Source organism: Manacus vitellinus, unplaced genomic scaffold, assembly GCF_001715985.3.
Source record: "Manacus vitellinus isolate BGI_N305 unplaced genomic scaffold, ASM171598v3 scaffold_14_pilon, whole genome shotgun sequence".
Taxonomy (NCBI): Eukaryota; Metazoa; Chordata; class Aves; order Passeriformes; family Pipridae; genus Manacus; species Manacus vitellinus.
In genome coordinates this window covers 12905118-13027013 of record NW_021939063.1, presented here as the reverse complement: position 1 = coordinate 13027013, position 121896 = coordinate 12905118, and the positions used below count along the sequence as shown (strand labels likewise).

Here is a 121896-nt window from a genome sequence, read left to right as displayed (position 1 = left end):
ACTACTTATAAACTCTTTTTAGTCACACAAACTTTGAAATAAGTTTTGTGATGGATTTGAGATTTTTTTCAGCTAAGGCTGCCACGTGAGGAAAGAGGACAGGAACTGACTGTGACCAGAACCATTTCTAGCTCTGTGCAATTTGGGAGTGCCATGTACAGACAAAAAATACACAGCAGGTACACTTGTCTTTTTGAAGTAAGGCTCACTTCAAAAAATGTTATTTCAGTAGCCTCTTTAAGAAGAATCCAGTTAAGTAATATCTGAAAATTCCTATAAATGATTGGGCGTGCACCATCCATAGGTGTGCATGAGATACCTGAATACAGAAAATACTTCAGAAATACTTTTGGCAAATGCTGTAATGCCCAAGAAGCTAATGGAAGGGTTTATCTCATTTGGAAAGTAAGATTTATTGCTATTCTGATACAGTGTAACCCCACTGGAGCAACAGCCATTTTTGCCACCCATGGATCTCACTGTGGCCCAATCAAACTGATGGAGTTGAAGGTTAAAAAAGGAAAAGACTGCTGTTGTAGGCTTCAGTTGGCATAAATTTGGGTTGTTTACTCCTGAGTTTCTCTTCCCAGTTTGATGCTGTTCACTAGCACATATGCAATAAGAACATATTTTCTTTAACATTCTTCATGTGCTTCTTGGTGGTCTGTGCTGGGTATATACCAGAATATAAAAGTATCAATCTTCCTCATAAGAGGTTTTAAAAGGCAATGCCTATGCACTCAGCCTCAAGCATAACTATCCTTTAAATCCCTCAGTAAGGAGGGAGGAAATGTGCAATACCCCACACTCAGAACAGAAGATGGCATGTATGGGCTACACATTTCTTGGCCACAAAGGCAGGTTTCAGGAACTGAATTCCCCTGCCACAGAGGAATATATTTTAGAAATATTCTAGTGTTTAAAAACTTCTCAGTAGGAAGTAATTTGTGACATCAGATATAGACTCTAATTTATGGACATCACGTAAGCTCCTGTTTGGAATAATAGTTTAAAATCAGAACATGCTGTTCCTGTGTCAGCTAGAGTACCGAAAAGCAAATTATTTTCTTGAAAGAAAGATTTTGTTTGATTTCAGCACTGAGTTTCTTTGGCACACAGATCATACGTTCGTTTCATTAATCGTCAAGTGTGCCAGCGAAAGATTAACACCATCTCACGCTGGCATTTGATTGCATTCAGTTGATAGTTACTTTTCATCATGTTGCTTTTGCAGGGAGCAATCAAGAAAACAAGTCCAAAAACTTCCATTTACGTTACCTAAAATGTTTTGGAAGCAAGGCCAACACTGTTTAGGTTTCCCATTTAACTTCAGAAGACCTGAAAACTAAGTATGAGTCTGAACTTGTGTGGTAGCAGGTAAGACATCTTCAAGATTTGGGAGCTACTCTTCTTCAGCAGTAATCTCCATTTCACCTGTAGAGCACTTGGCAGGCATTTGCTGTTTGCTCAGCTGTGCACACAGTTTCTCTATAGCTCAAACTACTAAATTTCATTAAGAAAAATTAAACACGCCTTATGGACATTCCTGATTTACTTTACTATATCTGCAATGGCTGGGGATGCCAGAGAAACTACACAGGTATTAAGTAGACAGATAATGATTTCTGTCTGTCACTGCTGGGTAAAAGGATACACTTTCTAGGAAAGCCATGTTATTCCGAAAAGGTTTGGGAACCCCTTCCTCCAAAATTAAGTTAACAAACTAGAAATTAATGGACTCAAACCATACTAGCAGTATATCCAGCTATTTAAAAGACACTCACACATGCAGCAACAATGCCAAACTCAAACCTGGATATATTCCATATGCAAGCTCCAAAGAAATGTATTCTTGGGGGACCCTCTCAGCTGCATTTGTAGTGTAAATGCATTTACAAACCCAAGCCAAACCCCCATTGTTCCAGCTTTCAGAAAGTATCAGCAGCAATGCTGAATTTAATCATTGTGCCAATCCATTTATTCCCCTGGAAAACAAGTCTAACAATTCTGAGTGGGGTTTTCACAAGTGTGTAAGTGATTGAAAAATCAATAGGACTTGTTCTCTTAAGTCACTTATGACTAGATATTAATGGCATTTATGTGTCTGGAGATCAAGACAAACACCTGATGGGGCTTTCACAACGCCTACCTCCCACTGAAATCTCATCCTCTTACCTTGCTTATATTGTTAAAAACTTTAATTAATGAGTGATTGAAGTGCTTGATAGTGTTTCATGATCCTTATGAGAGATGCATGTAGCCTGAAAGCATTTTCATTCAGTCCTCTAGGATGATAAATCAAGGACATAGGAATGCTGGTGATTATCAGGAAATGAAATAGAGCCTGGTAATGCTTTTCTTGTAGGCACTCCAACAGTCCTTGCATTATAGAAACAAGTATTATCTCCTCTCTACTCCTTTCTAAAGGCATAAGCAGTTTAAATAGTATTTTTGGACAAGCAGTAACAGGAAACATAATCTTTAGATTTCTTCATATATTTCACTTTGACTTCTATCATGCCCATTATGTTGGATTCTAATATTCCCATTAAATTCTGCAGAGAAGAATCAGTAAATAAAACAATTAAAGTTAATTACAATATGGAAGCATGGCAAGTTAGAATATAGTCCATACAATCAGGTCTACTGACATGAATAGATATATTATCCACATAGAGTTTGGAATGCATGGCTAAAGCCTCGAGTCCAAAATACCCAAATACCTAATGATAATATGTAAATTCTATAGTCATATATTTCAAAAACATATGTCAGTTGAAGGCAATTAATTTCATAGCCAATGAAATTATACAGGGAAGATAAAACAACAAGTTAAGGCTGCAGTTTTACTACCTGACACAACCTATGTTAAAACTCTTTAAATAAAACAGAATAATTGTCTTGAAGGGGAAAGGTTCCCATGATTTAAAATAGTAATAAATATTGAAGGATGAAAAAAACAGAAGTATTTTTTATAAGTGTATCAGAACAGGATTTGTCTTCAGAGACTTGTTTTCTGGTTTTCAAAAACCATTTTAAATTAGAGCATGTACACTAGGTAACATTTCCATGCTCATTTAACAAAATATGTCAATTTTTAGGCTGCCTTAAAATTTGTACTATCAGCATTAGTGCACGATGTCCTCTCAGTGTGAGATGGGTAACTGGCCTGCTGTGGGAGAGAATAATTCTCCTTTCCAGCTTTGAAAAAAAATACTCTGCTACAGTCCTTCTCACAATATGTAAATATTACATAGGGGCTCCCTGTGAAACTGCAGCTCAGTTAAGGGACTCTGGATATTTTTAGAATTCTGCCTCTTAATGTGGGAAAGACACATGATATTTCTAAGGTAGTTTGAAAGTAAAAAAGAAGTTATCTGGCCTTCATGATAACATAAAGCCAAGTGTGCATTAATGGAATTAATAATTTTTCTACAGTGTAGGAAATCCTTTTACACAAGTTACAATCTGCTTATTTGCCCAAATAATTTTACTTTGTGTAGTATTTTATCAAACGCCTGAAAGACTTGCCAGTTTTGAAGCATCCAGTTCCATATTCGTAGAGGTTTTTCAGATGGTCCTAACTCATATACAAAGAACACAGCAGCACTGTTTTTTCCCTGAGTTCTGAAACCACTGATCAACCCCTGTCAGTTTTTTGAAAGAACTTATCTCTTGCCTAGCAAAGCATTGATGATTTACAAAATATTAAAATCAAAAGAAATCTAAATAGACTGTAAAACTTCTTTTATAGTCCTTACAAGGTGATTTTCCCTATAACAAAGTTTGGAAGAGATGCTTGAAATTACATTGCCACCTGCTGTCTCAGATAAAAATTAGAAGCCAGGTCTGTTTGCTATATTATTTAAAAGTCAGCAAGTATAATGAAAATCTATTTATTTAGGAAATCCATTGTGAAGCTGGGGATGAAATCTCACAGGTCTTATTACCTTGTGAACAGATACATAGAGCCGGGGTGAAATCAGGTATATGAGATCCATGACAGTGAAGAGCTGATTGTTTCAGACACAAAAACATTTTAAAAAATTAGACAATGTCCTTCCTAATGATTACGATTCAGATTGCACTGTTTAACACTTTGATAAGAATGTGTTCTTTTGGTTTAAATCACTGTTAACAAATTTTAATTCCTGGGATTAATGATGAACCTAGACTATATCAGATAGACAAAGTAATCTTCAGAGGTTATTGTTGATGACATCCCAGGGAGACTTAGAGACACTGATATAAGGCAGCCAAAAATGGCAGCAGCTATCAACAATCTATCTTGTATATTCTGTGCTTCACAGGACTTCATATGCAGTGCATTACTGAGAAAACTCCTGGCTTTCTTTTCCTCCCTTGTTCTAGTCCCTAAATGAATGTTTCAAAGACTTTTTAGCTCATCTATCAATCAATAAATACCAAACAAAAAGCTGTGAAGCCATATTTGTAAAAAAATCCCCCAGAAAATATAATTTTGTCTGATGACTGACACGTTAATTTCATAGAACAAACAAAGCAGTTCAGAGGTTCTGTGTACACATTAAACTCAGCCTCGCTGTCTATTTTTTTATTATTGTTTATTTGTTTTCTTTGTAATCTCCAAAGGGCAACACTTCTATCACTGTCGGTTGGAGTAAGCACAGCTGGAGAACACGCAGAGGATCTGCCCCTGTATCTGTAGTACCTTTGTCCAGACAAAATTAACCACGTCTAGAAGCAACACTATTCGAGACAAGCCTTAAGGCCTTAACCTCCTTTGAAATCAAGGATTTCAGTAAGCATTTGGCTTTAAGCATAAGCTTAAATGCCATCTTGAATAGTAAAATATCTAAACGGGCTCTGAAGCATTTTATGGAATCTGACTATACTCTTGAACATCAGGAAATCCTCCTGAAATAAGTTCGATATTTTTATCCTGAAAATGAGGCAACATGTAGATTCATTTGATTTGCACGTTTACACGTCCCATTATTCCAGAAGCTGTACCTACACAACAACAGTGCTCAATACTCCGCTCCTACAGCGCTGCCCAAGAGCATCGAATCGGTCCAGGAACACCCACCAGCACCTGGAGCGCGGTCTGGGAAACCCATCAAACCAGTGGCGATGGCGAAGGGCCGGATCTCAAAAGTTCAGCAGGACCGTGATGCAGAAACCACTCCGGCAGCCCAGAGGAAAGCAAGTCCCGGAGAGCCCACGAGCGGGACACGATCCACCGATCCACCGATCCACCGCCCGCTGGAATGGCAGGACGGAGGGAGGGATGGGAAGCGTCCTACGCGGGACTCCCCGCCCTCCGCTCCCACCGCGCCAGCCCGGACACCGGGCAGCTGTCCCGGCCGACCCTTCCCTCCTCAATCCCGGCTCTCCCTCCTCTCCCGACGGGATCCGCTCCCCCCGCAGCGCCAGGACACCCGGCGGGCGGGTGAAGCCCTCGCCGGCTCCAGACGCCGTTCCGTCCCCCACCTTCAGCGTCGCCCCCCTCTCTTGCCTCGTCCGCTTTGCCAAAGCCACACCAGAAAATAAATAAATAAACGCACTAAAAGGCGAGCGAGCAGCCGCCGCCCTCCCACGCTCCGGAGGCAGCTCAGGCCCGAGCCCGGGGATAATCGCCCGGCGACTGCTGCGCACCCCCGGCGGGGCCGGAGGCGGGGGGTGTGCGGGACATCATCCCTCGGGCTCCCCGGCGGGGGTGTGCGGGGCTCCATCCCTCGGGATTCCCGGCCGCGAGGGATGTGCTGGACTCCATCCCCCGGGAGGAGGGCGCGGAGCTCCATCCCCGGGGCGCTCCCAGTCGCGGGAGGGGTGCGGGACTCCATCCCCCAGCGCTCCCGGCCCGGCCGCCCCGGCAGTGCTTCCAGAAGCCCATTGGGCAAATCCCGCCCTCGGCAAAGCCCAATCGCCGGCCCGGCTCCTTTCCAGCGGGGCGCGGCCGCGGAATCACGGAGACGGGGACGGCGCGGGCGATGCGCGGAGCTTCGCGCGGGCTCGCGCCGCCGGGCACAGCCATGAACCTGGGGGTAAAGAGGGAGCGGCGGGCTGGCGCTGTGGCTGCAGCGGGAGGCGCTCCGTGCCCGGCAGGGACGGCCCCAGCGCGCTCGCCCGGGCCGCCCCCGCGGAGCGCAGCGCGCGCGGTGCCGCGTGGCCGAGGCACCGGGAGCGCGGACAGCATCCGCGGACTTACGGGCCCGTCCCCACGGGAGGGCCTCGGGAAGGGGGTCTGGGAAGCGGTGAGCAGGGGACGGGACATCGGGGACGGGACATTGGGGACACCGCGGGCTCGGCGGTGCGGAGGGGGGCGCGCACCCTCGCGTCCCGCCGGGCGGCAAGAGCGGGGACGGGATCGGTGCGGGCAGCGGCCGGTCCACACCGCTCCGTGGCTCCGAGAAAGGTCCGTGCTCGCTAGATTGTTTATTTTTTATTATTTTTATTTTTTTAATGAAAGCTTGAAGATAAGTGTTATTTTGAACACTGATCTTCGTAGTAGGGTTTCTCAACGCACGGAAGAAAAATGAGTGTTTGTGTACTTTGCCTAAGCACTGCCACGCTTTTGTCTTTTAATAAAGCCTTCTAATAAAGCTTGTTCCATTTGGAAAGGTGGATTGTTGTGCCTGGAAGCACAATGAAGGGCTGTTACCAGCACACAGCCCCTCTTTGTGGCTCGCGGGTGCTGGCGTTGTGGGAGACTTGTTGAGTTTGGTAACGCACCCACAGTTTATATTGTAAGAATGACGAAAATTCTTGAGGCAGGCAGTATTGCTCTGTTATTATAAACTTAAAATTTATATATATATATTTATATGATATATATTTTTATATATATATATATGTGAATGGCACCTTCAGCATCAACCTTAGCAACACCAAATCCAGTTTTTTCAGTAAAAATATGCTCTCTTCAAGACAGGTTGATTTCTTTGTATTAAGTAACTTCTCAAAACATTCAAAGCTTAGGGTGTGAAAGACCATCTGGACCAGCAGTAAATACTGGCTTGTAATGAAGTCCGATTGTCCTTGTTATTAATGTAATGATCTTACATTATCAGATTATTTAATATTTCAGATTCCATTCTCTCTTTCATTTTGCAGTGATGGACTGAAGCTTGAAACTGAAGTACTGGATGGAAAGCCTAGGCTAATTTTAGCTGCTTCTGGTATTTTTTTAATCATTTATCTCAAGTAATCTTTAAAGCTTCTTGAAGTTAAACCTAAGATCCAAGCAACACAAAGCACAGCTTTATTGAAATATTTTTCAGATCAGGAAGAATGTTTGTGCATTATTATTTACAAGTCTTTTTACTCAGGACCTTGATTCTGAACAGTAGGTTGATAGTGAAGTTCTGAATAGTTTGTCCATTGTGAACAGGTGGCCAGTAGGCTTGCTTCTATTCATAAAAGTGCTATTGTGTATCAAGTGGCATAACTGGATAATTTTTTTAACTTTATATCACATTACTTACCAGGGAAAAAAGAGGCCTAATAACTCTCTGCTTAATTTACACAGAATTACATCATTACAGTAATCTTTTACTTGAAAGCAGCTTCAGTATTTGGCAGCTGACATTTTTAATTTTCAATAAGCAGTTTATTTAGGCCAAATCTTATTACTACTATCTGAAATAGACTTTTCCAGTATATGTTCATGATTAAATGTTAATAAATTCTGTTTTTGTGATTTGTCAGACATACATTTGCTGCTTTACAGCTACTTTCTGTAGCTGTTCTACATCGTCAGGATACAGAAATTCTCCATTTAATGCCCTTTAAATTATATTTCATTTTCTGCATTTACCAGAGAGCTGTTTAATGAGGCTTTATGTGGTGTTTTGAGTCAGGAAGGAACATCAGTGTACTGGTAATAAACCCTGCAATACCTCTGAAACAGCAATGCTACGGCTTTTCCTCTTTACAACCATCAGCAGCAGCATTGGCTGCATAGGGCCAGTGCATGTTCCAGAGTGCTCCAAGATAAAGCATTACCTTGGACTGTGAACTAGCCTTGAACAAGCACTCTTCTCCAGAAATTAACTTGGTTATGCACTGATATAAACAGCACTTGCTTGAGCACAATGATGTCAAACATTGCGTCAGATTGTATTAGTTCTGAATTTCGGTTTTCTGCACTGAGAGACACTGCTCACAGTCTTAGGGACTAAAGCAGGATTATTCTCCAGTAGCTTAAGCTGCTGCTGGAGACAGATGCTTCTCTCTTACACAGAAAAAAAAAATCAAAGAAAATAACACATAAGCAGGACTTTGGAGTACCACATTATGCATCTCCCCACTGTGATGGGAAAAGACCCTATTTGCGTTTCTCCTTTTTACAGAGAAGTTGGGTTTGAACAGCACACAGAATCACACTTAATTTAATTTCTGAATAGCCAGAAAGAAGTCAAACAGTGACTTTTACCTACTCAGATGAGGGTTGAATGCTTGAGAACCCAGAGATGAAAACGGACACAGAACACCTTTACTACTGGAACGTTACCGAGGTGGTTCAGGATTAAGTGCCTGTTCCTGCAGGACAACAGTTCAGCATACTCCCAAATTTTAAAATGGTCATGTAGCTTGGAAGCCGTTAATAGTGCTGTTTTGCAGACTTTAACAACAGTTCTCCAGTGTCTTCAGTTGTTAATGCCATAAAAAGGTACAGGTGCTACCAGTGCGAAATGATCAGCAGCCACTGCCAGAGCAGTAACTGCACTATGCTGCTGAAGAAGCCTTATTTCCAATAGATGTGTCCCAGTAAAATAGTATCTCTACTACTTTCTCTCCCTTTGCATTAGCTATATGTGCTGGATTTCTCAAGTACCACTTTCCCTCTATTATGATATCCTTTATTCCGAAGTATTATACTGAACATGGTACTTACTGTTATTTTTGAGACCACTACACCTCTATGCATCCTCTAGGATTTGGGTTAAAAGACTTAAGAGTGTTTCAGGGCATAGATGTGGGGAGCAATAATGGATGGCATCTCAGCAGTGGAGACATAACATCATGTAACCAGAGATAAAGCCATTACCACCGGGCTCTGAGGAATAATGAATAACAGGGGAGGGCCAGACTGGCACAATAATTTTATTAGATCTGTATAAAACTAGAAATAGTTACAGTAATATATCTAATATTTTTTTCCAACATACTTTTAAAGTGTGTATACTGAAATAAGTAAAAAAAGTAAAATAATCAGGGCAGATGTTACAGGCAAAGTATTTTCCCTTGACCTACAGACCCCAGATGAATATACCAGTTTACTGATTTCTCAAGCTTGTTTTTCAGGAGGAAGTTGTCATTAAATACTTCTTTCATATGTTTGTGTTTGTTTCCCAAAAGACAAATCAAAGCCTGCAATGAAGGTAAGTGGAAAAATTATTAGAATACGTAGATTAACTATTTAGTTCATTAACAGAGAAATTTGAGAATTCATTTGAACTACCTAAATACATGTAATCAATTATATTTATGAAAGAGAAATTTGTACTTATGGGTCCCTTATAACTTGAGATATTCTGTGATTTCTCAGGTTCACAATAGCAGTTAAAAAGGATGAATTCAAAGTTCTGTGACTATTTTTACCTTTGAAAAATGCTTTATTTTACTTGGCCAAGAAGTTAAAGCAGTACAGGGAATCATATAAATCAGAACTTTTAGAGACCTTAAAGGAATTCTGGTAAAATAGGGATCAGAAGTGTGTTTAAGTTCCAGTTTGATCCTATAGGTTGTCTCTGAGTAAACTGGAACGCAGTGGATTAGGGAAGGACAGAAAGCAGAAAAAGGCCCTAATACATAGGAAATAATTACAAGTGTCACCAAGGAAGAAAAATGACGCTTATTGTACTTGTTGCTTCGATCTTGTTTTCATTTGTTACAAATACAATTTTATTTCCTTATTTAATATATGGGGAAATCTTTTTGCTTTAACAGATGGGGAATAAAGCCAGAACACCTAAACAGGCATTGAGAACAAGGCACGCTGGGCATGTCCTGAGGCCAACACAAAATGCTTGTATCAAGCAGGAAAATGTAGCAAAACCAAGGAGTGAATCAAGCTTATCAATGACAAAAGGTGAAAAACTGCAAGTTGCTAAACACTCATCACATGAAGCCACAACTAAAGGTCCCTCTTTGATTTTCCAAAGAGATGGCACAAACAGATATCCTGATTCAGAGGATCCTAGTGTTGTTAAAAAAGCTAAACAGAAACCTCAAACCCCATCTGTATCAGGTGAAGACTTGACAAATTTGGTGTGTTTAACACAAGAACAGCTCCAACAGATTCTGATGATTGTTAAAGAAGGAACTAGAAGCATCTCTGAGACTCATAATGAAAAGCAAGAGGAAATGGGTAAGATACCAGCTGTTGAATAAGTTCATTTCATGGAAACAGAGCAAAATGTGAAAGCTTAACTCAGAGTTGATAATTTATTTGCATTCTGTAGAGATGTTACTCTTGTATTCAATGGTCTCGGACAAAATACTGTTTGCTGTTATGGATGTGAAATTTTCTGTTACTGTTGGGAACCAAGCATTTGATAATTTTAACAGTAAAAACTAGGGATTGTTTGATAGTATTCCAGTACCTCATAAAGCAAACCAGCAAGCAGTTTTGGCAATATTTCATGCAAATTTTACATTGGGGTAGAAAACAAAGAATTGCACTGTATCACTGCCTCAGACAGCCCCTTCTAATTTGTGAAGAGTTCAGATCTTGCAATATGTCTCAAGAGCAGTGCTGCCATTTTCCTCTGGCCCAAAGATGTACATGTATCTTTTTGCTTAACTGTAAATATTACGGTTGAGGTTTTTTCCTCCCGATTCTTCTACTCAGAAGCATAAGAACTGTTGTGTTTCTTCCTGCATTGCACCCTTACTCCTGTTGGTGGGTCTGTGGAGAGGGTCAGCTCTTTGCCACCAAGAATAAGACACTGCAATTAAGTAGAGTCCCAAAGTCTGAGCCTTTAGCCAAGAATAAGCATTTACTGAAAGTCTGGCATTCTAAAAATACCCTGTGAAGTTCTAACTTACGTGTCTTAACTATATGAGCAGGGCTGAAAACACTATTGTTAAATAGAGTGGAGTTTGCAATTTTCTGCTGTTCTTAAAGTATTTTCTCAGTGCTGAAGAAAGTTTAGTGGTCATAAGTATATTTATTTTTATATATTTATGTTGTCCACAGCTACTAATGAGGCATCAGAGGAAAACGTTGTAGCATCACTCCAAAAAGATTGTGAAGTTTCATCAGTTCCAGGTGAAGGGAACTGTGATTCAAGCAGGAAACAAGAAGCACATCCACAGCCAGGACAGAAAGTTATGTAGGTAGATTTGTGTTATTATCTACAAAAATTGTGTCCCCAGTAAAGACTTGTATTAAGATTCTTAATAACATTAAGATTGTTTATAAATTTAAAAGTTACCTTTAAAATTAACAGATTAGCTTTTTAGGTAAAATTCTTTTATTCTTCCCTCCTTTTTTCTAGAAAGGATTCGTGGAAACCTGCTGACATATTTAGTACCTTGGGTGAAAGAGAAGGGGAGAAAGCCTTACTGGAATTTAAAAAGATCCAGTGGAAGAAGGAATTAGGTATTTATGATGTATAGAATATATTTTTGATCAGTTTTTATTACACTCAGGATACCACTTTATTACACTAAGGAATACCAAGAAACTTGGTACTCCTTATGCTCTTTTAAATTTACTTATAATCAGTGCATTTGCTACAAATTGAAAAGTGCATAATTTCATTGGTCTCCAAGAGAGATTAAGCGTCTTGAATTTCAAAATTTTATGCAAAGATTATCAATAAATTCTGGCAAAAATGCATCTTTACCAATTAAACATTATCTCAAACAAATGCATTGTTATACTTCATATTTTAGGAGCTACTTCCCCGTGGTTTTGTCACATTCTGACAGCAGTTGATAGCCATTATCATCAACACATTCACTTGGATTTTAATGGGACAAGTGTCAGCCTAATGTACAAGCAGGACTGAAAGTATCAAAGTGCAATTTGAATTTGAAACAGTTTGCATTCCTGCCCCCTCACCAGGCAAGGAGAATCTCTGTAGAAAACGAAATATGCTTAACATGTTTTAAAACTAAACCTTTTATGATTCACATAAAAAGTTGTGTTTTGTTTTCAGCTGGGATTTAGGCCATTTGGTTTCAGGGTTTAATTATGCATTTGTCAGTAGCTTCCATGTATAGCTCCACTGGTTTTAATAATGTTTTAGTAGTCCAAGACTGGTAGAATAAAATTGAGAGAATTTATATGCTTGGTTAGTTTTCCCTTTTTCGCTGGGAAATAGTTAAGCCTTTGGTGTTTTCTTCTTCTAGAGGGACTCCCCAGTCACCTCTGCATGTCTGGGCAGTCTCAGCTGCCACTCTCTTAAGAGCAAAGTCATGTTTGGCACTGGTTGGTCAGACAATGGTGACAACTCTTGTAGTCCATTTTACAGTCAAAATAGCAGGGTAGACATGCATTGATGCCTTTTTTTTTTTAACTGCTAAATGTTTGTATTAGGAACTCTTATTGGAGGTTTTGGGCTTTTTCTAAGATGAACAGGTAGCACTGAAGAAGAAACTGAAAGAAACCTTGGAGGGAGAGGTGGGATATTTCTGGGCAGAACCTGGCAATAATAAAACCCATAAAGAAAAAGTGGAAACAGCTGACCCAGGTCAGGTAAGGCTGTTCATAAACACAGAAGAGCACAGTTTGCATTGCTGCAGAACAATTTAACTTTTAATTCATACAAGGTTTTCTTTTCTGTACAAATCCAGTAGAATCCAATCCCTGTTCCATACTTACCTGTAGCTCCAGTTTGTAGCTTTGCAACTTAAGATATTTGTAGCATGAACAACTCGTTCCCGTCCTTCTGTTTTGATTCCTGACTAAAAATATAAATGTTTTCTAGTTCTGTTGTGAGGAATAGTCTCAAATGTAATCCCTGGCTACATAATTATTTACATTGTTCATTTGAGCTGTCACATAAGTTTGATTGTTTACATAATAATGAGCACAGCAATAGGACTTTTCTTCTGCCTTCTAAAAAGTCAGCTGTCACTCTGAAAACAGTGTTAGATAAATATAATATACTCAGATGAAACTTCTCCAGTAAAACTGATTGCTGTTAAACAGAAGTTAGGGCTCTATCTGCTGTCAGTTATTACAGCAAAAGCAAATTGCCCTTTTTTTTGTGGCATATTCAGCATTCTTAGCAAAGTTACAACTGCCCCATAAGAATTAGTTTCAATCAACATTAAGAAATTAATTAAGAAGTACTGGATATGAGAGGCTTAGTTACAAGTTTTGGCTGAAGTTTTAATGAATAGCAGCTTCTAGGAGTATAATTTACTTGTCTATTTATGTTAAAGGCTATTTAATATAAACCAAACAGGTAAGCTAACTAAAGTCTTAAAAATGATCATTTTCTTTGTAGACAGTGTTTCCAGCTGACTCAGTCAATGCCACTGAGGAAAACTGTGCCTGTACAGCTGCTTTAGCCACAGAGGCTGATGAAGTTGCACTGAATGTTTCAAGAGCTCCAGCTGGGCAGTCTTCTGATTTCAGTTCTTCTGACTTTCCAGCTGGCAGTTGCACAGCATTTGTTTTCAGGGTAAGATCTTAAATTGCATGCAGGGGTTTTTTTACTTATTTATGGACAACAAATGTTTGTCTCCAGTAGTTCTTTTAAACCAGAAGAATTCATTAGATCTTTCTGCTCTAAATAATTGTTCCTAAATGAACGTTTATCAAAATATTGATGTTTTGAAGACTGAGCATTTTCAAGGCTGATGTGGAGAACAGTACTAGAGGTCTGACATGAAGTATTAGTTACTTTTTAAGTATGTGTTGAAAAAATAGAGAAGTGGGAACCTATCAAAAATAAAAAATATTGATGGCAGAAGGTTCAAAAAGTAGGTTTTGGGTTGTGGCTAGTAGGCAGTGATTGAAAGTGGGTTTTTTCAGATGGCACTGGAAGTTCTCAGTGCCAGTGGAGTTTGTTAAATAATACAGACATCTTAAGAAGCAGAAACAGAAGAATGAAGATGATAAGTAATTTACTTGAGACAGATTACTGCTAATTAGATTGTGATGCTGAAACTACCTGGAACACAGACTGAGCAGTGAACCATAGGAAGAAGGAAGGGATTTTTATTTACGATACATATAAGTAAGGTTTTCTAGAGTGACAAGCTGATGGTTCAAGTTAGAGTAATGTTCAAAGTTTGGCTTATTTAGCATCTTTCTAACAGCAGTCAGATACTTTATACAGTTACAAACTTACTTTTCCTGTGCTAGAGAAAAGCCCACTTAAGCTTACTAACTGAAAGCCAAGTCTTTATTACATGGCTAGACAAGGTACTGAATTTTTTGTACAAGGGACTGGCACTTATCTGATTTCAGGAAGCTGTGCCACAGGAACGACCTTTCAGTGCTTTGAAGCATGAGCAACAGAAGAAGTGGCTTGAAGAGTTGGACAAACAGAAGGAAGAAGCTAAACTACGAAAAATAGAAGAAAAACTTAATTTATCAAAGGTATCTGTGGTTTAGAGGGACTTTTTTGAATAAGAGAGGTTTTTCTCTACATGTTTGTTCTAAGAAATAAAAGATGAAATCACAGACCTAGTGAAGTGGCAACAAAGGCATCATTATGTGCAGCATGTCCATGTTTTCACTGTAAGGATGGACTTACTGAACATTCTGTTCCAGTATTTCGGTGGCAGAGAACAGACTGTGTCTGGTGTGGTGTTACAGTGCTTGCTGCAGAGATTAAGACAGGGATATTGCTTTCTTTTTTTTTTCTTTCCCACCATATGTAAAAGCACTAGAGTTTGGAAGGTGGTGTAGAGACAGTGGCTATATAAAAAGAAATTTTGTATAGGTTACAAGAGATGAGAAAACAGGAGGAAAGTTATAGACAAGTGCAGTGTGTCACACAGCTGTTTAAATCCTGTTTCTAGAAATATTATTTTAATACACATACACTCTCATGAAACCTTAAAAAAGTTAAAAAACATTTCTCCAGAAAGTATTGAAGAAAATAGCCTTACCTTGTTTACACTTTGGTTTTTCCAGGCTGTTGAATGTAGGTCTCCAATACTGGATCTAGAAGGAAAGTGTGGGCAAGGTAGTTGCTTTGCAGGTGGGATACCTGAAGAGACTTTTAATGCTGTCCATATTGGCCAATGGGGTCAGTACTCCTGGAGTTTCTTTATATGGAAGCTGACTTCTTTCCTTTATCTGTTACTATCTTTATGGATTTTTTTAAGATCAGCGGAATGCTCTGCATTCTTATACAGCCCCATACTGACACACTTTTCCAGAAATGTTGTTTTTTGAAATAAAAAAACATGCAGTGAGACTGTACTGCTGCTAGAATCCCAAATTACTGTCCACAGCTTTAACTCCAGGATTTTATCTTTCACCATACATGAGCTGTTTTCACATCTTGAGATGTTTTGTATTATTAGTGAACAAGAAGCTTGGTTACCAAAACTTGATGGATGTGAATTTTCATAGCCTGTGGCCTTCTGGATTACAAGGCTACAGTTTTTACTCCCAACTGAAGCATTTTACAGCAGTTATACCATTCCTAAACAGCAATTCATCATTTTAATGCCACAGCTTGTAATACTAGAATAGAACTTTCCTACCCACCCTACCAAAGAACCCCTTGGTGCCCAGGTCGGTTGTGTACCCACCTATAGGCAACACGAGTCTTGTCGTCCTCTTAGCTGTTGAAGGGATCAGGTTTCCTTTGTAAACTGAGTTTTGCAGCTGTGAAGGGAACACAGCTGTGAAGGTTCCTTCATTAGTGCCTTGTTTTTAATGGATAGCTGTGCTGTGGGAGGAGGGTGCAGTTACCAGTGAGTAACTCCCCAGTACTTTCACTCCCAGCCTCTGTCTGAAAGGAGGTTAATGGGCACTTAACCTCCTTTGCTTCAACACCTGTTTTTTCAGGTGTTGTCTTATACTCTGAACTCTTTTGCATATTGCAGCACAGACCCTCAAAAGAATAAAGTCGATTTTTCAACTGTCTGATCTGCTTCTATATCACAGTGTTCAAAGGGACAGGAGGAAGAGTAACTTGGATTTTTATTATTTGGACTATGATTTTCATGCTTCTTTTAAAAAATAGGTGTTAAACTTAGCTGACACAAGGGAATTTTTGTTTCAAGAAAGGACTCCCAGAAACTATATCAGATTACATAATTTTAGGTGTTTTCTTGCAGAATGCAAGTTTTAGGTAGTCATTCTCCAGTCCCTCCAGGGAAACACTTCTTACAGTCAGAAGTGAAAACCTTCTCAGTAGCAAAACAACAGCCCCTTGGGTAAAAATCTTTTATTACTGATATATTGGAATGTCCCAGTTGCCAACACTGAGCCAAAAAGATAAGCCTGGGTAGTACAGAAGAGAGATTTACACCCAGTGTGTCACCTCTTCAGAAGTTTCAGGTACTTTGCTGGGATGGCACTAGTGGCTGCTGGGGGTGGAAGAGGTTTTTGAAGGAAGGCTTATTTTATAATAGGCATGTTTAGCTGAAAATTGGAAGCTGGAGATTAATATCTCTGCCCAAAGCACATTGATTCTGCTACTGTCCAGAATTAAAATGGAGGGTGTAAATGTAGGACAGTTTAAAAGAAGCCACTCGCTCTTGTTAGTAGAGAAGGAATAATGACACAGCAGGAGGAGAGTGAGGCAGGGCCGGTACTGACTTCTCTAACAAGCAGTGCCCAGTCCTGTTAGAAAAATCATGGGACAAAATAGTAATATAAATTGAAAAAACACTACCAAAAAGCCTGACCTTATGTTAATTTACTTTTTTATTTTTCAACACTTTTTCACTCTATAAATCTTGATGTTTGTTTTTTCTGAAAACGTAGTAGTGATGTTTTTGCTGACCAAATATGGATCAGCAGGATAATTCCTGATCAGACTTGCATTTTAAGCAACAGACAGACTTGTTTTCCCATTTAAGGAATTAACTGCTGTCTGTATTGTAGCTCCCTAACAGAGCTTTTCTAATGTTCCTGTTGTACAAAATGTGTATTGTCTGTTTTGTGAAGCACACTTTACAGAAACAGTGTGATTGAGTGCTTTTCCTTTTTTTTGTTGCTTGATATTTATTTAGGCAGAAGAGCATGACAGATGGGCAATGCATTTTGATTCTTTTAAGAACCACCTTAATGCTAATGCACAACACCCCCTAAATGGAATGCACAAAAAGCAGCCTGAAAGTCTTTGCCTGTCACCTGACCCTAAGGAGCTGACTGCTTTTATTCACCCTTTTTCACCTGCAGCTTTAGGCAATAATCTCATGCCCTTAAAGGTGGGAAATGCAGAAAAAGCTGCTAAAAATGGTGCTTTGGAACAGAGTCAGAAAGTCAGGTGAGTGAGCTGTGTAAGGATAATCATCTTCCCAGCCAGTACATTTCTGATACCACCTCAGAAATTTAAAAAACAAAAACCAAAATTCTTTAAATCTCATCTTTGGATCTTATTTGGCTTTTGCTTTCTTCAGAAATACCTGTTGTTTCACTTGTGAAAGACTCAAGTGCTTCCATTGTTTCTTAATAACATTTACTGCAAATAACCTTACTTTGTTCCTTAGTAAAATGAATTCCATAATTATAAATTAATACAGTGGGATAACCTCAATATGAAAATGAAATCTAACTGATTTTAACAAAGAAAGGCTTTAGGGTTATTTTCCAATGATTAAAAACATTTACATGTTCCTTTGTTCTTAGTTTCCTCCGTTCAATGACGGCTCTCCTGGATCCTGCACAGATTGAAGAGAGAGACAGGAGGCGGCAGAAACAGTTAGAACATCAGGTAGACTTTTGTTTTAAAGTCTAACACTATTTTAATAAGAAGGAAGGATAAAAGGTAATGTCTTGTGAATAAAGCATGAGATTTAATACCAAAATCCAGGCAGGCACTTGACTTTTACGCTTTAGATTGCATGTACAGTTGTTTGCAGTATTTCATTCAGTCAGACTCTACAGTGTCCTTTCAATATTTGTAAGAGATGATTGCCTTTCTATAACTGAATTCTTGCCTCCAAAAATGTACAGTTCAGTCTTTAGAGCTCCAGTAGGTTTGTGTGCATTTTCCTGGTCTCCACTGTTGTGGAGAGGACTAATATTTACAGATTCCCACTCCATGAAGCTTTAGCTTTTTATGCACTTTACTGACATTTACATAACCTCTGTGGCTCTCTAACTGAATGTATATCTCCATGGTGGTGTCTCTAGCACCATGTAAAGAAGTCTCAGTTATAAATTTAAGAAGACTGTTCTGGTCAAACTGTTACTCTGCTAGATCAAACTCCTGGCTGACAGTACATACATAAGGTAAAAGTCAGACCTTCATTACTCTACAAGAAAAACAAAAGCGTTCTCTAAAACATTAAAAGCTCCTTTTTGTATCTCAGTATTGCAAAATGCTCGATGGGGCTGGTGGTTTTCCAAAAACAAAGCCAAAAGTGTTTGAAATAAATTGTCTTGATTTTTCTTTTTGCCATTTGTCCAAATCCAATTATTATATACATATATGAAAGTATATGAATAAATAGCTTATAATGCCTCAACATGGTATTTTTCCTTTTTTTTCTGGTGCTGCTAGAAAGCAATAATGGCCCAGGTGGAAGAAAAACGGAAGAAGAAACAACTTGAGGAAGAGAAGAGAAAATGGGAGGAACAACAGGAAGAACTGCGCCTGGCACGAGAAAAAGAACAACTGCAGAAACAGTTTGAAGAAGAAATGCTGAAACAAAAACAAAAGGAGGTGGGGTTTTGCATTATCTTTAGTGCAGATAGTCAGTAGTATGACTGAGCTTTGAGGAAAATGGTTCTTGTTCCTCACCTTCAAAACTGTGTCACTTCATCATTTTGAAAATGAAAACTCTCTGAAATTTAGACATTTGAAATCAAAATCTGTTTCCTCAACTGATAAACTTATGACACCTTACAAGCATAAGGCAACTTACTTTTTCTGAACAAGGGCCTTTTCAGGAAGAGAAATTATAAGAACTAGCAAAAAGGGAAATGTAGTTCTAAATAATGCAGAAACATCCATTGTAAAATGCAAATTTTAAATCAAAAAATACCACAGAGTATGTGATGCAATTATTGTTATTGGTAACTCGATGCTTTTAAGATACTTCAATACCATGAAGTTCATCTGACTGAATGTGCTTTCAGTCTGAATTAAAGACTTCTTAGAATATAGTCAGGAAAAGTAATTTTAAAAGTCATTCATGTTCTACAGCTTTCCCCTCTGTAGCTATTGCTGAACTTTACATACTGCTCTCATATAAAAGTTAAACCAAAGGTACCTTCTGACCTTTGGCAAGTACAAATTTTGCATTTGTATATGTTCTTACCTCTGTAGAAGGTTAAAAGCTTCGTCTGATGTTTCATTCTTCCTTTTGCCACAGTAGCAGCTATTACAGTTAGTTTCCTGTTTGGAACAGCAGCAGATTCCATAGTGTCACTGCTCCAAAACCTGCAGACATGTGGATCCCTGATTCCAGGGACTGGTAAAACACAGGGAAAGTCATCCTTGCCTGTAACTGCTCAGCTCCTTCAAAACATGTTACACAACCAGTTGTTGTTCTTTCCACCTGCAAATGCAGTAGGAAGTGGGGATGAGATGGGAATAACTGTTTGGAAATGAGATTTTTCCCTGGCCTTGTCTTCTGCAGTTGAACCCACTGAGTCTGGAAACTGTAACCCCCTCACATTTGTTAGGGAGTTTTTACTGTCTCCTGTGGAAGTAGGACGAAGGTGGGTTTATTATTTTTATTTAGGCTTCTTTCATTTCATTAAACCACATGATACAGGAAGCCACAAACTGCTGACATCAGATGGCTTCTAGAAAAAGATTAATTTATTAGAAAGGAAATAAATATCCAAATAACTTGTAGGATCTAAATGCTCACTTTTCTGTGCTAGGATTGAACAACCTTCATTAGTACAGCAGAGGTTCTGAATTTACATATTGCATTTACTCAACTACTTTTAGTTTTGGGGAAAAAAAAACATTTTCCCAAAGTAACAATATATGTAAACCTCAAGGATTACATGGGGATTAAATAATCCTATTAATTTTATTCTCAAACTAAATGATCACATATTTGCCTTTTTTTTTTTTTTAAGGAACTCGCAACTCTTAAAACCAAAGAGCTCTATCAGACAATGGAGAAAGCTCAGGAATTAGCTCAGAGATTAAAACAAGAACAGCACATTCCAGACGTGGCTCAGAAGGCACATGACATTTCCAAAGTTCAGAACAATCCTGGTGGTGGCAAGTACAAGCCTTCTCCTACTCAGTTTGCCTGTTCTTTGGGGTTTGAAAGCAAGTTGTTTCTGGGTTGGGGTTTTTTTGGGTTTGTTTCTCTGTCTGCATTTGGGTCAGAAATGGCTCTTTCACAAATCAAGTTTCATTACAATTTATTTACCTTCCAAATAAATACAAGTGTTGACTGCTATGGTGAATATTGTATTTGAGTAAGTGTCAGGTGCTGTATTACATAAAGAAACACCACCATCGTCGGGTAACTCAACGGCACGGTTTAAACTGAACATATGTCACTAAATGGAACAATTTTACTTACAACTTTTTAGGTGATACGCAGTGTGAAAGTTGTCATTCTGGCATTTCACATCAAAGTAACAATTTTTGTGATGATGTCCAGAGCCACAGAGAGCAGCAGGTCTCTCCTCGGAAGGACACCGCTGTACAGACAGGTACGACCGATGGCTCTGAGGTACCTCAGCAAAGGCAGAGGCAGCAGATTTGTGACATCACTGTGAGCCAGAATGGAATAAAACTAGAAGGAAATACTTGCACAGACATAGGCATGTTGGTATATTAGAGTGTATCACTTTATTCTTCTAAAGAAATTATATATTTGTATAGTTGGTACTTACCGGTTACAGATTCAAATCACGCAGTCTGGAATACAGGGTTGACTTAGAGTCACAAGCCACGTAGGCCCAAATTTATTAAGGCATTTAAACATGTATTTGTAGTATTCTTCAGTGTGAATGTTCCCAGGTTTATGTAATATGTTTTGGTGTCGAGCAGGGCTGAGGTTTTTCTAATGTGTCCTTGAATATATTGGCGGAATCATTGTCAATAATTCTGGAACTAGAAAACTCATTAGAAAATGAGAGCTTACATTCAGATGTTTAGAAAATGTTTACATTCTTGCTAAATACCCAGAGAGAATTGTAGGTCCATCTAGACAGAACATATTCCAGTCTTCATCTTCTTGGTTTTGTATCACACTGTTAAAAAACCCAGCTCAAAGTTAGTCTGCATTTTTTAAATGTTCTAGATGTGGTGTGAATGAGCAAATTCAGTGGAAACTTCCAGTCATTTTATGTATGCCTTGTATGTAGAACTGTATTAGCTTGTCACTTGGGAAGTGCAAGCTTTATTTTATTCCTGCTTGCCAAAGCACCAACATAATATTTTTGGTTTTGACAGTGCTGGTAGAAATTTTACTGTGAATTTGGACAGTTTACAAATTAAATAATGTTTTTATGAATGCCTCTTAGTAAAGAAAAAAGCTGGATTGTTAATAATTTAAAAATAGAACAAATCATTTCCATTGGACAACAAGGATTAGGAAAGTTAATTATTCCCAGTAGTGCTGTATGACCAAACCATGGGCATGCTGGAAAACTATACAGAAGCTGTGTTTTGCTCTTTACTTTTGGGTACCATGACAGAAGTAGAATTCTGCATTTTAAAAGAATGTTGTTTCATTTTACATAAATTTTCTTTTACAGTGACTTGATTTTGTTCTCCAGTCTTTTGGGGTTTTCCCCTTCCTTACTAGGTTTGCTTCTATGGTGCTATCTGTCTTCCACATAAAAAAAGAATAAAAAAGCTGTATAAAAAACTGTAACAGTCATTTTTGAATAAAATCATAATTGTAGATTGATATGCATACAGAAGTCAGTCAAGTAATTTGAATAGCTTAGAGTTACAATACAATTTTTTTTTTTTTAGATTACTTTAATACTTCAGCATACACTGAGCCAGCTGAGGAAAGAACTGTGCACTGCGAATCACCTGATATTTCTATAGAATATAAAGAAACCTCTAACAGCAAAAAATACCAGAAGGAAATGCAGTATATAGATAAAAATAAAATATCAGGAAAAGAGACTGGTGGCACTTACAGTGACCTATATGACCAATATGCCAGAAAAGAAAGACAAATTAAATCTTCAGAAAAATACAGCAAAAGACCTGACTGGAACATAAACAAGCCTGGGAAAAGATACATTCCAGCATCAGAAAGATACCCTAAACAACTACAAAAACAAAGGGAAGAAAACAAAGTGAGGCGACAAATGGAGCTGCTTCAGCTGATGGAAAGAAACACCCCCGGGCACCTCTGGGCAAGGAAGGGGGGGTGTTTGGACAGGTCTCCCTCACCTCGGGAAGAAATAGCTGTGAGGAATAAGGGGCACAGAGGCAGGAAGGTGGGTAACTGCTTGGGACTTAACAACAGTGATGTGCGTTTTTGAGACTCTTGTTCCACAGTTTTACCTGGGTGGGAGTTCAGTTCTGTAACTGAAGCATTGCAATCTGCCTGCTGCTGCCCTTTGTATTAAAACCCCTATTTTGTTCATCATGAGCAGAAGAATATATTTGAATTTTGTGAATTAGATTTTACTGTTATTTCAGTCTCCAAAGTGTTGATTCCTTTTCATTTATTCACTACCACTGATCCATTATGTGAATAGGGAGCTTGATTGCAAGCAGAGTGCAGGCCAGCACTGACCTGCTCTTTGGTGTGCAGTCATTATGTTGTGGTGGTGGGTGAGGTATAGGAGTACCTGCTCCAGAAAACAGTGTTTACTTCTGCAGAGAATATGGATTACTGAGGATGTACTCTCTTGTCACAGAAATGCATCCTTCTTAGTGGAATCATTTTCCATTTGCAATAAGCATGTATCAGTATAGCTTGTGGCTGGAAAAAAAAATTGTTTAAAGAAAATACTATCAAATACTATCATGCCTTCTGTGTCTCTCCCCCTTGCTCACTGTCTGTATGCATAAACACCTCAGTTTCTAACACCTTCAAACAGAAAAAACCTGGACCTCTCCTTTAATAATCATTGCCTTGGGTTGAACCTTTCAGTTTATAAATGCAGCTTTCCAAGGACATAGAAATATTTATATAGTATTTTTGAATGCTTAGAGCTGCCAAAGACATAGAAAATGGAAGAAAATCTTCCTATAATCTGCTTAATTTAGTTCATAGACACTGCAAGTCTCTTTAATGCAAATCTTTGATAAATACCTTTCTGCTGAACCCAGGTCAAATAGTCCTTTTGGAATTTCAAAACAAACTCATTTTGAAAAATCAAAGCTTTTAATGTAAAAACGTGGAGATTTTTGGTTTTACTTTTGACTTTGCTTTCTCCTAGGAAGAACAATTTTATAAGAATCACTTGAATGAAGAAAGGTACGTCAATATTCCGCATTAATAAAATTAATCCATTAATAGTGAAATACATTTGCTTTTCTTTCCTGACTTTTTAGATGTATCTAATTGTCTACTATTAAAAATACACATGACCAGACAGACTGCAATTATAAAAGCAGAGTAAATGAACAAAAAGTCCTGTCCTCTGAGGATTCCTTGCCTCTGCTAGTTGAGAAAATTTCATTACATTACTTAAGTATTGTTTGGGCTTTTCTTAACTGCAGTTGTTTCATACAGATCCGAATCACCACCCGTCCCAGCGGTTAAGAACAGGTTACTCCAAGTACAACAGAGACAGATCCACGCTTCTAATTTCCTGGTGCATAACAACAGTAGCAGAAGAGAGAAAAGCATCAAGGCAGATGCTGAGCAGAGGAGCTCCCCCCCTGCTCCAGTCCCCGAGGCTGGAAGGCCTCCCTCGGCCCAGTTCATCCCGTACGTCCGAACCAACGAAGTGTATTATCTCGATCCAGAGGCACCAGTGACCAGACCTTCAACACACGACCCACAGTATCGACAGTTCCATGGTACTGAAATGGTTTGTGTAGAAGAGATGTTACAGTGCTACAGTTTTATCCAATTTTATGTCTGTTTTTACAGAATTTTGTAGTAATCCACGTGGGTCACAGCCCTGCACACAAAGGCTGTGCAACCAAATGATACTCCTGTTAACCCAACAAAGCAACCACAACAAATGTTTAAAAAAAAATCAAAAAAGCAACCAAAAGAACATTTTATCTCTATTTTTCAGCTGTTTACCTTTAATGAAGCATGATTGCACTTCTCTGGCATTATTGTATATAGATTGGGCTTTAGGAATCTAAGTGTTTAACTTAAAAACAGCGATTATAATCTTGATAGCAACCAAAACCTGATTTTCACAAACTGTGAAAACTTACTGCTTCAAAATTAAAATTAATAAAGGGTATTGTTAACTGATTTGATGTACATTTACTTCTAGATTCTTACCAGATGCCACGACAGATTTTTAGCTCAGATCACGTTAGAGATCCTCTTCTAAATCCTGATGTAGTTAGAGAGAGACAACAAGCGATTCTCAAAGGATTGTCAAAATTACGCCAGGTAAGCAACAACTTAGTGGATAAACATGCATATATACTTAAGTAAAAATGAATATAGCAAAACTATTATATATCATAATCTTTGTGATAAACAAAGCCTCGAGTTTCTATAAGTTTTTGAATAAGAGTTTATTAAATGGTAAAAGCAAGCAGCCAGCTGGGTGACAGAAATGGGGACAAATTTCCCAAATCTGCACACACACTACAGTGTACATTTGGGATTTATCTCAGCTACTTTGTGCGTATTAATTATATCATATACATATACATTTTACAGGTTTTTGCTAAGCATTTAATATATGGGTTTTCTTACAGCTAAAGCTAAATGGTTATCTCTACAACCGGTCATAATTCAGGCATTCTTGGACGAACAGGCGCCTAAAGATTTAAAGTTCTACCATATTTTATTCTTAGGATAGTAGGGAGGTTTTAGGGCTCCTTGACCTTGTAAGGGTCTGTTTTATTTCTTTATGGGGGGTAATTAAGTTTTACAATCTGTTTGTTTTGTTTTGATGTAATCACCCATTTGTTTCACGAATCTCAATTATTTATCACAATCTTTAATTCATTTTCCATCATATAATTTATGTTTTGGGTCCTGTCCTCTACTTTTGTTGCCTCTTAATAAGTTTACTTTTCTCATGTTGCCTTCCACTTTTGGACAGTCCTTACAGTCACACCATGGGCTCCTTAGTCCTTAGATTAGCTATGAAACAGTGGAGTGCCTGAGAAAACCTGAAATCAAAAGAAATGGCTTTTTTTCCATAGTTAGGGTTGTCTGTAGTAAGAGTGTATGAATTTCAAAAGAAAGTGTTTTAACACAGCACTAGAACCTTGTCAATGAAGTTTCCCTTCTGTAGTTCCTGTGTGAGTGAGTCTCAACAGAGCAGTGGGGCTGGTGCAGAAGGGTTGTCAGTCCTAGAAAAATCCTGTATATTTGCAAAGTGGAAGTGTAAACACTTGTAAAATCCTTCCAAGACAGCTATTTGTTAGCATGTAAAAAGAAAATTCAGGATTTGTCAATCAGCCAGATTTTCTGAAAATAAAATTAGTTCAATATTACAGACACACGAACTCCTGAGACAAAAGCCTGTGTGTGTTTGTATATGTTGTTCTCTTTGTAGTTAAGTTACTGGTAATGGTATCGAGTTACTAAAACACCCGTGAATTTGATACTCCACCTGTTGGCAACAAGGTGTGGCCCACAGCAGGTCTGGACACGAACATGAGCTGTTCTCTTTTGTGCTTCTAAATGGTCTGACAGGGCTGCAAGACAAAAAAACACATTTACTTTAGATCTGGTTTGGTTCTTGAAGAACACTGAAGATAAACATCTGTCAGTCCCTTCCCTTGCTTTTTGAATGGCTCCATTCTAAAAGTGCTTTCTTGCTAGCAGCAGTATTTATTTTCCTCTTCCTTGAGGGAGGAAAATTTCATAAATAATTAAAGGAAAGAAAATCTGACAGACTGAAGTACACCAAAATTACAGTAGTTATTGATTACCTGGCTTACCTGTTGTGCTTTAGCAAGACAGAAGTACTGCCATGCACAGGTGGTGTATCAGCTGCAGGTAAATTCCTTGTGCAAAGGAAGAGTCATAACACACCCCAGCTGAGGAAGAAAAGTTGTGACCCAAGAACAGTGAAAAGCTGCCTGTTTCCAACAGCTCCCAGATGGGCTGGACTGGATCTGGTCTTCCCCAATGCTCATTAACATTTTTGTTAAATATCTACAGTTGTTAAGTATTTTGTATTCAGGCTTCATTTGCCAGTGGCATTTTGATTAAGAGTGAAGCCAGATTCAAAGCACAATTTGATCCTTCTGCTTGCTGAGGTGAACAAAAGGTGTGGATATTTAAAGAGGTTTACATTTTTGATGCATAGTAAATATTCAAGTCTTAACAGTGGCTAAAAAGTAATGGTAAGGTTAGTCTTTCAGTGGATCTTGGTTCTGCAAGAGAGTTAATTTAAAACATGTGGAGTTCTTTTTTAAATATACCCTGCCAGCTGCAGAATGCATTTAGGACATGAACTGTTGAACTTCAGTATATTTGTATATCTAAGTATTGTGTACTCCTACAGATGACACCTGTTTAGCATCATTTATTTCACTGAGAAAGAATGAGTAGTGCAGTATTTTGTCTGAAATACAATTTAGACAACGAGCAGAGTTTTGTTTCAGAAGATGATTAGTCTTGGGTTTTGTATTTATATATACATATATATAGTGGATTGTAGTTTCAAAATATATATATATGTGTGTATATATATATATTCACAACATATTTGACCATTCTTTAGCATTCTTTTTCTGGGAAAATTCACAGAATATTTGACCAGTCTTTAGGCCTTGCACTCCACACCCAGCCCAAGTGATGGATAATTACAGTTGGGCTGTTGCAGTAACAGCCCAGAGGAACTGAAGACACCAGGGAAAACAGGAGGCCTTCCCCTGCCAAAGGGAGGGTGTCTTGCTGCATTCATTACAAGTCTCTGCCTATGTCAGGTGACAGCAGTAATAGGAAAAAGCAACAGCCTTAATTTTCCTCACTGAAATCGAAAATCGGTGGATAAGCCCAGCAAAGCGAACTATTTGTGAAAAAGAAGGGCCAAAGTTTAAGAAAAAGAGAACACCCCCCACACCAGGTCAGTACATACCAGAGCACCTTAATGTTCCTAAGGCAATAAAGGCACTTCAGTAGCCCACGATGGCCAGCACTGGGCTGTGGGAGGACAGAGTTCACTGCTGGTCCCTCCGTAAACATTCCACATTACTGTGCTCCAGGTCCTTCTATTACCTCTGCAGACCAAGTGATAAACATTGAACTGTCAGCTTTCAATGTTACTTGTTTCTCAGCTCTTGCTTTATTTAGGGCAGTTCATTTTATGAGTTGTTTTTGTAACGTGCTACTAAATGCAAGAAACTAATTATTAGAAGTAATTATTTACACAGGGACTGAAAGCTGCACTGACCCATTAACAATAATAGCACATACTGTTGATTAATTAGGAAGCAATTCATCAAGGGATTGAAAGTAGGCACCTGCTGCCTTTCAAGGATCCCAAGTTAAGTCTAACAGGCTGCTCTGCTTCCATGCCACAGGAATACGTGTCTAAATTCTTGTAGTACCCACTGCCTTGCATCAGGTCTGTGCTGAGCTGTGCCAGCAGCCTGTAACCCTTATCTTTGAGAAAGCTCTTGTAACTGTGAGAAAAATACTATTTTTTTTTAAGTTCCTTGCTACCAAATTATTTCTGACAGGTCTAAAATAGAAGGAGACCAAGGTGCCAGATGTATCAATATATATATATGATCTTGTTAATTACAGTAAAAAGACATTTTAAATTTATGAACATACTTGCCATACCTTATCATGTGGTACTTAAAAGACAACGGTACACTTCCAGGAGGTTTTTTTCTTATGGATTTTTTCCTTCCTCAGTACTTAGAAGAGCCATTAGCAAAGCAGGACCCCTGAACCTTTTGACAGTAAATACATGTATATATCCTGAAATGTCTGACACTGGTCTGGTACAAATGGCAATGCTGCCCTTGATCTTAAGTATCACTTATGTTGAGACTAAAAGCTGATACCCATCAAGGTTTGGGGTTCAGCTTCATACAAGAATACAGTAGAACATGTGAATGCAGAGACAGTACACAAAGGAGTGAGCTTCAGTTATGTACAGTGAAGTCCTTTTTCCCTCTGCATGGTCATCCCTGGAAACTGGACTGGCTTCCACTCCAGTCACACTTCAAGTCTTTTGCAAAGTCTCCTCTGCACAGAGAGTTTGTACTGCTTTTTCTGAAGTTGGGTACTTAAAAAGTATTGAGCCTCAACAGGTAAATTGTTTTCAGGTATGAAACAGTGACACGTCATTAGTTCAGGCTGTGTGAGGAGGACAGAACACTCACCTTGTATTTGATGTATTCCAGGGCCTCCTGCAGAAGCAGAAGGAGTTGGAGAACACTCTGATTCCCACTGTAGCTCAAGAGAACTTCATTCCACCATTTTGAGAGGTACATGTGAATGTCCTGAATTCTTAAAATGTAAATGCACAGCACTTTGCTACTGTAATAATTATGAACCATCTCTAGCTTTTTTTATGAAATTTAAATTATGAGAATTTTGATAGATTACAGGGTCACATTTTTATATTGAAGGTACATTAAACTAATGGTGGTGTGTCTGTTCAGAATGGTCTTCAAGATGTAAGTGAATTTAATATAAACCACCAAAACACAGAAGAAAACTGTTACATGGGGTTTTGTAGAACTCAATTGTGTGTATTTTGATAAATAAAAAGATTAAGATGTATGAATGGCTTGGGTGGTCTTTGTTAGTATTTTTAACTGTAAAATACTGCCTGTACTTAAATATTCAGCCACCTTTTAGGCTGATACAGTGAATACAAGGGAGTTCTTTTTTTCTAAAATGGTTATTTATTTGCCATGTTTTGGGGGAGGGTAACAACTATAGTCTGGTACTGGTTTGTTCTTAATTTGAATAAGTAAGGCAGTCACCTCTTAACAGAGGGAAAGACTCAAGTTTAGGGAAAAGTCTATGGCTTTTGTTTGTTCATTTTTTAAAAGCTGCCCTTTTTTAACCAATAATCTTTATCCCAACTAATTTTGTGAGTTTAGAAAAATGTAGTTTAAACACTATCATCTGGTACCAAACAGCACATTTTGCACAAAAGCACTAAAATCAAATTACAAACCAGGAAAAGCCCCCAGAGGACTTTGGACAACCTGAAGACAAGCAATAGAGACAAGAGTCTCTGTAAAACCAGCAATACAGTAAAAGGGTCGACTCCAAAGGGTCCGACAAGGGTCATCTGGAGACTCCACAGCTGCTGCCTTCCAGAAACCTGAGTCAGAGATGATGGACAAAATGAGGCAATTAAGAGAGACTGGGGGGGGGGCAGGGGGAGTTTACAACTCACCGGATGTGAAATGAAAAAAGACTGGATTAAGAAACAAATAAAACTCTTATGCCAATGCTTGTTCACAAAACAAATAACAAACCAAAACCAAAACACCCCTGAAAGCCCCAGGAATCATTAAGCTGAAGTGGGAGAGGATCGAGGTTTTACAATGCAGATTGAACTCCCACAGTCATTAAAGGCAGGTTTGTCCTCCTCTCATTACAGTAATTACAATGGCCAGATAAAAGCTATAAGGACACCAATGGTGCCCAATAACACTGACAATTCTGTGCATGAAGCCAAGTGTTGGTGTTTCTCCCATACTTTGCAAACAACAAAAATACCACAGACAATGCAAGGTGTTAGCAAGTCCCTTGTGCATTAAGAGTTTATTCAATTTTTGTAATGGAACTGCACCATTGGTTACTCTAATTGAGGTATTTAGCCAAAATCCAGTATATAGTCATGAAAATAACTACATTGCCTTAGAGCTATGTAAAAACATTATACAAAAGTTTTGTCAATGTCAAATAAATACATTAATATTTATGTAAAGAAAAGTGACTTGGATACTCTTACAGTTAAAAAAAGAAAAAACTGGCTCTTTCACATATTTTAGGCAAACATTCAGTTTTACATGAAAACAGACCTCAAACTGAAGCCCAGGTAACAGGTCAAATACAAATGTAGAAACTTAAAAGTGCCAACAAACAAGATAATTCAAGTACAGTAAACGTTAAAAAATATATATTTATTTAAACTTTCAGATGGTTCCAAGAGGGACAAGCCATCAGGAATTTAAATAGAACAAGAAAACATTTGAGATAACAAGAACAAGAAACATTCTGCTCCAGAATAAAATAGAAATTGTTAATCCAACATTTTAGAAACTGAGAAGTCCACAGCAACTTAGAAAAAGAGACTTAAGTGTTTATTTCTGTTCTGAATATGGCCTGGAAGAATCACAGCTGCTGTCCCAGCCACCAGGTGATGAGGGCTTTTCTGTATCCATGCTCTGACTGTAAGCAGAGAGAAAATAATTGCTTCCTTCTTGGTTTTGATTTGCAGAAGAAATTGTATATGTTGTTCCCAGAAAAGTCTGATGAGTGAGTACATTTAAGTGGCTGAATTGATGAGACATGTTTAATTGTCTGCTATAAACCGGGAAGTTACTGAAAGGAGTTCGTTCAACTGAATTGTGTTTTTCTCCCTCAGCAGAGCATGTTGTAGAACCTGGAGTAAGTGGCTGTTTCTCTTCCAAGTCACTTTTAGAAGTCTTTTCCACCAGGCCAGTTTGTGCTTCAGGAGATAACTCTGTAACTGATAAGCAGCTTTCTTTAGCATCTACTCCATGTGGGCCCTTGGCCTCTGTCTGCAAAGCTTCCACATGAGTATCATACTTAGAGGCATCACTGCAGATTTCTATTTGTGATATTTCATCCCCTGAATCCAGAGACATGTCCTCCTCATCCTTCTCATCCTTTTCTACAAGAACTACATTAAAAAAGAGAGAAAGTCCTATTCTATTGAAATACAAACTTGGGTTAGAAAGGCCATACACTACTCACAGCGAGTTACGCTTCAGGTCAGCAAGTCCAATAGCACTTAAGTCTTGGTCTTCTGCCACTCGTGTTCACTTACTCAACACACACACTTAACCCTCTGGGGGAGTGTCCAGTTACTCCGATTCTGCACATTGTGTTCATATTTAGTGTTGGGAAATCCCAACTCCCAGCTCCAAAGGGGGCAATGTCAAAACAGCATCTAAAGTTACACAGCAGGTAAGTATTCAATTAAAAGAGTACAAAAACTGACATCTCAGTACAGTTTATCTACTAAAAGTAGATAAAGGTAGGTAGTAAAGTTTATCCTTTTCCTGAAGAGATGGTTACACTACTCTGTCTAGCGCCTCGAGTACCATGTTAGCCTGTACCTTCTGTATTTTAGATCTCCTCTGGGGCTCCATCCCAACTGCCTTTCCCCCATCATTTAAAACAGAAAAAGAGTAGCTGGAGAGTGGGGTTTTCCTTGCCAGCTGCAGTGTTCATTGACAGGAGTCAAGGCACACTGTCTAAAGGACCCCCCACCCCACACATCTAGTTTGGCAATGGAAGTTTAAGTGAGTTTAACATTACCTGATTGTCTTTGGTGAGCTCCAGAGGCAGGAAGGCAGCTCTGCTCCGTAACCGAGTTGTGATACCCAACGAGGCTTTTAAAATTCTCCATAAAGTCATCAACAGCAGCAACCACTATGCCATTATCCACATAACTCGAGAATGTTTTGAGGTTCTTTTCTAAGCACATAAAAGGTTTTGTATTAATGTTTAGCACCTATTATCAAAAAAGGGAAAGAGGTATTCGCAAATTTGGGCTTTACCTGTTAAGAAGACAACATGTCTCTGTTGTATGTTTTGAGCCTGAAGCCTGATGAGACAGTCTAGGTCTGGAGCAATTCGAGTTTGAGAATCACAGTTATGGTAAGACAGAATCTCAACCAAGTGCTTCTTTTGATAGGTGCTCAGAAGTGTGAGCAGACTCAGAGCATTGGCATTCATCCTACAATGGGGGGGAAAGCTCAATGTCAGAAATACTCGATTTAAGGTCAGTCTAAATATTAGAAGACAAACATGAGAGTAAGTTGTACTGAGGTGGGATTTGGAGAGCATAATGAAAAAGTTGAAGCATTTTAACAGGTGGCACTGAAGAACATTACTTACCTCGCCAGCTCTTTCAGTTTTTTTTGTATTTTGCAGTGGACTTTCCACTGCCATTTCCCATCTGGGGTATTGAGAGCCTCCAGAAACTCTAAGAATAGCTTTAGTTTATCTGTTATGGAAATATTTAATAGAAGTTAAATTTTGTGGTATGCAAACTGAAAATACTGCTTCAGTATATACATAAAGCTGCTTTCTGTTTCCATCACAGCACAGTCACACAACTATTCAGGTTTTCTTCTGAGCAGACTGGCCAACAACAGTATCACAAAACTGAGCTGCTTTTCTGTAGGTCAGGTGCCCAACAGTGGTATTTAAAAGCTGATCTCAGTCATACATAGTGTTACCAAAAATGATAACTCCATTAACTATTCAATTTCAAATAAAGAAAAAGTGAAAAAATTTAGGTTTTCAATATTTTTTCCTACCATATTTGTGGATTGAGTAGTAAGGAATAAAAGGTTCCATGTACATAACTACACAATGTAATACAAACTTAAGACAAAATCTCCCTGTTCAAATGTCCTTCAGTAAGGCCACTGAGGTGAGAAAGATACTGAATTAGCTGAAGTTCTCAAAAAACATCACAGAACCTTCACTGCAGTGAGTACAGCACCTCTCAGGGTCTGAAATGTCAGGCTTTTAGTCTGCTTTAAAGCTTCAGGAAGCATCACACCCACCTGTAGTGATGGACTCTGGATTAAGGACAGATTCATCCGACACAACAAAACCACCAGACACAAACAGTTCATTGTAAGTGTGATTTTTCACATCATCCAAACTATCAACTCCCGCAAAGCTGACACAGGAGAGCCTCTTCAAAGTTACTAGGCATGGGATCTGTTTAAAAACATTAGAAAATCAGAGATGTATACTAAAGGTCATACAAAAAAACCAACTACAGAACTTTCCTATTTACTAATGCCAAACACCAAATTTCAAAACACATTTTCAAGGAATTACTGATTTTTCTCTTGCCTGGGGAGGTGCTCTCTCAGGAACGTAACAGGAATTAGACAAATGGAAGCTGAGCATTTGGAATAATTTCACTTTCTGTCCAACACTGGTTCATAAGCCCCAGCTGTCAGGAATATATAAAGGTCATCTGAGAGCTGCCTTCACCTGTCATTAGAGCATCACAGAACTAGATGCAGAACTACTCAGGCCTCTCTACAGCTTTACAACTACTAAGAATAAATACACATTAGCACGTGGGGGGGTGTGGAAGAAAAGCTGTGAGTACATGATGAACAAGACCATTTTTACCACAACCATTTTGTTTCTTCAAACAGCAACTAAACACGGGGCACTATTTAAATGCTGTGTTGTCAAGAGAAAGCAGCCTGGCTCAAAGTGAGCTCATCCCACCAGTAACAACAGCTTTTTATAGCACACATTTACCTGTGTGTGACATACCTTATGGATGAGGTTGGCGATGTCTTCATTTTGGATGATGATCAACAGTTTATCTAAATCAGCTCTTCTCTTAAGGAACTGCTCTGGATGGCACTCTGTATTACCCAACTTTATAAGGTAATCCTACCACCAAGAAAGAAAAGATGGGAAAACGTGAATAGTTTGGTCAAAACAATCAGATGATGACCATGGCAAGTAAGTTTTCCACTCAGATGCATCTCAGAGGGAGTGGCTTCCTTGTCTCTCCCATACATTAACCAGAAGGATGCAGCAACACACAGGTTGGCTGTTTCACCAAGTCAGTCGTGGCCAACTGACAGTCTATCAAACAGCCTGAGCTTTCATGTAAAGCCAGAAGTTTTTATTATTTCACTTTCAACTTACCCATTTTACTACAGAAGAACAGTGATCTCCCAAAGTTATCAGTACTATTAACTAGAGGGGAAGGGGAAAAAACCCCAAAGGCACACACAGTGACTCTTCATACATTCTTTCTAAAATGGTAAGCTATCACATTTTTTCCCTTATTATCTTTTCTCTGTAAGGCCACCCCCTGGCAGGATGTTCAGAAAGAACCAACCTACAGCCTGTTCCGCTTTCCAACTGCAAGAAAAAGACTTATGTAAAAGCTAAATATAAGCAAGACTACCTCAAGAGGTCAAACAAGAAATGGGACAGGACAGCCTACTTTCACAATTCACTTTCACAATTCAACCTTTTCTGAAATAATGTCAGACTACTTTATGTTTGTAAGTCCAATTTCATACATCTGAATTTGAAAGGCTCTCTATTCTGACACTATAGAGATTGAACTGAAACAGATTTACCTTGATTTCTCTGCAAAGAACGCTTTCTTCCTCTTCATGAATATAAAATTTGACAGTATTTTTCCGTACATCTTTCATAATTTTGACCAAGCTGGTAAATACTTCAGGTTTTATCTGGCTTATAATATTAGAAAAAGCTGGTTGAGTTGAAATGTTTAGGTTCTCAGGGGACTTCTGTGTCTTCTCTGGTGGCTCCATCAGATCCCCACTAGAAGAGGTCTGATCCTCTGGTTTAGTGTTCACATGATCCATTTTCTCCTTCACTAGGGGCAAGCTTGATGAAGGCTGCTCACTGGAGTGCAGATCTTCCAGCAGGTTATTGCCCAGTGGCTCTGGTAACAGTGCTGTGTCAGAGTCCCTGCACACAGACAGTGTGTCAGGCACAGGGTTTGCTGCAGTGTTGCTCCCAACTTCGGATGGTTCAGGACTAGAATAAATGGGTTGAGGGTGCTTATAGCAGGAAGAAGCCAAAATGACACTGTGCAACTTTTCATTCAGTGTCTCTATATATTCTTGGACAGACACCTCTGATGCCTTTAAACATATGTATTCAGAAAGTTTCATTATCCTCTCTCGGGCAGAGAAGACTGGTGTGGGCATCCCACTAACATAAGCAATGTTCTTCTGCTGCAAAATTTCTTGAATCTTTCGTGCAAAGAGATTATATTCTTCTAACAGGGTCGTTTCTATTACTGCACTAATGGAATGCTTAGCTGAAAAAGGGTGGTCCGCTAGCCCATACTCATCTTCAGGTTTCTCCACTTGTCCTGTATTATGTCCATCTTCTGCTGTCCCCTTTTGTGTGTCTGAAAATGGAGAGTATGGAAACTGGTCATCAGAACTTCTCTGTCTATTTATTACCCGGGGGTCATTAGGAAGGGCATCCGTTGGTGGCAAATACACCAGTGGCTCTTCTGGTGATTTCAGACCTAGATAGGAAGAGTTCATCATCATCATCACCTCATGTTTGAAACTCACACACAACTGATACACTAAAACCTCCCAAACAGCTTGAAAACAGCATTACTGTTGTGTCTCCCACACCAACTAACTTAAATCCAAAGACTCAAGTGTTACAGTCTGCTGAGGTATAGAAGCACAGGACATTTAACAGCTCCTGAGACAGTGGAACAGTACAGTCAAAGTTTGCTGAAAAAGCAGAATACAAGGAATTTTCCTAGCGATAACATGATTAAGCATAACAGGAACTGCCTCAATTACAAATTAAAAATCAAATTAGAAATCATGCAGGGTGACAAATTATTCAAATATTTTCATTTGCTACTAGGTTATAATCCTCGCTTTCAAGAAGCTTATTTTAGCCACATGTGACCTTGTGGAGTTGGACTGCAAGCTGCAAGTCTGATCTCACAATTGTGAAGATGAGGGTTTTTTAGCTTAAAAAGGGAGGATAGCCTGATGGTGCTTATTGACACAGCTTCACTGATGCTGCAAGGAGTGCTGAAAGCCTCTCACAACACAAATCTCAGATCCTTTCTGCAGCACTCAGTTTCTTCACCATCCACATTCAAAACTACAGTTTTGCTTGTTTTTAAAGCATTTGCACTTCTAAATTATGTCATTATGTAGGCAAACCAATATTCTCCACCAGTATTTGTTTTCCTCCAGCAGATTTCTGTATTAATCAAATACCAGAAACAACTGCACAGGCAGTGTTTGTGTACCAATGTGACCCAAAAGTGGGATCCATGAAGGATACAAACCTTTAGAATATGTTTTCATTCACTATTTGTAGGAATAGAGGAGTTAAACCCATCTTACCTGTAATTGGAATAAGTTTCCAGTGCATTCCAACTTCTGTATTATCTGAGCTGGGATGTTGACTGCCATGCACATGTTCTATAGGTGCACTAGGACTGCAGTCTTCAAAGGTACTTAGGCTTCCAATGCTTGCTTCCTAAAAAACAATCAAAATGCTCAGCTCAAAACCATTTCTTTTGGTTTTGCCAGCCATTAAGCTTTTTAGATTCTGAACAGCTGGCAGTAAGAATGCACCTGAGTTCACCAGCACATTGGCACTTCTGCCATCAGTAAAGTCAAACTCAGAAATGTTTACATGAGGTACTTTCCTGGTCTACCATGAAGTAACTAAGGCAGTCCTGAGCACGTGCCTTACAGTACAGAAGCTGGGTGGGGCAAAGAGGAAAGAAGGGGAAAACTGGTTGCTCCCCAGCCCTTTTCAGGCTGTTGTCTGATACCTGACTAAAGCCACAAGATGTTGGCATTGCTGAGGCACTGCCTGCAACTTGTACTGCGCCCTTAGACAATCCTATTTCATCTCACATTCCAGGTGGTTAGAAGCAAAACAGCACAGAGATTACAGGTAGGACAAACTCTTTCCTGCTCTATGACTTAGAAACTTAGAGCCATGTGTGTAAGTACCAGTACCAGAGGTCACAGAACACTCCTGTAGGGTAATGTGCTGGAGCAAGCAGCTGGGGCCCTGTGATCCCTGAGCAAAAGGGCCTTCTGCAAAGGGTGTTCTGCCAGTTGTGTGCTGTCAGAAGTCTGCCTGGAACTCGTGTACACCACTGCACCAAGAAGGCACACAAAGGGAGCTGGGCATGCAGGTAAGTGCTCAAAATTCTTCAACTCTGCTCCCATTTTATTGCAGAAAGAGCAGATATAAGGAACCAGAACACACACTTAAGAGTGAAGAAAATTTCCATATATGTTCCTACCAAACAGGAAAGCTTCTTCACAGAGAAGTCAGTACTTATCTGTGTTTACCTGTGTAAAAAAATATAATGCTTTTTTCATTCAGTCTCATACTATTTATGAAAATAGTACATTTGTTATCAGCACCTTGGCAGTTTCACTTACTTGTAACTGTAGTGTGTCTTCAAAGTCTACTTCATTATCTGGAAGCCGTAGATCAGCACTGACAGGGTAGGGCAGACATGGCACATCAGGTTCCAGAATCACTAGGCTTTCAGGGTCCTTGAAGTTAACACTGTCAGCCTGAGCAGTATTAGGAAGCTCATGATCCTGAGCTGGAATGGATTCATATTCATAATTTTGTCTCATATCCTCTTCCATTTCATCAGTGCTTAATGCTAAATCTTGATTTATAGACTGTGCCAATGAGGAATCCAAGCGTCCTCCAGGAGCTAGTGTTTCCAAAAGCATTTTAATGAGGCCATGTGCGTCAGCAGCAGCAGAATCGGATCCATCTTGCTGCCTGAAGTCAGCATCGTGTCCACCCAGACCAGAATTAGTTGAGAAAACAGAGTGTAGTGAATCCGAGGTTCTGCCCCCTTGGAATAGGGTAAGGAGGGAAAAGTAATCCATTACCAAGTCTTAAAATAAAACCAAAACCAGACACCCCTCCAAAACATCTGCCACATACCCCCAGTCTCACTCTTTAGCATCAATTTATACTGTACAAATACATTATTTTAACAAAATCTTTTAAACAGGTACATGTTGACAAAAGGGCAGTTTCTAAAGCTTGTACTTTCCCAGTTAAATAATTACCTTTTTCTAGGTCACTCAATACCACACTATGTTATGTTTTAGTAGAAGTCACATACTGTGATCTAGGTATTTTATGGAAACCTTATAACATTCACATCACTTGTTGAAAGAAAAAGATTCATTTGAGCACAATATTTACTTGTCCCCATCCTACCCCTGTTGCTCCAGAAGCTGATGAGTAAATTAATGCTTAAGTTATATTACATTAAGGATAGACCTAAAACGTACCGTGTCTCTTTATACTGAAAAAAACTTTAGAACAGGTTTATTATTCTTGCACTCATCCCCTTGGATGAGTAAATACCATAGCTATTTATTCTTCTCAGGACAAAACAGCCTAAGCAACTACTTAAATATCTGAATAATCTCTAATTCACTTGTCATATATGGAAACATGGAATTGTAAAGTGCTGTTTGACTAATAAAAATCTAATCATGCTGAGATACTGAAGCTCACAAAATTTAGGTAAGATTTTTTGCAAGACAAACAAATGGACTTCCAGGGTTATATAAAACCATGGAATTCAAGCCACAGACAGATGTTGCTGGCTTGGTACCTTTGAGGGAGGTAAGTCAAAATTTACTTATGAACAGACGCTGTTCTGATGACCAGGCAGAAATGCAATCACATATTTTACACGAATAATCAATGTCAAAATATCCTTAAGGTTCACAGAATTCCAAGCAAGAACCCCAAGCATAAAGCCTACCCTTTGTCTCCTCCATCCCTACATGCCCATATCTTTTGTCCCTCTCAAGAGGGCAATTTATTTCTAAAATCAGTCACTTCATCTTCCAAAGTGAGTCATGTACACATGAGAGTGACTGGTGCTTGATGTAAAACTCTTCTTTGTGCAACGCTCCTCCTCAGTTCTCCTCAGTTTTCCCCCTTCTGCAGGAGGCTTCTATCACTGCCTTCAGAAAAGGGTCAGGGAAACAGAAATCAAAGGGGTTTTTTTTTCTGGCAGATCTTATGTCAGACAATAACTGTGATAATTATCTGAGGTTTAGACTGTAGATAATGTATAGCATAGTTCAATCTTAATACTATTGTTTCCTTTGTCCCACTGCACACATTACTGGCTATTTCAAAACTTAACTGTGCTTCTTCCCTTCAATCCAAACTTCTGAGGTATTATATAGGGTATTGGAGCCATAAGGAATTACAGCAAAGCCTGAAGTCAAACTCTGCAAAAGACATTATGATATCAAATCTGCTGAGCACTCTGTATTAGAAAGTCTTGGGACAGTTCCACAGCTAAGCAAACTCTTGGGAAGTCTGCCTTCTTCCCAAAGAGGCAGAACAAAAGCATGACAATTCCTGCTGTCTCCTAGAAAGAGGCAAACTACATAAAAATAAACTTCCTCTCTATTGGTAGATCTCAGGCCAATGTTCAAATGAACCACCATGCATTAAATATCTACAGCATGCAAAAAATATTCAATCTATGAAGATTAAATATGCTTTGAATTACAATGTTTAAAGAAGAACTCTAAACAAAGACTTTCTTACCGTCATACTGACAAATATTCTCTGAAGATTCACTCCTTTTTAAGTATTTGTGCAAACTTTCAGACTCTTTTTCCAGCTTTCTTTTCAGACCACTTCTAATTCTGGGGTCTTCAGAATCAGAATCTCCACCTGCAGTTTTTTTCCTACACTGGATTAAGTTAATAAGTTCTTTGAGTCTTTCAGTATCATAATCTCCAGAAGGAAGCAGCTTTTGCTTCGCAGCAGTGGCTTCATATTTTGCATGGATTCTTTTCCTGCATTTTGCCTTGGCAAAATCCGAGTAGTCTTCTGTGGCTTCATAGTCTGAGATGGGACTGAACTGCTGAGGTCTCAAATTCCTCTCAATCAGTTCTTTAGCTCTAGAAAGAGGCAGCTGATACGTCCCAAAACGAAAGATATAGTTTTGCAAGTATTCATCAATATAAGCTTTATATCTTGGAGCAGGATAGACATATCTTTTGTCATCCAACCGCGTCGAATACTCACGTAATCTAAATTCTCTACCCTTTAGAGAGCCACGAAAGAGATTTTTCAAATACTCATTTATATACTTTTCAACAATAACAACAAGATCGAAGGGCGCACTAGCCTCTTTACGAGCCTGGATTAAAGCAAAATGTAGAGATGAAATAAACCTTGTGAATTCTGGAATGATTTCCTTTTTATCACGTGAAACCATGGGAGCTGAATTTCCAAATGGAACACTTCTTTGTGCTGCTGTAGGAGAAAATTAAAATCAAATCATGAAGCTATCAATAACTGATGACTAGGTAGCAATATTCTCTATTAATACATATTGGGTGAAACACAGTTTGGAATGAGTTTGGAATGACTGTGGAGAAATGATTCAGAAGCCAGAGAAGTTTGGGTCTTTTTGTGCCATAACCAGCTTTAAAGTCTACTTAGAAGTCAACCTACTCACACTCACAGTCATGATGAACCGCTTATTTTCAGAATTTGGTGGTAACCTGTGTCCTAGATACATACAGTCATCACTTCTAATTTAAACTGCTCTACTGAACAGGATTTCCCCGTCCTGAGAAGAAGTTAGATCCTTTTACCACATCCTCAAGGAAGCTGTAAGTTGTACCCTTTTTTTAATTTATTTATTCACACTCTTCCCCTCTTCCAATGACAAACTGAAACTTTTCTCCATTCAATCATTTAAACACCCTGAAGACTCAAACCAGTGATTAACCTTGTGTTTGACAGAAACTGGAGCTCACAAGTCTTTGAGATGTCACTGCACCAGGAACAGAGTATTTTTAAGTACCTGGCATGCACACACTTTAACTGTCAGCTTCTCTCTCCTTACCCAATCTGTAACTGCTGGAATTTTCACAATTGTTACTTAAATAAGAAAAATGTAAAGTTGTTTTTTTTTTTTTAAATAAGAAATACATAGCTAAGACTCTGGGAAGCTGCCAAGACTTGAGACAAGAACTTCCTTGTAAAAGTTAAATGCCTGAAAAGAATGATGTTTTGACAATATCACTTGTAACTCACAGCAGGCCTGAAAGCACTGCATGCTGCTGCTAGGACTGCTTAGTGCAAATTTCTACTGTAAATGAGGAACTTTGAAGTCTCATCCCAAAGCATTAAAGTTCTACTAATACCACATTCTTTCAGTCATCTTACTATGTTGTATCACTATGTTCTTTGCTCATTGACTTAGTTTTTGATGTATATCCCAATGCAAAAAAAAAAAAAAATTACAGGTACATTAAAGACTTTCAGATGTTCTCTCCTTAATGTTTTGATGGTTTAAGAAATCCCTCATTATGTTAGTTATTCCCAATGCATAGATCTCTTGGAATACTGATGCTCGGTTATAACAGAATACACAAATAAGAAATTTGAACAACTTTTACTTAGTCAAATATGAACAAATGAACCTAAAATAGGTTATATTTCCTTTTGTGAAGAAATAAATATTTTTGAACACCATCACTATGACCATAATCAATACAAACTTACTCCTAGTTTACAGTGACTGCCTGTAACACTACAAGGTCTTCAAAAGAATATAATCTATGTTTAAATAAGCCTGTACAGAACACTCTCAACAGTGAACAAACTTACCTGAGCTAATTACACCTCTAGGCTCTGGAAACAGAAATAATGCATGAAACACACGGGACCATCCAGCTGGGTGGTCTAGAACACAACAAACAAAAAACAGTTACAAAGGAGAGCACCACTATGCACCAAAAGACAGTCTAGTACTCATAAACCCACTCCCCCTAAAAAAACCAAAACAACAAAACCAACTCAAACCCAGAAAACACAGAGTATGCTTACCATAAGGGGACATCATTTGCCAAGGAGAAAGGAGAAAAAGAAATCCTCTGTCCAGAAGTGGTTTCACAAGAACCTGTTTTCAGGCAAAAAAGAGTAAACTGCTTCCATCAGAGATGTCTGCTCGCTACAATGTCTGCTGTCATTTATCATGACAGATAAATTCTGTCATGAGCAGGGAAAAGCCCTTCTACAATATTTTAGGATATGCCAGCTAAGCAATTCCAGTGAGATCATGGATCTTTTAGTGCACCTCAAATTACTAGTTAGTAAAATGATTTTTAAAAACAGGAATAGTCAAATCTGTCGCACTCACAAGTTTCTCTTTCTCTAGTTTTTGAAGTAAACCCTCCAAGTGACTCCCAGAACGGGACTTCTCCACAACTTCATACAGGCTACAGTACAGGCCGTCCTTCAACACTGACACAACACAAGGGGAAAAAGAGAGGGCAGGAAAAAAAGAAACAAAACTGTAGTTTAGAAAAATTGAAAATTCTGAATTTAAAAAAATGAAGGTAGAACTATTTACCTTCTTTTCCTACTTGGTAAGTTTCTTTAAAGAACAAAGATGGTGAAATTTTTTTCTTCAGTTCATCAATGCTGACAACCTTTTCAACCTCAAGCTTCTCGGGGCTGGAGAAAAAGGGTGGGGGGAGGGAAAAAAAAAAATAACGGCCTCTTTTTTTACCTGCCATAGTTCTACCCTCAGTGACCTGAAACTATTAAACACATGCTCTTAAAAATAATTTCTTTGGACTATCTCATGCCAATGGTGTTTACTCCTGCAAAGGAGTGCGTGTCACTTCAATGGAAAAAGAAAAAATCACAAACAACAAAACACCGAACAGCAAAGAGATGTTAACAGTTGTGTGCCTGAACTCCAGGAAGCTCTGGACATGTATGACTCCAGCCTAGTCTGACATATATAAAGCACTTAGTATTTTAGATTTTCATCTGAATATATCCCAAATCCAGTAGAAGGAGTTTTAACACAACAGTATTTTAGACTTAATGTTTAAATGGCAATACTCACAGCTTGCATGGAGGGAAGGAACATGTTGCTGATTTTAAGGAAACATGGCACACAAGTTTGCCCTTATTCCAAAGCTGTCCTCTCCATACTGTAACAGCAGATTTCTCTAAATTAAGATGGAAAAAGAAAGACTAAGTGAAACTGTTGCCCGTAAACAAAGACACAAACCAACAAAGTGCCGGTTTATGGGTGCTTTATTCGGGGCCCCGGGAACCTGCGGGCTAACAGCCCCAAGACAGGGTTCCAACGACCCTCGTTCTCAGTTCAGCTTTTATACACAAACAAGTTTACATGTATTCTCACGGCTAAAACAATTACAGTTTCTATAGCAAACCAGGTGCAGTAGTTTATAACAATTAACAATCATCTACTCTAATCATAAATCTGCTTAAGTTGTCTTACCCCCCTAGAAACTGTTTAACAGACCCTTACCACATCTAAGGTACAAATCGTTACGTACATGCTTGACTAAATCTTTTGATTATTGTTTCTACTTCTTCAGTACATTCTATTCCCACGAACAAGGCTGCTGCTTAACTCACTACTGTAAAGTGTTGCTTTCTAGGCCTACCCTCTTACTTAAGCCTTAGCCATTCTACTACTAAATTTAAACTGCTTTGCAACAAAACCACTTGCTAAGTGGGACTGAAAGAAAATGGCAGCAAAGAGGCTGCTGAATTTCCAAAACTAGTTTAGGGAAAATTTTATACTAATACCAGACCAGACAACAATGTTAAAAGGTAACAGGGTGATTTCAAGCCTATCATATTTTGAACTGCTTAAGCAGTTCATCCAGAGGATGGATATTACCTACACCTGTCTATATCCCATTGATCCCAACATCTGAGAAATGATATCCTCTTTAGTTACCTTAACTGTCAACCACTTTCATACATATTAGTTTGGCTTGAATGAGGTTCAAAAAAAAGCAGGACAGAGGATTGTATTATTTGAAATGCCACTGAACAGGAAATTCAGGAACTGAAGAACAGTTCTTACTACACTATAAGTAGAAAAGGAGGGAAAAAAGATTTTGATTTTGTTCACTTCTGGTTTGTTCTGGTAAAAGAAGATACATATTAAGGTGTCTGTTCCACCATCCAGTATCAGGAAGAGATGCCTGCAATCAGCATGGTACAGGATAACACTCAGGTACACAGTCAGCATAACTAAGTTGGTTGAACATAAAATCACACGGGGAAAAACATCCAAAACTTTCCATGTCTGTATCATAAAAACAAAAAAATGCAGTTCATTCTTACCTGTTCTTCTATCTGTGTTGAAGGTGTTTGGTCTAAGCAAAAGACAGAGAGAAGGATTGGGTTGTAACAGAAAATTCTGGCCACTGCATTTTACAATAAGGATACTTTATCAGTCTAACAAAACAGCACCACTGGTAACTGACTCTGTAACCTCAAGCAATCAACACTGCAGCATCCTGTGCTATTTTAGGTATCTTGATAATGGGTTTCAGCACCCCAAAGTCGAGCTCCCACATCTGCATGCCTTCCTATCAGCACAGGTATCACATGCTACCTGTGATCAACTGCCCACTTAGATATTCTCTCCACCAGCAGTAAGATACCAGTGAAGAGTTCAGTGACAAAATATACAGAATCTTATTTTAGAATACCAAGCAAGATAACATTGTGAACACTTTGATGTCCATGAATTTCCTCAGTTAGGTAAAACCCCCCCACTGTACATGCATTCCACCTTGGCAGAAGCCAAGCAGGCAGAAAAAAACCAGCGGAAGTGCTTCCCACAGGACAGTCTGCTGCATAAAACCAATTCTGCCACTTCTTGCTTTGCATTAGAAGTATTTATTATGCTAAGCCCCTGTGGCATGTCCATTCATTTCAGCACTGTTCATTGAAATCAATTCTAAGCTACTGCCAAAAGCTATGAATTCTTCATGTTGCATGCAGCTCCAAAACTCATTTCCTGGCTTACCTTGATGAGGACGAGAATTTTGGTCCTTGCACCATGTCACCTTTATAAGTAAATGAAACAACAGCATGAGGACAAACATGTCTTGGTCTTCGCCTTATCTCACCAAAGTCATATTCATAAAAATAGTACTAGGGAAAAAAAAGCAAGCACAATGTTAAATTAGAAGGCTGGACCAACAGTCAATTTCTTTAAAAGCTGGTAACTAAAATAAGGAAGCTTTTAAATGCTGTTCTTTTTTGTACTTAATAATACAATCGATTAAGGTAGTTTTTTTACCTTCTCCCTCCTTTATCAACCACTGACAGATGAACACTACTTCAGGAGCTAATCAAGAATGAAAAACTGATTGTGCACCATTTATTTGAAAGTATATTCTTGATGAGGTAAGGGACAACTAACAAAAACAAAAAAAAATTTCACTGAGGAAAGTGAGCCTTGCAGTGAGTTTTGGAGTCTATCCTTAGTTCAGTCACAAAATTCTAATGTTAAATGTTAATTAAGGCAAGTTTGTAATGAGAAATGAAAAAATGTACTCATTTTTTAGCCCAGCTCTCATTTACAGAAGACAAAAGAAGTTAATACTGAAGAGAATGCTTTCAAGAAAGGATCCTGCATGTACAGACTCCAGTAATCTGACTGCACCAGATTATTGCAGTAACAGAGACTGAACACCTGGAGGAAGAGAAATGCTTGGAAACTGATTCCATTCTCTCCTCTCTCATCATCTCCAAACATGAAAATCTGATAAGGGAAACAAAAGAAAGAAAAAATAGAAAGAAAAAAAAATACTATTCTTTCCTAGCCAACATTTTCCCTTTTATGAGACTCACTTAATGACCACAAGCCAATTATACTTCTACACTTCAAGCTCCACATATTATCTCCTCTCTTCCCCAGCCTACATTCCAGTTCCCAGGTACATTCCCTAGCTATTTCCCATTCCACCTACACTCTAATCTGAAGGAGATCTTCTCCATCAGGTTCAGGTTCACACAAGGGAAACAGGAGAGGCTGACATCTTGTTCTGGATTTTCTAATACAGGCACCCGTGGGCCTCTCCACACACCCACTGCAGCTCTACAGGACATGCTCAGTGTTGTATTTGCAGGGATTTGATCATTTCAGAAGTTCTCTCTGTGAAGTTTCTATATAAGCAGCTACCACATGCTCAACTTTACCTGAGTTCGTTCATAGGCTCGATAAGACAGCAAGGAGGTTATTTTATGTGCATTCTTTGAAATGTGACACTCGTGATTTGGGGTTGGATCTAACACGCTCTTTACAGTTGATTCCACTGCTTTCATATCAATGTGGTCATAGATGCTTTTCATTTTTCCCTGTAATAAAGCAGAAAGAACTGTAAGCAGAAGCTTTTTCCTGAAAATTGGCAAATTGCTTGAAGTATCAAAGGAAGTAAGAGCAGGGAAAATAAAATAGGCCATTAAAAAAGTAAATTATAGAAGTATATTATTTTCATACTTACAGAGAAAATACATTTTTTCCTTCTACAAAAAATTTATTATGCATTATGTAAACCCAATGTCAACACTGGATTTTAAGCCTGGTAGGATTCTAGTTTCTCTATAAGCAGATAATTTTGCAAATTAAAATTAGGGTTAAAACCACCTGTGTGTTATCAGTAAGCAATACAATCCTTCAAGAAGAGCAAGATAAAATTACCTTTATTATTTTAAAAACAATCACATCTCCAGCTGCTCCTTTTTCTAGAGGATTACGCTGCAATAAATCAGCATACTTGGAGATATATACACCTGAGAGAGGTATAAAAAAGACCCAACAGAATACATTATGCTGAATGTTAAAACATATTAGAGGTTTAAAAACCATTACATGGGATTAAAAATCAAGGTACATCAAATAATAAAGACAAAACTGACAAGTGCAAAAGTAAAATAATTTTTTGCTTTTCAACACTTAACTATTACATAGATTTTAAGGCTTCAAACACTGTCCTTTGTTGGTCTGGCTGACTACCTCAGATCAAAGAACTACAACTGAACTCAGGAACTCTTTGCTTTGGTTCCTCTCATTCCAAGTCTGTATTTAACAGCTTTGGTAAATTGGCACCAGAACCTTTACCAGCTACACCAGCAAAAAATTATACGCTCCTACCCCTTTGTTCTCCTCCACCTCACCTCTGTTCTGCCTTCAATATTCATGTTGTCTCTGTATCACGCTACTCTTACAGAGGATGACAATTATTTCCTAATTTTCTGTGTGAAAAGCTTTGTGAAAGGACCTTACTGCCTTGCTCTTTTAAAACTCTTAACACCTCACAACTCTTCGAAGTCTCCAATCTATCTATGCTCCAGTTGGATTTGTGGAATCAAGAATTTCAGTTCTATCTATATCAATACTGAGCCACTGTGTGCACAGGGTATTTCTGAATGCACAGGTGTGTATGTACAAACACAGAGGCACACAGCCACACACACTGCATTAGTTCTCTGGCCTCCCAGTTTTACTGGAAAGATGTGGTATATTGGCTTGACTTAAGCCAAAATGAGAATTAGTTCTTCCCTTTGGGAAGGGAATTTAAGCGAACTAGTCAAAAACAGAGTTATGAAATAATGTTCTGATGTCTGTCTACTTTGCTAAAAATACCTGGCTGGGATATTCCTGCAGTAAGTGACACAAAAAGGACTGAAAGTTTACACAACTGTCTCACATTATCTGCCAACTGATACTGAGCAACATCAGCACTTGTAAGCAGAAGATAATTACCCATGGAAGGGCTGCCGAGGATTGATATTGTGGAGTTGCCAACCTGTAGCCCCTTTTCACATATGCTTTGGATCTAAAGAGAACAGACATTTTTTTAAGCAACTCTATCAGGAAAGCCAGGATATGAACAGAACAAACAGTGAGAAATGACAATTACAGAATTTAGATTGATATTAAAAAATAACTCCAACCCTTACAGAGGCAAGACTAGTCTGAATTGCTTTATAAAACTGTTAAACTGTGCAAGTCAAACACTGAGCATGAAGCACTTACACAGCCTCACCTGTATCTTGAAAAACAACAGTCTCCCTATACCTTAAACACTGTTTATGAAAGTTACTTGCTTGTAATACAGAAAATTTTAATATTTAAAACAGAAGTAAACCTGCCAAATGAGTGAATGCTTAAGAAATCCTGGCTCTATAACAGCAGAAAAAGCAGAGAAATGCCCTTTCGATCACTTTGATTAAAAGTACATGATCAAAGAGGAGACACAGAAGACAACATCCATTTTCTAATATTACAGATTACCTTGTTGATGAAAAAAACCCCAAGCAACCACCAAAACCCAACTGCAATAAAAACACAAAATATTCCTCCTTCTTTAAAAAAACCCCCAAACACAGAACTAATAAACATCCACGTGCCATCCAGAAAATCTATCCTTTTATTTATAAAACAGAGCCTAAACCAGAGAAGACACTTTACAGCTACCTTAAGTATTATATCCCTTCCCCATTTCTCTACATCTTCCAGTGCTGGAATTAAAAAATGAAAGCTACTAAAAAAACCCCAAACCTCTTCACTGCTAAAGGAGAAAGCATTTCATCCTTACCTCACACCGCTCCACCATGAGGAAGGCGTAGCTCTCAGAGAGCTCCTTTTCCAGGCGACCATCACACTTCAGCTCCCTGCGTTTTTCTGTGAACTGGTATTACAGAAAGTTCTTAACACAGGAAGACAGATCACTCCTTCACACTCAAACCTCAGTGTTTTAAGACCCTATCTATGTTAGCAGATCCAAGGGTACAAAAAATCATCGTAAGATGATCCAAATGACACTCTAGTATGCTAAAATTAAATTCCAAAATCGCTGTATCTGTGGGAAATATAATTGGCTTTATCTGCCCAAGTATTTGTTTTTTTAAGAAAAAGACACTCTTCAAATAAACCTGTGCAGTGACATTTTTGTTTTATCTTTGTTAGCAGAACTAGCTAGAACCATCCAGCTCAATGCCTTCCATATCATATTTTGAAACTGCAGGAAATACAACTTCTTCTTTTTTTAGGAGACAGATTATCTCTGACACTGCATGTACTTCTGCAGATGCACCTCCCTGCTACTGAGGTGGTTTTTACCAGCTGCAATACTCTTTAGCTGTAACCATGAATATTTAATGTTATACTAGCAAAAAATACTTCAGTTTACTTTAAAGCTCCAAGATAGTAATTACAGCAAATAAATTATATATTCAGTTATTTCATCTGTGAAGCTTTTTGGCACTGGGAATGAAAACTGATTTCAGAGTGACAAAAACAAGCCAAGGCTGGATTTAAGAGACACCAGGTAAGATACAGAAATGCTTCACCCAAGATGCTCCACTTACTACTTCAAGTAGTCAACTTGTTAAAGTACTTCTTGGAAAACAACAAAACTACAGAGACTATGGAAATTTAGTGTATCAGGCATATATTTTAATCTGAAGTTTTACTGGAAACATCAGGCCTTACAAAGAAGACACCTTTCTAGGTTATTAAAAAGACATAAAAGTTTAAGAAAACTTTTGAAAATTAAAAATACATAGAGAGAAGTGGTGCCAAATACAATTTTTCTTTTAGTCTTTTTTGAGTATCTGGCAGGCGAGAGTTTACATCTCTGCAGTAATAAACTCGACTGAAAATTAGCTGCTTACATCTGTGGGGATGTGAGTTCATAATTAATTGTAATTAAGTATTAAGTACACAAGTAGAAAATAATCTCCAGGTCTTTGCCTCTAGATTCAGAAAAATTATTGTCATTTGACTGGTACCTTAAGGAGAAGCCACAAGTATACTCACTTCTTTTTCCAATAGTTCACTATGAACTAAGCTGGCTCTCTCGTAATGGAAATTGGACACTGAACTTGCATCCAAGTAAGATGAATGCAGAATCTTCAAAATATCCTCAAATTCTCGAGAACCTTGAGCTACTGGCTGAAAGAGTGCTATAAAAGAGAAGAAATAAAATAATAAGCACCAATGTATCTGTGGGAAAAAAAATCCAAAATTCTCCAGTTCATTGACAGTTTATGCATGAAGACAAATGGTTCGTGATTCAATTGGAAAAGATGGACTTTAGAAAAATTTATCTTTAAGTTGCCTGGAATTATAGCATCTTAAAAAAAATCCCATTTCTTCAAGCTTTTTTAACATTACTCTGGAGCAGCTGCTAGTTGTCAGAACTTTATAAGGGAAGCACCTCAAGTCTGAATTTACCCTTTGAAAAACATCTAATACGTATTGCAAAACACTGTAATTAAACTTTCAGAACTGTAATTAAACTAATTAGCTCTTTTAATTAAGAAGCAGGAACAAATTGTTCTAATAAAAACCTCAACTGAGAGCTTCATAGCTTGGCCTCGCTTCAGAACCATTATGGGGTTTTGTGTTTGCTTGCTTGTGGCAACTGAAGCTACATATGAATAAATTCAATACTGCTTTAAGAAGACAAGTAAGTTCCCATTATTTAAAAATCCCACTGCCTGTGTTCATGCTTTACGATCTCATTCCTTATGATAATGGCTTCAAAAGGAAAGCCCTTCCTTTATCTGCTGCTGTAGAAATTCTCCTTCTGGGCAAACCTTTGCCAGAATTCCCTCAGGGAATCGTTCATGTCCCCAAGCTCCTTTATCTCTATTTGGGTAACAAAGTGACAAACTGATCAGAAGAACAATCCCAGAGTGGGCCAGCAGAGAACGTGAGCGCAGATTTTAAGAGCAGTGGCTGGGAAAATAACATCTCTGGGGGAACTGAACCAGTACAACACAAAAAAAGTGCTTTTTCTCCTCAGGGTAACCTGCAAACCACACACCAGAAGTGCAGAATTTTTACTATAGCTCCATTAGGAAGAACTACAATAGCACTAATCTCACAAAAGACCATCTACCATTACTCTAACAGCAAATTAAATTTAGTTACATGTTCAGAGTATATTCTCCAATTTCATTAAATAACAGGGCAGTTTAGATAGCTATGTTTTCCTCATTTGCAGAAAATATTTACTGCAAGAGCCTCTATATAAAACAAATGTTCCTAATGAAAACTGTTTTGTGTTATCTAGTAAAGTTGCATTTATACACACACTTTAGGATGTAATACCACATGGGCAAACTAAAGTCAAGCAATGATTCCAACAACACCAGCACAGTGAGTGATTTTTTAAGAGCCTAAGTTCTGAGATTAGGAAATTATGCTTTTATAATATCCCTTTTAATAACAACACCTTCATTCTTGAAAGGCTGACAGCAGTATGGGGGGAAATATAACTGAGAGTGAATGGAATTTTCAACTTAGCATTACTAAGGCTGAATGCACTTGCACTGAAGAGAGAAATACTTACTAATAAAACAGAAAACAAGCCTACTATGTGTATACACGTACTGGAAAAGCACCTCCTGTTCCACCCATCCCCAAACAGCTCTTGGGCACTACACCAACAGGGTTTAGTAACTCCCTGTCAAAAAGATCTGAGTTTCACATGCTGCCAGCTCCTCAAAAGGACCATTTAAGGCAGAAGGTTATCTCTGCCAATTGCTTGTCCAAATTTCCTGTTTTCTTAACAGCATTTCCCTTCTCGGTCCTTCCCTGAGTCACCTGCTCAGTGAAAACCAGCCTCTGCCCTCCACGGGGAGCCCCAGCAATAGAAAGCCCTACAGGATCAGCAAGAAAGAGCAACTGCAAAGCATACACCTCTTACCTTCTTCCCAGATCCAAATCTAGGAAGAGCCACAGTATTACACCAATTAAGATCCTGTCATATGTGGAAGAATTGTCAACTGTGTTCCCATTTGTGTTTAAACATTTCCTGCTTTGTGGAAAGCTCTGATAAGTGAGCTCAGACTTGCCCAAAAGCAGCAAGTCCTCGTTCTCCTGCTAGGAAGAACCTACACAAACTACTACCCAATTAGCTCTCAACAGATTTATGGAAGGGCTCCACCTATTCCTTAAATTATGGAATACAGAAAATTAAAGAGGTTTTTTAAAGACTGCTGCAGTTTTCTTCTTCCAGAATGTGAGGCACTGCAGACGTCCGGTTCTTAATAAAAACGTGGAACACTGAGGTGTAGGAAGGCACTGCTCTTTAGTTTGTCACCTAAGCAGTGGTGTTCAAGGGCAGCGATGTTCTAAAACCTTCATGTCACCACAGCACAGTCTGTACCTCACTTAAAGGAAGGAGTTCAGAAGCAAGACAAAAATAAAAGTAAAAAAGGAGAAGTACTAAACTAGACCTTCTCAGCATCGCCAAAGCCTGTTGCTACCAGGCAAATGATGAAATCACTGAGCTTATTTCCAGTCCTACCTCAAAGACCAGCAGTGTGTACATATGCATCTTGCAGGCTTGCTGTACAAACCCGAGGGGGATGTGCTGCACCTTTACTGACCTGTGTTAATTAAACAGCAATAAAGTAAGGACTAACCTGCAGCATCCTTATAACACAAGTCAATTATTGTGGGGTTTGCTGGCTTGCTTTCCATAAGTAAAAATAAGTAAATACTGTGTTTGTTCAGCTCCTACCCAGGGCATTGGAACTTGTGTTAAGTATTTTTTGGTGGAAACTGAGTTAATGAGTACCAACCAGTCAGGGACAGGCACTGGACCTGATGTTTGGATGCATGTCATGCTATGATTCTCCTTCACAGCTGTCTGATGCTTCAACTTCAGAAAACTGAGATTGGAGCTAATGAGTTTGTTGTTTTCTTTTAAGTCAGAACAAGACAGAGACATCCTCCTTAAGAAATCCTGAACCAACTTTTAAGTGAAGATAATTACTGATGTTCTTATTAGCTAAGTTGGCAGAATGCTAGAATTCTTCACATACAAGTGGTCCTGCTGCACAGACTCCACTGAGAAGCACCATTTTAAGTCTTCTTTTTTTTGCTCATTTTTTAAGACTAAGATCAAAATTATGTGGTGTAAATGAACCACAAACTTCATGACTTTTTCAGCCCAAAATGTCTTTTGCTCTCAAAAGACCTAAATAGTTATCAAGTTCATGGACTGACTGAAGTCCCCATGCAGCAAACAGCAGATACATGTTGTCTACCAAAGATATGGAAAATTAGAAAAGACAAGACAAAATGATTAAGTAGAAAAGGGACAACCTGGATCTCCAAGCAAGTATTGCTGAGAGTTTCAGGGATAAAAGCAAGATCTGTTTTCTCCCCACTCAGCCTGAGAAACAGCCAGTTATCCTGGCAGACTTTGTAAACAAATATCCAGCTTTAATCAACAAGCAACCCCCTTTAAGTCACTGACTGCCTCATCAGCAGGATTTCTGTTACTGTAACTCAGAGTTCAGCCACTTAAAAATGCTCTTCTTGTGCTTTATCCTTAAAATTTGCTTTCCTAGTCCTATTAAGAATCTCTGAAGTTTCAAGCAGACTTGAAAACCTCTGAAGATGCCAGGACAACAGGCTAAGCAGGAAGATGAACAAAAGAAATAACCTACTCAAGAGAGGCACATGTGCCAAGAAAACAAACCTTCAAGACAGTTCTAAGGAGGAAAACAAATGAAGGCACATCTTTAAAAAGTCATCTCACAGCCAACCTTTCAGTTTTGTTTCCTGAATTCCTACACTGGGAAACAGAATGAGGAAATCAGAAAAATATTCTCAGTGACAAGTAACCACAGTTGGTTTTTTTAAATACTGTGTTTCCTCCAGATTCATTTCTCCACATTGCAAGGCTTTCTATTGACTTTCAGTCCCTACTTAAGTCTCCAGAGGAGAGACACTTCAGAAAGCCTAAATAAGCAACTGAATCTCAAAATTATGGTTTTTTGCATTACAGATTCAATTTTTATTTGCTTCACAATCAAAAATTGTCCCTGAAACACATTTTGGTTTTTAAAAAAGTAAGAAAAATAAGGAAAAAAAAAGAAACAAAACAAAACCAAAAAAACCCCAGACACCTATGACGAAGTCATCCTGCGCATACTTTGTACATTACAACTAAGCTTTCAAAATCAAGGTATCTCTCAGGATGGTATGTCCAAGAATGAAGTGGCAGTTTAAAAAGCAAAATAAGTACAATTCCAGAGCAAAGAAGTATGGAGGAAGCTATTGTTTCATGCTGGACTTCAGAATCCAGCCAAGAGAGCCCTTTTGAGACGGACTGATGATTTTCTGATTATTTTGCAATGTAAGAAGACATATTTGAACACTGGCACAAAGCATATATCCTACAGTGACAGATAATCAACGCACTGCTGAGCTTCTAGTTCAGTTCCAGAACTGATTGAATTGCACCATTTCTCAAATGGCAGCACAAATCCCAATAGCAATCTGATTGTCCTCAAAGACCACGCTGGCTGTCCACTTCTGCTAGTGCTGCCTACCAACGGTGCTGTCACAGCACCTTACTGATCACACGCTGAGAGACCAACACTCAGCAGCCCTAAGCCCACAAGCACCATGGACTGAATGGAGAAAGGTCTGCTGTGAGAACTTCCAAAACCTTAAGTCATCAGAACGATTACAATGCCCAAGAACCTTTCTGGAGGATGAAAGGGAAAAAAAAGACAACTGCACCAAAGAGTAAGGCCTTAAGAATGGTTCAAATGACCTTGACATTAGCAAGTCAGTTTTTGAAGGCAGAGAACGTCTTCCTCTTCTACACTAGAAGCCACATAAGTGCAAGGACTGAAGTACATACCTTCAGTATGGAGATGGCTCTGCATAAGCGAATAATGAATTAGATGACTGAAAAAGTATTTTGCAGGTTTTCCTACATACTGGAACTTCCAATGTCAGTGGTTAAGTACTTAACATTTTTGAGATATATTTAAAGGTATTCACACGTAACCACACTTGGGTGTGACACACAGAAGTGCACGAGGCACCATGTTATATTCAGATATTTTTCTGTCAGATGAATTATAAAGGACCTTTTTCCTCCAATCAACCCAGTCCTTTCTACAGTGAATCTCTGCCAGCCTTGTACCACCCCAAGTGGGGTTGCAATGGGAAAGAAACGAAAGAAAATGGGAACATAATGGAAGGAAAGACTGGATAATGAAATAAACCTACCTTCATCTCTTCCTTACAGAAGAAAGCATTTCAAGAAGTTAAGATGTTAGATTCTTCTCTGAAGAACTAGAAGCCTATGCGAACAAGTAGTTTTGTGATACGGACTAAGTTACTGACCCCACATTGCAAAAGGGAAAGAAATTAGATCAGTTTTTGTGAGGAAATCAGATGTGTCTTCAACTTCACTTACCAAAATTAAAGTTAAGCAGAAGCCAGTGAAGTCTTGTGAAAAGCAAGATACACCACTGGCTTTTAGAGGAAGAGTTACTCAGAAACAAACAAACAAAAAAAAAACCCTGGACACTTGGAAACAGAATGCTTCCAAGGCGAAGCACAAGCACGTGGGATGTTCCCTTCTCCCCTGCAAAGAACTTTCACCAGATAAGAACAGTCTTCTGTGTATCATCAATGAAGGACAATTCTGCTCATTGTTTGTTACTCTATCCTACACAGGATTACACTCCTCTCCTGCAGGGAGGAGGTCAGAAGGAAGAGAAAAGGGAACCATCTTCTCCGACGTCCGTGTCCCAGAGAACCATCTTCTCCGCATGCAACTGCACCTCCAGAAGCGGAGTCGTGATCAACTCAAAGCCCACCCTGATTGCATCGAGCTTCTCCTCCTTTTAAAGCAACGGTCTGAAATTCAAGCCGAGTTTTGGGTTTGATTTTTTTCCTCCTTCTTGTGACAAAATGAAAGGCAGAAAGAAAAGAGGGAGGGGTAGGGAAAGAATGTAAAAGCCTGACATTAAAATCGTCTCTGCAGCAGCCTCGCGAGTGCGAGCCAGCAGAGCCTCCTCCACACCCGCAGGGTTTGCATGCAGCCGTGTGAGGTGCCTGGGAGCCTGCCTGATGGATCGGATGGAGGGGAGCGAGGGAGAGAAGGGAAGGGGAGGGAAGGAACAACCTTTCTTTTCTCTCTTCCTGGGGATCTGAAAGTTCCTCCTAACAGGCTGGTGGTCTTCTGGGGGCTTAGGGAGAGGGGGCGGCCCCCCGAGCACACCGCTGGGCGGCTGCTGCTGTTCATGTGCCGTCGAGATGCTGCTCCTGCGCTGGCTGCTGCCAGTGATGCTGAGGTTTGTGGGGACCTTGTCCTCTGCAGCAGCAGAAGCCACCAGCAGCGCCTCCCCAGCGATACTGCTCTCAGAGCGTCCGCCATTTTGTGTGGTGTCCTCAGCGGCTCCTGCTCTGTTACTCCCCACTCCGAGGACGCCCGCGCTGGTCTTCTCCGTCCGCTGATGCTGCTCCCGCTCCATCTCGCCGCCACTGGGGATCGCGCATCCGTTCATTCCCTCCGGAGAAGCGAGCCCAGCAGCCCGCGCCTTCTCTCTGCCCAGCACAGCGCCCCTGCCCAGCACCAGCACCGCCCGCCGCCCCTGCTCTCCCCCCTCCCGCCTCACGGCGGCCCCTGAGCCGCCCCGCCCCGGCGCACAACATGGCGGCGGCACAGGCACCGGGGCGGGGCCGCGGCCGGCCCGGCTCAGCCAATCCGCTTCGCGTCTCACGTTATAAAAAGGGGTGCGGAAACCGCTGCTATCTCTGGGATGGGGCGGCACCCGGCCTCGCTCCGCGCCCGCACACCGCTCCGTGCCCCACATGCCCGCTCCGTGCCCCCACAGCGCTCCGGTGCCGGCCGCCTTCTAACCCCACACCGCTCCCCGCCGGCCGCCCTCTAACCCCCCCCACACCGCCCGGCGGCCGCCCTCTAACCCCCCCACACCGCTCCGTGCCGGCCGCCCTCTAACCCCCCACACGCTCCCCGGCGCCACCCTCTAACCCCCCACACACCGCTCCGTGCCGGCCGCCCTCCCGTGCGAGCTGCCCTCCCGCTCACCGGCCCCGCGCGGTACTCGCTGCCCTCCCGCACCGCTTGTCACCCACCGCCCAGCCCCGCCCGGTACCTGTTATATATTCATGACATTTCCCAACACTTATTAGCATATAATACAATCCATATAGGGTCTTCACTGAGGAGTCTTTGGTGGTCCTCTCTGGAGCCCATAAAGTTCTAAGTGACTTATGAGTCACTCACAAGAAGCCTTATGAGCTTCTTTAAGACAATACACCTGGTTATAGAATAACTTGGTGTTTCTTGGCTGACTGCCTCAGTTCTCATCTTCATTTTCTTCACTCGGTTGGTTCTTTTCAATCCCTTGGCTCAGCTATAGGTAGTTTCTGTATTACATTCTGCTGCACTATTACTTCTTGTTGCATCTCAAAACTCTGATATCATCCCCTGGAGGGAACAGGCTCCCCGGAGCAAAGCGATCCCGTGGTGGTGTTTTAGGTCCAGGACCCATGCAGGGGCTCACTGGAGCTCAGCACAGCTCCCTGGCCCCAAAAGGCAGCCCAGGCCTTGCACAGATACCTCGACAAACTCACCCCCTGAACAAAAAGTACACTGCACACAGCGCCAGGTCACACTTCTTCCTCTAAAGTTTAAAGTTTCCTTTCCAAGGCACTGGAGAAAATGACAAAATTTCCCCTTTGATGAATAAAAATACATCGTTAACAGTGAAAGGCAGGCAAAAAAAATCTTAATATGCTTTAGTAGGATTCTTCAGTAGTCTCATAACCAGCTAACTTGTACTGGAGGAGAGTATCGTATCAGAGGGTTAACATTTATTCCCCTCTGCCACCACCACTGCAAGGCTCACTGGTAAAAGAGGGGTGTGAAAATGTGACAGCCAAAGCACAGACTTTTTTTGGCAGCTCTGAGGAATGCACCAGGATTGAACAGTGCCTGCTGAAAATAACCCATTCTTGCAGTGCCTAGGAAATACCAGATGTTTAGTTTTACAATTAAGTAACAAAACGTTACTTTTCTTTATTAAAAGTACACTAGTGCTGTACTTGTTGAACAAATGCATATATTAATTACCTACTTATACCGATTACCTTCAATCCTCGTAACTGTAGCTATTTATACTGTCACCTCAAAAGCAGCTACTGACCTTAAAAATGTGAAGTTTGCATGCTTGCAAGGTATGCAAGGAACATATATTTTAACCATATATTTTAACCTGGCCATTTTGTTTAATTGATCTCTTTTTAGATTACCTGTAAGTCAAAAAATATAAGTAACCTACTAGCTCACACATGGCCTAGTGCTAGCGGTAGCTTCCAGGGTGTTAAAAGATAATAATTATTAGTTCTTAGAAGTCTTTGGTGAGCCAGCAATTTTAAATAGCGTAATTAGTATCTGTAACCATAATTTACATAAATTACAGGGGATTTATAAATACAGGTTTTACAGGTAATAATAATTTACAGGTAATATAATAAATAATAATAAATTTACAGGTAATTTATAAATAAATTACCAAATATTTCTCTGACTGCAGAAACATGGTGTTCCATTATCCAGAGGTAATAAACCCCACAAATGCAGTGTTCATCCTATGGATAAATCAAGACTGTCTCCCTGAGAATGTGATGTCCTGCCTCTGTGAGGGTTCAGCGGTGGTAAAGAGAATATTACAGATGACTTGATATATTATTGGAATAATTTTGCTGTGCTTTACTTTGTTCAAATAAAATTTCCATATACAAGAAAAAAAATGAAAATACCAATCTAGTGCTACTTAAGGCTGTGTTGATCCATTATACACCTCCAAATATGTCAACCTGCTTTATTAAGTTTGAATTGGCAAAGCTGCTAAAATCACTTCTGGGCTGTGCATGTCTTCAGTATACAACTAGTTCAGCTGGTGTTTGGACCAAAGAAAGTAGCAAGTCTTGCTTATTGACAAAGCAACACACAAAGTTTTCCTCATTTACCACTTGCTTTAAAAACCTATGTCTTTGTATTTGTACAGAATTCTTTTTCTGTATTAATTAACATAAGTCTTTATGTCACAAAAACTACTAAGTACTACTTGATAAATTACTTAACAATACCAGATCACTGTACCACTATACATTTTAAATCCTGATAGATATAAAACAGGTACTAAGAATCCCAGTTCACAAAACAAAGGTACAGTGAAAAAACATCATAGGAAGAGATTACTTGAATACTCTGAAGTAAAAAAGGTTATAAAATCTGTCACCTTATTGTCTCTCTAAGGTTCTGGTTTCTGTGGTTTCTGATCCTTGCCAGGCATTTAACCACGACTCCCTGGCTTGCACCAAGTGGTTTCCCACCCAAGTACTAAGCAGCTGCAGACCCCTTTGATTCTGAAATCAGATTATATGTAGCACATTAGTATTACAGATTTAGATCAGATTAACAGCCACAAAATGGGACATTTTTGAGGAAGGGTTGTGTAAGGCTCCTTGCTCAAGGAGCAAACATGGATTCTTGCTCCAGACATTACCTTGGTATTCCTTTATGAAAGCAAATTTAGAAATGCAAAATTACTCAATCTGAGCATATTGTTACAGTTTAATGTAAAAAACTAGAAATTACTATTTTACTTTCCAGAAATTGCTATAGTGATGCAAAACACACCTCATTCCTTCAAATGTTTAAATGCTAATTTTGCGCTGACTAAATTTCAGGTGCCAGGAGATCAAAGATAAGAGAACTGTATCATTAATCTTTCTTCAAAGACCATGCAAAGAGAGGCACCTTTGGAAAATTCAGAAACAAAACCTAATTTACAGACTTGGAAAGAGCTTTAGTATCATTTGCCAGCCATGGAGAAAATATGCCTATGATATTAAAAGGTGAGACAAAATGGGGCAGTAGGATTGACTTGGCTCTGTAAGAGCAGGGATTAGTAGCAGAAATTTACCTGGTGCTTTTTTCTTTAACAAATTTGTGATCCTCAGGTGAAAGTTTGAAAATACCTACTTGTATTTTTAAAATACTTTCATTTTATCATGATTAATACATTAAATATCTTAAAATACTTTAAATTTAATGTAATCAAATCAGTTCTAAAAATACATCATAATTTCCATTAGATGGCACCATCAACCTGTAGAACAGATTACAGTATTTTAAAATCAGTATTCATGAGTAAGCATTAAATACAGAAGAACTGTCCATTCTGGATCTGGAACCCCTTTTTCAAAGGAAAAAAAATCTTCCATATATGTGAAACTCAGCTTCAGACTCTGTTAGATCCTGGCAACCAAGCTTTGTCCGTGAAGTGCCAGGCAGTGCCACCATAAAACATCAACTTTTTCAAAAACTGCAATCTATTAAACTGGTACCTTAAAAGTTCTGATGTAGCTTTCAAATTCTAAAAATTTTGTGAAACCTCAAGAATCCTGGTCTCCAGTCCCGCAGAGGCATCCCTAAGGCAGTGTCCCTGGTTCAGGTGGCTCATGCTGAAATAGGAGAAATACATTCTCTGCCTTGAGTTCAACTGCTGGCCTATCCTTTACCCAGATTCTGGCAACTGATTTTCTGCTACTGAGCTTGAGAGACCTTAAACTTACTGCTGCTGGTGTCTCATAACAGACCTTTATGTTCCAGGAGATAAGTCCTCATCCTTGTGTTGTTCATTCAGTGCTGCAGAGCAAATCTAGGTTAAAAAGGCCATGGACAGTAAAATTTTTTCATCAGACGACCTATACAGTTCAAAGACTTCCAAGGCTTTCTTTGCTTACCTTTCTTTCTCAGTCAAGACAATCTCTGTTTTTACCTTCTGGTTCATCAGGTCTTTCCATAAGCTAAGACTACATTGACTGTCCTCATCAGGAACAGAAGATCAAACAGTTACTAAGATTTGTCAAAGAGGGACAAATCTCCCACATCAGACCACTGACTTCCTGCTCTTGAGAGCAGGACACCTTAGCACTCACTCTTCTCCCAGAATGTGAGATCCAGAGTGCTCATAGCTCAGATTCAGAGGATCACCTGCATCCCTCTCCTCATTTTGCCATCCCCACATGGTGATGATCCTGGAAGCACTCGACACCTCAGTCTTTTCACTGCTGCAACCCCTCAGACTCTGCTCTGCCGACACCAGGATTACTGACTGTGATGATCACTTGGACATATTTATGTACATTACTTTTCCTCTTTACTACACATTCATCATTTTATGTTTTACCCACCTGTTTTGGTACGTTTTATTGTCCAAGCCCAGCCTACCCCCTCCACCACCCCGAGCCCCTCCTGCCACAATCAAAAGTCATTCTTTCAAAAGCAGCGACATTTTAAAAGTGCTAGAACTAAAACAAGCCAACCAAATCCAGAATTATATTAGTGTTGGAAAGCTTAATCCTTCAGATGATTTGAAGAGAAAAACCCAACATTACTAAGCTTAGATCAATCAGTAGCTAAGTGCATGTAAACTACAAAGCAGAACAAATCACTTGCACTCCAGAATGCTGAACATGAGGTTAAGTGGGTGGCTAAATGATAGTAAACAAATGTAAATTAATCTTCTGAGATTCACTAGCTGCTTGGTGGCTTTTTACATACCCCAGAATTAATCAACTCAGTATTTTGGAATAATATATTTAGTAGAGATGTGATCCCCAAGGAATCATGAGAGAGAAACTGATGACAAGATGTTAGTTCTTTGTTCCACCTACTTACTAAATTAATTATTTAACACAAAACTTTGGGGAATGCAGTGAACTGAGTACAGTAACTCATTTTTTTGTTACTACTTTGTATCAGGCAAATTATATCCAAATATAAACACTTCCATAGCAACCAAAAGATAAGCCTTGGTCACTTACATTAAGCCTCACTGCCTGTACCACTTAAATCTTTCTGCAGTCTTCTTGCACAACCAACCAAACCAAATAAAAAATGGTTTAATGTAATTTATTTGAAATGCTTCCAGAAAAGTTTAAGGCCATTATTAAAAAAAAAAAAAGGCAATACACACATTCATTCTTTCTTCTCTATCTGAACACTTTACATGCTTTTTTCTCTTTTTCAACATTTTGCTGAATAGCTTTCCTATTCCTTTTCTTTTGCAGATTTTTTCTTTCTCCCATCTTCACTGGCATACTCATTCAGTTCTAAAAATGAAGCAGTTGAAATAAATTACAAAGCCTGAAACAGAAAAGAAATTTGATTTTTTTTGAAAAACTATAAATACAGAAATATGTTCTATAGGGTAAAAATGCCATTTTTTTAAAAAATAAAAATACCTTGGTTTATATTGTTTATCATCTTGTCACACAGATTTCTGTAATGCATATCAGCATATATATATGTAAGATACTTGACATAATACATTTTCTGTAAACTTGTAGAACACAAGAAAAATATTTTTGGCAATAACTTAAGTTTTTCTACTTTTGTTTTGACGAGTACTTTGCACAGGTTATCTTGTGTGATATCAAGAATCATTTAAATTTATTAATATATCATTTTCATAGCTTGCCACAAAGCACTGGCATTATTTCTTATAATAAGAAATAAAATATCACCCAGGGATTCCTGAAAGTAACAGGATGTTTAACTGTTTTTAGACTGCATTTAAGTGACTCACCTGCTTCTCATTACAATGAGTAGATTAAATCAGCCACCAGAAAACACAGTAATATTTCCAATTACAGCATGAGATTAAATGCAATAAAAACTTTTAAAACAGAACTTGAGGAAAAGAAAAAGGATGTAATACATCCTAAAGGAAAAACAATTCCCTTTTTGTTTAAACTTTCTCTACATAATCCCATGGGGTATTTGTAGAGCACCATTTATATAAAATCATCACTTAGTTTTAAAACCAACTACATGTAATTGTAAACAGACATTTACAGAAAATTAATTGTTTTAACATTAGTTTAGTGGTGTTTAAAACCAACAGTGGAGGTCAGTGGAGTGCAAAATGCTGAAGAGGGCCTATTCACAAGCAAAAGCTCTTTTCCATTCTTATCCTGTTTGGGATAATATATTTATGGCACTGAAAGCAAACTACCAGCTTATTTACAAATACCCAGTATTCTCAGCATTTCATTTAATTCAGTGCTGGCTGTAGAGGTTTGGTTGGATTTTTTTATCAGTTGATTACTTTTAGCATTACATGCTTTGACAAATAAACCACATCACTGTGCTGACCACCTGAAATGTCCAGATTTTAGTAAGTTTGGTTGCTGGATTTTAGGACAGCGCTTCATTTTGAAAACTTAATCCCTAAAGAGTCCCTGGTTCCATGGCCTGCTGTTTAAAGTTCTTGTTGATTTAATATCACAAGAGTTCAGACAGGTTGTGCAAGATAGTTTTCTTTTTTTCCAAGAAACTATTTTTTCCTTCCATGCCTTTAAGAAAACTTATTATCTTAATCCCCCATCCTGAAACTCCATATTATGTCCACATCTTTAGCTGCCCCACTAAGGGGCAAATAAAGTACTTAAAATCAGGAAAAGTTATTTATGTAATGCATATATAAACAGTAGCTTAGAGATTCTGTTTACAGCAGGACATTGAGAATAACTGGTCAAGTACCTCTTTCATCCACCTTAGGTGTTTATGGAACATAATCACAGGACATGAGTTGCAAGAGATTCCAGCTTATACAGATGGGCAGTCACAGTACTACACTCACAGGTACGAATACAAGAAGGACTGCATTGACATCGTCACAAAAAATATTCTAAAAGTGCTTCTCCAAACGGTTCCACATATGGAATGCAAATACTGTACAGGTAAGAGACAGGTTTTCTTCCACGAACTGTAAGTTTTTGTCAAACATTGGTTTCTATTTGCTTGTCGTGTTCGCAAGAGTTCGTCTGTTCCATGCGCTCGCAGTCGCCGCTGACCTCGCTGGTGTCCATGCTGCAGTCCGACTCACAGTCCGACTGCTCCATCTGCTCCAGGCTGCATTCTCCCGGGGCAGCTCTGCGGCCGTTTGGAGACAACACAAAATGTGCTTCCGAGTTCAGCCCGCCAGCCTTGCCCGCACACGCCGCCTTCTCCTTGGCCTGGCGGATACAGTTCAGCCACTGCTGCTTGTTGAAGGAGTCATTGGCTTGGAGAGAGTGAGTCTGGCTTTGAGATCCGCTTTTGAAGCTGACTCTAAAGAAGTTTTTGACTGAAAAGAAACAATACACGTCAAAACCTTGAATGCTTTGGTTGAACGGATTTTATAATCAAAGCGTATATTTAAGTAACAGAATCTGAAAAATATTTGCCTTAATGTGTTTTCCTGCCAATACCACGTCAGACCAAAGAGAAGAGTCTGGGTATCTCCTTGTTTTGTGGGTCAAGATCCCAGAACACCACACGCTCATCTAATAATTTCATATTGCTGGATTAAGTGATTTTGGTTCTGCCATGCACGAGCTATCCATAAAGCTCGATTGGAATCAACAGGATCAAGGCTTTTCCCACACTTCCAAGCCTCTCTTTTTACTTCTCTGCAAAGCAGATTTCCTTGTACCAGCCAGAGACTGCCTCATCTTTTCCATTCACTTCACTAATACAGCAGATATGTACAAAAATCCCTCGAACTTTTGATCAGGTAAGTGAGATCCATGATACCAAGTGAATTTGTTCAAGAGGACCCTTGTAATAAAACAAGCATCTTTATTATGAACTTAATTAGAATGACATTAACATGAATAGCTGCAGTCTTGACACTGAGTGCTACAGTATCTGCCAGCTGAAAGCTGGAATAGCAGTCAATGCCTCCATAATACAAGGAAAGGCATGATAGCTAAAGCTTAAGATTTCAAAATACACTTGCTTATAATTTTGCAGTTTTGTCACTATAGCCTGCATATTCTCCCCTTCTCCATTCAGTACAAAAGAAGGTATGTGGAGAAATTATCAATACATTGAGCTTTGAGAAAGAATCTAAAAGAAACAAGTTACAACATAATAAACCAGTTTGAAACAAAAAAATCAAGATACTGGATTAATGTGAATTTTAGAGAAAACATTCTGATGTCTCATTGGCAGGTATCTTAAGGTTATAATGATCCTACATAAGTCAATAAAAAAAAGGTGTGGTCATACTTCTCTCATTGTTGCTGAATGCACCGCGGATGGATCCACCCAACCGAACTTCTCCATCCTGCAAATCTTCCAGCAGGAGCTCCCTGACGGGAATGGGCTGCCGGTACAGCTGGTAGCAGAGCTGCTCGTTGTGGGTGATAGCTCGTGTAATCACCAGCACTTCTTCAAAGAGGAAGACATGCAGTTTCTGGTAAACAGTAATAAATAATAAAGCATTATTCCTTTTTTTAGAGAGTCATTAAACCAGATTTATTTAAACTCGAGCATGTTATAACCTTCAGCTTTCAACAGTCAAAATAAATATCCCATTCTTCCCACTACATGTCACAACAGCATGCAAGTATGTAAATACAACAACTTAAAAACTTCTAGAATTATTTTTCCTGTCCTCTTCTCAGTTTCTTATGTCATAATCCTTTCCCAGCTGAGGCCTTGAATCATGCACAACATTTCAAAGCTGTCTCTACAGTAGCAGCATGCTTATACACATTCTTCTTTCTGACACTTAACTTTTCTCTACTGCCTCTGTTAATAAGAAAGAAGCAATCTTACTCATCCAGATATTTTTAATGAACAATTAAAAGTGATCTTCTTACAATTCACATGCTGCTCACAACCAGCTTCCCCACCGGAAATATTCACTCTTTGAAGCTCAGAAAATTACTTTTGCTCCTAGGTGGCACAAGTCACCTGTTACCATCTTTACATTATGTTTCTCCTGACACTTTGCCATCTTCAGTGGCTTCCAATAATAAACAAGCTGAAATTTTAAATTCATTTCACTTGATATCAGGCACTGAAATAATTCGTTTTTCATTGCCAAAATTTGCTTCCCAATCACAAGTTCTTTGCTTCTAAATCTAAATAAACACACTGCTTGCAAGTTTAAGAGAGACAGAGCTTCAGATCCATTTAGCTCACTGTCCTATCTTCCAGTAGCTCATGTAATTATATAGTAATTATAGCAGAAATATTTCCAAATATGCCTTGGCAGTCTTTTGATATTGAAAATGCCCATCTTCATTCTATATTTTCACAACAGATGCCCCATTTTATATCCATGAATAGTCCAATTTTTTTACAACTTGTGCATCTCTTTATAGGACACATAATCCTGCAAGTATTCCAGTTTTATCGGATTCACTATTTATCCAGGATATTGTTAGGCCCCACAACAGACAGAGATACATATAAGCTTATTATCACACTATATAGATATTTAACTACTAACAAAAATGATCAGTGTTATATATAACAGTTAATATTTACCAACTTCCTAGATATTAGAGCATGAGGTTTCTCTGTGTATGCTCACAGCTCTTTTAGCTGTCATTCAAAATGAAGATACCTTTAAAAGCTATTTATGATAAAATTTTTATTCCTTACCACTCCCCTGTTGTTCTTCAGTTCACCATGACAACACAGAGCACGTGAATTATCAATCAATGAATCCCTTTGGCCTTCTTCAAGATAAATAAGTCTCTCTTTGTAATACTGGCATTCGGATTCCCCAGTCTTTATGTTGATTTCAGCCACTATGCCCTGAATTATATTTATCTACAGAAAGACAATACAAACACAGGACCTTTAATTAGACAGTCCAACACTCAGAGCTATCTCCTAATAATTTGAATGGTAGCTACAATTTTGTAATTTTCAGTATATTTTTCATTACCTTTTGCAGAGCAGTCTATAAAAGTATTAATAGTAACAACAGAACTAACCAGACTACAGTGTACAAAGACACTTCAGTTTGGTTTTATTATGGCTTCTCACTATGGCTTAAAAATCTGGTATTTATCTCTTTATAACAAAACAAAATAGGCAGAATTAAGATAAACAGATATAAGAAATATAATCAGAGATGTATTTTTGCCAGCTGAAATGTGCCAATAAATGACACAGGACAAACAACCTACCTTAAAAATGTTTACTTAAAATAGATAATAATTCTCTGAAAACTGCTGCATCACATCAGAGAACAAGAAACAGAACTATCAAGATCCCTGTCCTGCAAAACATGCAACTAGCCCAAACCACTAAAATCTCAGCTGTTATTCATTATTAGTTATCCTCTGGAAACACAGTAAATTAATTGTATTTTACAATTCCACTATGTGCATATATCTACAATTCTATTATTGAAGTAATAATTTTCTTGCCTTTTTACTTTAAAAAACGTTAAAAGGAAAGCTTTGCCTTTTCTATAAAAATATTCTCCTTTATCTTGAACATCCTTATACTGTGCAGTCCTTCAGGACTTTGATATCAATTTTTCTGAAACTTAAAATACAGCTCCTTAACTGGGTGTGTGGATGTGGAGTTTATTCAACTCCAACAGTGATCAGAGGCTGCTCAGATGGATCAAATTCAATTTTATAACTGGAGGTGGAGCAGGGGGGTGGGTTGGGACATACCGGCCCAAAGAGGTAGTTCAAGAATCTGCTGATCCCAGGAGATTTATCAGGGATCAACTTGGCCCAAGGTGCTTAAAGCAGATGGCCAGCCAGGGAGACAAACATACTTCATAAGCCTTGGACAGTGTTAAGAGCCAACCACATACAGTCATTTTTGTTTCCTAATTTAACTTGGCAGATACACAATTTCTGACATAAATCGCTTCAAAGATCATCACAAAGCTATGTAAGGCTATTGAAATATCAACAAAAATAATTATTATATTTTCTGAAACAATAAAAAATACAAGTGTAGAAGGAAAGCATTTAAAACATTTTCTAGAAGATATCGCCAGGCATTATCTAGGAAAGCAAACTTCAGAAATAACCAGAAGAATTCTTTGAGATATTTATGATTTTTGTTTGGGTCTTACAGAATAGGCACAAGGGAAAATTGTATTTTATAGATTACATCCAAATGTGAGTATCCAAGCACTGAATTTAAACCATATTGTCCAATTTTACAACAGAGAAGTTAAGCTGGGCAAGAGATTTGAGGAAGGAATAGCAGAACAGTGGTGAGGTACATGTGTTTTGAAAGATGGATTTTCCAAACAGAAGCAGGGCAGTCATTTTTCAGCAAAGGAATACTAAAAGGTACAAAATATTAAAGTGTAGGCAAATCATAAATTTTGTTCTCAAAATACTAATTTTACTTATATTTAAATACTATTCAAAAGCAGTAGGACAGTGATGATACTTATTTATTCATTTCTTTACAAGTGTGTTTCAAACAAATCCGCTACAGTGAACTCATTTACTTGCAGATACACATTTGTGTGTATGTGTACATATTATTGAATTTAATGTGTGTGTATGTATGTGTATATATATAGATATATATATATGTGTGTGTGTGTCTGTGTGCGTGTATGTGTGTCTGTGTGTGTGTATGTACATGAGAAAACAACAGAAGTCTTAGCAATATCTGAATTGGATCCTTTTCAATTAATGAAGAAGTTTTAAAGCCTTGGATTTATTCCCCTGGTTTTACTTCAGAAAGCACAACACAAAGGAATTATGGAATTACAATTACAAATGAAAAACGGGATGAAAGCAAATTTCAGAGCACCTTTCCTACAGATGTTAATTACTAGATTCAGAGGTTATGTGAGATCTCAAGCCAGGGAGTAAAACTTATCTGAGTGATCTAAAACCTGAAAAGAAATCTCCCCTTCACTTAGATTAGAGTGGAAAACAACACTGACGGGTAAATACAAAATGGACAAGGATCAGACAAGACCTGTGTAAAACACCTTCCATCCTGTCACTGTTTTTTAGTATCACTTTGCTATTGAAATAGGTTTTACCTGGGGGCGTGGTGCTAGATATTTCATGTATTATTTTCAGGTGTACATATTAAGTATTTGCATTTTTGTATTTTATGCAGCATTTTATGTAGCACTCATTAATAAGCTAAAAGCGCTATATCTCCTAAAAAACCCAAACCCAACAGTAACTCACAGCTTCTTCAAGGTGCTGCTGATCTGGATGATCATTTGGTGTGTGTCTCAGAATTTCTCGGAGCAGCAATGGGTATTTAACCAAACGGCTTCTTGGGATGTCCAGGAAATTCCAAAGGTCCAGTTTGCGGCTGAAAGGAGACTCCAAGCAGCGCTGCAGGAAATCCTGCACTCTGTGATCCTGTTTCTTGTGATCCAGTAAAGCTTTGGCTGCTACTTGATTGCTGCAGTAGCTGTCATAGGAGTTCAGGCATGGAAGCTGAGGAAAGGAAGAAATTATTGTGCAGCTGAAGCAAAGCCCAGTTTGCTCTACTGAAAGTTTCAAGTGATTCAGGATGTCAGAAATTCACAGTGAGACTCTTTTAGCTGGAGATTTATCCACAATTTACTGATGATAGCATTTCCAAGATATATAAGTTTTACAAGGGTCCTCAGACCTTGTTCAAAATTTCAGTAATTCAGAAGCACTTGCTCATCTCTCAGTGCCTAAAGATCTCCAATACTATTTCAAAGCATTAAAAATATCAATGACTTAAGACTGAGAACTACTTAATGCAGGCAATAGTTGAATACAGAGGCCTGATGTTAATTGTGAATGGAAATAAAAGCCTAGGAATGAGTACTCCCAAACCTGGCCTTTTTTAGATATGCAAAATTCTATAGTCAAACTTCTATATTGCCCTCAAGAACCTTAACCAAACTAAGACAACAAAACTGTGCCTTAAATATGAAAAAAAACCCAAAACAAAACAACTTTGACAACTGGAACAGAATGACATTCAAAACTAACTGTAGGGTGCCCTTATACAATGTGACTTTTCAAGAAAACCAGAATACAAATGGGGGCAGATTCTAAATTGACCTACATGAGACAAACTCTAGTCTGCCTCTCCATTTTTGTTTAAAGTATATTAAATACAGCTTGTCTCCTGAAGAGCAAAAGCTTTAAAAACAACGTCCTAGTCTAAATCTTCTCATGGAAAATCCCTGAAAACAGAAAATATTCCATTATATCTCTAAATAGTTGCCCTACCTTTAAAAAAATTCTGAGAATATATTTTTGACATGTTATGCTAGATATGAAAAGGAATTTGTCTGATAAAAACTATGTTACAGCTCCAAGCTAAAACCCCAAAACTGGTTATGAACTCTGCCTTACCCAACCCACAAGGATGTGGCCAACGTGTTCTGTTGATCCATCAGGTTTCCTGATTTCTTGAAGTCGCCTAAGAAGATCTGATCATTAGAAAAAAGAAGAGAAACCTCACTTAATAAACCAGGTGATTTTAAATCTACGTGTAGTAGCAATGCAGACAAAGACTGTTGGAGTTTTACCTTCATGTAGAGGAATTAGGGAGTCCAGTGTTCCAAAAATTTGGTTCAACTCTTGCTCTGTCATTATGGAAAGCTTAAGCATTGGGTCATGATAAGCCTGAAAAGAAAAAAAAAGGGAGTTCTGTAATTAATATATCACTGGTAGTTGAAAAATTAGTATTTAAAGTTCCCTGTAAGTAAAAACAGACCAAGTGCTAAGAATACAGACCAACTGCTAAGAATATTTTGAAGTTTCATAACCATATATTAAAATTATCGATTTCATATTTAGGGGGGTGGGGAAAGCAGCACATTTAAGTGTTTCAGAAAGAATGGGGAGATAGAAATAAGCTTTGGGTTTCTTCCCTCCCTTACTGTCTTAGCAATTATAAAAATCAAAAATTATTTTTAAAGTGTTATGAACCAATTAATACTGTTTGTTGTGGTTTGTGGTTTTGGGTTGTTTGGGGTTTTTTTAATAAACATACCTTTTTTGCCAACTTCAGATCTTCTATCAGGTCTTCTTCTCCTTTGGAAAGTTCAAAGATTGCCTGTAAAACAGACACAAGTATTCTAAAATATCTTTGTTTAATCTATACTCCACTTACTGATTTGATGTTATATTTTGACCAGATGTCTTAATACCACGTAGCTGGTTCCTGGAATACAGCTCACTTATTTGGGCTGTATCAAGAGTCCTGGCTTCTGCCCCAAGACAGCAATGACTGTTACACTGTGCAAACAGTTTCTACAGTTTATTTTTCAATAAGCTGCCTTTGAAGTTCTCAATTACAGAAGTTATTTCCTATGAATTCTTGTACATTGTTAAAATCTGCACAAGAAATGCTTGGCACTACTTTTGTTTGATTTATGACTCAGTGCCTGAAGTATTCTCAGAGATTGTTATAAGCTTTGTTGATACTACCCAAAATTTCTTTTGAAAATAAAAGAAGCTTGCTTCTGTAGGAGCTCTGTGTTGATTGCAATATGAACTATTTAGACTTTGTCATGTACTACACATTAAAACCACTGACATACTCTTTTTGTTTTGGAAGGCATCTTTTGATCAGTATGTCATCTTTCTAGCACTGGAAACTTCCTCAAAGACAGTCTTTTCCAACAGGGGAAATGATGGTGCATTTCTGTGTGTATGCATCACTTGCTGGATACCTGTTCCTGCTCCTCTAGCATTGCTGGACACCAAAATATCAACCATGACCACAGAAAGTGTCACACAGAACAGGGACACACGTGCAGCCCCTCACAGGACAACAGATCTCAGTCACTTCACGTTTATGAAGGAAATATGATGAGCTGATTTTTATGAAGAATATATTCATCTAATATAGGTTGAGTCCTGTAGACTAGGGATGGAATTCTGCTTCTAGTGGAGTGGTGATATTCCATTTAATTGCAGGAAAGCTTCAAGTGCCATCCCAACGCCCACTAGAATTCCCAACTCCATACTTTACAGGCAACTTTCGAACACGCAATTTATGGTTACAAAACAACACAGACCTCTTGCCGCTTGATTTCCTTGGCTGTGAGCATGTGATTGACACAGACATCGAAGGTCTCACTCCACAGTTTGCTGTCCCTCCGTTTGGTGCTGGCAGGGGGCACATTCCGAGCCCAGGGCCGGGGACTGAGCAGATCCGGGCGACTGTCACTGCGGAAACTGATGGAACGCTGCGGATCCGGGGAGGGATTGGGGTTATGGTTAGAACAGCTGTACTTATCTTGCTTTCTAAGGGATTTATATACACAGTTCAGTGCAATAAATATATTATCTAATATTAGTTTTTACTTTGAACTTCACAGGAGTTTTAGTACTGGGAATGTAAGAAAAATTATTTTAATACATCTTCATGGAAGGTCAGTACCTCCAATTCCTGCAGTGAACTATGTCCATGTCCTGCCCTCAGCATGTTCAAAACCTATGCAATGCATTCATATACCATGCAACAAGACTGAACTAGAGACAATGCAGAATGGTCCAACACACTGAATTAACATAACTGATCAGAGTTTCAATTCAGTAAACAGAAATTATTCATGCATTACACATATCTACCTCATTAGATCTCTGATACTTAAAAATTTAGAATCAATGCAAATTTTAGAAAGTAAACTCTATGAATACTTTTTTGGTTAATTTTGAAAGAAAGAATTAATTGTTACATAGAACCTCTGGAAAGCTAAGACAGCAAAATCTGGCAGATAAACTTGTCTTGTGTATCAACTGAAAGTCAACAGAATTGTTGGGTCTAATTTATTTTGAGGGGTGAGAGTGTTCATAGATGTCTGTACTGAAAAACAGTAAGTCCTACACCTCAAAGATATCAGATGAAAGTATGCATTATATTAAACACATATTACAGGTTTAAGAAAAAAAAAAAACTTTTCTCAGGTGGGGAGAAAGAGGGTTCATAAAGGAGATTTCCCTTCAAAACCTTTCCTTTTACCTTACTAAGTGTCTTAATACCTGAAAGCATCACTTTTGGTTTTTAACTGTCAATCATCACAGATTTGATAGGTATCATCATTACAGATATGTCCATAAGAGGATTAAATAATTAGTGCCATAATGCTCTAACTGACCAAACTGGTTTTGATACATGGAGAAACCCTTTCAACTGGTTACATCCTGCCTCTTCAGATGTATGGATCAGGAAACTAATCCACATAGAAAGGTGTGAAATGGGTAGCTGACTGAAATGAGAACAACAAACTGTTCCTTAAAGTTATGTCAATATTCAGATATTAATGTTTGTGACAAGGAACAAGGCAGGTTCTTTTCACACCATTTGCTCCTACTTTACTTCTCAGCAGCTGAAGAACTACATTAACAATCAGTGCTAGCAGATAGCAAACTGAAATAATCACTATTGGTTCTACTACTGTGGAATCTTTATTAGTACTTCTGGAGCCCCTAAACTCCACCAATGGGTACCAGCATCTCTGTATCTACTATGTGGTCTGGTCCTAAAATTCAATAAAGCCAATTTTAAGAGAGACTTGAGAGTTCTGTTTGCCTGTAGACTCTTAAAAAGAGTTCAGGCTAAGGATGGATACTTCATGCTCTTATTGTGCTATTTTGAAAAGATTTCTTTCTTCCTTCATTAAAATTAGAGGCTTCTTTTTGAGGTCCTACCTCTGAAATGCCTTAACTATTTCACATAGTTGAAATACTCTACACTTTTGTTGTTATTTAAAATGTGCCTTACATAACAGAATCATCTTTCAACTGCCTTGGGTAAGAATATTTAAAACAAAATAAATTCTCTTCATTTCCAGGTTGAAAGCACCACATACAAAGCATAAGACTTAAAATTCTCCTCTGAAGAGCCCATAAAATGCAAACAGTGCCTATAAAAACAGTATGTTTTTACAATATCAGAAGACATATTATATAAATAAAACCCATGCCTTTTAAAAGAAGCCATTCTGAGTCCCACTTGGAATTGACAAACCCCTTAAAAATAAACACACACACACACAAACCTTCCAAACCTTTGCAAGTCAGGTGCTAGTGTTCCTTCAAGAGTTAAGAAGACACAGAAACACCTGTGAAATTGCATGCTTAATTTACACTTGTTATAATAAGGAATCATGGAACCTGTTATATTCACAGGCAAACGAGAAGATTGGGGAAAAGAGGCAGGTGCATTGCATCCATAAATCACCAGGAGAATGCAACTAAGCAGAACATTCCATGGCCCAAGGTGGAATGCCCCTTTCCATGCATTCCCATCCAGGAGATAGCTCCTTTGTGGTGGGTGTTCTCGTAAAGGAATGTTTTATGTTGAATGAAGAAAGCACTTGTAATGAACAGCACCAGACAGACGGATTTTTAAAGTAAACCTTTTAACAATGTCTTGTATCATGTTATAAAATGGCACACAGCCATAACAGCAAACTCATATCACACAGTGCTTTGAGAAAAGTAATGTAAGGGGCACAGGACTGAGGGTATTTATTTTATGGAACAGAGCCCTAAAGTGAAGTTCTACCAAAAAGTTTTAAAAACAAGTTCTCTGATGGTGTCTTTGGTTGGTACTTGCCAAGAAGGGAAAAGAAAAAAAAAGAAAAGAAAAATCAGTCATGTGATAGAATCCCATGAAGGAACTGCAGGAATGTCAAAACAGCACTTCTACATCTACAGTCTTTTAAAAATATTTTACTAGTTTCTGGCTTCCTTAAAAATCATGTCCCAGACACTCTTTAAAAATTATGGCCATCTGTGGTGACTGAAATTTTCATAGAATTCCAAAAACTAAAGCAGCCAGGGAAGAATCCAGACACAACCCCTCATTTTGTTTACTGTATTTCTCTGATGGCAACAGCTTTCCCTGGCTGTTACAAGACTGTTGCTATGAAGGGTCTATGTGTTCCTGATGTTAATTGATGCAATTAGCAAACCTTAATTTCAGCTGCAGTAAAGCAAAGAGCTTCATGTGCTGTGAAAAGGGCACTACTGATCAAAGCCCCAGCATTCAGGACTGATGTTAAAAAGAGTTTTCTTCTTTGGGATTTTTAGAAATTTCCGGTGTCCTAAGACAGATAAAAATAATTTGGACTCCCTACTTAAATTCAAGACACACTGATGAAGACTGAAGCTGCAGAGGAAGCCAGCCAGACTTCCATTTCTCTCTTCAGCATCAGCTGGAGTTCTTTTTCTGATCCTATTTTCAGCTTTTAAGCTGAACAGCACAGCTGTGAATAAGACCAAGCAGATCATCACAATCATTAGTCTGTCTCGATAGAGACTGAATATATAGCTATAAAATAAACTGGTTTCCCAGGTGGATGAACAAATAAGAATACCTGCTTAGTACGAGGCACCCTGCAGATATACAGACAGGCTGTCAGAGATGAAGCTGACAGCACTGTATTAGTCAGCTACTCCACAGTGCTCTGTGTGACAGAAACAAAGACTACAAAGAGTCAACAAAAAAAAAGTCCAGAAAGAAAACCAAAACAACTTTATGTGTTTGTTACTTGGAATCCTTATGGAAGAAGTATTGAAAATAAGTGGACAATTGTAATAAAGTTGAGTATAGCCAAAAATAATCAGATACTGCTATAATCAATAAAATATGCAAAACATGAAAAGCTGCTAAGAACATATCTTAAAAGATACTACACGAATCCCAGACACAGAGATGTTTCTCTTCCACCTGCATGCTGAAAGTCTATTAATATAAAATAGAAGATACATTTACAGAGGTAAGGAAAATTATCCATAATAAACTGTTTTCCTCTTACATGTATCTTCCATTCAGAAGAATGTGTAAGAAGGTTTGTTTGAAATGCCATAAAGGAATCTCAGAACTTTCTAATTCCTTTTACTGATGCTGTTGGAATAATCTTTTTAGATAGATGTTCTGTTGGCTTTGTTTTGTTTTCTTCCAGGGGAAGAAGTCATTTATTTGGCCTGTTGTGGTGATGATAGTACTTTACTTCACTTTACTGACATGGAAGATCTAAGCAGCAATGCAAGAGGAGACACTAGTTTTGACTGAAACAACAGTGAAGATACATTAAAGTTCACCCAGTAAGAAAAATAAACTTTTTACTTTTTTTTACAGGAAATTACACCATGAAAAGAAATCCTGCTCTAAACTGTTCATAAGACACAATGACAGCTATGTCAATACATAATAAAGTGAAACAGCTATATGTGCTTCCCAGAATGTTTCTAAATAATTCCAAGTGGGATACCTGAGCACAAGGTCAGTCTTTTTTGTCCCTGTTCTATAGTTACTGACAAAATCAGATAAGAAGTCAATTTACAGCCAGCTATGAAGGCAGTCTTGAGGGACATCACCAGCATTCATCACTTGGAAATGGATTCAGACCCAGGATTTAGAGAATACATAAGCTGATTTCTCAACACAGCTCCTTCCAGCACATAGTTAGAGGGGTTGGTATGAATAACATCACTGTTTAATATGCTTAGAAGCAGATAGTTAATTAAATATATTCTTATAGTCATTATGAACAGAACAAGACAGAAATGCTTGCAACAGCAGGACTTGCAAAGCCACTATTTTCTCTCCTATTTTTGACAAAATTTGCCCTGAAACACATTTATGCAGCTCTCATCTCAAGAAGCTGCTACTACACACATGAAAGGACAGTTGTTTTGGATAGTCTAAAAGGACTTTATTAGAGACAATACTGTACTGGACACTGTGTACAGTGGCAGAGGCATTCACTGCAGAACAATAGCACAGGTACCTCAATGAGGCCAACAGCTGCGTAAGGCTGGGAAAAGGGAAGCGCCTCACTCAGCTGCAGTTTAGCCAAAAATTAATTCACTTTCCACACTCCTCGCCACTGGAACTAATGCAGCCCTTTCAGAGCAGGGCCAATTTTTCCTGGAGGCAGACTATGGAGGAGATTTATACACCCCAGGGAATACAGGCATCTCTGCCCCAGTCACGCCAGACTACACCTGGCCCAAGCCCAGGCCGAGGGCTGTGCAGACATTCTGCTGTTCCTCCAGCCCTGCACAGCAGCTTTCTGTCCAATGTCTGCACCTCACACACCGGAGGAACCGAAGACAAGAAAACCAATGTTAGAAAACCCCTGTAATATCTGTTTTCTAGATAATTACCACCACAGAAAAATAGGGTCTTTCCCATGACTTTTTATTTGTCATAAGACTCCCTGCTCTGAAGTTTTATTTCTTTCCTCCTTAACAGGTAGCTTCAGTAATGCTCTAGTTTAGCTGATTTTGATTAGAACATTTTTAATACGTTCAAGTTATTTTTAAATTTCCTCTCAAAGAAACTAAGGTTGTTAAATAATGTTCTTCAGATCTTATACGTGCTTACTTACATAAACTGTTTTAAAGAGGAAACAGTCTGGCTTTCTAGGCCAGACCCACAGCAGTGCTGCAGCTCCCAGCTGGCACTCGGCAGAGCCATTAGGAGTTGAGCACCCAAATATTTCGCAGTCTCTAGGTCTGAAGGCACAAATGCTTTATAAACTAAAGTTCCATTACTCTCTAAGTATGGTAAATACTATGCACCTAATCTGTAACACAGAAACTGCATTTAAAATTTGCTTACCCTTTACTAGTTTTCATCATCAGCTTTGGAAAACGACTTGGAAATTTCCAGTTGTCAACTAACTCTTTTGTTTAGGCAAGATCAAAGTTCACTATACAGAAGGAAATTTAGCAGTCCTACATGACCAACTATACCAAAAATAACACTTTCAAAGAAACCAACCAAAATTAATAGAAAGTGTCATGGAACATTCTCTTCATCAAATTTTAAAAGCAATCGTAATCGTTTAGTAAACCATTTTTATATGCTACAGGTGCAATAGTTTTCTTACTGGTAATTGAAAAGCATTAATAATCTGGACAGAAAAGTGGTTTTTTGAGGTGAGAGTTGTGAGTTTGAAGCTGAGTGACTTGATATTCACAAGTGCCTGAAGTTGTTTGGCACATCACAGTGGAGTGTGTGTGTTATGTGCATCACCCATTGCCAGGGACCCAAAAAAACTGTGGCTGTGTCCACATACCCCTTCCAACAGAGTTGGATCTGCTGCCATTACCTGCAGTGTCTGGCTGAACCTCTTCAGTGGAGTGGCACGGACAGGAGGAATGAGATTGGCCAGGGATGTGACTCTGGAAAGCGGCTTGACCCGTTTGTTACTGGGCTCCTGTAGCAGGGGGAGAGAGGGGGAAGGAAAAAAATGGGGAGAGTGTGAGTAAAATTAAACAAAGATTGCTGAGCTTTTACTGATTTTCCTAAGAAAGCATTTCTAACAAGCCAGTTTGCAAACCTGGCCCATAATTAGGGCAGTAAATAAACAACAGCAGCTTTAAACACTGACAGTGATAGATTGCTCTTGGCTGGTACATACAGGTCCTAAAACAGCTGGAAAATGTCATGATGGAGACTTGGCATGGCTGGGAGCAGAGGGAGAGAGGAAGGTAAAGAAAGATTAAATAATTTCATTATATTAACTCATTCTTCAAAGAAAAGTTTTCAGCAGTGCTCTGCAGCTAATGCACATCGTGATAATCTCATCAAAAGGAATACTTTCAAATAAAAACAATTCTGTTTATTTCTGTGCCTCTGGCACTGTCAGCATGTGACTCTATTCATTTAAATGTATTTTATTCCAGAAAATATAATTCAGACAAAAATCTCTAAGTCTCATTGTCTTTGAATTCATATTCCTATAGAAATACATATACAAGCAAACATATAAGTAGCATGTTTATATATATTTATTTTTGCATAAAAAATAAAGGAAAATGAAACAAAAATCTACCATATAGCATTTAATTAAATATTTTTCTTTTCATATATACTTTCAACAGCACAACAGCACTTAAAGTAATATATAACTTCAAAATAATATGCTAACTGTCCTGCAGATATATATTTTTAAAAAAATCAACAGAAATCGTAACACAAGAAAAAGGTGGTTATAAATACATAAAAATAGAACAGTTACCCTTGGCTTCCTAACCTCCATCTGACATTTAACAGATCCTGAACAGCACATGCAAAAGGCAACTTTTGACAGAAAAAGACCCAAACCTTCCAAGTGAAGTTAAAAAACCTATCCAACACCATATTTCAAGGACATCCTAAAGTAGTTCATCTTTCTTTTTCAGCCATGCTTATAAGGTTTGTGTAGCTTTGCTATGCCTCCAGTTGCCTAGGCATAGCTTTAAGAAAATGAAGCATGCCTATTATCCTTTTCTTCAGAAATATAAATCCTTCCGGAAATAATGCAAATCTGTCAACCTTTCTGATACCCAAAAATAAGTCTCGGGAGCGAAGATCACCATCTGTATTACTGGCAAGAAAAATTCTCTTCTATTAGTGCAGCAACAGAGGAAAGGTGAGAAGCAGCTACATATTTAATTTACTTCTCAGCAGGCAGACCTGGAAATCCATAAAAGCCAGCTGAGATAAGCGACAAAGTGTTTAACCCTCTAGCAAAAATAATGTATTCCATCACACATGAAACCTGGCATTAAAGAACTGTAGCAGCCCAAATCACGTTAAATTCTTATCTTCACCATTGCACTGTTATTCATAACCCTTCCTTTTCAGCAACCACGTCTTTGAGACAGGTTTTAGAAAGAGTATTTTTTACGTCATTGCAGCACCACCAGCATACTTATCTACAGCAGCACCAGCAGCATGACATTCCACTGTAATTCTTCTCTAACTGGTGGCACATCATCAGCTGTTTGTTTTTTATGATTATTCAGAATGCTAGTGCTGGTGCACAGATAATATCCCATGGCAGAGCTGCTCGTTCGGGACTGTGCTGCACTGCAGTGGAAGGACACGACGCCCCAGGCAGAGCTGGGCAGTGCCATGCCAGCAGCACAGCCTGTGCCTGTGCCAGCAGCTCTACCTGAGCAGCAAAGGTTACTTAGGCATCAACAGCCCAGCTCAAAAGCAAAACCTGGCAATCAAGGTTGTATGGACTTTCAGAAGAAAGAGAGAGAAGGATTAGGATTAATAGAAAAGATTACTCCTCCTTCACTGCCGTGTCCTTTCTGGTATCTCACAGCTTTGCTGCAATGTGTGTGTGTTCTAGGAATGAAAGACAAAACCCATGAAAAAAAACTGAGGCTTAACAAGACCAAGTGCAAGGTGCTGCACCTGGGTCGGGGCAAGCCCTTGGTATCAATACAGGCTGGGGGGTCCATCTCCCATCCATTTCAAGGAGAAAAATGCCAAGGCAGTATAGTTTTACTAACGTTCATGCTGCAAAACCTCACTGAAAACAGAAACTGATGCTTAAGACAACGAACTCCAGTTTCAGCCACCATCAAAAAACATTAAGCTCTTCTAGAGCCTCTTTCTGTGAGCCACCAGAGGCCAGCTCTGCTCCCAGCAGGCAAAGCCAAGTTAGGTAACTGCAGTTCTACCCCTCTTGTGTCAGCACTCCATCTTGAGTTTCTCATGCAACATATGGTGTTCTGATTTCACTCTGAAAATTCTGACCAGAATTCCAAACAGCTAAATACATAGTTGAAATTAAGAATTCAATTTTACGGAAAGAAAATAGCATTACCACAGGACTCTCTTAAACAGCATTATTTAGGATAATTTCAGAAGCCTGAGACTTTTTACCAAGGAGCTCTTAAAGTAAGTCTTGTTAATCATAAGTTGTTAAGTATGAAAAAAACTTTTTTTGAATATTTCTAACATGATTTTCACCTTATATTAGAAACTGTCTGATAGGTTAAGATACCGAGCTGGAAGTGGAAACTCATCATATCTTAAGTGTTCCAGATGTCATCTCCTTCAGAGAAAGACAACAAAGATCATCAGCACTGAGTCACCTCTTCTACCGTGGAAAAATTAAGTTTGTACAAGTAAGGCTTTGCCTGTGCAATGAAAATATAGCACTACTGGAGCAATTCTAAAACCATTAGATAGTAATAGTGAAACTGTAAGACAGTCATAGGATTTCTGCTGTATGGTCTAAAATCATTCTGTCTCCACCTCCCCTTCCATCAACACCCTCATCCTCAAGCTGCATCACATCTCCAAACCAGCACCACAGAGAAGCTGAACAAGCTACTGAGGCCAATGATCTGGACAGGGGAAAATTCCTCAGTCAACTGCAAGTTTTAAACAGTTTTTCTCACCAAGGACTCTGTTCTTCACAGTCAGCAGATCAAATAGAAAGAGAAGACTGTGTGAACTGTTCTGCTTTACCCAGAGACACTGAACAGAATCTGCACTTGCACATTAGTCCCATAAGATCAGGGAGCTGCTCTCCAGATGCTGCTTCCCAAGCCGTTTCAATTTTATTAATTTATCTTAAAAATAATAAACTGCCTTTGCACCTAGGAATTCCTCGTGAATGTATTCATTACTTTACTAATTTGTCTCTGAAAAATCTCTGATGTTCCAGTTAATCAGTAGTCCCACGATCCTTTGGGGTATGAATCTCAGCATGTGGAAATGCAGAATTGTGTCTGCCCAGCATGAGGAGGCTCCAGTAAGGACATACTGCACAGGTAGAATGAACATCAGATTCCAGGCACACACCTCTGGGTGCAGAGCTACCAAAAGTCATCACTCCCCATTCCCTCTTGCTCTCTCCTGCCCCTTCAGGGAAAGTTAGAAGCAGAGGGGATTGAGAGAGAAGATTTAGTGGCTGCATCCAGTTGCAACACCATCACCTGTCCAGACTAGGAAGTGGTTATGACACAAAAAATTCAGGAGTTCTAATATTTTGCCTGACTTTTTAAAGTCGTCATTATTGGTATTAAAAAAAAATCTCATTTCGAAGTTTTGAAATTATTGCATGTTTGACTGCATTTGCAGACTCATGAAGGCTTGCCAAAACAGTACGGGAAGTTAAAAAAAAAAAAAAAAAAAAAAGATCCAGACTACAGTTTGGCAGAGTTTCCAAAATGTGGAGCCGGTATATGTGAACAAGTAACGTTAATCTGACAAGGCTTTAAATTTGATATAAGGCTAAATAAAGCTGAGGGAAACATGAGTGCACAAACTTCAAAGGCTGAACAGTCAAGTGAAATCAAATTAATACCTGACTAGGCTAGAACAAAGAGCAGATGGCTTTTGGAGGGAGCTGTATATTTGAACTCAAGACGACTTCGGTAACATTTGAATTCAGAGAGGAAAAAATTTAAGCGGGAAATACCATGTATATATGAGCCTCAGAAAGAACTTGAAACTGTGAACAAACTGATTAAAGCGGCAAATCTGTGTCCAAAATATGGATGGTTCTGAAAACCAGAGTGGACATTCCAAACAACTACTGTGTCCTTTGGAGAGAGTCTGTTTTTATAATATACTTTTCTGAAAAATTAGTAGGAAGAAAGACTAATCGCAATGGCATAATCCCAATTTAAGATGGGAAGCTATCAGATAAGTTTCAAAGATGCCATGCCTCACCATTTCTCTAATTTGGCATGAGGATTGCTTCTTTATTGTAATTTACTCTGTGGATTTTATATACACACACACACACACACACACTTGTAGTATCTTCTATATATTAAACTCTAAGCCAATGGTTTAGACTACTGAGTAAGCAAGGAAAGCTCTATCTTTTAACGTAGAACCCAAAAAATTAGTCTTCTGCTGTGGGACAGCTGGAAAACTCATACAGCAATGAGCTGCAACTACAGCACTACAAGGAGCCCAGGTAAGATCTGCCAACTCCCTCTTCAGTAAAATGTAAGTCTTTTTGCCTTGCATAACTGAGTGACGTGTTGCTTTCTAAACTGTGATATGGTCATTCCAAAATGACAGCATCTTGGCAAAAAGGTAACTTTTGTATCATTATTTTTGGCTCTGGTACACAAGAATTACCATATGAAAGCCTGAATCTTAGCACACAGTACCCATTCCTGGGGCAAGCTGAGCATCCAACAGCCACAGAAGTGTGATAAAGCAGAAGATCCTCTGAAGAATCAGGCACTTAGATTAGTTGCAATGTACTGACAGCTAAGTTGATGTTATTTTTATTCCTCCTTTAGCGAAACTGGCACCTAATAATTGGATATATTTATCCAATAACACACTGCACAGATAGGAAAGCTTCTAGGAGCCTATTTAGGAGAAGAAACTAATGCTTTGGTGCTCTTCATCTGCAAAATTAAAAAAAAACAAAACAAAACAAACCACCCTCTTTTAGTTGTATGTGTAAAGAATGGAATTTTCCCAAAGTTCAAAGCAGAGTGTCAGAGTTAAATCCATTTAATGATATCAATCAGGTTTTGATACATTATCATTCAACAAGGCCACCCACAGCTTAATTATCACACTTTGATGGCTAAATTGCTCTAGCAAAAGACTGGTTTTCATTTTCTATCAAAATGAACAAAAGCAAACAAAAAGAATGAGGCCAGATTCCCTTCATATTGCCCTAAGAACATCAGAACCAATGACCTGGATAACACACTGAATAGTAGTTGAGGTGCCATTTAAAAGATCTTCACTTGCTCCAGTACCTCACTTCAAAATTCTTTCCCTCTCTGCCCCTGACCGGCTTAGCCACTGATTTCCTCCCAGTGAACAGCAAATGGATGGTCACTGCTGGGATGATTATTTTTCCAGCTGACTCTCCCACCTCTTATCAGCAACTTCAACAACAGTCTCCATGTCAGAGAACTGGTGCTGAATCTGACAAACAAGGGAAAATATTTCCCCGAGGAGTCATTACACTTGTGTCTGCAGCACTGCTGTGACCATATTGTGTTCATTTTTCTGGTTGTATTTAAAACCAAACTCAAAAAAAAGGAATTTACAGAGGTTTTTAAGGCAATGCAGAAGATCAGTGCTGTGTGAAAACTGGTACAGGAACCTGGCGTTTTAGAATATTAGAATTTATCCCTTCAAAGGATTTACCTTCAAAGGCCAACTAACCTTGTCTCAACACACATACAAAGCTGAAATCAGCAATGCCTCTTAAAAACATCCTCCTTTACCGGAGTTCAGTGCTGAGACAACTATTTACAGCAGTAATTCCGGATTTGGGGTTTCTAACTTGCTTAACATTTTATAAAAAATATGCCAGGTTGTTTGGGTTTTTTCCTTTTTTTGATATGAATCAAGACAGATACCTAGAGCATTCATTCTGTGTTATGGAAGCATTCATTAGGGCAAAATGTTTTAAATTAGTCTCAAAAGCGTTAACAGTGTAATAAATGGAAGACATTATAAATTGAAGCAGTACAGTAACCTTTGTTTTAAAACCTAATTCACAAGCAGTGCCAACAAACGCAAACAGAACCACTCTGTTTCAGACTTCATGTAACTGGCTATATTTCCATATGCCTATACTTTAAATGTTATTAGTTTTTAGTCAACTTTATAAGGGTAAGTCAACATTTGTCATGGCAGGAAGCCCAACAATATTATTTTTATTAGTCTGCTACTAGTTAAATTGGCCTCAGATTAAACAGTTCTAATAAATGCCCCCAAAACTCGGAGTTTAATAAAAAAAACCCCACATTCAAGCTTTGTTCCACAGGATGTTATCAGTATTTAACCTTCAGCAGGATAAAAAAACCAAACCAAACAAAAAAGGTTAAAATAGAAAAAACAACCTATGTTACAACAGAGTTTTTAACACAGCATTTAACCTAAAAATAAATTAAGCCAGGCATCTCAAGGCTTTTGTACCTTCAGAGCCAAACAAGTCTAAAACATTCTCAATTGATTTTGGCACTAAAAAGACACCTTTTTTATACTTGAAACAGCAGAGAATTTGCCTTTGCTTCATAGCATCTTAGAAATATTCTGACTGGCAAATTCTAGAACATTGACTCTTCTAGAACTGAGGCCTATGGTCAAGAAAAACAAAGTGACTCTAAAGCAGTTCTCAGTAAGTTCAGTGTTGCACAAAGGTAACTACAATCATATGCACAGCTCCATCCTAAAACCTGGGAGAGGCATCCCACCAGTAAAACTGCCAGCATCTCAAGGAGAATTTATCCAGCAATTTAAGTAAGTTGATACATAAAGGCAACTTAATCATCTAATAAATTATGAGTGTCAGTGATTCCACTTTGCTTCAAATCCATTAGGTTCCATCCACCACCTAAGTTCCCTGATGGGAGCAGGAGGAGGTTTGTTATTCCTCCTCTGTCAGTCTCCACAAAACCACCAAGCAAATAAAGCAAAATCCAGGGACACTTAGTTTTAATCACAGCACATCAAAGAAGAGAACCTGAAAATGATAGTTGGGGTACAATGAAAAGCCATTTAGGGAACTGGTGAAGTATTCCCAGTCAAAGACAAAAGCTGAAGTCTGCAGCATGTTATCCCATCATGTGCTCCTCAAGGACTGACTCCTCCCTCACACTGGCTGCTCTCATTAGTCACCATCGATTTTATTTGCCTCGTGCAGGACAGAACCACTGCACTGTCAGTAGCATAAGAACAAGTTGCATCCACCTATCTTGACTGATCACTCATTTGCAAAACCCAGAAATCAATATATCTATCAGAAGTTAGGAAATGAAGGCCAATTAACAGAAAAACCTCACACTGAGGTGAATTAACACAAGCAACAGAAATCCTGAAAAACCCAGACAACTAATGTAGGGTTGATTAAATTCTGCATTTCCTCTCATTAGAAGCTGCTTGTACAGGCAATATAAGAAAGACCTTTTCCATTCTGGAACAAACTGGATACTAACCTGGACTGCCAATTAACCCACAGACATCATATGGCGAGTTACTGAATGAAAAAATAAAGACAAGCTGTTTGTTTCACGCTGCCATTAAGCAGAACAGATCAGCAATTCCAAGTGGAGAGGTTTGACATGTTTCCAATTACACTACACATGAACTTACCTGAAATATGCCAAAACTGCAACTCGCTAATATTTCATTACAGTGAAACACATACATTTATGAAGATCAAAGAAAATTCATGACTTGGAGTTTATCTCATAATCTTTTGGCCCCTCTCGTCTGGCTCCATGCCTGGTTCTCCTGTTAATGATGTGCCATGGCCTAGGGGCCCGTGGGTTCCCCTTCACATCAGCCTTCCCTCACTCCCCATGTGGAATCAAACCCCGTCCTGAGCAGCAGGCAGTTCAGACCTCTCGCACCTCAGTGCTGTGAGGATATCAGGAGACAACAAAAGACAAACTGCAAACAGCCCTGATTCCTTGGTCTAAGATTTCTGCAGTATAAGAGCTGTAAGCAGACATGCAACATAGCGGAGATGCAAAGCAATTCTATGCCACCCTTGTGGGTTTTGGAGCCTAAACCCAGGCACTGTGTTGGTGCTTGTACAGCACAACAGGACATCCTTACTGTGAGGAATTCAAGAGTTACTTCCATGACTTCACACTGAGGCCTTTAAACCTCAATCTGTGACTGTGAATGCTCTTTCTCACCTGCTGAGGGTTTGCTTTAGAAAGGGTGAGAAGGGAGCTGCTTTAACCAGTGAAACAGCAAATGGTGTTTATTATTAGCAGGAAAGGTGTGGGGCTTCTTAAAATTTAGAGCAAGCAAATTTTAAGGTTCATTAACTGTCTCTATTTCTGAATTATGGAAAAGCTGAAAGAGCCCAACAGCTCTGTACTATTTACACCTAGAATTGTACTACAGGATTTTGTGTAGAACATACAATGATGTTATGTAAACATCACTGTTTACATGCACCATTGTGTATTCTTATAGTCTTTGCTGTATTAACTGAGGTACTGCAGTGTTTGTTGTCCTTAAACTGTACTTAGAACTATAATAAATTAACTGTACTTTGACTGGAACATTAGCATTTTATCAGAATGCAGATTTTTAGTGTTCGGAAATTTCTTGTCATTGTTTTGTGACTGTGCTACTTCTACAGAGTTTATGCCAAGGGAGCTGGTGTGGCTTAAATAAAGAACTGAAGTAGAAAACCTCGGTTCTCTTTTCTGCCACTAACCTGTTCCTCAAAACATCTATACAGCAGAAAATCTGTTCTACTCCAAAAACATCAACAGTTACACACAAGTTGGGTTATTCAATAAATCGACCAACTTCACATGTTAATAATTAGGATGAAACTCGATTTTCAAAGGCAGAAGTCCCTAACCCGCACACAGCAAGCGTTCTGGTGTAGTAACAGGGAACTGTGGTAGAAGGCGCCCAACAGCTTTAATGGCCTTGTAAATACGAGAGGCTGGAAGAACAGCTTAATGTTAGAGCCTAAGAAACGTGGATTTTTCTCCCGCATATTGACAGATTTTCAAGAAACAGGTCCTTATAATGCCTTTTCCAATTAGTACCTTTTATTTCTGCTTCCTTAACCAAATTTTTGGAGTGGTGGGTGGTCCTACCCTCCTAAAACAAATAGAATGTTTTAAAGTTTATTTTTCAGAATGCTGGAAGTCCATCTTACTCTCGGAAAATAGCCTGAAAGCACAGGGTGCATTTTCTTACTCGTATAAAACACAAGCTGTTTGCACACTGTAATGTTGATTGATCACATCTGTTATTCAATACTTCCTCATGCTCTCAGCTTTCAGAGTGTCTTTGAAATTTGACTATAATCAGGCTGCTTTTCCAACAGTAACAGAGCGACACTCCAACTCTTCAGATTTGATAATCCCATTCATTCACAAAAAAACCCCTTCATGCAGTAAAGGCTAAAAACATGTTTCTTTAGTATTACGATTAGTAAAATGAGTACCCTTAAAAGAGACATTTGGTACTTAACAGCTTGTGTTTTATGTAGATTCACCCCTACACACACACAGAGGGTGTTACTTTTCAAAACACACAGTAGAAAAAAATTCCACTTTGCTTAACTACAATAATTAAATCTCTCTATGTAAAGGTACACTGAAAAACAAAAGTGCAGCATCATCTAGTTAGTTCTTAGCTTAGCTTAAGCATCACGATTAAATATAAGGTCACCGGGCTTATGTTACTTTTACCTTAGGTCTATTCAACTGCTGGAGGTAATTAATCTTTGATGGAGATGTATTAAATGCACCCAAATTTAGGAAGCTGTCTTCAAGTTACTCAGCAAACAAGACTAATAAAGAAGCTATATATTTAAGTGATAAAATCTTCCAGACAGAAATGTTATCCTTCCTCAAGAGCACTCAGAATCCTTAAGGTCACTGTCCACCCAAACACAAAGCAATATTAAGCTAAGGTATCCAATATTTAAGCCTTTCACAAACATTTGCTCCTGAAACATTTCAGCATTTCTGAGAATTTTGCAAATGAGTATGTCATCCGGGTTAATGAATAAGATTTTTAATGTCACTTGAAAGGTTTTCATGATTTTTAAGAACCAGAGTAGTCAACCTGCTGGTATGGCAGAGTTTTCAGCTAATTGTTGCAGAGTTTTCAGCTAATTGTTCATGGGATTAGTTTCCTGTTTACTGCTGATGAGGAAAAGACACTTAATGCTTTAAGACACCATTTTTCAGGTTTCCTCCCAGTTCCTGCATAAGCTTAACACTTTGTAAGTCATGGTTAGTCCAGGAATAAAATAAAAATAAATCACTTAAGTAAAACAGGTATTTCGCAATTAGCTACTTTAAAGACTAATTCTAATTTCTTCAAGTGATAGGTGACAAAAACCTAAATTCCGTTTCTTGCCTTATTCCAAAAAGAAATTCAATACCTAGAGAAGGCGGTAAAAGATGCCTGACCGAATCTACACATCGCAGCCCGTTCTCAAAGCACGTTACTTTTCCCCGGAGCAATATAAAGAAAAATAAAGCCGCAACTGTGTAACCAGTAGATCAAGTACCTCGGTCTCTTTAGCTGGGCTGGGCACAGTCTGCACTTCCAAGGCACAGTTCGCCCTCTTGACGGACAGGTAGAAAGGATAATCCTTGGCCACCATGGTGGCGGCGGGAGGGGCGGGTTCGGGGCTCACCGCCGGCTCTGTGCGAGCACAGGGGGTGCAGCCGCGGCCGCGCCGGCCCTGCCCGGCCCCCGGCAGCGCTGTGGCTCCGCGGTGCCCCGGCCCGAGGCTCGGGGCGCATCACCCGCTCCGGCTCGGGGCGCGACTGCGGCAGCGGCAGCGCCGGCAGCGGGGGCGGAGCGGGGCGGGCCGGGGCGGGCCGGGGAGCCCCCGCACCCCCGGGAGGGGCCGCGGAGCTGCTGCGGCGGAACGGGCACCTCTGCCCGGCCACTGACAGCGGGCACACCCACGGACAGGGCCGTGTCACCTCCCTGCTGCGGAACCGCCCGGCTCTTCGGGCAGCCGAGGGTCCGACCGGAGCGCGGGACTGACCGGCAGCGGTCCCAAAGGGCACAGCGCTCCCAAATGAGCGGTCCTGTCTCAAATACACACTGGACTGCAGTGGCTCCGCTCCTGCTGATCAGAGAGGGAACCTGCATCGTGTCGTGGTGCCACAATGTCTCTGCTTTCATCCTCCCTCCCCCTCTCTCCGCCTTTTTCCCCCCATTATTATTTTTTCCCATTTTTTTTTCATTCACCCATATTGTTGTTTATTTCCTGTTTGGCAAGCTAGAGTTTGTTTCTTGTGTTTTTTAAGTTCCACACTTTTGTTGCCATTGTTCGACCAAAGAGCTCCCCTGCTCGCACCCCTCATTGTAACAAGCTGAGAAAGTGGAAAAACACCTTTGCCTCGAGTGTCTCCTAGGGCATTTCAGTGTCTGTGCAGCCAGGCAAATTCTGTTTGATGGCTACCTTAGAACAAAGGTAGTGAAAATTTCCTGAAAAGAGAGAGGAAGCGTTAAGGGCCCTGTCGGCAACACAGGATCAATCTGACAGAGACTATATGGGAGACAAGGAAAAGGAAACTGAGTAGGAAGCTGGATGGGGGAGGAGGGAAGGATATTTTCAGCCAAAGGGAAACGGCACAACCAAGAATAACTTCATAGAGCTTGAAAAAATAAACTGGTTTTAAAGGCAGATCCTATGATGGATGTGGCTTTACAAGCATCTATTTTCCTACAGGCTGTTAATCAGATAACAATGACTTTAGAATAAGATTAGTCAAATGGCAAACATAATCCTCATTTGGACACCATCCTTTCACTTCACCAATATCCCAAGCACATGATCCCAAGCATGTGATAGCTCTCACGCTTACCCTCCCTATGTCTTTTCAGGAGCACCTGCAGTACAGCCAGGGATGCTATCCCACTGCCTGCTACACCTTTCTATTCTGTGGTAGTCTGCCTATATTTTGGTAAGCATCATGACAGGCTATTTTTCTTTTGGACTCTCCTCTAAGCAGCTCCTGCTGGCCACCACTGGAGATCTGGTGTTAGGTTAGATCAATTCTTGCAGCAGCCCCTTCCTTTCCATATTTCAAAAAATATGAAAAGAATGTAGCATTTTATTTGGAGACTACTTGTCTTACCTGAGGATTTCTGAAAGTATGAACAGTTACTTCAGTGACATGAAGATACATTCATTTCTGCAGGTCTTCTTCAGTGTGCTGTTCAGATGACATACCTCTGAGCACAACCTGATCATGCTGGACAGTCTCTTCTCCCATTTCAAGCACATCAAAACACCTCTACACACAGGTTGTATAAAATGGTCAAGAACCTCCCCAAGAATGCTGCAGCTGCTGTATAACCATTTAAGACCAAGAAGCCTTGATTTCAAACACCATCTGTGTATGTTTGTTTAGGAAGGTGTATGCTAACACCATTTCAAAAGTCAGCTTCACTTAAATCATTCAGACAAAATGTCTTCAGGGCTTGTCCTCAAGGCAATCTAATCCTGTAACATGCTTCATGGCATAAACAGCACTTCACTCAGGACAAGAGTGTACTGGTTTGGACACTGAAATAATGAACTTTGGTTTATACACATTAAAAAAAAACCCAAACCAAACAAAACAAAAACATGCCAAGAGAGAAATTCTGTCATTTCTCCGTTAATCAGGCCAGTGCACTTCAGCTTGACTAAGTGTTCTTGAGAAACAAGAGAAAAATTAGTCCTAAAAGGAGTACGATTCTTAATAGGCAGGATTTCCATGTCAGTAAGTTTCAGAGCATCTTGCCCCTCTAAGATAGACTTCAATGACATCTAAACCAGGACTCATTGGACTCTGTGGATGTTTGTTCATTTCATCACAGAGTATAAATACAAATTTTAGAACTGAAATTTGGACCCAGAGTCCAAATTATCTGATGGAATAACAAATGGTACAATTTCAAACAATTCTCTCTTTCAGAGAACTGAATTTGTCTGTAAAATGCTATGTTATTTATAAACAATGAATTATGATTACAGTTTAGCCATGGTATTGAGTCCCTTCTGTACTGCATATCAAACACAACACTTGGAGTCCATTCTGAAAGATCTTATAGACTCAGTACTGATTTACATTTACATTTCATTTCTACTTTAATTTAGTATAGTCAATAGTCCCTGCATTGTGCACGTGCACACACACCCAGCAGAGCCAAATGGCACTTCATAAACTTGTGCCTGAAAGACTCCCTAGAGAACTCCAGTTATACAGTTGGAGAAACAAAGGTTTCAGTGATTCCACTAAGGAATCTTGTAAGTGTGGAGCCAGTGAGTCCAACTCTTGCCAAAAATTTTAGTTAGACTACAAGTCTACACTAACACTATAAAGATTAGATCTGAATTGTAAGCTACTTTCAAGAAATAAACTAGTATTTAAGATAAGACAATGCTAGTGACTGGATTGCAGAGCAGGCCAGTGCATCAGTTTTGCCATTTCTGGAACAGTTTTTTTGTGGGTTTAGTTTGGGGGTGTGTGTTCATTTACACAAACCAACAGCAGCATTTAGTCAGATATCTGTCAGGGAGAAGTAAGCAAACTATTTGGTAACTCTGGAAAGCCTTGCTCATCAAAGGTACCACCACTGCCCTGGTTCAGCACTGAAGTTCCCTGACAGAGCTGCTCTGTGGTCATGGTGTTCACACCAATGCCTTCAGTTCATTTCCTCCCCGACTCAAAACCTGACACGGAAGGAGCTCTTGCAAAAGCATCTGCACAGCAAAGCCCTTTGACATACTCAGGTTCAAACCTATAGAACATCTTCATACGTGCCCAGAATTCTTCTTCATCTTATGCTAATCTCTGAGATTCATACAGCTTTGATCAGAGTAAATTTAAAATTAAAATGCAAAATACAATGGCAAAAGAATAAAAAACAATTAAAAAAACCTTGTTTCCTTTTAAAGAACAGTTAAGAAGCCATTACACTAAGCAAGAGTAAAAGGAACTGAAACATTTAATCTAAACATTAAAATTAGGAAAAGCCCAGTGGAGCAAAGAAACTTCAGCAATCAAAGTCAAGGGCTTTAAGGAGTTCAGTGGAACAGAAAATTATCAATTAAAGCTGAACTCTGCCTAAAGAAGAAAACTCACAAATAGATGCTTTTAGGATTTGAGTTGGTGTTTTTATAGTTTTGTTACAGTTTTGTTTTAACATGATCTTTGCCAACAGTTTTGAACTGCCTTGGGCAGAAATGCAGAATCTGTGATTGAACAGAACAGAAATATTTTGAGATGTCTACACCCGGATCTTGACTACCTTCTTGTTCCTGATATGCTACTGTGACTGCTTTCCCTTTTAAAAGTCAGAATCTGTTTTGCCAAGCTGTTAAAAAAATACAATCTGATAAATACAATAAATATTTTTGTAAAATACTGGTACACCAAGACCTAAGAGACTCCAAATGTTTATCTACTTGCCTTTGCTTTTCCTCCCTCACCCAATATCAAACAGACCTTGGCTTCTTGTGGTCTGTGTTTGACACTGATGCCTAAGAAGCAACCAAGCCTTAGCTGGAACAATTCGGTCTAATTATTTATTTTCTTAATTACAACTAGCAAAGCCACAAGAAAAGTACTAACTGTATTTCTCCTGTGATTCATATTTATGGGAGCTTTTCCTTTTGATCTGTCCATTCTGATGACATAGAAAGACACACTTCTGCATATAGATACTTTCTTGGTGAAATATATGCCTATGTGACAAGTTTCCAGCAACAAGACAAGAATTTAAGCAAAGGTGTAGTGCTTCAAAAACCCCAACCAAACCAACCAAACCAACTGTGCTATCACTATAGTCTTCAGATATGTTATATTCCCAGCTGATTTTAAGAAAATTACATTAAGAACAATAAAGAGTCCATTGCTCTGTTTTCAGATCAGATGAATTGCTGTAAGGATATCAAGTTATCCAGTAGTCTGTGAGCCATCCTAAGTGGAGTAGCTCTGCTGTCTAGCTAAGTTACGCCAGGTTTATGGAGGGAGTAAAAGATTTAATGCAAAGTGTGCTGCAGAGAACCAGAATCTCCTACAAAATTTGACCTAAGTGTGCCAAGAGTACTTGGCATATGAAGTTTCTGAAAATTTTATGCACAACAAAAGCCTTAAGTAGAAATATTGCACACACATTTCAAGGGGGAAAAAAACTCCTGAGTAGTTCGCGCTTTATGGAGTATTTTTCATATAATGCACCCATTCTCTCATTTAAACTGGAAAAAGATTTGACATTGGGAAGAAATTCTTTCCTGTGAGGATGGTGAAGCACTGGCACAGGTTGTCCAGAGAAGGTGTGGCTGCCCCATCCCTGGAAGTGTTCAGTGCCAGGCTGGAGGGGGCTTGGAGCAAACTCGTCTCGTGGCAGGTGTCCCTGCCCATGGCAGAGCTGCCATTTCAACCTGCCTTGGATTCCTAGATAAAAATTGTTCTGGTGACTGGTTTGCTGGCTGGCCTAGAGAAATCGGGAAGGATTCCCACTCCTCCACCTCTCTCCCACACCCAGCAGTGCTCACCAATTATCAGCAGGGTGGTCCCTGCTGAGGGAATGCACTGGGTGGGGTGAGGTTGGCTAAAATGACCCTCCAGCAGTCACACTTAGAAGTTGGTTGAGGTTTTCCGAGTCCACAGCCCTGGGGAGAGCAGAAAAGAGGGGGTGGAAAGGATTGGACTGATTTATCAATGTGGATTTTAAACAGCTGCCCAAATTCTGTGGAGGGTGAAATGATCACCCAAAGTGATCTTTCCTGAACTTTTCAATGAAAGGCATTCTAGGGAGAGGCAATTACTGGAACCACTTGTATGATGTTTAAATGAGATTAAATGTAATTAAAATAATTTTGTTTAAGTTACAGGCAGTGTGGGAGCAGGAGTTTCTCTCCAGAGCACTCCTGCTGACTGGAAAATTAAGTAACAAATTTCTTTATGAGAAATCATTGTCCCTAATGCAAAATGTTTACCAAGACATCACGGTAGTGGTCTATTTTTTGTTTTGATTAAATCTTATTATAATAACATTTATACTACATGAGCAACTCCACAATATTTATCCTCAGAGTGGATAGCATTTTGTAATTTTTTTCCTGTATGCTTAGATATAAGCAAGAAGAAAATTCTATTATATTCAAAAGTAACAGGAATTTCCACTGGCTCTATAACGGGTCTCACACATAATACAGGCCAAATGCCACTTATTTTGCTCTTTCAACCATCCCTTCCAACTGCAACATGTAAAGCAAAGTTTGGGGTTAATATGGTTTATTAGACCAAATTATGTAACTGGGGAAGAAATAAAAAAAAAAATCAAAAAAATCAAACCAAACCCAATAAACACAAATAAGCAAACAAAACCCCTAAAACAACCAGAAGAAACAAACAACAAAAGAAGAGCTTTTGGGTACACAGGTCCTTCTTCAGGTAAGAAATAAAACCAGCAAAAAAAAAGAAAAAGACTTGGGCCTTTTGAGTTTTGTTTTCCTAAGCATCTCTTTACCCAGTTGTACAAACTTCAAACCTTGTTATACATTTGTGTTCAGTTTGACCCAGTTTACTGCATTTTTCTGTTTCTATGATTCTCCCCAGTCCTGAGAAATTATCCAAGTTAATCACATTCTGCCCTTCATTCATATTCTACTTTGGGAAGTGCTGTACTCGAGATACAAATAAAGTCTCCAAGTGCTAACAAAGAACAGGAATTTACAGTATGGCTGATGTGAATTGACAGTTTGCCACTTGTAAAAGTATGAACCTCATTTCCCTCTCTACACAAATTTCTCCTCTTCCCTCTTTTCCTGCTCTTTCACTGGCACTGTACCCTCTCTCTGTGTAGTCCTTCCCTTCCACCTTATGCCAACTCAAGTACTCATCACACAGATAAGTCAGCAGCTCGAAAACACAAAAACACTTTCTTCTGCCACTTTCTTGTCTGCTCCTTTTCTGAACTGAACGAGTTACTGTGCCATGAGAAAAGCACCAGAACTCACTGAAAATAAATGGTGGAAAAGTACAGGGGTACAAATAAGGACAGGACAGGGAAAAGGCTGATTTTTCTCCTCCTAATAGCTCTAAACTGTTAGCTCAGCTAATTTCATGAACTCATACCCAAAGAATACTGTCATCATTTCATTTTTTTTGGATGAACGTTCTGGATCAGAAGCTTTATGTATTTATTTTTAAAAACAAACCCACCTATTAAATTCCATAACAACTGTGCACTGTAACTCATTGTCTAGTCATTTATTTTTGCCAATCTGAATATCTTGCAATTAAGAGAACATCTGTGCTTCTTCAATAAATATTTAGAACACAAACCTTGAGACTGATTTCATGTTCTCCTGAGCATAGAATCATAGAATTGTTTAGTTTGGAAAAGACCTTCAAGATCATCACATCCAACTATTATCTCAGCACTGCCCACCACAACATAAGTCAATACATTAACTGCAAAACGTATTAAAATAAAAAATCTGCAAATTAAGATCACATAAAATTAAATTTCTGTGCAACACTAGTAGTTTAGAGATAATGTATCTTATGAAAGTCTAATAATTATGGAAAATGAAATAAGAAGCATGAAAATTACCATGGATGTACCCTTTTCTAGACTACAGCCAAGGAGATGCCATGAGTGTTTCTAGACTCCAAGCTGAGCAACTAAAAACTGTTTGACACAGGTTAGAAGACATCCATGGGAAAGACTGATGGAAGTCAAGCAAAATAGTAAGACTATGAAGTGCTTTATGAACAAAAACAAGAGTCTAATATCTCAACTACAGTAAAGCAACCTGAGATGCCTTCTTTCACACTGCAATACTGACTGAGAACCCAGCACAGAACCCTCTGCATTTGGTCCTGAATAGAGATTTTGGGATCACACAATGCCTTACAATCCAAATAATCACAGTGATTATCCAAATTACAATATTCCACTGTCATGGTCCATTAATATCCTTAGAAATGCTGTTCAATTCCCATATCCTATGACCCACTGAGCAAAAACATCAGACAAAAATGAACACAAAAAAACTAAATCATCTTTCTGTTACCCACATCCTCCCACTAACAGAGGGGAGGAAAACCATGGTATAACTTCAAAAAGAAGTGTCCTTGCAAAAATTGGTAATGCATCAACAAATGACAGAACTGACCTACTCCCATTACAACTATATTGCAGATGTATGACCTTAAAGATGATGTGGCATTAAGCAACAATGTGACTAATCCTTAAAAAGACAGCTGAAATGGGATGTGACATCTTCAAACAGACAGCAACAATTTACAATTGGACAGAACTGCTTTGTTCCTATCCCTTTATCAAGAATTAGGGAATTGAAAAGCCATTGCCAGGAATATTTTGCTTAGGGTTACAAAAAGTTTTTATTCACAGTTACAAAATAACTATCTTCCCAAGTGTAAATATAATGATGTAAGCCCATATGGTACAAAAGTTACTATATCAAGTTTTAACTGACACAAAAATATAAATAAGAAACTGTTTTCTTGAATACTTTTCTAATTTAAGAAAGCCAGCTATAACTTCTGAAGGCTGTCTCCTGGTCAAATTGTTACCCACAAACTGCTATCTGGCACTGATGGATCACTGCTTTTATGTGATCTCCATTATCAAATCTGCAACCACAATCCACCACAACTGTTCCATTTCCCAAGAACTATGAATTTTGGACAGGTCCCTAATGACCACAGTTAACTTAGTTCCCAAAATAGAAGGGAGAGTCAATAGTTCAGAAAGTAATTCCAACCATCACAGAGAAAATATTGGTTATTATTTTAAAAGCTAAGAAACAACTCAAAATTGCATCAGAACATACTTTCTGTGTCTATTAGTCTTGAAAACATAGCAATTGTCTGAACACAAACCCAAGATGTTTTAGCAAGCATTCTGATTTGATTATATAATGGAGATTGGTCTTAAATTACATGGATATCAAATATTGTATCTTCAAATCCCTGCAAAAACATGAACTCTCAAGACCCTAGTAAATAGTGAAGAATTAACACAAGAGATTATAGAACAACATGAGGAGACTTAAATATCAACCCACAGCCATAAAATGATTTTGTTCTTAGGATGCATGTTAAACAAGGTGTAGCTGGAGCAGGGTGGGATAGAAAAGTCATATACTTCTAATAGCAGGCACTGCTTTCAGAGCCCAAGATGATTAACAACTGTCAAGTTTGTTCTGACCAACATGTAACTTTCAGGAAGGATTCCTCTAAAAAAACGGGGCTGTAGAGGGGGAGAAAAGTACATTGATTTAAAAAAAAAAAATCAAGTTAAGAATGAAGGCTGTTATTCTGGACCAGACAGGAACAGGAGTGAACAGGTTGAATGGCAGAATGATTCATGGGATTGGGATAAATAATTTATCTATCCTTTCAAAAGCCTTTGTAGCTTCTGTCTGATGCAAAATAGAAGTCATTAGAGCAATGTAAAGAGCAGCATAGAAGGATCAAAGTGATCACCCAGGAAAATGGCTTTTGCAATAACATTTGGTTGTATACATTGCAATAATCAAAATGCAATAGTAGGTAGGATCCTGAAGGAGAGTTTTAGTTTTGTAAATAGAAAAAAAAACCCATAAACTAATGATGACATGCAAATAATATACAAAATTAGACACAGGGTATATAAAAGTCCCTACTTCTCAGGTGAGTTTGATGCCATTCAAGAACACAGCAAAAGAATTTTAGAAGAGGTGGCATTGTCAGATTCAACGAATTCTTGTGTCTGAATTTTATGTGTGGCAATACGTCACAAGCAGCAGTTTAGGCAGAGATGCAAATGATCTTGAATTAAAAAAAATTCCTCCCAAGGAATCTTATTTCACTCTTCAGCTCTCAAATCACGAGTGTGTGTATGAGTTCTAGGCAACTACAGGATAGAAGAGAACAAGATCACGTTAACACTTCTTCTGACTAAATTAGCTATAGGTAATGGGCTTTCAAGCACTTTAACAAAGAACCATTTTCTGAAAGAAAAAGCAAAGAAACAGAAAACAAACTTGCAACCATCCAGAATTGCTAACTTTGGTTTCGGAAGCAAAAATATTCTGTCACCTATAAAAGCTGAAAGAGGAAAAGGGAAGTAAAAGGTGCAACAGGAATAAAAAAACCCCTTGTTTTCCAGGCTGCAAGATACAGGGCCTTCATTTTGATTTCCAGTAATAATTATCAATTAGGAACATTTCAGTGTCCATATACTTGTCTTATTCTGTATAATTAAATAATGAAAGATACAAGCCAAGTGTGAAACAAGTGGGAGAAAAAGCAAACAGAGGGCGAGCAATAAAATGTTGCAATAAAACAGAAGGAAAAATGTTAATCCTTATGTCGTACTTGAAGCACATTGTCTGGTACAGGTGTGCTCAGTGTGCTGCCAGCTCTCCTTGAATTCATGACTCCATTCCTCCCTGAAACAAAACAGGACACGGGAAGAGAGCACAGACTGGATATTCAAGACGACCTAAGGGAGTTGCAATGATAATCCACAAAGACAAATGATAAGTCCTATGAAATGTCCAGCCATTGGACTGATGAATCAAAACTGGAAGGCTGAAAGGACAGCTTCATAAAAGCATAGCTGTACAATAAAGTTTGGAATGCACCTCATATCTGAAACTCAGATATGACAGAAACTCAGGTATGTTATTACATACTGTCCTCTGGAATTCGGTGGGTTTGTTTTTGTACAAACATTTAGAGACTACCTGCTTCTGCTCATAATTGCTTCCTCTAGATCTGGTATTTTTATTAAAATAAAGGCTATCTATCCTCCCCAAACGATTGCAGTTTCACCACAAGAATCCATCTATTTGTTAGCTCAGGAAGTGCCATTTGTTTCAGTACGTGCTGTCTGCCAGCAGATGTGCACTGAAACATGGTGGTGCAGGATGTATTAACCACAGCACAGGAATGAGCCAAACAGCTGAAATAAGAAGCTACAAAGACCTTTTTGAACATGAGCAGCCTCCCTGATCTCAGTGAAACTCAATCACCAGACTGATATTACTTGCACATATGGGAAAGATGCAATAACCAGGCAATAGATCCTATGTAAGGCAGAGTCTTATGCCTTGCACTACACTTGTTTTACACTTATTTTACAATTGCTCCTACTCTGCTAGCACTTTCATGTGTTCTGACTTATAAATTTAGATACCCACAGAGTATCTGCAATGGAATTATGACTGAGATATTATTTCCCCAAGATACAACAGCCCAGGGAGGGAAGGTTGGTTGGTTTGTAGTGTTCAGGTTTGGGTTTTTTTAATCATTGCCTGCCGTCACATCTCAATATCTGCAACATTTGAGCTGCAAAAAAACTCTAAATTAATCAGCTTCTGACCCAACATTTCTGTCAGAACTGCAATATCCCCTCAGCCTTTGTAAGGTGCAATGAAATCAAAAAATCCCATCAGCCCGTTTTTACTTCTCTATCCAGACTATGAAAAAGCAGTTGTGAGTGGAATATTGCCAATTTTCCAAAATAATGTTAACAGAAATAAATCCAATTAACAAATTACTACAAAGGATCATATTCCTTGCAAAAAGAGAAAAGAGAAAGAGGGAAATCTTTAACCCTAATGAATCTGTCCCGATTCCATCTCTGGTGTTTAGAGATGAGCAGCTTTCATTAGGACTTCAAACCTAACTCAGTAGGAAAATGTCACCAAACACCATGCTGAGAAATAACCTCAGAAATACTGTCCAGTGCTTCTCATCCTCTGTCTAATCTTAGAGAAGCATACAGCACAAACCCAGTTTTGCCTTCTGACCACGACATACCCATGAACAGTTATCTCTGTAAGCCCATTTTACTGGTAAGGGGGCTCAAGAGTTGGACATTCTTTGCAAAGAAAAATTACACAGATTTACACTGCTAATCCCCAAACTTTAGGGATTAGGGACAACAATATTAAGCAAGTGCTGTGCTTACCAATAACTTCAGGCTTGTAATTAGGAATGTTTTCTAAATTTCGTGTGGCCACAAGAAGCATTAAGGTGATCTCAGAGACAGTGCTGTTTGCCATCCATAGTCTCAGGACCACTGTTTTAGACCTGTTTAGTAACTACTGACAGCTGTGTTTGTGAGGAGACCAACACTTGCAAAGTAAGTGGACAGTTCACATAACACTAGAGAAAATAAGAATAAAATAACAAAATCAAATAACAGTCAATATCCCCCGTAGTATTCACCAGTGAAAAAAAATGACAAGAATAGTAAAGAAACACTCCAAAAAGGTAACAATTTGCTTACAGTTTTTAAGATTGTTATATGATCATTTTGTTAAATATTTTTCCATATGTGAATAAATTCCAATAGCTAAGACCACAGTTTCTTTTCTACTGTATTCAGTTCTTATAGGGTGAGGATTATGTCTTGTTTGTGAGACGGGGTGGAAGTTTTTAATGATCCTTTTCAGGAAGCATGCATCTGTTTTTCAAACCTGTTCCTTCCTAAACTTGCTAAAGTTGGCCCCGAAAATGTATCAGGAAATAACTGGGGGATGAGGGGGATGGGGGAAAAAACTTTTAAGACACCTTGTCTTAATTAAATCTCAAAGTGTTACTTCTTCCTGTTCAACTGAGTCACGCAGGGCTTTAGCTGTCACACCTGATGGGGGGAAGGGAGGTGTCAGCACAGAGAAAAGGTTCATATTTCAGCTGCCTCCTGTAATTGGCAGCCTGGAATTAATTAATGAAGTGGAGCCAGCACACACTTGAACGCAGCACACAATTAGGCATAGCAAGCAGTATCCAAAAACACTGCTGCTTTCTTTAATACTCTTTTATTGCTACAAAATGTGGAGAGGTAAAACAGTAAAGCCGAATTTGCCAACTAAAGACATGCAGGTGCCTCCAGCAGTCACTGTTGCCATCTGGTCCCTCAGTCCGATGCCAAGCCATTACCTGAACAAACAGCTACAGTAAGAGCAGTTACCAGCTAATAAGCAACAGCCTTTGTCATTTTTAGTGTTTTCAGTCTTAGAATTATTTATAATATTTTGTCTAAAGCCATATGATTCCTGTGGCTGTTACAAGCAGTCTCAGCTGGAACCTCTCAGTACACTGAATCAGCATTTCAACCACTAATTCAGCTGGAAAGCCAAGGTCAGGAATGCATCAACTCTCTGGATTCATCGACTCATGACAGGAATGTCATTTCTGTAACCTTTCTTCTTGATCAGCTCTTAGTGCTCAGCACAAGCCACCTTCCCATAGATGAGGCCAGATATTTATCTTCTGTATTTTAAAGAGCAATCTTTGGAGAAGTATAGACTAAAAAAAAACCAGCTATTTTTGGAGCATTTCCTTCCATTTATTTTATTGTGAAGTAACAGCAGATCTTAGAAGAATATTTCTAGCATAGGGTTCTGCTTGAACTGCCCTGACAGAGTATTTGCAAAGCAGAAACTGATTCCTACACACATGATGTCTATTAACAAATCAGCACAAATTACTTTTGTAAATTTACAGCTCTATCACATAAATAGCTCCCAGAACCTAAGAGTGCCAGTGACTGCTGCTCACGGTGGAACTTGCACCTCTTTGCAGCTTCACAGAGTTGCTGTTGATCAGTTTGGTTACAGATGCAGATTCAGTTCTGCTATATATAAGTGTCAATTCAAATAGTTATCAATAATAATTCTAATAAGGAGAAAGAAACCATTGAAGTAGTTTTCAGGCGATGCCACTCCAAAATCACAAGTGCAAACTTGGCTGGCTCAAACGGTTTCCATATCAGGAAATGACAGTAACCTGAGAACAATAAAGGGTTCCTTCATTAGCTGTGCTAATCCCCAAGGAAAAGACCTACTTTTTCCATATAGCAGCTTCCACATGGAAGAGCTATAACACTTTAGCTTTTCTGCCAATCCTTTAACAGACAAAAGCTGTTAATGTTGCCATTAATGACTTGTTCCTACTTCCATTTCCTATTTCTTTACCCAATGGGAAATTTAAACTCACTTTTTTGAGTTACTTTTAAGCAGTAGGAACTGATGCAAGGCAGAATAAAATTTATCCTAGCTTCAAGCTTCGTTAGCAGTGTAGCTGTACCTACATATACACCACAGCAACTGTTTTATACAGGGTTTATCAATCCTTCCTCTCTCACTTGCATAGAGGTTTGCATTTTGGAATGACCTCACACATCAGGTTAAAAGAAAAAAAAACCCTAACTGCTTCTGAATGCACCAATTCTTTGCTTCTCAGAGGAAACTAGAAGATGAAAGCTTTACCAGTAAATCCATCCAGTACTTGTATATTTAAAACTTTGCGATCTGTTTAATGTTAAGAACTGCTTTTTAAGATGTCCTGCTCCCTATCTCTCATTTGTAGAGGGTTTTTTAGCACACTTAAAGCAGTGAACACCGCAAAGAGGAAGTTATTTTTAAAGAGCACTAAGAAGTGACAAATGTGAGAAAATATATCCAGCAAGAGATATATTGCTTAACTAATAGGTGAAAAATTATTAATATGTTAATACTATTTATGTTTTCTCATAATGTAAATAAAGATGATTAAAAGACAGATGACAACAGTAAAAAAATCACAGTATAGCTATATTATTGCTACTAAAGAAATTCTTTCAGAAACAACATTGAATGGAAAGGAACGTTCATTCTTCCTATCCCCAGACACAGGTAAAAAAAGTCTCCCAGCCAGGATGCCACAGAGAAAATTATTTTTCCTGAGGCAAACCATCTTAACTTCCTGAGGAGTTAAGTAAAAGCTGCCAGTTATGCATCTAATCCATGACCCAAGATACAGTTTAAAAAAAAATCACTGAATTAAAAAACCAAAGTTAGAGGAATGATGAATGACAATGGCAACAAATGGGGACCAAAGGTCTCTTGGACCAATTAGTGTATTTGGAACTTCTTTCACAGCTACACATCCTACATCAAAAGACTGTCTCAACCACAGCAGGTTGAGACAACTCTTCAACCAGAGCAAGCTCAATTCCAATTACTTAATAAATACCAGAATAGTAGTTTCCATTTCAATAACATTTCCCCTCTTCCTTTACATTTGATGAATAAATTTTCTTAGTATCACTAAGGAAAAATAAGCTCATCAGCATTTTACAAGCAGTGAAAACAAGCCACAGAGTGGGTGATACATGAAGTTCATGAGAAATATGTGCCATAACCACAAATAGTCTTGTAAGTTCAGGCAGCCCCAAACTCAGCCTCCACATCACTCCTTTGGCCAGTTCCACACAGACATGGACAGCAAGCTCATTAGCTATAAACTGTTACAAATTTCATGTGAGCAGAAAAGGGCATAAAAAGCTGCTTATTCTGGCAAGAGGTTCTAGTTTAAAAACATAAATGTCTTCAAACATGAAAATACACGAGCTCCTTGAATTCAGAGCAGATTTCACACAGTGCGCAGGAAGTCACTGTGCTATTCTAAGAAGTGATGGTACAAAAGAAAAAAAAGTCATAAAAGAAGCACAACTCAAATGCTTCAGCTGTAAGCAAGAAACACCAGAATATGAAACAACAAACCTCCCAGAACTAACACAATGCATGCAAGAAATGACATAATGTAAACAACTTATTCTAATACAACAATGCTCTGACAACTCTCCTCTTTATGCCTCAAAGTTGACTCATTTGGCTTAATTAGGAAGCAGCTATGGAACTTTCATAAAAGAGGTAACAAAAACTTCATCCAGCTACTCTGTACTACCTATAAATACTTTCAGAACTTTAATTAATTATTAATTAGTAAATAGTACAACAAACACTAATGCAGACTTTTAAAGAACCTTCTGCTCTCATGAGAAATCCAGTCACAGAGTTTGTCCCTTGTGAAGTCTCATCCTGTTTACATCCCATCATGTGCACATCACTGACCACCTTTAGATCCAACAACAGATACATATTAGAGAAAAATATCTGATTTAGATGCTGACAAATCTATACAAAGATATCTATAAGTAATAAATAAGAATACATGCCTATTAAAACTTGCAACTTGTCTTTGTTAATATTTTCACACAATCAGGGTTCCTGTTATTATTAACAGGAAGGGTTAGGGGGTTCATAACCATTCCTGAAATCAGCATTTTCTGGAAGAAATTTCATTAACTTCATTAACAGGAAGTAGAAATTTACTGCCAGCTTATCCCCCTCCAGCTAAGGGTTTGTATTTGTTTTGTTCATTGTTGGGCTTCTGGAAGTGTGCAATTAGTTTCAGTTGCCTTCAAAGCTCTTCACAAATGTTCACAGAAGAGTAGCAGCTATGAAAAGAACAGTAAACTTCTTTACCAAGGTTGTATATTTAAGCCTCAACTATCCTACGTGTAATTCAAAACTACAGTCAGGTCAACGAGATCTCTTGAAATATGGAGTATTCAAAAAAGGCCAAATAACACAAAGCAAGTTTTTAACATTTCGCTAAAGAACTAACTAATAACACAGAAAAGCAAAATCACAGAAATAGAACTTTGGGCTTAAACAGTTAAATTGTTATTCCAGTAGAGCTCTGGATACTCTGTAATTATCAGGGCACCCACTTAGCCTACAGCACATCAGCAGGAACACCTTCTTGTTTTATGTAATATGAATTCTTAAAAGCTTTAATAATCAGTTATTTATCCATGTAATTGTAAAACTAAACCATTATAAATTGGAAATTTATTTCAGTAATATGCAGCTGGTACAGAATAAACTTAACATTCACAACACCACCATAATGCCTTATTCTACTTTTCCAAATGGGTAGGTCACTTATGCTGTACTGTGCCACATCAGGTTCATACCAAAACCAAGTTTGTTCTAAACAGAAGGATGACAAATTTACATTTCTTTACAAATATAATTCAGTATAGTAATGTAATTTGGAAGGGAAAAATCTCAAATTATAACAGTTTTCAGAGGAAACACACAAAAATTCATAAAGTATTTTTAATCAATATGCTAAAGAAAAACCAGACTAGTGGCCTATTGCCATCTTCTGCATTACATTGTTAGAAAATCAAATCAAAAGTCAATTACATTCTCACAGTGAGGTAAAAAATCGAGTAGAACCATTCAGCACACAGCAACAGATATTTAAATGTATTAAGTTACCTACAGTTGTTTGGAAGTTAAATGCCTCAGCAACTTTGATAGTTCTGTGCAGATTTATGCATCCATCACTACCTAAGCACCTTTAGAAAAAGCAGGCATACAATTCTAAGTAGTGCAGCTGAACTGCTGGCATTCCAGGAAGGAGAGCTTTAAACAGATTGCAGTTCAGTTTCCAATTCTATCAAGTGTTCACTAAAGAAGCCAGATTACTGAGGTAAACCAGGAGAATCCCTCCTCCATGAAGGGATTAAGCTCTTAGGGGCAAACAAAATTCAAAGGGCAACCTCTAACACCAGTGCAAAGCAAATATATGCAGCTTAAATAATATATTCTACATACAAAAATAGCAGATGAAAGTCTGAGCATTTCTTAAGAGAAAGTCAAAGCCTTCCAGTAGTGGTTTCCTTAAGAACAGTGGTAAAAAATAGTCCAGTCCTCAAAATAAACTTGAAAATTCGCAGTCTAACCCTAAAATCTAATTTTTGTAAGGCAGACCTGTGGGGTCCTGTAATGTCAGGTGCATTATAGGCCCATTGCCTATAAGTCTAAAGTGACAAAATAGTCTTGCTCAGCCTCCTGTATGTTAGTGGGTATAGCTTAACCACCAAACTTACTGCTCTGCTAGTTTTAATTCTCTTTTTTCTGCATTTTCGTTCATCAGTAGATCTGACACACTAATATCCTGTTGAGAAACATGTTCACACACTTGTAAAAAATAACATATTAATTTTTTTCTTTCATAAAATGCTCTTAGAGCACTTCCAAACACATGCTGAACTTCTATTTGCTTTCCTCTCCTTGCTGCTTTCCCCACCATGGCATAGGGAACAAGGCAGTGAGTCAGCAGCTGTGAGCAGATACCCTTCAGATGTCCCGATTACAGAGCTACAGTGGTGATGGAATGGTAGAAATAATAATAAAAACACTTCCCTAAGAGATAAGAGGACCTAAGAGCTACCAAATCAATTGAGAAATTGCTGCTATGCAGAGATAATTTTCTAAGATTATCATGGCACTGTAAGATTAGTCCAGAGAAAACTAGTGAAACTTTTCTGTAAAATTGTGTTACACTTCACCTGCTTATGCCTTCCTGCACTGTTCTGCAGGGAGTGGCCTTGGGATGTCCCCCTTCCAGCTGCAGCCATGGGCAATGGCAGAGCAGGACACTGCCCCAGGAATTTTGGCATTTTGGTCACACAGCAGCTTAGGAAAACAAACACGCATCATTACTTGCATTTTTCAGACAAGAATCTGATCGGGACAGAAGTCTGATGGTTCACCTGAAGGTTACACAGAAAACTTAAGGCTCAAGATGGAATAAATACAAGCCAAGTAGACCATGTCACTACAGATATCTGAGTGAAACTCCTTATCTTTTTTTTTAAACTACTTTCACTGGCTAGAATTAGAAAGTACCTACTAAAAATTTTTAACAGCAAGCTTGCCTTTGTTTTTCTTGTTCCTAATTTCTTGCTCAAGAAGTTATTCGATAATAATTTTCCTGCAAAGATGTGGCTTGTTTTAAAAAATACAAAGTCTTGTATAAGAGGTTTCTTCAGAAGATATCTGTTATTTAATGAAAATCAGATCAACATGCTGATAAAATAACTTTGCATTTGCTGAAACAAATAGTAGCTCCTCTGATCTACCTAAGCAAAAGGCATCACCTGCAATAAGTGGTTATCAGTAGTTCTGGCTACAGTGAAAAGTGTAGTGTAGAATCCCCTTCCCATACCTGTCCAGTGGATTTTATGGTCTTACATTGATCTGAATGCTCATGTATGGACTAAGGCAATGTCCTAAACTGGTTTGTGCCTAGAAAACCTTGCTACCAATAGACACAGAGTGGATTGCCTGCAGAAACAGCAGAGGCTTCTAAAAAAACCTTGCAAAACTACCTGTAATGAATAACTTCATTATCATTTAATTCAACCACCGAGAGAGGTGGATGGGACAAGGCCCTCACAAGGCCTGTCTTAATGCTCTGATGTACAGAGGCATCCTGGTGCCTCTACATACAAACCTGATTTCCTGTTATGGCTGGTCACTTCTAGAAGTAGAGCCAAAATGTAGCTGGCATTGTAGAAATTTATGGACTTGAATATACAGCCATGCTAATTCAATGAAATCCTGACTTGACTTCCACTTGAGATTTCAGTAAGCACTGGACTAGGTCCAACCCTCCTAGCAGTTATTGTTTGAGGATGAGTGGGCCATCCTTTCCCTCTTTAATGGAATAAAGATAAGTAAACAGTTTCAACCAAAAGTTTAACATAACTTGGAAAAACTCAACTCTGTGAGTCAAGGCCACACACAGCACACTGCTTCATGGAGCCTTCATTTTTCTTAGAAGTTATGTCTGCACAGTCCATATTATAGACTCAGTATAAAATACAGTTACCAATAATGATGTATAAAACTCAATTTTAGAAAATGTATTGGCTTATACAATATTCATCACTATAGAACTAATACCAGTTTTTATTTTGACCTCTAAATAAACCAAATTACAGTAACTCATTACTTGACACAATTTAATTATGAAAATCTCCTCTGCAAATCTTCATCAAACCAATCACCACACACAGTGCTTAATGGATATCCAGCCTCATAGCTGTCAATAACATCTGGTTCACTTGAGTTCACAAATGCTCCCAGTTTGCCATGTTGAAAATAAGCAAACATCAAGTCTGCTTCTGTAACCCAAAAGTAACTTAAACTGCATTCAAACTTCAATTGCCATTTTCTGTTATGGTGGAGTTTCATAAAGAAAAACAGCACCAGCCAAGAAAATTACATTCAATTGATCAAATTGCTACACAGCAATGTGATACAAACAGTAAATGGACAATACTGCCCTGCTAATCACCATCTGCCTATAAAGACTGTTCTAAGATTGAAAATATATTAAAGAAAATTACTTTAAAAATAATTTTTAATATACCATGCACAAAACTACTGCAGTTTAAGACATGTTGGACTGCAGTTCATGCAGAGGTGGCCAAGAGGGTTTACAAGGACCTGCCACAAGCAGTCCAATATCCTGCTTCAGAGCTCAGTACAAGCTGCAAGGCCTCCCAGGGCCCTCAGTTACTAAGCCAGCAGCCAGGCTGAACTGAACCCAGCACTATCCAAACCATTTCTCTGAAATCCAACACAGACTTACATCTACTTCTGACTGAATCAGAGACATTACCAGCGTTACGTGCGAATGTCATAAAAATAACAATACCTTCGTATTTCTTGAAGATAAAGTTCTCTTTTGTCTCATATATTTTTCACTCAGGTGATTTGCTGCTGTTTGGAGCAAAGCATACAAAGTGAGTAGATCTTTTCAGTGAAATATTTCTGATTTGGAGGCAAAACCTTAGTTCATTTTCTTCTCTTTTCACAGTCAAGGGAAGAAAAAATTGGCACCTTACCAAACTCCACCTAATCCAGAATAATCTGTTTCCAGATTTGTACCACAAGTCTCCCACAGCTCCCAAGAATTTGTCACAATTTAAGATTTGATCAACAACTAAACCCAAAGGCAAAAGTACAAGTGATAGTTTTGCAGTATCTGAAAAGCCTCTCGATTTCTGGAAGGAGTTTTATCACATCTTTCTTGCTCCACAGTTATGCACATTTCAGTTTTGGAACAGTAACACTGAATATGCCTCATCAGAAAAAAAAATAGAAGAAAAATCACTTTTTAGGAACCAACAAGTTCCCCACAAAAATCATGCTTTACATCCCCCTCAGAGACTGCAGAGCGCCAAGAATTGCACAAATAAAGAATCTCAAAGCAGAGGAAAGGGGTTATACAATAAATTGAATTTATCTGTTGGGTTTTTTTCACTCAGGCATTTCTATTTCATTTTTACTGCTTGTTATATCTTTATGCACATATCAGTCATCCTTAGTTCTGGAATTTGTGCTTCTGCTTTTTCCTCTCTGTGTCTTAAGACATGTTACATGTCTTACCAGTACAATAAATAGTTTAGTCCAACTCTGCCATTTTTAGTCAAGATCATAAATAGCAAGTGGATGTGCTTCCTTTTCCAGAGAAGAAGAGATACATCTCTTAATAATGCATCTTCTAATCTTTAAAGATTTTACAAAATGCATGGAATTTAAAGTCTACAGCTCCTACTGCAGTGCAGTACACTTGAACAGGCTTATCTAACATCAAGTACTTAAATAGTTCCTCTGACTTCCAGCAGTTATTTCAACGAGACTATTAGACCACTTCAAAGTCAGCCAAACCAAGAGGTTTACATAATTTGGTGAAGGAAACCCCTTAAGGTCTTCCTTATACCCTACGTGGTTTCAGTAGCTCTCCCCATTGCACATTGACCTCCTGTGGAGCAGGACCAGGCAAAGGTTCAGCTGGATCAGTTCTGCCATTCCTGGCTGTGCCCAGAGGCACTGGAACCACAGACACTGCAGGACTGGGAGAGGAGTGGCTGGAGAGCAGCACAAAGCAGCAGCAGCCCAGCAGGAGCCGGCAGAGGAGGGCAAACCTCATCCTGGGGTGCAAACAGCCTCACACAGAGGTGGGAGGTGATTATCATCCACAGAGGTGATTATCCTGCTGTATTCAGCACTGGTGCAGCCTCACCTGGATACTGTGAGTGGTTCTGGGCCCCATGGTTTAAGAAGGATGTTCAGGTGCTTGAATGTGCCAAAAGCTGATGAAAGGGGTGGAAAGAATGTCCCATGAGAAGCAGCTGAGGACTTTAGGCTTGTCTAGTTTGGAGAAGAGGAGGCTTAGAGGCAACCTCATCGCTCTCTACAGTTTCCTGAGGAGGGGAAGCAGGGAGGGAGGTGCTGATCTCTTTTTCTTTGAGGTTCAGGGATAGGATGTTTGGGAATAGCTCAAAGCTGTGCCAGGGGTGATTTAGACTGGACATTAAGAAGCATTTCTTTATGGAGAGGGTGGTCAAACACCAGAACAGGCTTCCTAGAGAGGTGGTCAATGCCCAACCCTGTCAAGAGGTGTTTGGACAATGCCCTTAACATGTGCTAACTTTTGGTCAGTCCTGAAGTGGTCAGGCAGTGGGACGAGATGGTCGTTGTAGTCCCTTCCAACTGAAATAGTCTCATCTGCTCCAATCAAAAGGACATCCATGCCAAGAAGCTGAAGGAGAGGAGAAAAAGAACTAGACAAGGGAGTGTTAGGAAAGGGTTCAAAAAGTCCTGCAGCTGTACCAGGAGCTCAGAAGCAGACCAGTTCATGTGTTCTTGCACAAGGCACACATGTCCCAACTACCTGCACCTGTATTTTTCTTTCAGACTCTTCTGTAGTATCTTCCCTTTGCTGCAAAACACATTTCATAGGAGCATCAAGGCAAGATACAGGGCAAGCTGATCTCCTTTACATGTTCTTGTTAAAACAAGATCTAAATCTCGGAAGTATACAGGAAATCCAGATAACTAGCCCAGAGCTATGGATCCTGCCACCAAAGCACCAACCAAGTACAAACACTGATAGATCTCTGTGTGTTAGTGCAGACATAAGCAACTCCTGTTTCCCTGAAGAAAAAATACAATTTGCAGATTTGATTTATACCTTCTATATAAACTCCATATACATGTCTGAAAGTCTCTCTGCCCCTCTCTCCCTTCATTTTGTCTGAAGATACTTTGCCTATGTTAAACCTACTGCAGGAACAGCAACAGCTTCAGAAATCCTGCCAGAACACAGGGCTCATTCTGGTCATGCTTTTATTTCATTACAAAGAATATATAATTTCTTTAACATGGTATTCAGAAGGACCAGTATTTTTCTTTTTCAATTAGTTGATAATTTTTTTAACATGCTGGCATAAATGAATATTAAGTTTGTAAATATATATGTACATTATTATTATTATAAACATTGCTTATTCATGTACACCATTATTTTTCTATAAAACATAACTTCAGAGACTCACTGGCAACAATATTTGTTTTCCTAAAGCTTTATTAGTTTACCAAAGACAAGATGACTGTAGCCTGTCTTCCTAAACCACATTATCCTTCTCTGACTCCAATTTTTCAGTCCTTTTTCAGTTACAGATCTGACTTAACAGGTATTCTCAGATATTCTTTCTTTTTCGTTTGTAAACAGACCTTGTTTTATATGAAATACATAGCACATTAGAACTACTAAGACAATCTGAACACTAAACAGGAAGAAAAAAAACCACTTTTGGAACCCTAACAGACAGGATCACTTAATAGTCTTGCAAACGGGCAGAGTTGAACTGAACTTGTCATATTTGTTGATTAGTCAAAGTATGTTTTCTTCCATGTCTGATTTCTGAAAAGAAGAAAGTAATAAAAGGGAACAATTTCCCTGAGGTCAGTGGATTCTCTGCACTGTAGGAAAGGATGTTGTATCAAATTATGTCTTGGACACAAGTTTAAAAAGGAGCAGACAAATAGATGCCGGTGAGTCATGGTAAAATATTGTTATACTCTGAGCTAAACTGTAAAAAAACTTAGTCCAGCATGACCAGCAGTTTATACATTTTTCCAATAGAGCACTTGTAGGCCTTGTTTAATGAAAAATAGCAAGAGAACAAAACAGAGCATGATAACAAAACAGATACGTGACATTACTCCAAATAACACCAAGAGCAGACAGTGCCTAGTCTGTGACAGTCATATGATGGATTAATAATGGATTAAGAACTGCATAATGAAGTCTGAGTCCAGATGGAGCACTGACCACCCATGCAACACAGTGATATTAGAAGTCATGAATAATTCAGATATATTGTATACATCTTACTGGGCAAGCTGAAGGCCTTTTATACTATGAACACACAACAGACTACAGTTTATAGAAATAAAAGGACCCAGATACAATATATATTTTAATTTTCTCAACTCTGATAAGCTGATGTAGAAGTAATCCTCTCTAAGCTTATAAAGCTAGCTCGCCCTACCTTAGCAAACAAATATTATTGAGTTTATAATTAAGTTTAATTAGGTCAAATAATGTTTCAGTTATATTGACTCTCAAATACATAAGAAACAATCACTTCACCCTAAAAGCAATCAAAATTAATGAACTCTGATCTAGTGTATGCAAATGTAGCTTAAGTCTAGGTAACTTTTTGTTTGTATTTTATACTGGGATGTACTTTATTAACTTGCAAGTTGACAGATGAGCCGTAGGACTTCTCCAGTTCACTCATTAATAAGTGACCATTTGGAAGAGCTTTATTTTCAGTAAAGATAACTGTTCTACATAACCAAAATAAATAAATCTTCTGAAATTTTATCTTCTTTATGGAAGTGTTTTATATGTCTAGTTCATCATGTATTTGTTGTATGTTCCTTCTCCTCAATATAACATGAAAATAATAGCAACTTCCATGGGTTTACAACAAATTTGCATACAACCAACTGCAGAGGAGAACTGCACACCATAGCCCTGATTCTTTTTCTGAACAGAATTTTGCTCAAGTAAGTATGATTTTATTCTGAAAAGTCCAAGTTTTGTATTAGGTTTTACCACCATTTTCTCTGAATACCTCTGGAGTTACTTATGATTTTATAAGGTTCAGACATATGAAGCACATGGTATCATCACCATTACAAGATTTCAACTATTTTGCAGTTACCCCTTTTGCAATAGCCACTAAAAATACATTGCTTTTAACTACCTGCTGAGAGCTCTATGGCCTAATCTCCATATCCCAGTGTCCATCACCACTTTGCTCAGTGTGATAGATTAACTATATTTAATAGTTATGGAATATATCTATAGAACTGGCTCCCTGTCCCTGACTGAGGAGCACCACACCAGGCTCACATGAAGGTTACACAGATTGAAGACCCACACTTCAAAGCCTGGGTATGAAGAAAGAACAAAACTCATAGCAGCAACAGGGAGCAAAAGCACAGACAGAAATAATCCAGAAGCTGCTCAGAATTTAACTAAGGAGAGACAGTGTCTGCAACAAGGAGAAACAAAGTAGAGCTCATGGAGGGTGTTTTAAGTACAAAGAAAGTACTTAGCCCTCTGTGATCTTTCAAGCTGTCTCAGTTTCTCTGTCCCAGTTCCCCAAGCTTTACAGGGATATCTATAAAATCTCAAGTGTGTCTAAGCCATGTTAATTATATAATATCTGTAAATCAATATGCATATGGAAACTCAGCACATGTCATTTTAAGAGCACAAGCATGAAACATGCCACTGGCTGAGTTTTTTAATTGTATAGACTGAAGTCTCTTAACTGAATTAATGCAACATGAGGCCAACATGAACAAAGCCATATCAGAAAATATGCATGTTTTCCCTCTAAATACAAACTTCTGACTCCAGTGGCCTTGTATGTTCTCGCACTCAGCCCTCACAGTCTGCTGGTCACATCTGCCACAAGTTATCACAAACTATTTGACATTGGGGGATTTGCAAATCCACTTCTTTAAGCTGGCAATAAAATGAACCAAGAGCAACCAGTCAGTTTAATAAGCCAGTTTATCAACTCCTGAAGCATCAAAACAGTCCAGATCACTAAACAAATACAAAGATCATTTAACATGCTTAGGCTACCAGTCCTTGTCCTGAGTCAGCAAAGCTCCAACCAGCATTTCCTGTGAAAGGAAATTCTGTCTGTATGACTGATTCCCATGGAAAAGACAGGTGTGCCTGGCAATGGTCTGTCAGAGAAAAAAATTTAAACCCCATTTTTATAAAAAGATTGTAGACAGATGATGATGTAAATTGGCAGGAGACCCATATGTATGTTGCTTTCCAAGCTATGAAGTAATCCAGTCATTAAATAGTTAATACCCTCTTCCTTTGCTATCCCTCACCCTCTCCTGGACAGAGGTGGCCAACAGATACATTTACACAAATTGGAAACTTCAGACAGTAAGACAGCTCGATCTTTCCATTGCCAAGTACAAAAAAGAGGCATAGCCCTGAGGTGATGCAGTGACTGCAGCACATGCTTTTTACATCAGCAGCTAAAGGAGCTGGAAGAACCAACCAGCATCATTCACCTAATCATGGAAACTAGACAGAGTGTTGCACACAAAAGCCTGACACACTTATTTGTTACATACATATGCTATTAAATAAAAAACAACCGATTTTATTGCACAGCCTGAGAGATTTATTGTCTGTAAAAATTTAATGATATATAATTATCCCAGTTAGAATCTAAATTTGTAATAGGGAACACATGCATTCAAATTTTTATATTCTTAGCCACTGCTCTGGAAAATAAATGCTTTCATTGAAGATATGCATATAAACAATTTGGCACATCTTTTCAAGGACTTAAGAGAGTTACTAGACAAAGGAACCTGAACACTTAGTTATTTACATCATGCTCCAATTAAGCCTAGAGCCCTCATTAAGTCATTTCAAGACTGTCATTGCTTGGAAGAAAAGGAGGTGTGTATTGGGCTAATGAAAGTCTTCTTAGAATGGCCATGACAGGCTAAGGATGGGTCTCAGGCCAGCACCATTTCTCAGCAATAGTAAAAGAGAGCTGTCCAGGGCAGCTGTGAAAGCAGAGTAAACACCTAGTGATACACATGTACTTCCCTCTCCCAGCCTCAGAAGAATGCAAGTTCAAGGGTTTCTCCAGATGGATGCCTTCACTCACTCTAATAGATCTTGACGGGTTTTTCTTCCATGAATTTGCCCAATTTGCTTTTTGAACTCCTGCAAAACCTCTGGTAGCCAGAACACCCTGTGCCAGAATTGTGCCACCACATGCTAGGTGAAGAGACATCCCTTTTAGTTTGTTTGGTTGGCTGGAACCGACAAACAGTTTTATTTTGTGCCCTTAATCACAAGAGGATAAATAACCTTACATTGATATATAGAACTAATCACCCACCATTTTTTTTCCCAGTATATTTGATTTCAGTTTATGTAAGTTTCAGTATATTTAATTGTTTTCTATATGGAAACTGTTCCAAACCTTTGATTATTTTAGATACTTCTCATCAACATCCCCCTCTTCCTTAAACCAGCCCCACTCCCCACCTCTGTTCCTGGGCATAAGTTATTTGGTATATGAAGAATGGAGAGCAAGGCAGAAGGGAGAGGTAGATTTGCATAACACCACCACAGTTGGTTTCTGTGAGTATGAACCGATTCTTTTTTGAAATTTGCCTTCACAAACATGAGAACAAAAGACAACCAAATCTCTGCCCTGTAACAAAATCTCTAATTGCTTAGAATGTCAACTCTGGCTCTCTAAAATCAAAACCCAAGTCAACAAGAGACGCATCTCTCCCCAGTATAAACAGCATTTAAGCACAAACAGAGACTAAAATGCCTCTACAGGTGAGTATTCAGCCATGGACTGCTGGATTCCCACAGTCCCTTTTGTGCTACAACATTCCACAGTGTAGCTAAAAGACCCTCCTGTATTTTCTAATGACATGAGGCAATCAGTATTTAATCTAGATACATGCTCAGCACTGCCTTTATCATTATCCATCAGCAAAATATGATGTGAAAGGAAAAACAAATATTTATTTGCCATGTCCAGGAGGCTCACAAAAGTGATAGTCCTCCTTTACCAGGGAGATTATAATCTAATTGGCAGGAACACAAGTCATGAGAAAATGGGTTATTCTTCCTGCCCAACTTGTTTTAATGTCAACAGCACCAAGTTTTGATGGGCACACTTGACCTATCACCTAGAGCTAAAAAACCTGAGGGTGTTGTTCTGAAGTCACATGCCAGGCTCATTTTCTAAGCCAAAGGCACCTTCCCTCTCCAAGTCACCATGACAGTTCAAGCCTTCTGTCACAGCCAGAGGCAAAGCAGCCTTAACAGCAATAATGAGGATATAATTATCCTCATGGGATATTCCCCACCCTGTTGACCTGAGTGATTCTGAAGCCCCATAAGGAAAGATTAAAACTTCACCTGTTCCTTTCTCGCCCCTTCTCTCCCCACTGTTTTCTAAGAATAAATGCATTTAAATTTAAGTAGTGAAGTTCTGCATTGAAGACAGTGGGAACAGTTTTCTTACCAGCCCTCCACACCTTTGTTTGACAAGATCCCTCTTTAGTAGGATTTACAAATCTTGTAATCAAAATCCAAATTCAGTAGTTTTATGTCATTGTCTCAGAGATCAGTTCAGAAACATTCAGTTCATAGTTTTATCTTTTCTCTGATTCATGTTTCTGTTCACTTGTCTTGCCAATAATGGTTATGCAGAAAAGCAGTATCAAGGAAATAACCTTTTATAAATTTTAAGTAGTATTTTATAACCAGAAATGAAGGACATTGTTATTGTTATTGCCATATCTATTGCTTATCAGTAACTCATGAGCCTCACTTTGCTCAGTGCTTTCTGCCTATATTTCTATGGGTCAAATTCAGAGGTAAATCACCCTCTTATATTAACAGAAATTGTACCTTTCAAACAGTATTTACATCTTTAGCTACTGGTCAAAATAGAACTATATTCATCTGAGTATTTTTACAGCAGGATAACAGCTTCTGCACAAGAGAGTTTGACATAACTGTCTTAATTATAGAAGAATAAAATACACACTCTTTACAGAAACATAAAAATCGTTAAACCCAGCATTCTCCATCCCAGATCAGAGTAATGCATCGAACAAGCTATCAATTAGTCCATAATAATAATAAATAGTCAACAATTTTGAATTTTCCCTGAAGAATAACAATTCCTTTAAAACTCCTTTAAAGGAAACACAATTCCTTTGAAGTTGGGCCCAATGTAAGGTCTAATGGGATTAACTAACATTAAAGTATTAGCTCACAGACAAGGTCAGGCTACTGTGGGTTTATGATTTCCAGAACGGTGCTGGATTCCACCCAGCTCACTTGAAGTGCCTGCAAGAGCTTGCATTTGTCTGCAGCCATCCAGGCAGGTGAGCACTTCAATGTAATTGCTTCTTCAAAGAACACATCTACTTCAAACCAAAAGGAAAATTTGACCACTAAAGAAACCACAGCACTAGCTTTGACACCTGCTAATAAATAAAACTGTTAAAACAAGCAGTGTTTATTCTCTGTTTTTTAAAACTTAACTTTTTCTGTCTGTACTACATGAGAGGCTACAGAGAGGGAAAACTGGTTCAACAGCTGACTGTAAACAAAGCACTGAAAATACTGATGAAAACACTGAACAGAAGGAATGGTACATTTTCCTACCTCTATTTTAGTTCCATGGATTTTAAATAACTGCCAGTGTACCTTTATGTATAACTTTACACGAAAAACAACACACATTGCAGTTTACTGCATAATTACCCTCATTAAAACTTGGATTCAACATCCACTATAATCAACAGGGGAGAGTTTCGTCCTTTTAGCTTACTTTTAAAAAGAAGGTAAAAATGACTATAGTGTCACTGTACTCATTCTTTTAAGTTACAAAACAAGTTAATATTTCACCTTTACTTACAGAAACAACTAAAAAATTCACAAGTCAGAATATTTGTACTGAAAAGTATACACATTATAAATTGCGTGGCTTTTATAAAACGTGTTTTCTGGTGTTGCCTTCGCATCTGAAGCGGGTGATAGGGTGGCAGAGCTGGATGTGATGTGCACATCCCTTCAGCAGTGACACACAGAGCTCTTACAATCTTATCATCACACGACACAGTTTCACAAGAGCAGCATTAACCACCACTGGCAACTGAGATAAAATTTCTCATACACCCATGCAAATGCATAAAAGGTTTGGATTTAAGCCCTGCATTCAAAATTCCCTTTTATCCTGATAATTATTTACTAATAAGAGATTTGCCTCTTTACAATAAACTGTCATTATAACTTTTCATTTTTCTTTTAAAAGTATTATCACAGAAAATGAGAGCAGTAATACAGCAAATTCAATTTTTTCATAATAAACAGAACAACTTATTCATGCTATGTATGAAAACAACACAGCTGAGAAGATGAATGGGTTTATTTCAGAGTACCCCTAATAACCACATTTTAGTTTAAGGGGTTGGGAAGGAAAGGCAAAAAAGAAAATGAAATTACTCACACTTGTATCCAGGCTGCAGATACTGATTGTATCTTCATCTTGAGTACTCTGTTTTCGTTTTTTCTATAAAACAAAATGAAAAGAAAAGCTCAGTTTTGATAATGCCAACTACCATTAGCTTGATCCTGAAACAAGTACACATAATGAAGTCATATACATAAATATATATATAGTGTGTATATACAGTTAATTATTTTCTCTCATCATTATTATAATTATCATGTATGTGAGTATAAACTCTATTTTCACAAGTTGAAAAGCTACCTACTAGCACATTAGTAAATTAAATGCTGTTCCTTTTTCTGCTCAGTTTCTTCAGTTAAGAAACTTAGTTCAAATTAAAAGCATAAGTAATTATTCCATGTTGTAAATTGTACTTCAGCACTTGATAGGAACTTCTGTAACTAATGAGACTGTCAGGAGGAGAAACTCGTATTTTGTGTTGAAAGGCTAACCTTAAGATTTTCAAAACATATTCAGCAATCAAGTACTATTCCCAAACAATCAATATAGTGACAATAAAAGGTGAAATGTACTGCAGGAATTCCATTAGCATGTATTTGGGTTTCACTATCCATGTCAGTGATTGCATTTCTGCTCTATATTCAGGTTTTGGTTTTGCAAATGGCACACCCTCCCTTGTGTCATCTCACAGCTTCACCACAAGATTCATATTCATGCCCTTCAAATAAGTATGACATTCCATTTAGCAGACCTCTACATTTTCCACCAGGTCTAGAAGATTCAGGAAACAAGAGAAGTGACAGAATACAGGATTCTTATTTATCTGTGTTGTCTTCCACTGCCAGCCAGAGATAAGCATTCACACATCACAGTTTCCAGTCTACAGGAGTCAAAGATGAGCAATTTAGAGTGCAAAAACCTCACAGACAAATCCATACAGAGTTCCCAGTCTATGAGATGATGCAAGCTCAGCTACCAGGCACAAGTTGCACATGATGCAGGTATTTTTTAATTATTAAAAAAATAGAGAGAGAAAAAAACTGTGTCTCCCCTCCACAGTACCCATGCTCCCAGCTCTTGTGAAGCCTGGAGGTTTTATTCCATCAAGCCAGTGAAACAACTACTGAATCTTCCGGGTCAAGCATAAGGTTTCTGAGAACTGTTTCTCTGATGAACATAGATAAGGAATATTTATCACAAAATCCAGATGTTTTGATTTCATGGGTTTTTTTTAAATTAAACTGTAGGTGTTGAAACCTTTTATATTTACTCACTGGTTTTCAGCAGATCTTTGACTTGTGTAATCATATTTAAATGCAAGAAGTAACTTCTCACAGTTTTTTTTGACAATAATTTCAAAGTCAGTGACAGCTGGGTTTTTACATCGTTATTATCCAGAAACTGGACCATGAGTTCTGTCGCCACATTATCCAGTGAGAAATGTTTAATGAAAAGTAATTCTTCACCCTAGGACTAAGAGCAATCAAATCCCTTTCACCATTACAGTTCAGATTTTTAGCAACAAGTTAAAGGACTGGCTAGAACACAGAAATTTCCGGACCAGACTACACTGAGCAACAAACAGAAATATCTGAAATAATATTGAGTATATTTGCTTACCCTGTATCAGTCTCTTATAAGGTTAGGTTTTTTCCCCCACACAATAAACTAATCTGAATTAGTATTCAAGGGTTTGCCAGTGTGAATTCATTGTGAAAAACACAAAACAAGGATGAAATCTATCAGGTCAGTCCATTGCTCAAAGGGTAGCATTTCCTAAGATCCCAGTGAAGTGTTGCAGACTATTTTTCAAACCTAATTAGACTTCTGTGAACACAAATGCGTGCATCCTTTAGTTTTACTCAAAAAAAAATATATATATTGATTCTACTGAAGTCTACCCTGAGTTTTTATTTCATAAAAAAGAAATTATTAAACTAAAATGTACCAGCCCTCCCACACAGTGGTCACAAGTTAAATAAAAATGAAGAGTGTTTAGATTTGGGGATACAGATTTCTACAAGAGAAGGATAAATTAAAATGGTGCATGGACCTGGTGTACCTGAGTCTATACTAACTGATATACTGATAGTATACAGATGGACAGGATGCAACTGCATTCACAGCTTGAGTTGGTGTTGCTTTTAGTCTGATACCTTTAGTGATAGAAGTATAAAAATGGTTCTGACCTAAGCCTCAGTCTACAAAATATTGGAAAAAAAAAATAGAAGTTAATTCCAAAATCAGTATAGTAATTAAAAAAAGAGAGAGAAAAAGGTAAGTTTGGTGCTTGATTAGAGTATATGCTCCCAGTACTCTACAGGCAGGTCAAATTAGAAAAAAAAAATAAAATTCTCTGCCTAAAATAAATCCTATGCATTTAGAAACTATAAGAAATGCTTTCTACAATGGAATAGACTCAATTTCATTGCTAATGGAGTGTAACAAATGACCACACACACAACAAATAGGCAGCTCTTTTGTTAAATAACTGATTAAAAGACTCTTATTGCAGTCACATGGCTACAGATTAACACAGAAGGTGGGATTTCCAACACAGACCAACTCTAATGAGAGCAGATTGAGCCTATAAATTACATAATATGAAATAGAAGCCCACTGGGCAATTAGGATTAAAGTGAACTTGAATGAGGCAGGACAACCCTTTTACTGGAGAGGGCAAGTTACACAACAACTACGTCTGGGCTTCTAATTGCTACATTCAAACGTGTCCAAAACACAGAGGTATCATGGACAAAGCAGTGTCCATGAGGACAAGCATCCACAGCAAGGCTATTCTGCACAAAATGTAATTAGGAGTAATTAACATGCTCATATCTTATTTAGAAACCACCTCTGTGGTTATATAACTAAATATCCAAACAGTCACAAGGAACAAATCAGTATCACCTGTGATGTACAGACCAAAAGCAATGAAGAGACAGGGAAAGTCTAAGAAAAGCAATTACATATTAAGTGTGGGACAGCCTGCACAAAGTAGATCTCTTGCTCTACCTCTTACTTCATTGTGCTAATCAAAGGATCACTCCTCACTGTATTTCAAATCTTCTATTTTTTGAAAAGTTATACACACACACACACAAATAATCTACCAAACAACACATGTACTGTACTATTCTAAGCTTGCAATATTATACTTCTTAACTTCTCTGTAAGTTTGTCTCAGTGATTAGGCAAGATATGTCATTTCATACAGAAATTGTTAAATATTAACCTCTGCAGGCAAGATCAATGTTTTAAATTCTCTGAGAGTTTCAAGGGCTATTACCATTGTATAAGGGGGAGGGGGAACACCATGGCAAAAAAAAAAAAAATCCAATAATTGAGCTACCAGATAAATTTCTTTGCCCGTAATAAGTGGATTAGAAGCAAAGATTGCAGTAGATATTGTGCAGGGAGCATAAGGTGCTCATTAAATTAATCCCTGCTCTTTGTGAGGAGCTTTTCCCCAAAGGGAGAAGTCCTGTCTCAGTTGCCATAGCACAATGCAGCTGACCTCTGAATCTCCCACGTTCCAGGAAATCACCCCTTAAATGTTGCTCTGCATTTGATGTTTTAAATCACACAGCACATCGAGCAATACAAACTTCACTGCACTGTGATCTCACCACTGTCATGTGTATTCCTTTCCCAAGCCCCCTGAGCACAGTGGAACAGCTCCAGGACAAATCCAGAGGCGGGTGATGGAGCCCAGTGTGTGTCACACCCCCCAGGACAAGGCAGTGCAGTGTCCTTAGCCCAGCCACATTCACTCACCACCTCCAGAGCTCGTGTTTTCCATGAGAATGCCAACCTGCAGCACTGCATGGGCACACTGACCACAAAATCTGGGATTGCTCCCATCAGGCTATGAGCAAGGAACAAATGCCACCTGCAGAGTATTGCTTTATCAGAATTTGTACATACACGAGTCAAATAAACTGAAAAACATTATGAAGCTGTTTGACTTGCTGGGAAAAAAGGAAAGTTTGAAACACTTTGATAACTCCCCTTTTTTGCACAGTAGTTGGAGATCTTAAGAAAGGGGGACACATCTGCAGGAAAAAAAGTAGCAAGTATATGTTCTGATTAGAAATGTGTCTGTGTTTTCTGAGGGACCACACAGGTGCATTACATGCATCTGAATGGGTACCTCTGAGAAAACTTCTCTTATCACAAGTTTGATTCC

At 38.6% G+C, this 121896-nt stretch overlaps 3 protein-coding genes and 1 long non-coding RNA gene across 7 annotated transcripts; 1 reads left to right on the top strand and 3 right to left on the bottom strand.

Moving 5' to 3' along the window:
• The first annotated feature begins 7097 nt into the window (after positions 1 to 7097).
• On the top strand, positions 7098 to 29422 carry CCDC66 (coiled-coil domain containing 66). 2 transcript variants are annotated; one of them, XM_029958303.1, is made up of 19 exons: positions 7101 to 7160; positions 9343 to 9365; positions 9934 to 10354; positions 11186 to 11321; positions 11487 to 11590; positions 12567 to 12691; positions 13449 to 13625; positions 14417 to 14548; positions 17146 to 17402; positions 17765 to 17849; positions 18642 to 18803; positions 20177 to 20324; positions 20645 to 20767; positions 22041 to 22519; positions 23471 to 23508; positions 23767 to 24056; positions 24491 to 24612; positions 28548 to 28631; positions 29336 to 29422. In XM_029958303.1, the coding sequence occupies exons 2-18, from the start codon at positions 9360 to 9362 to the stop codon at positions 28626 to 28628; spliced, it is 2886 nt and encodes a 961-aa protein (XP_029814163.1). In that variant the 5' UTR covers positions 7101 to 7160; positions 9343 to 9359; the 3' UTR covers positions 28629 to 28631; positions 29336 to 29422. The 2 variants fall into 2 exon arrangements, with proteins under 2 accessions (XP_017924023.1, XP_029814163.1); XM_018068534.1 differs by lacking the exon at positions 29336 to 29422 and having other exon boundaries at positions 7098 to 7160; positions 9289 to 9365; positions 28548 to 28897.
• On the bottom strand, positions 23919 to 25852 carry LOC108638892. The gene is made up of 3 exons (XR_001920132.2): positions 25793 to 25852; positions 24499 to 24553; positions 23919 to 24059 (listed from the first exon to the last, which is right to left on the bottom strand). It is a non-coding gene; the product is annotated as an uncharacterized LOC108638892 (long non-coding RNA).
• A 487-nt stretch (positions 29423 to 29909) lies between the features above and the next one.
• TASOR (transcription activation suppressor) lies at positions 29910 to 56152 on the bottom strand. 3 transcript variants are annotated; one of them, XM_025894714.2, is made up of 23 exons: positions 55728 to 56152; positions 49595 to 49740; positions 48372 to 48464; positions 47537 to 47609; positions 46472 to 46563; positions 45970 to 46128; positions 44792 to 44919; positions 44101 to 44132; positions 42839 to 42944; positions 42335 to 42438; positions 42122 to 42225; positions 41809 to 41881; positions 41590 to 41664; positions 39508 to 40224; positions 37341 to 37774; positions 36279 to 36414; positions 34497 to 35425; positions 33670 to 33792; positions 32934 to 33093; positions 32257 to 32365; positions 31917 to 32095; positions 31675 to 31833; positions 29910 to 31033 (listed from the first exon to the last, which is right to left on the bottom strand). In XM_025894714.2, exons 1-23 carry the CDS (start codon positions 56107 to 56109, stop codon positions 30471 to 30473), a joined length of 5076 nt encoding a protein of 1691 aa, XP_025750499.2. In that variant the 5' UTR covers positions 56110 to 56152; the 3' UTR covers positions 29910 to 30470. The 3 variants fall into 3 exon arrangements, with proteins under 3 accessions (XP_025750499.2, XP_025750500.2, XP_029814117.1); XM_025894715.2 differs by having other exon boundaries at positions 34497 to 35302; XM_029958257.1 differs by having other exon boundaries at positions 30484 to 31303; positions 34497 to 35302.
• Positions 56153 to 61801: 5649 nt separating this feature from the next.
• ARHGEF3 (Rho guanine nucleotide exchange factor 3) lies at positions 61802 to 88295 on the bottom strand. The gene is made up of 10 exons (XM_008921224.2): positions 88177 to 88295; positions 77503 to 77610; positions 71449 to 71619; positions 70419 to 70481; positions 69952 to 70048; positions 69776 to 69852; positions 68618 to 68875; positions 66084 to 66254; positions 64698 to 64884; positions 61802 to 63771 (listed from the first exon to the last, which is right to left on the bottom strand). Exons 1-10 carry the CDS (start codon positions 88270 to 88272, stop codon positions 63425 to 63427), a joined length of 1575 nt encoding a protein of 524 aa, XP_008919472.2. The 5' UTR covers positions 88273 to 88295; the 3' UTR covers positions 61802 to 63424.
• Positions 88296 to 121896: the final 33601 nt, after the last annotated feature.

Excerpts from the sequence above, each read along its gene's own strand:
- CCDC66 (XM_029958303.1), top strand. Across the intron at positions 17,403-17,764 it reads GAACAGAGTCAGAAAGTCAG|TTTCCTCCGTTCAATGACGG; the intron begins GTGAGTGAGCTG and ends CTTTGTTCTTAG. Across the intron at positions 17,850-18,641 it reads AGAAACAGTTAGAACATCAG|AAAGCAATAATGGCCCAGGT; the intron begins GTAGACTTTTGT and ends TGGTGCTGCTAG.
- TASOR (XM_025894714.2), bottom strand. The coding sequence starts at position 56,109 with ATGAACGGATGCGCGATCCCCAGTGGCGGCGAGATGGAGCGGGAGCAG. Across the intron at positions 32,366-32,933 it reads TCCAGAGTCCATCACTACAG|ATAAACTAAAGCTATTCTTA; the intron begins GTGGGTGTGATG and ends TTTCCATAACAG. Across the intron at positions 32,096-32,256 it reads AAACTGAAAGAGCTGGCGAG|GATGAATGCCAATGCTCTGA; the intron begins GTAAGTAATGTT and ends CCCCCATTGTAG.
- ARHGEF3 (XM_008921224.2), bottom strand. The coding sequence starts at position 88,272 with ATGGTGGCCAAGGATTATCCTTTCTACCTGTCCGTCAAGAGGGCGAAC. Across the intron at positions 68,876-69,775 it reads GCCACATCCTTGTGGGTTGG|CTTCCATGCCTGAACTCCTA; the intron begins GTAAGGCAGAGT and ends TCCTTTCCTCAG. Across the intron at positions 64,885-66,083 it reads TGAAGAACAACAGGGGAGTG|AAACTGCATGTCTTCCTCTT; the intron begins GTAAGGAATAAA and ends ACTGTTTACCAG.